Below are 106532 nucleotides of genomic sequence, written 5' to 3' on the forward strand. Positions count from 1 at the left end.
TGTAATCAATTCTTAAGAACTTATTGCTGTGAGGGAGTCTATACAGTAGACAAATAGCGACTGAACAATGCTTGATTTGTTAAAAGATAAATAAGAAAGTGATGAGAAAACACACTAGAGTGAGGGAAGAGCCCTAGCCCTTAGACCCTTTCAAAATATGCAAATAAATTACACTGAGTTCCCCAAAATACAGAAATGGAAGTATCTTCTTGTAATAGTTGATTACCTCGCCCATTGGGTAGAAGCCTTTCTTGCCCCAGCTGCAACTACCTCCAAAGTAGGATACTATTAGAAGAAATCATTTCCAGATATGGGATAATTGAAAGAATGGACTCAGATAAGGGAACATACTTTACTTCAAAAATTTTACATTCTATATGTGTTGCATTAGACATGAATTGGAAATTTCATACCTCTCAATGCTCTGGATGTGTGGAGAGAATGAATGCTATCCTTAAGAACCATATTACCAAATTAATGACTGGGCAGGGCCATGACTGTGGCACTGGTACTGCCAGGGTATGGCCTTTGAAGGCCCCTCAACAAATATCCACTTTATTCCTTGTCTTGGGGTGACTTTATGATGCTTGTATATCCCCAATGGTCTGTTCTGTGGGTGTTGAATATTGAGTTCTGCAGCTTTTTAAGCATGGTTCCAGGAGTGAAGGGGGAGAGGAGAGGTGCAAAGTTTGTTATCACAGACTGCACTGGCTCCCCTGCATCCTTCACCCTGACTGTGTTGTGTGCAGTGGACAGCAGCAGAGAGCTCTTCTTTGCTTTTGGTTGGTTTTTTTCTGGCTAGCTGAGGCAGAGAAGCTCCCTGGACTGTGGTTTTGTTTCCTTTATCTTGGAATTGTGTGACCCTGCTCTGGACTGAAAACCCAGAAGAGCACAGGGAGCTCACACCTGTGTCCCACCAGGCCTGGCCTGGGCTGTCACATTTCCCAGGGATGGAGGGACTGAGAACAGCCTGAGTGAGCTGGGCTGCGACCCACGAAAGGGACAATTCTGAATCTGTCATCTCTTCAGAGTGGCAAGAGATTTTGCTTTTCAGAATTGTTCATTTTTATGCTGGGAAGTGCTTTGCCTGTTAAATAAACACGGGTTTTTTCCACTTGTCTCCGAGGAAATATTTCCTGGAACCAGCTGGTGGAGGGACTGCTTTAATCTGTTTCCTAGAGGGACCCCATTCAGAAGTTTCCCCCCAAATTTGCCCAAAACCAGGACATTCCTCTTAACACTGTCTAGCCTCTGTTCCGGCTCCTCCCGCCCTGCCGGGGATCCGTGTTCTGTAAACCACGAAATTCCCCCAGCAGCAACGAAACAAATTGTTTTCCAGCAGTTCTCCACAAAACTTAACTGCAGGGAATGAAAAGAACGTTTTGGTTTCTCCTCACCCAAGCGTGCTTCAAACTTGTATAAATACTGTCTTAAAAGTGATTTTCATATCACTAGTAACTGTAAACTAGCAACTTGCTTATGAAATATATGTGATAAATGCTCATGTAAGTATTAAATAGCAAAGGTCTGATTATTTGAGCACTCAAAAATACAGAAATGCTAAATGCTGAATCCCTGCACATTAACTAAAAGCATGACTAAAACCTCACATTCAACTTCATTTAGTTTTGTATCCTACCAGTAACTTCCTTGTTTTGATATAAGCCTTTGCATGCATTTAAGTCATAAAAGCATATTTTATCTCACAGATATAGAAGATAATCTGTAATTTATTTTACTTACCTTTTCTCAATTGATCAATGGCCCTGGGGATTTATTTGTATGAAGAATGGCAAAGTGTAAATACACACACGTACAAAACACTTCTTCAGATTTAAAGCTAGATCAACATACTATACCTACAAATGCCTTTGCAAACAAGAATACAAAGTACAGGAGTCCTTTAAAATCACTACATTCAAAATAAAAGTGCATAGAAATAGATTTCAGTAGTATTCAGGTATAACACAGGACTAGCACCAGAGAGCCCTTTTAACTTTACTTTGGTTAGGAGGGGTGCAAGGTTGGAGGATTCATTTTCTACTTCCTGCCCCAAAAACTGTGGAAGAATTTTATCCAAAGATTGCCCAAGGAAAGAACTGCCCATTAGTAAATGTGTGACTTGCAGAATTGCAGTTTTACTAACAAGCACTTAAATTATTTTTGTGCTCAAAGTAGTGTTTTGGGCACTCAGATGTCAGATAGATATCTAAATAAAGACTGAGTGTTCTGAGTTAAAAAACATACTTCCTAAATATCCAAATTAATGTCAATAAAACTGTGTAGAATGCATGGTGAGAAGCATGAAGCCCCAGTGGTTTTACTGCAAATCACTCTGTGGTTGGATCTCTGTTAACTTTTGTTTTTCAACTGGTCCAAATGGTTGATTTAATTCAAAAATGAACGCCATTTACATTTGCTAAAAGGAGCAACAGCTGAACTGCTGCTGTTGTGCTGCAGTTCCACAGAATAATATTTAAAGTAGATAATGAAAACCAAACAACGGTTTGAATCTGTGCAATATGTACCATTTCTGTGCAGATCAGGTTGAGAAATGAAAAAGCTGGGAGCAGAGGAGGACTGTAAGTTAATAATTATGTCTCTTGGTACCTGTTTTGTTTACCAATTAAGGGTCTAATTGCTTTGCTCAATTTTAATTAAAAGTGTTATTTTAATTACTTTTCCTGCATACATTAGCAGTGAGAGAAAGCATTGAGTTTGCACCTAATATGATGAAGAGATTAAAATCAAGTTTTTAAAAATTTGTTTTAATAATTTCACAAGTGCTTAATACTGAAACCTCCCCCTTCTTCATATATGTGGCTTCTACTTCTCCAAGGATTTCATCCTTGGAGCCAAAAAAATAAAGTGGTTTTATTTCTTTTAACTTAAAAAGTCAACTGATATCAAGCATAATGAATGGAGGATATTAACAACATAACATTAGCCGAAGGAACTAATAGAGGAATATGAAAGGTTTGATAGCAGTTACTGCACGTGCACAGCACTGCCATCAGCTTTTACTTACCACACTTGCATCTGTTAGTGACTGAGCAGGGGCAGCACAAGTGCAAACACCCACAGGAACAGCTGAGGGTTTTCTTTGTCTTACTGGAGCCTTGCATTTGGGCACAAGATTCCAGGAGACACCAATTGCTTCCAGCTCACCTTGGGATTCAGATCAGGCCTGATGACACCTGGAGCTGCACAGCACACCTCGAATCCAGACTAAATCACTCGAGCTTTTAAAAACACCACCACATGCAGTAAAGTCCTGACCACTGTGAATGAGCTACTAGTTCAGCAGCAATGAGGGAACAAGGATTTCCAGCACAAGGCACACCACGTGTCTGACACTGCCAGGGTGCCTGGTCAACTACACATAAGCATTTCTGTCCTCATGAATCTTCACCTTTGCTCTTCTTTCCTGGAGAAGACTCCTGCCAGCAGCTGCGTGAAGTTTGGTAACAAGATGGTGAGACACAAACTTCAGTCCTGTTGCCTGTATCCTACGTTTTCCATAGCCTACAGAACTGCCTTGTGAGAAATGTTAAATTGACCGAGATTTATTGCACCTATTAACCCGCCCTCTTCCCTCCACAAGCCCAAGCAAAACAAAACAAGATTGTGACAGCACCTGAAACCTTTTGTATTTTTATTGTGCATTTTGTAAGTGCTTAAAGATATCACACGAGACTGTATGAATTGCGTTGTCCACGTATGGCACATGTAAGAGACAGACAGATCCCCCGAAGTTTTCATATGTTAACTCAAATAGACACAAATTACATCAAATAGTCATCATATCTCATTACAGACAAGGCAAACCACAGAAACTATCTCGGATCACACAGAACAAAGGCACAGAAACTAAGAAGGAACTGAAACAGACCTTTCAAAAGTCTGTTTCACAAAAAATATTGGGAGCTTCTCACAACTCTTAAAAGAGATTAAAGATTATATTAATCTAATTAGGCACTGTCAACTTGAAGTTCCCAATTCAGAAGAAATTCAAGTGTAGCTTTCAAAAAATTAGGTACAAAGGAAATAAACAAACTTCATTTCTCCTCTTAAAAAATAAATTAATTGCCAGACTAAGTTGTCAGAGATTACTCTTCTTTCTTTCATATATAGATGCATACAAATTAATGAAGTAATTCTCAGAGGATGACATTAAGTTGTCAAGATCATAATCTACCTCAAAGGTAGGTCTCTCTCCAAAAATTACAAGAGCAAGAAATACTGCAAAGTGTGCAGTCAGTCCCCATATCTTGAATGACTTTTTATGTTCCTGGTCATCATATATAAAGCAGTGCATCCGAGTTAAATAACCTGAGGAGGTTTCATAAGAGAAGGCCTTGTAATTTAAGGGCTTGACAAAGTACTCCAGAGGCACAACAAAAACCTCGCTCACTTCATCTGGATTAGGAGTGACCTGGAATGTATCCTCTATGAATCCTACAACTGGTGTCACCAAGTTATTCATCTAAAAAGAGAGGAAAAAACACCAATAAATAAATAAAATTTTAAAAATCAACAAAACCCTCAAACACATTTGTACCAAGTAAAAGTGCACATTATCTAAAAAATATTTCCTTGTTACAAAATGAGTACAAGAAGCCTATGAACTAGTTTTAACTGCAATGCAATTTAGTCCCCCTAATGGCAAACTATTTAACTTGACTTGAAGAATTTGAAATCATATTTTTGTATTTGTCAAAAATGATTTTACAAATACTCTGTTCATCCTGTGATGTGCCTGTAATCATAGAGTAGTTAAAAAGGCTTGCCAGTTTGCTATAGAAGTAAAAAAGTATGCATGCTTTCTCATGGGTCTTCCTTATTTACTTTTTTTAATTGCAATTTCAATCCAGATTTTCAATATCCTTCATCATATTTCTGTATTGTTTTCTGGGTTAGAGGAATTTTCCAGAGTATGGAATTATTTTTCTATAGATATAAAAATATTATTGAAATATATTTGAGCAAAAAATATAACACTTTTTGAAACAGCTTAATTATGGACATTTTAATTCTAAATGTAATCCCTTCTTCCATAGGAAGGCAAAATCCACTGAAATCACAGTTTGCATCAATGAAACACCAAAATTCTTTAGGATACCTTGCTAGTTCTATTTATTCACACTAACAAAGACCTCTGTAGAAAGGAGGAAGAGCAAAACAGTGTTTGTGGTATTCAAGTCTGGAAAGACTTTGTCCAAGTCAGAAGCACCTGGAATGTATATATTGAGGAGAAAATGTATCATCTGACATGTACAATATTCATGGTCCAAAACCCACATCCTCTCTCCTACTGACTGAGATAATTGGCTGAAAATCAGGGAAAATTTGATCTTTTTACACACTGCCTCTGAACTATGTGGCTTTAAGGTTACCTGTTCAGAAATTATAATTTAAGAAGTTAAAGAAAGCTTTTTGCAATGCAATTTCAAAAGGAATTCTTTCCTTTTTAAAGGGAGAGAGGATATTACTCACAGACAGAAAAACAGGAGGCATAGTAAGAAACTTACCTGGTGAACAAAAATAATTTTCAGAAACAGCAATTCCTCTGCTCTATGGGAAAGCTGATCCTATGTAATACTGAACACTGCTATTGAAATTGAGAATCTGTTATTTTACAAATGGTGACCTACACTCCAAAGACACCTCTGGGAGTCTCCCTGCTAGAGGTCTCTACACTATCCCAGTGCACATCCCCTCTGGTGGTCCCTCTCCATCTGCACAGCCCTCGAGTCAGCAGACACTGAAGGAGACCTCAGTGAGGCCAGAGCAGCCTGCTGGGACCCTGCCTGGGTGAGTGAGCACTGCACAGCTCCAGGGATGGAGATTATACAGCCTGTCAGGAACATCTGCTCCAGTTTTGGGCTGACGTCATGGTGAAGAGTATATTTTTCTTCTATCTCATCAAAATGTCCCATGTTGCTGCTGTGTCTATTGCCTCAAGAAGAGTTCTGGTATCGTCCTCTCTACGACCACCCAGGAGAAGTAAGCAGCCAAACCCCCTGGTAGCCCACCCCTCTCAGCCTCTCTGCTCATCAGCCACTCTCTGGAGCCCTGTGACTGTGCTCATGGCTCTACTAAACTCTCGCCAGTGCAGCACTGTCGTGTGGTACTCCAGAGCATCACTAACTGGTGGCCCAAAGGTGGTCCCACAATACCAAACACAGAGCAAGAGCCCTTTCCCTGGGCTCTGCTGGACACACGGGCTGCACACCTGAAGAAGCGGCGCCTCTTGGCAGTTAAAGGTTTGGAAAGGTCACTGCCAACCTCACAAAAGAAAACCACCCAAACTTATTTTGTAATGGTATGCTTACTCACTTTATCAATTCCAGGCATCAGCCTACAGATGACTTCCACCTTCTCTGGCTGAAGACCCACTTCTTCTTTAGCTTCTCGGAGAGCAGTGTCAATATCATCTTTATCAGTGGCTTCTCTTTTACCTCCTGGAAAACACACTTCCCCTGGTGATCTTCTCAGCTAGAATGTAAAGGACTAGAATGTACTACTGTTAAATATTACAAGGTTTATGTTCCTTATTGGATCCACACAGATGCATGTTGGTATTGCAGCATCCCTTTATGTTTATCTTTCCAGTCAAAGAAGCTAGAAACCGTAGTTAAGAAAGAAACATGCAAGGTAGCAAGAGTAGCTACTTAAGAAAATGCTGAGCCAACTCCCTGTTAATCCATAAACCCTCGTTATCAGAAATACACTGCACCTGTACAGTGTTGTGTAATTTATACTGGAACTGCTGCTTTAGTATGTCAAAGTTTACATTTCGCATCATATTGTTTGCATAAATGACTGACAGATTACACCAGACAAACAACTTGTAGAGCAAGATTAAAATACTCTAAGAGCAAAAACTTCCGAAAGACACAATTAAATAATGTACCTGTGAAAGAGGAAATAACATTTTGCTTTAACCCGAAAACACTACGGAATGACAAAGAATGACAATGCTTGGTTCTGTTTCCTATTTGTTGTTATCCGTAGTTGGGATGTGTTTTATTTAATCTGCTGGGTGTTGCTGAGAACTGGGAGAGGGGCAGGGTTGAAGACGTGACCAAAACAGGAAAAAGGATGAGAAGGGAAGGGACAGAAGAGTTTTTGCGGTCGGGAGAGAGCCTCAGGTCCTGAGTACCCATTCAGTGGGAAAGGGGACAGGGATCACCCCCGGCCACGAAAGGGTATAAAAGTTTGCATTTGGTCAAAGTGTGTGTGCGCGTTTTCGCCTCTCGGGAGGGAGACACGCGGACTCGTTACAAATGAATAGTAATTTAGTTATTATTTCCAAGACTCTGTCCCCTCTAACTGTATATCAGAGTTATTCCTAAGACACCTTTAAGTACATTCCAGCAGTAGGCTTGTGCATTAAGGACCGGTCAAAAACACATTTACAGTTAGTGTATCAGGTCTGTAACTGTGATTGTTTTTTTAAGCAAGACCCAGCAACAAAAATTAGTAATTTCTGTATACAGGCAGCTGATGTGAGGCAGGCACGGAAAACGGGAATTGCAAAAGAAAACAAAATGCTGGCGAAAGACTTCTGGGAGCCTTGGGCTGCTGCCTTTTATGTATTAAAGGGAGAAAAGAGTAATATTAACTACAGACCTAGGAATCTCATTTAATAAAGCCGCACTGCGTTGTCAATTTCCTTATTTAAGTTATCGATCGTTGCCGACTCTGGAAATTATCATTTCCCGTCACGGGTTTCCGGGGGCCCGGCGCGTTCCGGGCAGGCAAACACCAGAATGGCAGGAGCGTGGAAACACCTGGCCGTGCCCTTGGGAAGAAGGGGCGGGATTGGGGGTGCGCAGGTGCCGGGAGGGCGCACACCGATGGCTTCCCGGGAAGGATCGCGCCCCTCGGAGCCCCCCCGGTACCTGCATGGACCGGACGGTGAGCAGCAGGTGCAGCCGCCCCCGCCGCACCATCAGCGGCAGCAGCACGGCGGCTCTGGGCAGCGGCAGGCGGCAGAACTTGTCCCCGATATCGAACTCCCTCAGGCGGCGCCGGGCCTCCTCCATGAGCCCCTGCCTAGGAGCGGGCAGAGCGGAGCACGGGCACCCTCCGGCCGCGGCCCCGGGGCAGGGATCGGCACCGGCACCGGGGCCCGGCTCCCGCTCCCGCTCCGCCGCCATCTCCGGCACCGCCGCGGCTGCGGCCTGCCCGGCCCCGCCCCGGCCCCGGCGGCCTCTGCCACTCAGCGCTCGAGCGTTCCCTTCGCCTTTGCCTTTTCCTTCCCCTTGCCCAGTCCCGGCTGTGCCCGGAGCTGGTGCTCGCTCCCTGCCCAGCGCGGGGCCCCATTGCCCCAGACGGGCGGCGCTGGCGCTGCTCGGCTCCGTCGGTTCCGTGCGGTCCCGGCAGCTGCCAGTGGGAGCAGGACCGTCAAAGTGCTGCATTCGTGCCCAGGCACAGAATCAGAGAACGTGGAGGAGACCTTAAAGATCACCTTAGTCCACCTCCATGGTGTTAAAAATGCACTTTTAGATACAAATCGTCGAGGCAAAAAACCCCTCTTCATTAGTAACGATTCAGCTGAGCCAGCCGTGCCTGCCTTCCCCGGGGGGTGAGCACACACTCTCCGAGCATGTATGACTACACCTGATACTGTGAGATACTGAGGGTTCAGCCCTGAATTTCATGGAGGAGAGCAGCCATTCAGGATAAATCTGACTGTAGTATTGCCATACTTCTGGAGGAAGTTAGAGGAAGAATTTGAAATTGCTACTGGAAACACAGACCCGGTGGAAGGTCGACCAGAAACTGAAATAGATGAGTTAAATGCAAGGTTTGATGCTGTGTAGGGATCAAATCAAACCAAACAACCCTTGGACCATTGTGCAAAAGAAATATCCCCTACTAGATACTCATTACTTACTTGACACTTGACTTCTTTTTGGGAGAACAATGAGGTTTGTGTCCAAGAAAGATTTGATATCTTTGTATTAGTTTCCCTCCTTAACAGGAACAAGAAGGCCTGAAAAAGGCCTAATCACTTTGCTCAAAGGAAGTAACACATAAATGGCCAAAGCAAATCCTCAGTTCGAATGCAATTTTTATCTCAGTAATTTTCTCTACGGCATAAATCAAGTTTTGTCTTTAGAATAAAGTATTATAAACATTTCTGTTGCATTAAATAATTTCTTTTTCTAGTAGTCGTAGACTAGGAAATCATATTGATGGATGTTCTGGCTGCTTTACAGCATAATCAAGGCAGTCTTCAATACACTGAGTTCCAAAACATGGATTTTTTTTAGAGTCTATTGTCACTGAGTTCTGTCTAGTGCTAAAAAGAAATCTGAAAGAAACGATGTTTTGGAAACATGTTCAGAACACCTATTTCAGCTGTTGTTATCCCCTATAGTCCACAACATCTCTTATCAGTAGGAAAATTGGTTTAGTGTCTTTTCCCACCTGTATCCCTGTGTGGAATGTATTAGCAAAGATACTTCCAAAGGAATCTCCAGTAGTACAGGATGCTACATTTATTTGATTGGGCTTTTTGAAAACAAAAGAGACCTCAATTTCCTAAGGTTTTATTTATATTAAGATAATTTTATTATTTAATTTGATCTTAGGGACGTTTTCTTGCTGGTGAAGCTGTGTATGAATCATAGCAGCAATGAAGCAATTCTCTGGTCATAGGCACTAAAAAGAACAGCACAGTTCCTTTCAGCAGATGCAGTTTAGAGCTCCCTGGCATCATTAGAAGTAATGAAAATTGGCACGGCCCACCAGAGCCTGGGTTAGCTCTTTAGAGGCAAACTGGCACCGTGCCAGGTGTGGGAAGCTGCCCCAGGGTAAGATTTCCTGGAGGCAGAACCTTTAGAGCTAGTTGCTCTGCACTGTGGCCTGTGTCTGGGCTTGGACAAAAGAGCCGAGGGAGGTTCTCATCTTCTGAGGTTCTACAGCACTCATGAGGGTTGGAAGGTTCAGAGACAAAGAGCCCCAGGCAGTGCTGTGTGATTCGTCTGGGCTCAGACTTCAGTACCGAGCTCACCATTCCTGTTGCAGGTGAGTGCTTGCCAGGCGAGATGCAAACAACAAATATCAGACCATGCTCTCTAGAAATGGCATTTCTATGGAGCTCGATAATGGTCAAGATGATAAACTACACGACTACAAACTAGATAACTACAAAATGAACACTGAAAACTATCATCATCTCCCTCTTTAAACCCATGGCCACATCAGCCTTTCTGCTTTAGAAAGGGCTCTGCTCCGAGGGATGCAGAGAGTGCCCTGTGCAGTGCCCAGCACTCACCTGTGTCATAGTGCACGACAAGGGACGTGGAACAGTACCAGTCCTCAGTGGCAGAACTCCCACTGTCACCTGCACGCTGTCACCAATGCCCAGAGTTCCCGTGGCCGGAATGACAAAGAAAGGGCTGCAAGACAAAGATGTCTTGGGCGAGATCTGGGGATGTTATCCCTTTTGCAGTCCAGTTCACTTCTGCTTGCTTGTGCAAGCAAGGAGCAAAACAACCACCGTCAGCAGAAGACAGAACAGACAGGATCAGAAACAGCTACTGACTCTAGTGGGAGGAGATCCAGCCTTCACAACTTCCCGTGGGATAAAATGACCTCATCTCCCCCATACTCTGCCTCCAGCTCTCTGCAATGAGGCTCAAGGATCATTTGCATCTTGCTTACTCTTCTGGCATCAGCTCCCCTTATTGACAGAGCTGGGCAAAAGTTATGGCCATGAAGATACCAAGGACCAAGTACTCCTGACATGATTTAGAAACAGAGCTGATAAGTGAGCAAAGCTGGCAATTTTGTGACAAGACTCTCAAAGCACCATTCACCTGCAGTTTTGGTAAATGCTGTGTGCAAGGAGGCTGCAATCTACTTCAAGTCCCATGGTACACTTACCCACTATAGCCAAACGTTCTTTTGTACACTGGTGCCTTCACTGCCGTGATTAAATCATTTGATTTTGGGAGAATCCATCTCATTAAAAGCTGCCTCTCACCCCAAGGAAGGCAGAAAAATTACTGCTCATTGAATTGCCTCATTCGTCCACTAACACCTATTGCAGGAAGAACCCCAAATATCCTCTAATCTTAAAGTGTATTACTTTTTAGTGATGGCGTAACAGCTGAAGTCAAACAGCTTGAACTATTCTAATAAATCCAGTCTGTTAGGTTCAAGCAGCCGTTACTCCATCCCTGTGCTGAAAAATTCTATACAGAGTCAGCAGATCACAAGCTCCATCTTTCCCTCTGTCACTGCACCCAGGCTCTATTTCATCTACTTCAATATTCAATTCCTGAAGTTCAGAAACTCTTTAAATCCCTATCAAGCAGGATCCAACATGCTCTGTAGCACTCAGTAGAACAACTGGCAAGCCATTACAAAAGAATACCAGACTTTATTGGGTATTTCTTTTGATGGCGACAAAACAAGGTCTAGAAATCCCAGAGAAAAACTGTGCATGGATTTACAAGTTCCTGCCTACACATTTGCACAGTCAAAAGCAGCAGCCTGCTTGAACAGCATCCCAGGAGCCTGCTTAAATAACTTTGGCAGGCTTTGGTGGAAGCTCCTCTCAGACCCTCATGTTTCAGAACAGCAAAGTCCATTTGCCTTTTTGACCTCTGTTTTGCCAAAGAAAAAATCAAAGCCACTCAGCTGTGCCAGGTTAGACAGCAAGTCTGTGCTGCATTCCTGACCTCAGCTCCTACACCAAGACCTCTGGCATCAAGTAACCCTCAACTCACCACCAGCCAACGGAACTGGTTTCCTTGCAGATACCGTGTCAAAAAATGCATTACCCTCTGCAGTTCAGCCAACAGGACAAACAGCTGGATTGTCTTCTGAGGCTGACAGGAACAGCACAGGCTGTCCACAACACAGCTCACATGGAGCGTCTCATGACAGGACCACTGGAAAGCCACGTGCCTGTGGCCTCCCAGAGAATGGGTCTATTTGGCTGACAGTGGGGAGTAACCATTTCAGAAGCTGCTTGTGCCCAGGAAGGTGCAAGCCAGCTACTAACATGTTCCAGCAGCCTGCAGGAAATCTGGGACAGAGAAAGCTCAAAGGCTGCATCCTGCATAAAACATGAGAAGCAAGAGCAAATTGCCCCACATGTCCTGCCCATTTCCAGCCAGGGCTGCAGGGCAGCAGCTTTGATGCTCTGGTTCTTTTGTTGCTCTTGACCAGCTCTGTTATCACCCAAAGGGGTTTTGCACAAGGACAGAAGAGCTGCCTCACCTCTGGGTGCTCAGCTGGTAATGAGTTGCCCGGCTACCGAGGTTTTCAACCAGCAGAGTCTTCCGGGTGCTGTACTTGACCGGGCACTCTGAGAAGTCCAGCTGGTCAGGGAAGTCCAGGATGTCTCGGGCACCAATGGCCCGAATTGGCACAATGAGCTCTTCTGTTTCAGTGATGCAGAGGAGCTGGTGGAAATAATCCTGCAGGAAAAGAAACTGTCTCAGCACAGGGCATTTAACCTCATCTTCAGCATGGGCAAAGAATATCTTCCAGTTCTAGATCCAGTGCAACCCCACTGAAACCAGCAGAGGTCCTCAAAACCCAGGCCAAATGCCCTGAATCCAGCCTTGCAGGCTCACTTTCCCCAGGAGACTCCAATCTCCTGGGAGCTGCAGACTCACCTTGTTCTGCCCCGGGCTGAAGAGGATGTGGACAGTCACAGAGAGGCCCGGTGGCACCTTGCGGTACACATTACTGGGCATTTCCAGCTGGAAATAAGGTGAGCTCTCCAAGATGACCTTCACCAGAAGAGGAACCTGCAGGAAAGACATGGAATGATGGTTTTTTACCCACTTGTGGAGACAGGTGGACATGGCCTGCTGCCATCCCTAACCACCCTTCTGTGCTTCCTCTTCCAGCACAGTGCTAAACCTCCACATGCACAGCACTTACCTTGTCCCTGTTCCTCAGAACCACTGGCATTTCACAGACCTCACCAGGGCTGTAGTTCTGAAACACCACCTCTGCTGGGCAAGGCAGAAGTGAGCTCTGCTTTGGGTCAGCTGCTGAGAACTGCAAGGAGAGGCAAGAGAGAGCAGGGAGAGGTTCAGCTGCTGGCAGGAAGATTCTGCTCTGATCCCTGGTGAGGTACAGACACTGGGTGAGTGCATCTGCCCAGGCTACACTGGGGAAACAGGGGCTCTTCCACCTCTGCCCTGGGCTGATCAAATGCTCCTGGACCACACTGAGCAGGCTCAAGCCAAGCTGCTCTTTTGGCACCCTCCTCAAATATCACATCAAACAGCCAGGGCATGGAAAGGCTACCTTGTGATGGGAGGTCTCACTCTCGTCTTGAGGCTGGACAATCAGAGGCAGATGCAGCTTCTTAGCTCTGGCCAGCCTCTGCTTGGTGGTGAGAGACATCTCCTTCTGGAAGGCAGAGGGGCTCAGCTGAAAGGCAAAAAAACCCCAGCAAGAGCCTCAGAAATGCCCTTGTTCATTAAGGCTTTTCTTGGTCACTTGCTACTGATGAATAATTTGTGATCTCATCGTGTATGACAGTTCTGTAAGGCCTGGAAGTTACCTGCTGAAATACTTAGCATCAGAAAATTAATAATACAGAGTGCAATGCACATACCCCAACCACATGGCTCTGTCCCATTAGCTTCTCCGTGGTTTGATGTCATATGCTTGGGGATTTCTGCTCTTCAGGCATTTGATTCCTCTTTAGTTTCATTGGATTGAGGCAGTGACCTTTCCAGAGAGTGGGGAGGAGCTCTCACAACTGCCCTAACTCCATCCCTGCACAACACTCAAAACTCACAGCGAGGAGAGAGCAGTGCTGGGTGAGTCCAAGAGATGCAAGAAAGCAAAGTTGGCCCAAGAGTGAGGTGCACAGGAATGTGTTCAAGTTTTAGTTCTCTTTTTTAATTAGCATTTGTGTTCTCCTTCTTGGCTCACAGACCCCTCCACAGAAGAAACCAAAAGGATCTCCTTGACAGAGCCTCAGCAGTGGGGCATCTTCAGTCAAGTGAGCTGCAGCCAGCCAGGGAACCTTTGTGGCCCTGACTCCACTGCTGTCTGCAGGGCTGGATCTGTGCCCCACACAGGAGATGAGAGAGAGCAGCTGGTTTGGAACCTCTTCTAGCTGGGACCAGCTTTGTCTCTCAAGGCTTTGGGCAGAGTTTGAGCTTCCCCCCCACGTCACACGCCCAAGGGCAGGTTGGTCAGAGCAGCACAGGTGAGTGTCCAGCCTGACAGGAGGAATTACTGTGACAAAGGGAAAGGGAGAGAAGCACATGCTGAGGGCTTCAGCTGTACATTGGTTTAACTTGGCTCTGGTGGCACAGCCAGGCAAGATGCTGGAGTGTCCCTGAAGCAGCACACGGTGTTCCCTAGTGCACCAGGACAGCCCCCACCCACAGGAGAACGGCACAAAGAGGTGGGGAGGGGTCTGCAGCTTCACAGTGCTGCTGGACAACAGGCAGGGCAGGGAGAGGAGGGACACGAGGGGAGTTTCCAGCCCCAGCCCTGCTCAGGCCCAGTCACAGCAGGTACTCACTGTAAGAGGTTTCTCTGCCTCTCTGAGCAGCATTCGCGTGCGAGGTTCCATCCCTCTGCCCTGGAATCCAGAGGCCATTCTGGAGAATGTCTTGGCTCACCTGGAAGGAGCAGCAATGGAGCTCTGAAAATCCAGACTCCCATTCATGGCAGCCCCAAAGGATACACTGCTGTCTGCAGGCTGTGGCATCCTTCAGAAGTGAAAAACATGAGGCCACCCCAGCCTGACTCATCATGAGACCGCATTTAAGTGGCTGAGTTTAGATTCATAGAAGTAAAACCCCAGAGCAAATAAACCCTGAAACAGCCTTTTGATTTGGTGCAGTCCCATGTGCCACTAAGACATGTCAGAGCCTCATGGCACTTCTCATCTCCCACCTTTTCCATCACTTTGGGAATCCCATTTTCTGAAATTATTAACCAAATCTCTGTTAGTATCCAAACTGCCCTTTGTTATGCTTTACAAGGTTTTGGTGTTCAGGATAAGCTTACACTGCCACTAGACAGGACTAATCCTCTCCAAATGGCTTTCTCCTGATGGAGCAATCTCTGTGCTCCCAGCTCCTGGCTCTGAGGTGTTTGAGCAGAACAATCAGAGCCTGGCAGGAACCTCCCCTTGTGCTGCAGTGCTGGATGAGGGGGTGTCACCTTCCACTGAGGGAAACTGCGAGCAGCTCTCTTAGAATTACACGGTCAGGAACGAAATTAAAGTCAACCATTTATTGGTGACGAAAAAACAAAATTGAAAGGAGTTACTCTACTAAAGAGAGCTAGGAAAGATGGGCAGGGTTGGACACAGGCGGCTCAGGGCCACAGGGAGACGGGACAGATATGAGGTTGAGCAAGATGCAGCGAGGGCCTCAGCAGGCTGGAGTCAAAGGAGAAACACAAGACACAAAAGGCCCACAGACTCAAAATGCAAGTCTCAAAGCCCCCCCAAAAGCAAAAACCACAGTCCCCAAAGCCCCCCACTCAAAAAGCAAGTTTTGAAAAACCTCACAGCTTGTGGTGCAGTCACTTTTTAAGCCCCCTGGCCCCTCCCAAAGTCTGCCTGCTGACAGGACACCACTGGCCCAGTCCAGTGTCCCACTGCAGTCCATGGGCAGAGACCTTTGCCATCTGATTGCAGAGTGTCTCTGGGCTACAGTCTCTTGGGAGCTCCCCTTCCCTGCTACACAGCCTGTCCATGTGAGACATGAACTGGCTGCCAGGCAAAGTCTCCTCAGAAACAATGCTTTGCTCCATTTTCTCCTCGGTGCCTCCTGGACATGGCAACCCCTGTGCAAGCCCTTCCCCGTGTGCCCCTGACAGCCAGGGCAGAGACAAATCAAAACTCAATTGGCTCCTCACAGGGGGTAATATGCTGTCACTGGTTTTGACACTGACGTGTCTGTGCCACAGTTTCCCAATTAAAGGTGTCACTTTTCTCTTGTTTTAATGATTTAAGATTGCCTCCTCCCTTTGAACTTCAGTTGTTCCCCCTCTGATGTTGCTCACCGGCAGCAGGGGTTGCGATCACTGTAACTGTCCATGAGAATCTTGGCTGGAATTCTTGGTCAGTTCCCTCTACACCTCAGCAAGTCTTGGCTCTGTATTTATCTGGGGAGGGCTGTGGTGCCCCGGTTCATGTTTGCCTGCTCATCCAGGGACCTGTCTGATGCTCGTGCTGTGCAGTTTGCTGTGGAGCTCCCCAGGTCTCCCGCAGGCCTGAGGCTGCATAGCCCTGAAGCTGGAGCATCACTGCAGCAGGTGTGTCCTGTGTCCCTGACGCTTCTGGCCCACAGTACCTCAGAGCACTGAACACGGACAAGATTTCTTGCCTGTCCTAAAGGAATGTTTTATTTGGATAGGGCACACGCTTTCAAAAGTGACTCACAAACCTTTTTGAACAGCTTCACATGGATTTCTCTTTTGATGTGCTTGCTTCCCATGAGCTGATACCAGATTCTTTTCTTTAGGTGTGTCGGTAGGGCACTGCCTTTTGTCTCCTTTTCTCCATGTTCCTACCCACGCTTCTCTCTCAAAATAGAGAAGGTTCAACACCCTTGCCACCACCACCTTGCTAAAAGAAGAGAAATATCCTGCAATGTTGACTTTCTGGAGCACCGTTCATCTTTTCTAGCACGTAATTGCTTCTCTTTTAATTTGATTAACCCAACAGTAAATTCATCTTTTCTAAACTGGGGTAATGAAAGCCTCAAATTAAAGATTTGAAAGCAGTGTAATCCTCTTCCATCCTCCTCCTCAGGGAGTGACTTGAAGGTGATTAGAGATCCAGCCTCTTAGTGCAGAAATTATTTTTTTGACTACGCATGCTCGACAATCCCACTGATTTCAAGGTCTCTGAGGAAACTTGGGTGATATTCAGCAGAAAGAATTCTGATGTTGCAGCTCAACCAAGATAGTGTTGGTATTTGGATCTGATTTAGTAACACGATCCCCCTTCTCCAGCTGAGATTCCAGATACTAGTCAGCATCTCCACGTTTAAAGAGAGAGGCTGGCTCGTTGCCTACCATGAAAGGACATTGCTTAGCTCGTGCTTAAAATATGAAGCCATAAGGTTTCTGTATCTTTTTCTTATACTGGGGGGGAGGGGGGAGAGGAGGGAGGGGAATCTCTTTTTATAGTGCAACATACCAATTTCCCTAGAAACCTCAGTTTCCTTTGTCCTGACTTCACTTCCCATGTTGCTTCTTCCTAGTTTTTATTTTTGACTGTAGATACAAACTGCATTTTGAATTATTATCTCCAAAGGCAAATGCCAACACTTGTACTGTGATTTTACAAAGACATTTGTGCTGAATTTCAAACTCCTGCCTAAAATGGTTTCCCATTTTAATTCAAATCATCTGATAAATTGAACAGCTAGACTTTAGATATAGAATTGCCTCAAAGTAAGGGGAAATCAAACTGCATGCTCAGGAAGTAGTTGTGGCCCTTCCATTTTACTGTGAAAGAAAAAAAAGATTCATTCAAAGTGCCCAAGTTTTCTTGCAGGTTTTCTTACACTGGATAAATATGATCAAGCAAATAATAGTTTACATGGGTACCCAAGCATATAATGGCATACAGGGAGATAGGAGGTATGATCTAAACTTCCACAGAGGAAGATGATTCATGAGGATTTTAAAGCCCTCTACTGATATCTCAAAAAGACAGAAATCCTTAAAATGTGCAGAGATCACAGTCAGGCAATGCCAGGACATTGTGGCAGTAAGCAGTTCCCATTTCACCCCCTAACTGGGACATCAAAGCCTCATGTGGCCAAGTTCTGCCATTCACCTTTAAATACCTTCCCTGATCACTTGTTCATGCTACTCACAACTTACCAACATTCTAAACCACCTGCACAATTTCTAGAGGGAGAATAAGAATGCTGCCCTTATGCTACAAGATGCATTGTCTGTCTTGCATCTGCAGCCACATCCCACCTTGCCAGCAAGGTTTTCTCTTAAAACGCAAACTTTGCCACACTGAAAGAAGTCTGAGAATGCTCTATGGGCTCTCGTCTCCTGACCTTTTCCCCTCAGAATTTCCAAACACACTGACAAACCCTGGAGTCTATTGGACCAGATCTGATTTCTCAGAAGACTGGAACACTGAAGAATCGTTTGTCTTGGTTGCAGCCTGGAAGGTTTGCTATGCAGCGGTTACATTAATTTTGTCTCCAGAAATTGCCTTTCTCTAACATTTAGCTGATTATTATTGCAAAGCACATCTGAAATGATGCCAGTACTTCTTCAAAGCCCCTAAACGATGTCCAGGTGTTAGAAACATAAATTACTTGTTGGTAGAATTGCTTTGTTAAGTCTAGGGCTTGACAGGCTTCAATGATCTCAGGCCTGGGGGAGGTTAGCAAAGCTTGGGAAGAAGGACGTGCTTCTGATAGCAGGCACAGAGCGCAGAATTTACAGACCACAAGGACACTTGGCAGAAGTCCCAAGATAAGGAAGAAACTAACCAAGTCAACTCAGCAAGCGAGCTAAAATCAACTCCAACTGGGCAGAAGGCAATTCAGGCAGGGGAATATTGCAAGCACCAACTCCCATCCACCCACCCAAGAAACCCAGTGACTGAGAAGAGAAAGACTGAGCATAGGACTAATTAGCATGGGAAGCCAAAGAATCATGTAACCAGTCAAAGGTTGAATACCAGTTAATGAGAGGACCAGGTAACTTTTGGCCAGTGAATACTGATGCCTTTGTTTGCTAAAATGCTGTGAAGTTTTGATGGTTGGAGAGCCAGCCTCTTGTGGCTCATCCCCCGGCTCCCTACTTTGCACAAACTAGAGCAGAAAACAGAAATACCTTGCCTAGGTGTGTGAATTGGCACCGTGCAGTGGGCAGTGAGCCCACACTGGGGTGAGAGAAGAAACACAGTAGCACAGTCTGTTCTCTTTTGTAGTTACACTGCTGTCAGCAAATGCTCCCATTTCAGACTACAAATGCTTTTTTTTCCATTGTCTTCCAGTACGGTGAAATACAGCTACAGATGGAATAAGTACATAGAATCCCAGAATCATTGAATGGTTTGGGTTGGAAGGGCTTTGAAGGTTACCTCATTCCAGCCCCTGCCATGGGCACAGATATCTTCCACTATGCCAGGGTGCTCCAAGCCCTGTCCAAGCTGGCCTTGGAAACCTCCAGGGGTGAGGCAGCCACAGCTTCTCTGGGCAACCTGTGCCAGGGCCTCACACTCACAGTAAAGGATTTCTTCCTAATACACATTCTAGTCTACTCTCTGTCAGTTTGAAGCCATTCCCCTTTGTCTTGTCACTCCACTCACTTGCAAACTGTCACTCTCCATCCTTGTTGGAGCTCTTGCAAGCACTGGAAAGGTCCAGCTCGGTAGCCTTGAAACTTCTCCAGACTGAACAACACTAATTCTCTCAGTCTTCCCAAAGTCATAAAACTAGAATACTTATCCTAGTGCTATTATAAATATTTATCATTTGTAGAAATGCCATTATCAATAGTATAAGCTTCCCCAAAGAACTTCACTAGTATGCTTAACTATAAAATAGGGAACTACTTCTCTAAGTGAGCATGGCATGAAGATTTTTCGGGCCCATTTCCTAATTTATGAGTTTACTTATGAAAATCAGTATAAAAAAAGACAGCTGTGGTTTTGGTTTTGCTGTAGGTTAACTCTGACAGGCAGATAAACCCCACAGACTTTCTCATCCATCCTCTGCAGTGGGTGGGGCAGAGAGTCAGAAGGGCAACACTGAGAAAACTTCTGGGTTCAGATAAAGTAAGTGAGGCAAAGCTCTATGTGCAAGCAAAGCAAAATAAGGAGCTATTCCGTTTCCTAGGCTGGCAGATATTTGATCATTTCCAGGAAAGCAGGACCTCAGCCATAAGCCTAAATGTCCCCTCTTTCCTCCTTCTTTTCCCCAGCAGTGTTTGCTCAGCAAGATGCCATGTGAAATAGGATTCCCCTTCCATCTGGTGGGGTGTCCCAGCTGTGTCCCCTCCCAGCTCCCTGTGCACCTCCTTGCTGCTTGGGCTGGTGGGAGAAGCAGAAGAGGCCTTGACACTGTGTAAACACTGCTCTGCAAGAACAAAACCACTGGTGTGTTATCAGCACCGTTGAGGTTGCAAATCCAAAACATCGCATCACACCAGCCACTATGAAGAAAAATAACTCCATTGCAGCAAAACAGAATACAGGTTCTGAACCTTGCCTGCAAACTCCAATGCATTTATTCCATTTTAGAAAATCGCTGTTTTTACCAGCCCGTGTGAAATCCAAACTAGAAGCTATGTAATGAACAGTTCCATTAGCATCTTAAGAGTGCTCAGAGGAAACCAATCTCCTAATAAGCTGGTGTTTATGTTTGGTTTTATGGGTAATTTTTTTTTCCTCCATAGGGAGTGTAGAAGAGAATACAGCAGCATGCTCAGCTGGTTTATTAAAATCAATGAGTTAGAAAGCAGTAAGTAGCTATGGAACTGAGGAAAAGGGAATATTAATAGACCATGATAAAACACTCCACAGAAAACACAGTTATGCTAAAGAGTATCCTTTTCCTTTCTGCAAAAGGCCCATCACAGAGAGCACAACCAGGGCAGTAAAAAAACTGCATCAGGAGCTTGTGGGGGAAAGAGTTCTTTGTATTGTAAAGCCTATGGAAATTCTGTGCAGTGACAGAGCTCTTGTAAGAGCTGTAAATTAGTACAATGCCTTCAGGTTTAAATTCAAGCTAGAAGCATCCCTGCTCTCAGAGCAGCAATCTTTCTGTCACTGCTCTTGGACTGCAGCTTCAGAAACAGGCAAAACAGACCTCAGCTTAGAAAACCTAAAAGCTCCCTTTGGTTTCCTTGACCAGGTTCAGGAGCTACCTGCATTATACATGTAAATACTCCACAAGAAAAAAACAAGATCCTCAAAAAGTCAAAACAGCTTGGTAATTTGTAGAAAGTAACATTGCTCGAAAATACAGTGTGTTATTAGATCAGTCTGAAGATGACATTTACAATGTTCTTGGCAATATTGTGCACTGTACTGTAACTGTGGATAACAACTGGACATAGCCAGTAGGATAACTGCATATGCTTTTCAAACATAGTATTCATTGAATTCTCATTCTTCTGTACACTTCAGCTCTGCTGTAAACTTCAGAGACATTTTTTCACAAGCTTCTAACAAGTTACTCTGGATCTATAATTACTGAGACCAAATGGAGTCAAAATGCCAAGCGGGATGACTCTTTCTCAAAGCCTGCAGTCACACAGAATGAAGCAGTACATAAATCATTGTGTGCTCCCCATACACAAAACAGTCCAGTTACTGACCATACTACTTACAAAGGGAGATTCAACATGTGCAATCATTTTTTACTTTTTCTACAAATTACTTAAAAGAATAAGCTACAAATAATATCTTGAAACTGTTTAAATTGAGTAATGCCATTGTAATACTCTGAAAAATTCTACTGCATCTAGTGCTGGTGCAGTACTACAAGGGAACTGTAAGTGTGTATTACTAGTTGTTATTCATACTAGGTAAAAATGGTTCAACTCAGCTTTACAAAGAAGGTAATAAGTCCTGGAGAGTTTAAATTATGGAGTTGGGACAGTGTAACCAGTCTCCTTTTTGTGAGAGATGCTCTTAAGCAGTGGCATTGGTAATGTACTAATTTCCTGTAACTTTGCTCCTTGTAGGTGATCTACTATCCACCTCTGGATTTTTGTCTGACCTTTTTTTTTCTTCATTTCTTCAGTTGAGTGACAAAAGGAAACAGAATTTCAATGTGACTACCAAAATACTAGTTATTTTTTTCAAAGTAAAAAATACTCAGAGCTTTTAGAAAATACAACAGAAGTGTTGGAATGTATAAACAGTAGAAGATATTGAACAATATTTTTACATGATACTACATCAGCCAAACAAATGGATAGTAGGACTTGAGGAACAAGGTTATAAATGAAGTTTTGTTAAAAGAGCTTATTTTGGTCTCTGTGTGATAACTGTCATCACCATGAGGTAAATACTTCACAATCCATTTAAATTTTCCTAAGTTGTATTATTTAGTGAGCAGCTATGATTTATTTAATTTCTGTTGTACCCATCACTGAATTATCTGAGCACAAGCTCTGAACAAGACAAATGGTAAATAGCAAAGGGCTGCAATAACTGAGCAGCAAACAGGGTAAGTTATATTGGTATATATTGGCTTTGCTAAATCCTCTGTCAGTGCTTTCGTTTCTTTTCCTCTTTGGTTTGAAATGGAACACATTTTCATTACTTCTGATGATGCCAGGGAGCTCTAAACTGCATCTGCTGAAAGGAACTGTGCCTTTCTCTTTGGTGCCTATGACCAGAGAATTGCTTCATTGCTGCTATGATTCATACACAGCTTCACCAGCAAGAGAAAGCCCTTGGCTAAGATAAAATGAAATAATACAATTATCTTAATGTAAATGAACCTTAGGAATAGAGGTCTCTTTTGTTTCCAAAAAGCCCAAACAAATAGTTCTAGCATCTTGTATTCTTGGAGATTCCTTTGGAAGTATCTTTGTTAATACATTCCTCACATGGATAAATGTGGGAAAAGACACTAAACCAATTTTCCTACTGATAAGAGATGTTGTGGACTATAGGGCACAACAACAGCTGAAATAGGTGTTCTGAACATGTTTTCAAAACATAATTTCTTTCAGATTTCTTTTCAGCACTAGACAGAATTTAGTGACAATAGACTGTAAAAAAATCCATGTTTTGGAACTCAGTGTATTAAAGACTGCCTTGATTATGCTGTAAAGCAACCAGAACATACATGGATATGATTTCCTAGTCTACGACTACTAGAAAAAGAAATTATTTAATGCAACAGAAATGTTTATAATACTTTATTCTAAAGACAAAACTTGATTTATGCCCTAGAGAAAATTACTGAGATAAAAATTGCATTCGAACTGAGGATTTGCTTTGGCCATTTATGTGTTACTTCCTTTGAGCAAAGTGATTAGGCCTTTTTCAGGCCTTCTTGTTCCTGTTAAGGAGGGAAACTAATACAAAGATATCAAATCTTTCTCGGACACAAACCTCATTGTTCTCCCAAAAAGAAGTCAAGTGTCAAGTAAGTAATGAGTATCTAGTAGGGGATATTTCTTTTGCACAATGGTCCAAGGGTTGTTTGGTTTGATTTGATCTCTACACAGCATCAAACCTTGCATTTAACTCATCTATTTCAGTTTCTGGTCGACCTTCCACCAGGTCTGTGTTTCCAGTAGCAATTTCAAATTCTTCCTCTAACTTCCTCCAGAATTATGGCAATACTACAGTCAGGTTTATCCTGAATGGCTGCTCTCCTCCATGAAATTCAGGGCTGAACCCTCAGAACAGTATCTGATGTAGTCTTATATAGGTTCCTTTGCTGAACAAATGAGCATTATGTTCTGAAAATAAAAGATCTGAATCGGGAGGAAATACTGACTGTGACTGCCAGCATTTATCCACAAGTAGACTGTTCCATTTCCCTTCCTTTCTGCACATCATTTTAAAAATCACTATCTCAAAGAAGAGATATCCCCAGCTTGACCAGCAGGTACAGATGGTGATGAAAGAACTCTTAATTCCCTTTTGCTCAGGTTCTCGCAGCATGTTCATTAATATTGTCACTGCTTGTCTATACTCATCAAATCGAGTTCTGTGTTTTCACCTTTACAGGTCCAATCCACTGGCTGTCAGTGGAAAGCCACCATTGGAACCCTTTTACTGAGGCCTTAAGTGATATGAACAGCCACAGCCTGTTTTTAGAGTGGTTAAATTCACAGTCAGAACAAATCCTGCTTTTACATTGGTGTATACTTCTGTACTACATTATCAAATATTCTTAAAGAAGTCCTCAGGAATTAAATCAAACGAATGGAATCATGATTATGCAAAAGTATCTGCTACACATTATTTCAGTTGCCACAACTGACCTGTGCAATTACTGTTTCTACCATAATCATGTTTCTACAAAATGGCCATCTTTCAACATTTTGACATGGAAACAGTACACGGTTAAGATATTTAGGATAAATTACTTTTGGTTCAGGACCAGAAGGGGAATAGAGATAGCTTTAAATCAATATGGGGAAGCTTAATCAGAAGACTCACAAACCATTGCAAAACAAGCGCAGTTTGAAGGCTGAGATTCACTCGTTTGGCTGTTGCAGACTGCTGGAGTGATGCGAGTGAGCTGTCCCCTAGTCTCTTCATCATTCTCCATGTCACTTAGTTACCATATGTTATCTGCTTTACTTCCCCCAGTCACTCTACGCTTCACCATTCATTTGAGTTAGAACTGTAACAAGATGCCAGCAGAGTGAATCATTTGGAGACAAGTGCATGTTATTCTTTATTCAGCTGCTGCCTGCCTGGTCGTGCATTCAAATGGCCAGATCTAAAGTGACAGAACCTTGTGTTCTCCATTACAGCGCTGAATTAGCCAAGTGTAGGGAACAGGGAGGGGATATTCATGGTATTACCAGGGGAACAAGGGAGGAAGAAAAGTTCCTGATCTTTAAAACAGTTAGATCTCTCCACACCCTTAGAGTTGGAATCAAGTGAATGGCATCACTTTAATAAGTCAGACATCAAATTCTTGATGTCATTAACGAGCTGGTTCTAAGTCTTTGTCAAAACATATCTTAAGGACAACTTAGGTGGTGTTTGAGGCATCTGACTTCACTTTTGATAAAATCTGTTTGAACCTCTTGAGGTAATGAACCTAGTGAAGCTTCCCTGAGGCTAGCTCTATTTCTCCTTTGCTCCTAACATGTATTTATTTACTGCTTTATTTATGGCAGGCCTAGACAACAAACTCTCATAAACGGCCTTTAAAAAATACTTTGTCTAAAAGTTTTCAAAGGCTAGAGAGGAAAAAAAAAACAAAATTGCAAAGGAATGTGAAAATTCTCTCCATTTCTCAACTATCTCACTTTGTTACTGTTAATGAAAATGTCTTTACCCCATTACTTGTTATAGCTAAGATATTTCCAATGTTTTTGGCTTCCTTCAAATACTTGAACACTGAGCACATGACCCAAGATGAAATAAATGCATTTTGTGAAATTAAGGAGTACTGATGAACTCAGACCACTACAACTCCACAGCCTAAAGAGAGAGTGGTCATAATCCCCAACAGATGACAGAGAGGTCCTGAAGCTTCTTGAGAACTCAGCTGCCCCAGGGGAGGCTGCAGGCACGGACCCTCACTGACACAGAGCTAAGTGGCTGATGCCTGAGCCTCCTTAGGGACCCAAACCAGGACAGTCCCGGGGGGCTCTGGTGGGTGGGTGCCTTGCAGCACGCCCTGTGTTCATATTAAAGGATTTAGCTCCCCACAGGAGCCAGCAAAGACCAGCACTGATCGCCAAGTAAAGATCTGTTCTACAAAGGCTTAAAAGTGCTCTAAAGCAGAGTCTCAAGCTTGTGTTTGTTGCTTCAAAGGTGTGGGTCAGTCGTGAGGCAGCCGCCCACCTGCATGGCTCTTCTGACACTGAGTGCTCGCAGAGCTGGCCCAGAGAAGAGCTTCAGGGAAGGTGTGACCCTGCACATGGGCTCCCCAGTGAGGATCAACGCTCGAGCTTCTCGAGTAGAGATTTAATCCACGATGCCATGAGCTCTGGGACACATAGGGTGGCTGGTCCAGTCAGACAGCCTGGCCTCAGCTCAGCGGACTTGGGGCTCTGCGCTGGCCTAAGGTGGCAGTGGGGCTGTTCAACCTGGAGAAGAAGAGAGTCAGGGGTCACCTTATCCCTCCCTACAACTACCTGGAAGGAGGGTGGACCCAGGTGCGGATCGGGCTCTTTTCCCAGGTGACAAGTGATAGCACATACTAAAGCTGCACCTGGGGAAGTTGAGGTTGGACATTTGGAAGAATTTCTTCCCAGAAGGATGCTTAGACATTGGAATGGACTGACCGGGGAGGTTAGTGGAGTCCGCACCCCTGGAGGTGTTTAAGGACGTGGCTCTCAGTGCCATGGTCTGGGCGACAAGGTGGGGATGGGTGACAAGGTTGGACTGCGCGATCTCGGAGGTCCTTTCGGCGGGCGTGCTTGTGCGATTCCGTGCCGGGGGAGCTGCGGGCGCTGTCCGGGCAGGCGGGCGCGGGGCGGCGCGGGGGCGGCGCGGGGCGGAGGGCGCTGCGCAGCCGGTGCAGTGCGGCGGGCGGGCCCCGGCGGCTCCGCGGCCATTCCACACGGCGGCACCGGCCTCGCACGGCGGCACCGCGGGAGCCGCCGCAGCCCCGCCATGGCCAAGGAGGGAGCGCAGCGAGCCGAGGAGACGGAGCAGATGATCGACAAGGAGGGCGGCAGGGAGGCGGCCGAGGGCGGCGCGGGCGGCAGCCTGCGCGCCGGGGACGCCAAGGAGATGCGAGCCGTGGTGCTGTCCGCCTTCGGGGGGCTCAACAAGCTCCGCGTGTCCAAGAAAGCCATGCCGGAGCCGCAGGAGGGCGAGCTGAAGATCCGCGTCAAAGCCTGGTCCAGTATCGCCCCTCGCCCTCTCCTTTCCCCGGGCCGGGCGGGGTGCGGGGTCCCGCGGCTGTCCGCGCTGGTGGCCGTGCCCTGCGGCCGGCCATCCCCGGCCATCCCCTGCCATCCCCGGCCATCCCCTGCCATCACTGCGCTCGGAGCGTGCCCTACGAGCCCCGCAGCCCCCGGCTCTGGCGCCGACTTCCCGCACCTGTGGCTTCCCCGCGGGGGAGCCCCGCTCCCGGCAGCCGCCGCCGGGACCCCGGGCCAGCTCCGAGCTCCGGGCTCCCCGCTCCAGCGCGGGCAGCGGGGCTTGTGTGCGCTCGGCAGCGGATGCGAAGGGAAGAAAATTGTCAGCGGTATTTCACGCTGCCAGCTAGGAGTAAATGGGGGGGAAGGCCTGGCTAAGTGCGTTCAGGGTTTGGGTTTCTGTGAGAAATGTGGATGCCAGATTGAGCGTGTTGCTCAGCACCTGTCTCTTTCCCTTCTGACACTGGCTGCTGTTTTTCTTCTCGGAATCACTTACTTAAGCCAGCATCCTCTTTCATCGGAGCTGCTGTGGCAGTGTGGCCAGAGCTCGGGATAACGTCCCGGTGTTAGTCCCTGTGTCCAGGTGACAAGTGGCTACAGTCTGGCAGCATCCTGAAATGAGCTTTCCTAGATGGCTTTTTTTTTTTTTTTTTTAATTCCCAGGCAATCTGAGCAGACTGTTCTCCCTAGATTGCTGGCTCTTAGTGGACATGTTCCTTCGTGAAAATAGGACTAATTTTTTTGAGTGGCGCAAACCGCATTAGGATCTTAGTACACAACTTGATGTTTACCAAAGACTGAATTAATTTTGCCTAGGCAAGGATTTATCTTCTGTTGTCTTTTCCTGCTATGTGAAAACATGGTGTTTCTGGAAGATGAATTCCAAGTTGAAGGCCAAGTTGTTTACTTTAGAAGTGACTTGTGTTTAAAATGTTGCTGTTATGGGGGAGTGAGCTTGTTTTGAATCATGTATCAGTGGATCTGCTTCAGATTTGGAGTATCCTGGTAGGTTAATGTAGCTGAGTGTCTTGACCTATTCAGATGCTGTTCTTTCCATCCTGTTCTTAAAGGGGCTCATAAAGTTTGAGCCCATGTTAGTATTCCCCCTACCAAGGTGTTGCCTATGAAAAATAGTGATATCCATTAATATGCATGAGTACTAGCAAATAATGGGCTGGGATTTTTTGCATTGAGGTTTGGTATTGGGGTTTTTTCCTCTCTACTAATCACAATGGGAAATGCAAGAAATTCTGTGCTAAGTGAATAGAATTAATGGTAGCATCATAGCTATTGGGCAGCTCATTTTGCTATCAAGAAGGGCCATATTTTCATTTGAGAACCATTTGTCTTGTTTCCTGAGTGATTTTTTTCCAAGCCATTGGGTTAACAAAAGTTAGCATGCAAAACTAAAAATGTTATTAGCACGTGGACATATTCCTCTAAATGTGTCAAGGGTTGACAGCATTTTTCAGTACTTGTATGTACTCCACTTTCATGAAACCCAGTAGCTGGGTGTGCATCACAAATAGCAAGCTCCCTGTGCAAGAACACTTGGCTGTAAAATAGAATTGTGCAGCCACAGCTGCTGCTGCTCTCCAGGGCTGCAGTGTCAGTAGAGCTGTGTGAGTTGCATGTGTGCTGTTTGACATCAGCAGACCTGCTCAGCTGCTCCACAGGTAACTGCCAGGTTGCACAATGCCCAGTGTGTGTTTTGGGAGCTTCCCTTTGTGCCAGAGGAGCCTGCAGGCTGGAGAGCATCTGCTTGTCATTCCTGACTGGAAATGGCCATAGGGCTGAAATGTCACCAGGTCACCAAAGTGTGCTTCCAGGCAAGGCAAAATCAATTTGCTGATCCTCTTGACCCAAGCCTGTAAATGTAGAGGATTCATTGGGATAATGATGGATTTAGGAGACTGATTGAGAAAGGGGTTGGCTTTGCCCAGGGCAGTGTGCACATGTTGATGCAGGCAGTGCTGAGCACACCCAAGATAGGTTGCTCCAGTCGTCAGTACAATGATGTAAGAATCAGTATTCTTACAAATCACATTTTCTGTTGAATCAGTTTTGTAGCTGACCACCATAAGAGACTAGTAGTAGTAGTAGCAGTAGACTCGACAGATTGATGAAATAAAAGAAGCTTTATTTTAAGAAGGATATGCACATGCTTGATAAATAGTATACAGCAGTAGAAGAGCAAATTCTATGTGGTCTCTGAATTCCCTGTGGATAAAACCAATTGAATCATATGTCTAGACCCGTTAAGTTGTATGTATACACTTCATAGTATAGTACTAGAAATGGAGGAGGTGAAGGATAAGTTGCTATTAGCACTAAGCCGGATGAATAATTCTTTTGAAGGTCTGGAATATCAGTGATCCAATGGAAAATGTGTCAGCTGAGATGAGTCATGTGTTAGGCTCATCCAGTGACTAAGAAATGGAACAGCCATCGATGTCCAAGCTGAGTCACAGCTTCTGCATATTTCCTGAAATAATTTTTGATTGATAATGATTAAGCAGTTGAAAGTCCTGTATTTGTTTGTATTGTCATTTGCAGGCAGCAGAATGTTGGGACACAGACTGTTTAAAAGATGAGACAAGTAGCTGGAATGAACGGAAACCGTATTTCAGATGGGTTGTGTGAATAAGCAATGGTGTCCTATAATTACCTCCCTCTATTGTTCTTTTTTCTCTTATAATTATTTCTTCCTTGTTCTGCTGTACATGTGCATCATGAGGAATGAGGCAGAAGTGACCCTTCTGACTCTGTGACTGTGAGATAACAGCACTTTAAAAAACTGGAGCAGATAAAAGAAGTCTTAAGTGTAACAGAGTAGCGGACAGAGAATTGATGTTGCTCCTAAAGGCAGTCCTGTTCGTATGGTGTTGGTTTCTGCATAAAAAGCATGAGGCCCGATAATTTTAAACCTTTCCTTTATATAGAGATATGGTTGGTTTTGTTGTTTTTGGGTTTTTTTTTACTTTGGAGATTGGGCAGTTTGCTGGCTGGGGTTAAGAGGAAGGACGTTAAGAATCTAAAACTCGGGAGTCCTCTTGCTTGATCTGTGGCATTTCATTAATTTCAGTAATTAATTTCAGTGGAGTTTTACAGTGAAATAAGAAAGACAGATCAAAAGCAGCACCTTCTCAAACCAAAGTGTCATGGAGTGGTCTGCATGATTTGAGTTTTTTTAGTGGAAGGTATTGGGCATCCTCGAGTGTGTGGGATGGAACAAGGCAAAACAAGTTGACTGTTGCTTTCCACACTTAAGAAAAGGGAAATAAAAATGCAGGAGAACTAAACCTCAAGTATAGAGAATAATATTCAAGGCCCTCAAAAGGACCTGGTGTTAAGGTAGAGCATTGCAGACTGAGAAAATCAGATTCAAGGATAATGCTATATTTGATAAACTCTGCCTCCAGTAATGCACGGTTAATCCAGCCTGTGCAGGTCACAGACACATCCCTGCTCTGTCACAGGGAGGTTCTTGCAGAACCCCTGTGTCAATGTATTGATCCTGGTATTCTGATCCTTCTCTATCTTCATTTGCATCCAGCTCTTGATTAAGGATTAAAAACATGCTATGTACTGTTTGTCACTGGATTGCTTTGCATTACACTTCTCCCTTGACGTATGCCCTTACTTAAAGTTCAGGAGTCACTTTCTCTGGCTGCACACCAGAACAGGTTATGCTGGTTTGCACTGGTACAAGAAATAAATTGGGCTTAATCTCTGAACCCACCATTCTTCATGAGACATATTTTCTTGTGATGTTCCGTGCAGCCAAACTTTTCCTGAGTCTGCTGTTGATTGAATTCCAGTGAAAGAGCTGGATGTCTTGGGTGTAGTTACAAAACTTGCCATCCATCTTTAGGCCCTCCTGGTTATTCTAGGGGAAAAGAAAAGAAAAAAAACCAAAAAAGCTGAGTTGACCAATACACCATAATCATGCTTTCAGATCTTCTGGCATTCAAATTTCTCAGGTAAAATGAAACTTCTGTTCTTCCTCAAAAGTGGAGAAGAATAGGAGTAAATGCATGTATGAGAGTAGCAGGAATACCAACTTGTAAGAATATAGGAGATGAAGGTGAATGAAGAAGAAACTCTCTATAAAGTGATTAGAAATTATTATAAAGCCTGGCCAACACTCCGTGTTTCAACTAGTAGTTAAAATGATAAGTACATGTGACTTGATTATTGTTTACCTTGTGTAGTGTTTTTTCTTTTATCACACCTGTTCTAGTGTGTGATCTTACAAGTTCATTGTAATAGACATGAACTCTCAGTATAATTTTGCTGCCCTTTATCCCCTTTTGGTGAAAAAACGGATGAAAAAGAAACAGAACTAAGACAGAACTGAAATGCCAGTATTATGTCATTAGATGCAGAACTGAACGTGTGCCTTTTCGAAAACTGTGACAGTTTACTTCATGAGAAGGAATCTGTTGTGATCATTGTAATTAGTGAAGAGCAATGGCCTTTGCATATCCCCCTGTCTCCTTTTTGCCTACTTGTTATGACACCACGGGGTGTGTTCCTGCCCAGATTCCCACATCACAGTCCTGCCTCCAGCTGCCTTTTCTTGCAGGGATGTAGGGAAAAGTTAATTTCTTGGAAAATGCTTGCAGTGTGGAAAGATGCATGTAAAAGACCACTGCTGAAATTAGTGTACACAGACAGTGGTTACCACCATCAGTGCTGTGGGGTTTATGGGTTTGTGGTTTGCTTTTTGTTTTGGAGTTTTTGTCTGTTTGTTTGTTCCTCTTCCCCACACAACGGCTGCCTTGCAGGCATTTTGTTATTTGGGATTTCTCTTTCATTATCAACATCACAGTGGCAATGTAGGAGGTGGTCTTACCCACTGGATAAGAAGTGACTTTTCCAAAATAATTTCAAATTTTCCAACTTAACTGTGTGAAAACCCCTCCTAACCTCCTATATAGTTGATATTACAAGCTTTGTGTATGAGCATGGTAAAAGTTGTGGATTCAGGTTGCTCTTAAACCCTCCACCACAATTATGAATGCATACATTTCGTGGGATTTCCTTCCCCCTCCCCAGTGACCTACATCCCATGAATGCCATGCTGTCATCGTGCTAAGGCTGGGTGTCTACTCTGTCTGTTAATTTGTTGGGTCTGTTCAATCTGTCTGTGTCTTGATTGGTATCTGACTAAGGCTGCATCTAATAGATCCTTGTGCCCATCAGCAGTGTGGTGGATCCAGGCAGTTGCTGGACACTGACATGTGTGAGTAGGACTGGCTGTGTGCTTGGCTAACCATAAAAACAGGGCTGTGTTTTGGAACAAGGGATGAATGCTGGAGTGTATTTCAGCTAGTTAGGAGTTTTAAAGTTTTAACTAGGGCATTAAGGCCAGTAATCAGTATATGCGCATGGTAGGTATGTGGTGGTTTGTTTGGGGTTTTTGTTTGTTAGGTTAGTTTGTATTTTTGTGGCCGCCTAGAAAACCACAACATTTTCCTTAATAAAATTGGATAGCATACAAAAGACAATGCAAAAGTGCTTTAGGATTTTTGCAAAGCTGAGACTGTGGGGAAAGACCTGCATTTTTTTCTGAGCAGCAAACCAGAGGACTTCAAAGACCTAATAACTTTTGAAAAAATGTACAAGCATCATCCAGGAAGGAACACTTTTAAAATAAAAGCTTATCTAGTACTTTGTAAGTTCATGCCAGAGTTTGGAGTCCTGCCTGAGACAAACACAAGATGCATTCCTGGGGTCACATCTAAGGTTAGGACAGTTAGATCCTGTAGCTCCTAGCCCAAAATAACTATAATGTGTGAGGCTTGGGGTTTTCTTCTTAAATTAACCTGGCTTTACTTACCAGCTGGTAATGCCCTCACAGAAATGAGAGTGTTTCACTGTGTTGAATTTGGAAATGCCCTGTGTGACTGCTGAGCAGTCTGGTGAGCTGTGGTGTCCTGGTGCACCCTCTGCCCAAGGCTCAGTATCCCAGGAGTGGGAATGTCTGCTGGGTCCCTCTTACCCTGCAAAGCCCAGCTTTTTAATGCTGCCCTGCAGTTTTCTGGCTATCCCATCACTCGGGTCAAGTTTTCCTCCTCTACTTTGATCTGTGGTAATAGTCTTGATTTTATTTTTTTCCTGTGTTTTACAGTGGTTTGAACTTTATTGATTTGATGGTGCGACAAGGGAATATTGACAACCCTCCTAAGACACCACTTGTTCCTGGGTTTGAATGTTCTGGAATTGTAGAAGCTCTTGGAGACAGCGTGAAAGGATTTGAGGTAATATTTTTTTATTTTCAAAGTCCCTCATAAATAATCACCAGTTCCTGATCCCTTCTGCTCTGCCAGTGACAGCAGCCTTCACCACCCTGTTGAGATTTAAAAGGTTAATTTTTCCTTGCTGCTTCCCAAGCGTGAGAATGACCTCTTGAATTACTTTCTGAATCCACCACTGTCATCTCCTTCGAATCCTTCCTGAATAGTCACTTGTGCCACGTGCACATCCTGATGGCTAAATAGGAGCTGGAAAGCATGAGTGATGTCCTTTCATAAAAATGAAAGAAATTAAGTTAACTTGTTAAGTTTCTTTTCTTGGCTGTTTCCTGTCATCACTGCTCTTTTTCTCAAAGCCCAGGTGCTGCTGATTCTGGTTCCAGGTTTTGATCTCGAGTTAACAGAACCTTGTTTACAGTAAACATTGCTTCTTAAAACTGTGTGCATTAATGAGCTGCAGATTGAATTAGGATCTTGATTCTGGATATAGGACAGTCTGATTGCTCAGGAAAAGCATCTATATTCACCTGACAGGTTGTAATAAATGACGAATACTTGATGTATATAATAAAGCTTTCATACGTGGTTATGGACTCTGGTATCTCTTCATGCATAAAAGCAGCATTTTGTCCTGCCTCCTATTCCATTACTGATATTAAACATCTATGTTCACTGCAAACTTATATTTTATTGCCTAAGTAGGCTGAAAATTTTGGAAATAAACCCTGAGTTAATACATGTCAATCCTATCTTCGTTTTTTGCAGAGTCAGTCATATCAAAAGGTAATCAAATTTTCTGATTCCTTATTATATCTGGATCTTAAGAAGATATAAATATTTTATCTAAAGACAAATTTTTTCTCGAACGGCTAAAATTTGTCGGTTGAATGGAGATAATGGCCAGTTTAGTTTCAACTAGGGTTTCAGTGATGAGACCTTCATGGGGAATTTGTCTCAGTTCCCTTCCTGCCCCATCTCTGCCTTGAAACACATTGTAATCTTTCAATGTATTTTGTTACAAATAACAACTGAATGATACTTTTGCTGTTTGGAAACCTTTGCTGCTTCAGTTGCTCGGCTCTAGCATCTGTACTTCATAGCTGTGCTCCATAATGAAGAATGTTCTCTGAAAGAAGCCTAGAAAGCCTCTGCTCCAGATCAGCCCTCTCATTTTTAAAGTTCTTGCTATTTTTAAAGGGCATCATGAGGCTACAGCATATGGTGCCAGTTTGAATAACACTGCACCTGACTGAATATACTGTGTCTCTTTTTAAAGTGACATCTTTGTCCTGGCTGTGGAGCACGTTTGTGACTGGTGTACTCCCTGTAATTGAAACAAGCCATAGTATTTTATTTTTTGCATATAACCTTCATAGGTTGTGTTTGAGTGATCTGGAAAAGGGTTCACACTCAGAGTGACAGCTGTGCATGGATATGAATCCATCAGCAGGAGAATATGCTGTGAGAATGATGGAAGAATGTCCTATTGGTTTCTTTATGGAATTCTTGCACAGAGTAGGGACACACCAGGTGCTTGGTGTCTCCTTGGTGTATGCTGTTACCTCTGTCCACAGTAACAGCAAAGATCGCACCCTGTATCTTCTGACCTCCTTTCCCTGGGTAGATCTCTTCCAGTTCAAGCCCTCCTAAAATAGGTATAATGCCTATTCCTTCCCCCTTTAAAAGAAAAAGCTGCTTTCTGATGATGACAGCTGTATCAGGCCTGATCTCTCTCCAGTTTTGGGGATGATTCTCAGGAAGTGAGGTCTGATCTGCCCAGGCTTTGAACAGTATCTGTGGTAAAATGTGGAATTTTATGTTACCAAGAAATCCTTTGGGAATCACCAAGAGGGACTTCTCTGCATTCTTTTTGGTAATCATCTATGATTTATGGCAAAGATATAGGGCATATTAACATCTGCACTAATTAATCCTAGCAGACTTTCTATTTTAGATGCTTCTCTAAGAGCAAAAGGAAACTATAGAGTGATTACCAGTGAGGCATTCTTAATTTGAATGTTTTTCAAAAGGAGGAGGCATTTCAGTGAGATTGGAATGACAGCTCTGTTTCAGCACTCTCATTCTAAAGGAGACAAACCTTTCAGAACTGTCAGCAGCACCTTAGCTTTGAGCAAACCTGAAATATCCCAGAGCAAAAGTGATGGCTCTGGAGAACAAAATGTGTGTGTGCTGTGAACATTTGCCTGTCTTATCCTGTGGCTCCACTGCAGAGTTCCTTTCATGGCTAAGGATGTTTTGGTTGCTGTATTCTAGAAAGGCAAAGGGTCTAAGGCAAGTTAAAAGATGCCATGAGGTTGCTGGTTGCAAAAAATTATTGAGAGTTTGTAAGAGTTGTGCCTGTGAAGATTTTAATACATGCTGGCCAAGCATTTGCCCAGTGTGGCTGTCCCTTGTAGAGCCAGCAGCCCAATTTCTGCTTTAAGGTGAGTGTTGCTTTCCAAATCTGTTGTGCATTGTTGTTACTCTTGTCCATCTGAGAAGAGTCAGTATCTCTGATTTAAAAACGTGAAGCTGCAATGAAGGCCGTGTACAAACAGATGAGCTTGATGCACCTGCAACTCTGAAAGGTTCCTAGGAGCAGCCAACTGTATCTAATATTTGCAGAAAGCCTTTTTTCCTCCATAGTGAATTACTCTTTCACTACCATATATTTTCAGAAGAAACTGAGCAGAGAAATGTTGCATTGAGAGGTAATAGTTCGTTGCTCCTTTAAATCCTGTCAAATTCACTTTGTAGATTTAACAGTGCCTTAAAATCCAAAGGTATATTTTTGATGTTTAAGATGGCTTATTTGAAGTTGCAGAACCAAATTCTGCTCTGACACATGGCTGTGGAAATTACAATCACGGATATATCTTGGTAGAATCAGTTAATAAGATGATAAAAATACAGAGTGGGTATAGATGATGTTATAGATGATGTTATCTTCTGAACAAGAGCTTTTCCAACCCTTTTATATTGTCCATCTATCAGAGCACAAAGCCTTTCCTTCTTAATCCACAGAGAGGAAAAGTAGCTCTAAATTAGTGTGAGGACTGAGAAAACAAAGTGAACATTATCCCACTTAAAATTTTCTTTACTCCATGCTTCTCATCAATATAATTATAACCTTTTCGCCTCATTTTATTCGCTTTAAGCAAAATTGATTGTTATCTCCCAGGTTGCTCTCTACAGTCTCAATTGCAGTCAGATCTTCAACATTGTTTTCTTCCTTGTTTGTAGATTGGAGACAGAGTCATGGCTTTTGTAAACTACAATGCCTGGGCTGAAGTCGTGTGTACCCCAGTGGAATTTGTCTACAAGATCCCAGATGACATGAGTTTTTCTGAAGCTGCTGCATTTCCCATGAACTTTGTAACTGCCTACATGATGCTCTTTGAGGTTGCTAACCTGAGAGAAGGCATGTCTGTGCTGGTTCACTCAGCAGGAGGTGGGGTGGTAAGCTGCAACTTTTCTTCCTTTCCTGTCACTGAGTAACTGAAATTCTGATGCATCTGGATCCCTGAAATGAGCCAGAACCTTCAGTTTGGTGTGATATTCCTGTGTGTGAGGGATTGCACTGGGAGGAACTGCATCTGGTTTCCCATCAAAATGGTGATGTGAATAGTTGGTAGGAGCTCTTGGTGAAATAAAAATGTTATGGCTCTAAACACTGTGAAAAAATCTCATTAAAATAACCCCTAACTGGTTGTCAGCAGATCAAGGATCAAGTGTTGTCCCAGATATTGCTTTCCTGAACTTACACATATTGTACTTGTATGTTAAAGGAGGGTGTCATGAAAGGAATAAATAAGCTCCATGCAAAAGGTATTTGTAGGTAACCATAATCCTCTTTATAGTAAATGGCCCTCTCAGAATACTCCTGCACATATAATGTGTGAGTGTGTGTGATGCTTTCACTATGAAAGATTTTCTTTTCCCCTTTGTTGTAGAGGGATTGGAAGCAGTGAAAAGTCCTCATGTGAACCCTGAGGAAAAGGTACAAATTCAAAATTGTAGCCAGTGGTGGCTGCTGCATGTTGTAGTTTGGAGGCATTGTGTGGCATGAGCAAAGGATGAATTTTTGGGAATACCAGGCCACACAGTGAAAAACAGAGTGGGCATTTTGTGCTACTAGTTCCTTGAAGTATCTTTTAGGAAAATCTCTATCCTTTGGAGTGTATTAAATTTTTGTTCAAAATATTGACTGGAGAGTTTGTTTGCATTTGAAATTATGCTGTCCTTTTTCACAAGATGGATTTTATGAGCTGAGACTATTAGCAGATAGCATCCTTTGAAACTAGAGTACCTTTTCTGTGTTCTTGTTATGCCTTATTTATGCTAAATTAATGTTCTGTTTTCTACTGAGGTCTGGTGGGCAGCCTCAAACACGCCGTCCTTAATTCTGTGCCCTTAGCCTTTCTTTCAGGTTCTCATATAAATGAAGGCTGTAATCAAAGGAATAAATTCATGAGTTCCCTGTACCAGGTATTTTTAGCTAACCATAATCCCACTGGCAGAGCAGGGTCGGTCCTGTTGGAATACTCGTGTAAATGAACGGAATTTATAATCGTATTATGCTCTGGCACAGGACAGCCCAGAGTGTTATGGCTGACTATTGTTCTGCAGTGTTAAATCTCTTTGTGTGGAATTCAGGGCTGTTAAACCAACTTGAGGCCACACATTTAGGGGAATATTCTATAGGAATCAAAGTCTCAGCAGTAGCTCTAAGGCCATTTGGCCACCTGGCCCTGTACAGACCCTGTGTAGGCTGAGTGTACAGAATTACCCCCAAGCAATCCCTGCACGTACCTGTGTATCTAGAGAAATTGAACTCCTCCTCCTTTTTCGGATTTCTGTGTTTCTTTCTGTTTCTGACCTCCCTCTCCTCTGTTATTTCCTCCTTTTTTTCCCGAAGGACTGGTAATGCTCTGTTCATGTCAGTTCTCAGATATCTTCTGCTCTAGTGCCCAGCCTCTGTGCTGGGCTGTTCCTGGAAGGAGCTGCTGGCTTCCTCTCTCACCCCAGCTGTTCAGTGGGCAGCTTTTGGCTGGTCCTCTGCTGTGGCTGCTCAAAACCTTCTCTGAGAGAAGCTAAAGGAAGGATGGATCCTGCTTGGCTGCCAGGAGAACAAGGAGAAATCAGCTCCATCCCTTGCTTAGTACTTAAATAAACCAGAGTTTCCAAGGGAAAGACCAGAGAAGCAGGCAGAGCAGCCAGGCTGGCCAGTAAGGGATGAAGGGCTGTGTGGGATCTGGGGGGACTGTAAGTAAGAGGGAGACAGGGCTGGCCTGCAAGCCAGGATGCTGATCACTGTCCCAGGGGAGAGGGCCTCTCACAGCCCCTTGCTTCTTGTAAGGGAAGAGCATGGAGAGCAAGAATTGGAAGTTTTCCCATTGCTTGATAGGTTTTCCAGGTAAAATATCGCTCTGAAGATGCATGGATTTTTTTTCTTTCTGCTAAGCAGACATAAAGATTTCAGAGGGGTCTGTGCTACTTTAATAATCTTTAATAATCTCTCTGTTAGTCCTTTGAAAAATCTGACAGTTTCCATCGAACACATCATTCTCACAAAGATCTTTGTTAATGAACAGAAAGCTGGCACTGAAGCTGCTATAGAGTTATTTTTGTACTGTTGCTTTAATAGATAGAATGCCCTTCCCTACTTTCAGCAAGTGGGAAATCTGTCCAGTTTGTTTCTAAATGTCAGAGAAATTCCAGAACACTTTAATGAGACAATAGGCTCCCCATGGGACTAGAAGTTTCTAATTGTTCATTTCTCATTATGCAAGATCATTATTTTAGCTGCTTCAGGCAGTTTATGAAAAAGAACTTGTTGCTTCAGAAATGTTTGTGAGGTTCTTTGTTCTGGCTACTCAGTCCTCTTTAGGAGGATCCTGCAGCTTTTTCAATAAATGGAGTCAGGGAAAGTTCTCTAGGACCTTTATTCTTGTATATTATCTCAGTTTATTTATGTGGCCTTCTTTAGTTGATAGATATTTTTGGTAGTGAGGTAACTATAGCAATTGTCTTCTCATCTGTGCCTGGAGTGTGATTAGTAGGGAACAGTATCCTTTAATGTCTGACAGGATGCTTTAGATAAGTCAGTTTATTTATTCCAGGGGACGTCAGAAGCTTAGGGAGAGAAAAAGGAAGCATACCAAGATAACTTGTCTTGACAAAGGTCTCACACACCTGTCTCTGTGTTACAGACTTGAATCATGCTCCATGTACCAAGTGCCTTCCCTGCCAGCCTCCCCCTGCAGAGCTCAGGGCATCGTGGCATCTTCCCTGCTCGTGGAAGGAGATGTGGCCACTTGTAGGGAAGCACCTGGTGTCCCTGAACCAGGGGACAGGAGAACACCCACAAGCTCTGCTTCTGACCCTTGGTATATTGTACCCTTGCCCCAGGGGACGAGGAGCTGCTGCAATGCTTACAGGGGGGATTGAAAGAAGAGATGACATTTGGTTTTCCTAGGGCCAGCTTGTTGGTTTTGATTGCTTGGAAAGGAGGCTGCTTTGGCTTTCCTGTCTCTTTTTTCCTTCTTGGGATAGGGGCAGGTAAGAGAGAGCAACTCTCAGCTCTCACCCTGGGCAGTGAAGGAGGCTGAAGATATTTCAGGAGCCTTCTCAGAGAGCACAGAACAGGCTCACAGTTGCATTCCATTATTCCCTCAGGCTTTGACAAGAGATGAATACTTTTCAAATCCTGCTGCTGACTAAGATCTAACAAAGTTGCCATTTGCTCCCTTTTCAGGCCTCTGCTTGGCAGGACGCTTAGAACTTCTGATTAAATTGTTAAACTGAGTAGCAGGGCAGTTCAATAATTAACAAAAAATAGAATTGTCTAATACAAATAGAGTTGAAATGCTTAAAGCTACAGAAATGTCCAAGTGTCCTTCTGAATCAATTGCTAAATCAAGGAGAAAGCCAGCTAACACTGAACATCATAAACAAACATTAATGCTCAAAATAATGACTTTGCAAGAACATATGACTTACTGTAGGACATATAACTGTAAAACACTGTAATTAATGTTTGAAATTACTGTATGACAGGGGAAGAGTAGCTCCCTTCACAAATGCACTCCCACATCTCTTCAAAGTGAAGCAAAGTGACAACTAAAGAAAATACCCCAAGAAAACTGAGCAGTGGTGTGCACCCTGCTGGGACTGCTCTGCTCTAAGAGGCAATTAGTTCTTTAAAACAAAGACTCTCTAAGTCAGTGCATTCGGTGCAAGTCACAGCACAGGCTTGTATGGGATTATAAAGTTTTGCTTAAAATTATTAATGTAAATTGTTGAATAAGTATAAATACAGGACTGTTGTAGAAAAAAAAATACAACAAAACGGAACAAAACATTATGCTTTTCTCCCTGAGCTTCAATAAGTCTAGTTCCTATTTCTGTGATATTACCTGGAAAATTAATTCCTCCAAGGCTTTCAATTTGTGAGAGAGAGCCATTATGCCCATTTGCTTGTTTGTTTGTTCTTCATGTACTCCCTATTCTGAATATTTAGAGCACAAATCTTTGGTTATTTACCAAGATTTTGTAAACACCAGTCTCATCAATTAACCCCTCAGACTCAAGGCAGAATTATAAGCCAATTCTTTAGCATTTTGATCTTGCAGATGCTAAAAATAAACCACCTTTCATGAAGGAGCATTGATTGCTTCTCCTGAAGCTGTTGTCTGACCTTCCCTTTCAGGCTCAGCAGCAAAGCAAGTGCAAGCAAGAATAAGTTACAGATGCAGTTCTCATGTTTGAATTTGAAGGGTAAATCTGACTTGGCAACAGATTTAGGCCATCCTGGCAGGATTTGTTACTACTTGGCAGGAGCCCTCTTTTTTATTGTGTCTCCCCTGCATACATTGCAAATATTTGAGGATGTGTTCCCAGCTGAATCACTGAAGTGGTGATATTTTATCTGACAAAGAACTGACATTTCTTAGTGAATCTAGTCACCTGCTAACACAGACACAGCATATAGGAAGCCTTTCAAGAGAATTATTTAATTTCTTCCTGAAAAGATACTTAAGTGTTTATCCATTGAGATTCTCTCCTCTCTGTCATACTCAGTGAGAAAACTTTCCAGACTTTATTCATGGCCAGTAAATGTACCTTTGTTCTTCTACAGTTAATGTATCCTTTATTTAATGGTGTTATCCATTAATTAAAATGAGCTCCTCTTTCTTCTGGGAGCACTTCTTTTAGATTGCTTTGGTAGGATGTATATGTTTACAGCTACAATAAGATCAGCATGAAATCTCTCCTTGCCTGTATTTTTCAGGCTGAAGGCAGGTTTGTCAGCTCATACCCCATTTTTGTAAGGTTAGATGTCTGTTTCCTGGGTCATCCTCCCAGCAGGTCCTGCTCCAGGCAGATGTGGATGTGTCTCCTGGGCTCTAAGATGGTTGGGAGCACAGCAGCAGTAGGATGGTGGGAAAGCCAGATCCTGTTAAAATAGATCTCACAGCATTCCTGATCCTTTTAAGTATTGTATGGGTAGGCTGCTCTGTCTGCACTTAGCAGGGAGGAGCACATTAAATAGCACTCCTGTCTTTGAGTCAGACCTCCTTGAATGTGAGTAATTAGAATTGACTCTTCTCTCGTGCTGGTCCTGGCCAGCACACTGTGCCAGGGCATTAATCCAGCCCACTTTGCTGGCACCTTCACTTGGTACCAGGGCTGCACTTGCTATTTTCATGTTAGCACTTCATAGCTGCTCTGCATTTGGTGAAGTGCTTTCCTCTTGTTTCATCTGCAGCAGCCAAGGAAGGGGATAAACCAGCTCACACGCTGTGATATCAAGTCTAGGCTGCTGTAAGTTCCTGGCTATTGAAGCCAGGCATGGCAGTGGGGGCTGAGCTGCTGGTAAATGTTTCTGAAGCAATGGATGTGCTCCCTCAGCAGCACCAGCGAGTCCTGGTGCCACAGCCGAGCCCATTTCCAGACACTGCCTCAGAGCATAATCTGTTCATCAAACACAAAAGCCCAGTGAGCCATGCACAGAAAGCAATTCCAATTTCCCTGACCAAAGCAAGCTGCAGCCTTTGAAGGCCTCTCTTTCTGCCTGTCACAGCCCTGCACTGCCCAGAGGACACGTCCTGTCCCCAGGTCACAGGCAGTGCTCAGCCCACCCCTGGCTGTTCTGCTTCTCCACGTGGAGTTTGTTTCCCCTGGATGAGTTTTGCTCCGTTGTTGCAGCTCCACTGAACTGCAGGGGATTTGTGCCAGATGGAGATTCAGCCCTGAGTTTTTGATGCAGCTCAGCTGCACAATTTTGCAAAGGGATAAGAAAAGCACACCCTGCTAATTGTTGGAGAAAATGTTTGAGGATGAGAGAGATCATTTTATCAGGGTCACTTTCCTCCTCCCTCCACTCCAAAACTCATTTGTGATGCACTGAGTGTAGCAGATGCTGCCTTATGCTTGTCCAATAATCACATTTTAGTTTGTCCACTCTGCAATGTTCACCCAGTGTTTGGTTTCCAATTTCCTTTGCTGTAATTGGGAAAATGACACCTTCAGGAGATGAAATGTTGTGTATCAGACTTCACCTAACACCAGAGAAGAGTTTTCCTGATGCCACGAGCTCAGTAGATAATTCCCCTTGCAGTTTTCTTACTGTGAGTATTTCACACCACTTTCAGGTACGGCTATGTGCAATCAAAGCATTTTGGAATTTGGATTCTTCTCACATTCGGTTCCAGACAAGTTTCTTGTGCAAGATTAAGTCTGAGTTCTATTTTTAAAAACGCTGTAGCACCTTTGGGCTGCAGAAGTATATCATAGAAATGATATGTTCTTTACTGATGCAGTTTTGCAGAGTGGTATCTTTTACATGGTTTATTCTCTCCTGCTATCAGGCTGCCCTTAGTTTACATAATAGCAAAAAAGATGCTTTCTTGAAAGGATTCTGCCTCATACCTGCTGTAATTCAGTGTGCAGCTGGCACATCAGGCTGCTGGCATTAGGTCAGACCCTTTTGGAAAGCCACTCACTTGTACACCTTATTTATATTTCATCCAGCATTAAGTTTGTGTTAACAAGCTAATTAGATCAGTAAGTTTTGTTCTGTTCATGCTTTCTGTATTGACTTTTAAATATCAATTAATTTCTTCCATTGGAAACTGATGAAATGCACCAAACAGTCTATTTCCTTGTTACTTTCTAGAAAACTACTTTTCCATTCTTTTAGGTGATTATCTCGGTATGAGAAGTTTCCAATCCTGCAGGCTTAGACTTGGGTTTTAAAGCAATGGAATGTGAAAAAATCTCTTTTTTCTGGGTCTAAAACTACTATAAGGATATAAACTGATATTAATTTCTGTAATAATATTACGTGTAGATTAGGTTCGACACACTGGCTTTATGAATCGACAGGATACCTTGATAAGGAATCCATCAAACAGACTGTGAAGCTGGAGACACACATCCAGCATTAGCAGACATCCTTCATTCCACAAGCTATTAACTTCTTTAATCTGAGATACTCAATCCAAGCTATTAATTTCTCTAAGGTTTCACCACATGATGTTCTGCCTCACTGGAAGTGTTCAAAAAATGTGTGGATGTGGCACTTGAGGACATGACTTAGTGATAAAACATGGTGATGATGCTGAGCTGGTGGCTGGACTTGATGATCTTAGAGGTCTTTTCCATCCAGAATGACTCTATGATTCTGTGATAGGTAGTATATAAAATATATGAATATATTAAAGGAGATTAATTCCACTTTAGGGGAATATTCTGTAACCATGTCTATCCCTTCAGTGAATGGCCTGATTTATTTTCTATTCCCAAAGACTGCTAAATTCCATTAAAGGTGACATTAATTGTCCAAGTGATAATTATTGTTACCATTAAAACCTGCTAGTTTTTCTAGGTTCAGAAAGCAAGAATCTGATCAGTACTTGGGTGTAGGAACTGGCATTGTACGTGAAAAAATTAGATGTGTGAGGAATATTTTTCAACCCATGCTTGTTCAATTTAGCACCCTCTTGGGAGGTTTTGGAGTTCATGCACTATTTCTGCTAACATGATTCTTGCTTCCAGAGCCAGTGAGGCTGGTAGCAGAGCTGATGTGGTTTTGCTTGGGCAGGGAGGAGACAGAAAACCCTCTTGTCCCTGTTGAGCACAGAGCAGTTTTCAGGATCCAAGCACCGTGGGGCACAGGAGCCAGCACAGACACCTTGGCTGCCCTGGGGAGAGGATGCTCCTCCCTCAGCAGCAAAACCCTTTGTGGATGCTTCATTTGTGAGCCATGGATGTTCTGAGCACCGGTCTCAGTATTGGCAATTAAAATGTGTCACCTGCTAAACAGTGGCAGCTAATCCAGAGGCAGCTACATGATTTGAGGGATTAGAAAGGAGACTTAAGAGTGACTTGCATAGCCATGGTGCTGTTTTGGAGCTTAGCTGAATTCCACAGAAATTACAGAAATGGTTGAGTTCATAGGTTGAGTTCAGTTCTCCTGTTTTGATGGGGAAAGCATAAAAAGTCCAATATCAGCCTTTTGTTCCTAGATTTCTGATAGAGCTACAAAAAATTCTTAGCACAGAAATAAGTAAGAGTCAAATTCAAATTAAGATTTCAGAAAACTGTAGAAGAGTGTTTTGCGGAATTGCTTCAAAATTCTTCATCCAATTATAAAAGTACTGGTCATATGAGTCAGTTTTAGGTTTCAAATATCTCCAGAAAGCTGGAAAGCATTCCCAGCTGACCTGGGATTTTAGATAAGCTTATCTCTGGGGGGAGGGAGAGGTGTACTAACAAGTTTGAGTCAGGAGGAAAATGGGCTATTCACATCCAAATGTTTTTGTGCTTTTCTCCTATTCATCTGACTGTCAGTTTGTTAAATGTTAATCGTCTTCTGCAGGATAAAAGTCAACATGCTTTCTTCTTGAATATTTGACCTTTTAAACATGCTGTGGTTTTGATTCAGGATATATTCATTAGCTCTCATCTTCCCAAGTTAGATTGAAAATGCAGAAAACTAATTAGAGAATAGATCAATAATGTCAGAATTTCATTCAACTACCATGCATTATAAAATACTGATTTATCTAAATCACTGTGGGTGTTGGGTTTCTGCGAGACACAGAAAGTGAGAAAAGAGGATTGCTTGTGAAAACTACTAAGAAAAGAACAGATACAAAATCCCCCTTTTTTTTCTTGTAATTTTATATTACATTATTTGTGGAGACTAAAATCTGGGAAGGATTTAGAAAGAGATGGTAAGTAATAGGAAAATGAAATATGAGAACAGTGAAACATTTTCTGCTCCCTGAAAACATTACATCTTTTAAGATGACGCCTCTCAGGAATGGATTTTCCTATGATTTTTGAGCGATTAGGGACTCCAACCCAGGAAAATGATGGATAATTTTAAAAAGAAGAGGTCATTTTTAATTTGGAGTTTGATTTACATGCTAGGAGTAAGCATCAGTACCTGTGAGTTTCTCTGAGCTTCCGGACAAGCTGTTCAATTTGCTGTGGTGTTCCATCCCTCATCTGCAAAGTAGCAATGAGAATGATCCCTTCTCTTGCTCTCTTTTCTGTGCCTGTTTGCCTGTCTAAAGGACCTCCAAAGCTGTGCCTTGCTGTGCACTGCATTTACTGACTAACCCAGTAGGAACCCAGTCTGAAATTCCTGGGTGCCACCATATATAAATAATAACCTTGCCCTCTATGGTGATGTTCAGCTTGGAGTTACATTCAGTGGAGTACATGAGGATGCCAAGACCTCCAGGGTATGCAGGGTTAGCTAATTATCCTGCTCTAAATTAAACCCAAGTGCTAATTACTGGGATGTACAACTAATAATCAGGGTTTCTGGTTGAAGTGAAAGAAATGTGTTTATCCCTGGGTGATTTTACTAGTCATGCATGCAGTTTACAAATGGCAATCTCTAGGCTGTAGATGTAAGTAAGAGTCTGCTGAATTCCATCTGACAGGTTTTTTTAGAATGACAGTGCCACATCTGGCTATATCTGTGTATTTGTGCTGGCTCCAGTGGAATAATGTGGTTGCAAGAAGAGGTAGGGTGTGGCTACCAAAAGTCTCTTTTCCTTTTTAAGAGTAAAATAAAAGCTAGGGTGGTAGAAAGATGACCTGTTGGGATGGTTTTTGAAATCTAGATGGCTCAGCTGTTAAGCAGTGCTTCCCTTCTCTCAGCTTCATGAAATTAGAGGTGAAAATTCAATTAAGGCCTTCTGAGGCTCAAAACTGGAAAATCAAAGTGCAGACACCTGATAGCACAAATTCTTCAATGCCCCAAGTCCTACCTAAAGGCTGACATACATCTGGTGGACCCCACTGGGTTCCTGCCCAGACCTGGAGGAAGAATGATTTTCCTGGGCATACTCTAGGCTGTTTTGTCTCCTTTTGATATTGATCAGTTTTGAGCCTGAGGCCCAGCCTAAGCAGACCTCTCTTAGTGTGACTAGGGGCTATTCCTGCATTTTGAATAGTCACTCATAACTATTGTTATCAATAAGAGGTAAAACAGATTTTCTTTGTTATGCAGCATATTTCTATTTCTTTATTACAGCAATTTGCTGTCTCCCACTGAAACCATAAGGAGGCATGATCCCTTAGGAATGGCAGACTAGACCTACTGTATTAGGATTGTTTTGTCTTCAGAATATCCTTGTGATTTAGGTGTCTTTTTTTTCCTGTGGCTGAACTGCATTTCAGTGGAAACAAACTAGTTTGGGAAGTGCTTGCACATCTTTGGTCTTGGGTTTTGCTGTGTCATGAGTGAATTGGCAGCTGCAAACTCTGTCAACCGATTTCCATGTCAGTGAACTAACATAATAATGTGTTTGCAGGGTCAAGCTGTTGCTCAGCTCTGTTCAACCATTCCCAATGTTACTGTTTTTGGAACAGCTTCATCTTTCAAACATGAAGCAATCAAAAATTCGGTAACTCACCTGTTTGACAGGAATGCAGACTATGTTCAAGAAGTGAAAAGGTAATCTTGTATTTTCCTGAGTCAGATCTCAATAGTATCTGGCAAAATACTATGAAAGGCACCAGGCTGATCATATTTATGGCAAGATACTACATTTGTGAGTTTGGGAGCTGTAGTTTATTCCAGTTATTCCATCTGTCCACTAGGGACAGGATAGCAAGCATCTCCCTATGTCTTGATAAGTAACATAAGATTTTTCAATGCATTTCCCTATTTGGACATCTGTTGTGAGCAAAGTAAATTAAGTGAAAGAAATTAAAGGTCTTAACAGAAGGATATACTTTGCCTTCATTTGAATATGTACTTGCTCACTGTAATGGACTAAATAAGATATTTTCAGTGGATTTGTAAGGTATTCAGGTTTTGGGAGTTCTCTGGTGTGCTTTTATCTGCCTGGGTTTTTATCCTCTGCCAGGGATTGATATCAGAGTACTTGATGTCTGCTTTAATTTCAGATCCTTAGATTTTGTTTGTTTGCATTCAGATTAAAATCATCCTGTTGCCTTTTGAAGTCATCATGTGTGTTTTTGTTTATGTGCTTTCAAACACTTTGTTTTTCAGTTTGTCTAACTGTTGATACTGGTGTTGGTGCAGGTGGCAGAACCACTCTCTGGGCTGTTAGCTTGTATTGCAGGAGAAATCAGGGCGGGTACAAGGGATAAAATATGGGTGTAACAAGCTAGTTTGTGCTTCTTTCCTGGCACAGAGGTGTTTAATATCAGCTCAATGAATAGTCCTGATTGCAAGACAGAAGTGGCACCCAGCAGAATATGCCAGAACTCTGATTTGTTACTCAGATCCTTCCGTTTTCATTTTGCATTGAAAAGATTTTTAATAAAGCTACAGCAGTAATTCTGAGACTGCTGTTTTGACAAATTGCCTTTTGGCAGTGACAGCAAGGGGAATGGTGTAGTTGTTTGGTTTGATGGATATTAGCTGTGTACTATGTTGTGCTTAAAGTGTTCATTTCTTAAAAGTCTGTGAGCAGCAAAGGATGGAGCTGTGATGGAGAAAGGGTAGTGGCAGGAACCTGCTTTATTGCAGGTCACTGGGACATTCATCAGGGAGAAAACTCAAAAACAGGACGAAGTCAAAGCAACCACCAATAACTCTAAGCAAACGAAAAAAGCAAAACTAAAATCCATAAGAGATGTTGTAAATGTAGAACTGTTCATAGGGGATGAGGAATCAGTTCAACCAGGGAAGCCACCAAAAGCTGTTTCATTGTAAACTTTTCATTCCTTTACAGTGAAGGCTCATCCAGTGGCCTGAATAGAAACAATTTATTGCCCCAAATGTGGCAGCAGTACCAAGGAGTGAAGTTGCCTGGTTTTGCTGCTGTTTGTAACCAATGGATGTCTGGGTCTCACCTTTGTTTTGTGAGGATGCAGAAAGATGCATTAGAAGCCATAAATCTTTGCTTCTCCCCTAAATCAGGATATTCAGTGTATTTTTTTTGCTTCTTCAGTATCATACTGACATTGCATTGACATAGCTGTTGGAAAGTTATAAATATGCAAACTGTTTATTTAAACAGTATAAAATGGCCTGATTGTAACCCTTGTGCTGGATTTCCTGCTCTTGGTGACTTCTCTTTATGCTTGATTTAAGTCTTTGCTGATATCTAGTTGATAAAATAGCTGAAGAGGAAGACTCTGTAAATAACTTTACAAGTAATTTTGTCCGAAAAGAAATTAGGATAAGAAGATTTGTTTCCTTGCAAATTCAGAAAAATAATATTAGATGTGAATTAATTTTTTTTTTCTCTATAATATTCACAAAAGAAGCATTCTCTGACATTTGTATTCAGTGAAAAAAGAACTTTTTATCTGTTGCCCGTCTCTTGATAATATCATTTTACTAAAAGCCCTGAAAAATGGGGAACAAGATGGTTTCCCCCTCTTTAAAGCCTAAGAGGTGTGGGTTGACTGAAAAACTTGCACTGTGCCACTGAATGAGTCTGAAATGATTTTGATGAGGGTGAAGTTTTCATATAGTCAAAGTCTCAGCCTTAGAGTCCTTGCTAAAGTTTCTGGAAAATGTTAGTATTTTGTTAATAACCAGCCTGACCAGCCCTGTCTATCTTACTGCAAAGTAAGAGTTTTTTCCTTGCTTTTTAGAATCTCAGTGGATGGAGTAGATATTGTTTTGGACTGTCTTTGTGGAGAAAATACTGGAAAAGGCCTCAGTCTTCTCAAACCACTTGGGACTTATATTTTATATGGTAAGTGGGAAAAACCAGGTACATACTTCAAAACTAAAGCTTTGCAGAGCTGAAAATCATCCATGCCCCTTCTTCCAGAACAGATAATTGACATGTTATGCTTTCTCAGTTTGATCATTTCCAATCAAGGGTTTTAGTGAAGCTGACCATGGACTAAATTATTGATAAATAAACATTAGTACAAAAAAAATATATTGAAAAAAAGATTTAGAAAAGTAAATCCAAAATTGAAACTGAACATACATTACAGATGGTTAAACATCATTGAGTGATACAGGAGAAAGTGTGGATCTCTCATTCTGGAAATCATTGTGTGGCCAAGGAAACTGCAATATAGTTTTTGTGAGAGGGAAGCTTGAAAGACAATTTCAGGAAGAATGCTGCTGGTTTTATATGCCATGACTTTGAGGAATCCAACCCAGGCTTCTGTTCACAAATTTCCACTCCTGTTTGTGGATTGCTCCTCACAGGGAGCAGGCACATCTCCCCTGCAGTTCTGCCAGGCTGCCCTGCTGTGTGGGGCAGCTCCTGTTGCAGGGGGCAGCTGAAGGACTGCTGTATTTATGGGAAGATGCCCAACAGAACCTAACCTGTCCCTGCCTTTGGGAGATTTGATAGATTATCAGCATCATCTCAGACCTCCTGTAAGCCTCGAGGGCTTGGTCACCTTGGTCTCTTTGTTATTTATTCTCAAAGTAGAAGTATTTCTACTAATCTCTTTTAAACCTGGGCGTGTTTTTTTTCTTAAATATGAATCATCGAGATGATTTTCCATGTACTAAACAGTCTGCTGTAGCTTGTAATAATAGGTTGTGTGTGAATGTGCTCATCTTTTACAGGTTCATCTAACATGGTTACTGGGGAGACAAAAAGCTTCTTCAGTTTTGCAAAATCAGTAAGTGTCTCTGTGATTATGCTCTTTCCTCTAACTTTGGTCTTTTCTGTAGCATTTTCATCTTCATAATTTCAATTTATCTCTACTGAGTTGTTGCTTCTGATGTTGTGGTTTTTGTGCCATGTTTTCTTCTGGCAGCACAGCTGGACCAGAATTGGATCTGTGTACATTTCATATTGTCATTGAAATTGTCTGTGAGACATAGATCTCTTACACAGCTACGTTTAGACTTTAGTGTTTATTTATTTGTAGCAGAAGATCACAACGTTTAGACTTCAGTATTTATTTCTTTGTGGCAGAATATGACACCCATGGATATGATTAACTGTACCCTGTGGGTTCCTCGTATCTGAAAACACTGTCAGGACCATGCAGTGAATTAAAGGAGATTTATCTCTTAAATGGGGGTTGTGTCCAGTCATTTCCAGCTTTTCAGAAGTTTGTTTCATACAGAAAAGCATTTCTCAGTTCTCCATGTTCAAGTGACATCAAAGAGATGATGATGTGGCGTTTGTTTCCTAATTGATGATGTCAGCAACTTCAAAGTTCAAATGTTAATTTTTTTGTCTTCAGCTTGCTACAACAACAGAAATCTTTGCAGAAATCCTAGAGATGAAAAATAGGACAAATATATCATATAAACTGCCAGCAAGAAATAAGTTAACCAGGAGTGAAATCAATTCCTTCATACAGGAAAAAACATAGGAAAAGTCTTTTCTGAACATCTATCCTATGATCTTATTGCCAAAAGCTCATTTACAGCTTCCAGCAGCAGCCCCTTCCCAGGAGGAACTGGCTTCAAAAGTCTCTGTGTAGCTGAAAACAAGATAAGTCAGAGACTGTAGCAAGGAGCTGTTCTTTGCTTCCTACATTTTCTTAATGGTTGTAGTGGGAGGATTCTTGTTATTGTCACACACTTGTGAACTAAACCAAGATAATCTTTGCTATGCAGCATTTTTACTGTTAATGTGAGAATATCCAGATGCATATAATGTGTAGGGTAGGTTGGTCCGATGAAATAAATTTCAACTGAAGCCTTTTTCAAATAGTATTGATATTTATTGATGGAATAAATATTAATAAATTGAAAGAAAAATAAACAAATTTTGTATACAAGTATAACTAGTTTCATTATGCAATTATGCTGCAAAATTAACTTATCAAAATTGTATGAAAATTACAATTAAAAATTTACCATTCAAATGAAATCTGCAGGGAAGTGGCATCTCTCAGTCTCGATGATGCTCTTGGGCTAAATGAAATAAAATCCTTTCAAGAGATCCTACGAGGTGTGCTCGAGTGTCATAAACATAATAATGCATGGAAAGTAAGTGGCAGCTGATAGGCAGTGCCTGGTTCCTTTGGTTTTGAGAAGAGTCGTGGCCAAGAGTTGCCAGTGAACATCTGGGCACTTCAGTGGCTGTCTGGAGATAGCAGGAGAGCAGAAAGGGGAAGGAAATCCAAACTCCTTACTGCCAGACCCTCATCTAAACCCAGATGTGTTCACACCCAGACCTCCTCCAACACGAGTTTGTGTTTTATTTCTGCTTGTCAGTCAGCTGCACATTTTCTTTCCTCATGCTTAAATCAAATCCTTGCTGCTTCTCTAGGTTGTTGCTTCAGACCTGACAGATGAGTCACTTATCACATCTGTTTGCTTGTGAACTTTCCTGTACATTTCTTGAAAAATGTTTTTCTAACCATGCTGTTGTTTATCGGTTTCCAGTGGTGGCAGGTTGAGAAAGTAAATCCTATCAAGCTGTACGAGGAGAACAAAGTCATTGCTGGATTTTCGCTGTTGAATCTACTTTTCAAACAGAATCGAGGTGGCCTGGTCAAGGGTGTGATGGACAAACTCCTAAATCTATATAACAGTAAGAAGATCAAGCCTGTGGTTGATTCATTATGGGCTTTGGAAGAGGTAGGAACAAAATCTCTTTCCTCATTTTGAAATTTCTGAAAAATATGCACTTTTAGAGGTAAAATCATATTTAAACATATTTTCAATGTATTCTGCTTTTTAGTTTGTGCCTAAGGAGCCCCTGCTATTTGGAAAATCCAGGATCCAGAGTTGTTCACATTTTTCTCTACTAAATATCTATTTCTTGAAAATGCTAATAATAAATGTGTTTTTTTCAGTCTTAGAAAACTGTTTCTGTTTCCTAAGTGCATGAAACACGTGACTAACAAGAACAGAGTGAAATGCAAACAATGGAATTGAAAACAAGTTATATTTTTTCCTCAGAATGCATTTTAATACACAAGGTTTAGCTTCAGTGCCATAGTTGTGCTAGCAGACCTTGGAAGCTTGCAGGTTTTCTGGCAGTTATTGAAAACGTGTCAAAGACAAAGAAATCAGAACTCACTTTAAATGTAAATTTTGCAATTGTGGACTATGGATTTCTTATGGTTCTTTTTAAAATTCCTCTGATTGCTCAGCTCTCCTTAAAGACATGTAAAGAAATGAACCTGCTCACAGCCTGGGCAGTTATAAACCCCTTGTTCACAGCACAGTTTGAGACATTTATATTTAAGGTGCTGATGAAGAAAGAGAGGTATTTTTGGAGGTGTGAACAGACATTACCATATGAAGAAACAACTCGATTATAGAGCACCACCAGATTAATAGTCATGGTTTTTGTGTTTGTGAAGGGCACTGAGCCTGATACATCACTTAGATGTGTGTTCTGTGCTGAGTGGGGCTGTGGCTGTAATGTTGGATTTCACTGTTCAGAGGGTGCTGCAACACAATCCTGTCTGTGTTTGAGCACAGTAGGTGGTGTTCCCGTGAGGAATAGTAACCATCACGCTCAACCCATGAGTAGTGCTGTATTTTATTAATACTCTGGCTGGCCTGTGAGCTGTTTCTTGAGCCCAACATGTCCTGTACTGTCCCTACAAATGTCCCAGTGCATCCCAAGGTGCCACTTCGTGTGGTAGAGGTGTGAAGGGTCCAGCCCTTGTGGGCTTCTCTGTAGTGACAACTTCCTCAGGAACTCCTTTCTTTTCCTCTGAAAGTTCTGCCTGAGGCCACACTGTCACCAGCAGCACCTGAGGGACACCTGGGGCTGTCCCAGCTGGGGGCACTGAGTGGCTCCTCTTGGCATCCATCTGCTCCAGGAATGCCAGATGTTGTGATAAAGAGCAGCTGCTCCAGCAAGACAAAATCCTCTACTGGTGCCTGAAAGGGAGAGCCCTTTGCAGAGAAGTATAAAATAGAAGTGGGATCAGATTTATGTTTTTGATGTATGCTTTTTAAATTTAATTATTAAATAAGCTTGTGAAGGAGTTTAAAATTTTAAGTGGCACAGGTCTCTAGACAGGCATTCTACAATTTCTTTGTTCATGTAAAATATGTACTTTTCATGTACTGGTGAGTAAGAGAAGGATAATTAAAACCGTAACAGTAGCTTAAAAAATACTTGATCGAGGACATGCCACACTGTGAAAAATTACACATGGCAGGCTGATCTCAATAGTCAATATGATGGGAATTTGTTGGGAGACTTCTGTTTGATAACATTTCATCTAACATTTGGCAGTAGCATGCACCATCCCCACCAATAGCTTGTGATATGTGTAAATACATCTGTTGTAAAGCACAGTCTAGAAAACTCCAGCTCATTTGTCACACCTGCTGGCTTTCCATGAGCTGTCTGGGAATTGGCAGAGGAAGTGTCTGGCTGTACCTTAAGGGATATGGTGGTGCAAGAGTTGTTTATTTAATTGTAAAGTATTTCTGAATTATTACTCATCCAGGGCATTATCATTTTAGGGGTATATTTTTGTGGGCATAAAAATAACTCAGGGCTGACTCTCGAGTTAATATGGTCCACAGAGAATGTGTCATAGCTGAGGACTAAATGGAACTTGACTGAAGAAAAGTTGGTGCATTTCTGTACTGTTTTGGTAGGTTTTTATTTTTAATCCCAGAGCTTGAACACCTCCCTCTTTCAGAGGTGGACATTTGATTGTTTTTCACTTCCTGTTGGGTAAGCCTGATGACGCCCAATGTCCACTGTCATTTGACCTCTCCCAGAAGGCTTTATTAGAGACTAAACCAATATATGACCAGCTTTTACCAGGTTTCCTAAGGAACTTCCTGACCCATAAGAGCATTGAGAATGTGCATTAACTAGAGAGTGGCAGAAAGGAGCCTTCACCATGGGACTCCTTTCCAAATGTGTTATGTTAAATATCTGAATGTATCATCACATACATAGGAAGTTTGATCTCTGTATCAAAGGCATATCCCCAGCACATCCCTTCAGCTTGCTTTATTCACTCTGCATCTGCGTTTGTTTTCATGTATTTGTGCAAATATCAATTCACAAAGTAATGCAGACTCTCTAAAGCCAACGTGGAAGATATCTAGCTTTGTTTCAAAGCTGTATTACAGTACAAATGCTGCTCTTTTTGGTTCTGTATCAGTGTCTGGCCATGTATCAGAGCAGAGGACAATGAGTTATATCCACAGTGGTGTTCCCCTTTGTTGATCAAGGCTGGTGTCCTTGCATGATAACCCAAAACTGAGGGCTTTATGTTCCAGTGCATGTAAGAACCGCCAGAGACAGGCTCTGTGTCATTTTTAATAGGTCTTCATGAACTGTAAAGAAATACTTCATTGTTCTAAAAGCCTGGTATGGTTCCTTGAACAGCATTTATTTCATAATACTTTCTGCAGGAGCACACAGTTTGAATTTAAAAGAATATACTGATGAGAGAATATTGTAATTGCAGTGAGATTTTCCATTTTAAACGTTTCAAGTGGCAGTAATACAGAACTTAGAGAAAGTTATTAGATTCCCATTTGCCTATTATACAGTCTGTGTTAATGATGTCTAGTTGATTGTCAAATTATTTTAAAGATAGAACTGCTCAGAACTTATTAGATGGAGTTAGTTTGATACATGAAGGTTTCCCGAGTGTCCATGAGATCATTGGAATTAGGATATAAACCCTTCAAGTGTCCTCCTTTCTCTGCTTTGGGGCTGCATGCTAAGGCCACGCAGTCTGTGGAAGGATTCCTGGTTCCACTGGCCTTTGTTTCAGGATGAGGATTGCCCTGCCTCCTCAGTGCAGGCTGCTTGAACAAATTTGCCAGCTGGCTGAAAAGAGGAACTTAGAAGTGACTCAGTTTTCTTCAGTGCATCAGATTGCTGCTGGCACAAGTGGGCTCTGGATCCACACTCTGGACTGTTGCTGTGGAGCAAAACTATTTGTATTGCTGTGTTAGCTGCTGGTGTTTGTTTGGGAAGGGTAATTTTAATCTCAAACTTACATCCATAAATCCTAGTAAAGCCAAGTCTCGTCTCAAGTAGGCAATTAGAACCACTTTATTGTGGAAAAGTAAGAAGGATTTAACTAAAAGAGACTGTAACAAAATCCACAGATCTTTAAAATGGAAATACAACTTGGGAATTACTCATCATGAGATGAATGAAGTCATAAATTAGCTGCTGGTGAGATATCTTGCTGCTTTGCAACTATTTGTTTATGCATTCAAGTGTTTAAAAGATGAGATGATTTGTAGATGGCACATGCTTAAAATGCTGCTCTGTAGTAAAAAGCTGATTGTCTGGTAGGATTCCATTTCATTACAAATAGCAGAGTTTAAAACAATTTGTATTCAGTGAACATTTGTTGAGCTTTTTAGTTGTTTCTTGGTTAGTGATTATTTACCACTCATCTTCATTCTGATTAATTTGTACTGCATTTATGCATTAGCATTCTCCTGAGGGTCTGTGAGTATTTGGCTTTATACAGTAGTCAATTAGTAAGCAGGATGAAAACTGACAGTTCTCAAAAAAATCCAGTGTGTCGAATAAAAACATCCACCTTGCACTTTTCTATTAAAACTCTGTGGTTTTCGTCTCTTTGTGGTTGCAAAAAAAAAGTGTATGTCCAAGGTAGAACAGTTTATTGACACAGAATTTATATGTGCCTTCTCTGGTGGTTTACAGCAGTCAAAGTTAGCACTGAACATGTGTAAAACAAACCTCACAAATTCTCACACAGGAACTGCCACTCATGGTCAAAATCATCAAAATATCTGGGGCACCTTTCCCTTCACCTGGTACTGCTCATTTCAAAAGGGACTCTCAGAAGTCAGAAAGTTTTCAGACTTGGACGTTTTGATCCATGTGGGTGACGAGTGAGATTATGGAAAAACATCCTGACTGCAGGTCTGTGTCATGTACCAAAGGATTCATTGCATTCCTCTCTCTCAAATGATTTAAAGCAGTGCCCTGCTATGTAGCAGTGATGGTATCAAAGGCTCCTACTGCCTTAGGGTCAGTAAGAGTGATCAGGTACTGAAACCTCTGCAATGCACCCAGGAATACAGCATGGCACTCAGCTGTGACCAAAACCAGTGGAATCAAGGCACTAAATATTTCAGATCATGAATATGACCATCAGAGAGCTCTAGTGACTGTGCCCTGTGGTCAGTACATAGAATATTTTTAACTGGAAAGAGCCCTGCACCTTAATTTAGTTTGTAATGAACACCACACTGAGTCACTGGGGTTTTTTTGGCTGAATAATTACAAGAAATCTTAATGTAAGGTTTGCATTATTTTTCTTTTGCATGCTAATAACACTGATAGATAATGCACAGAACAGATATATGTGAGAACAGCAATATATGAGAAAATGTGCCCTTTAAAGGAAATTACTGTAGGTCTAGCTGTAAATATAGTTATTATCTGAGTGAGATTTCCTGCTCTTGAAGACTGCTCTTTTCTCTGGTAATTTGCTAAGGACACCCAAGCTGTGTTTAGGAACCTGAAGCTAAAGAAATGCAGTGCAACTGATCACATTACAGTGACATTATAGAGTACCTGCTGATACAAAAATTTCCTATAAAGGACACATTTTGTCATATGTTGCTGTTCTCACACTCTTTGTTCTCTGCATTAGTTATCAGTGTTGTTAGCATGCAAAGGAAAGAGCAGGAACTCTACTCTAAGATTACAGCTTTACTGAGTTCCAATCCAGTGACAAGAACTGGATGAAGGAATGCTTTCCATACATATGGTATGTTTTGGGCAGGGCAAAGCAATCACAATATGTCTGGTTTTAGCACTGCTCACTGGCTTCAAAGGATTCAAATACTGTAAACCTGTGTTTTTCCACTGAACTCATCCTCTCCTATAAATTTCCATCTCAGTGCAAGCTTTTAAATATCAGCAATATCATTATTCTAGAGGCAGGGGGATGGGAAATCTCAAACCCATGATAGCAGAATAATAACAGTGGACCCCCTAAAGGAGAGACTTTAATTTCATCAAAAGCTATTTATGCATTTCTGTGATCTTGGCTTCAGGGCAAAAAGCCTGTCATGTATCACTGCAGTGAGACCTGGAGAAAATTGACCCATTAGTTACTTTTAACGTAGAAAGAGGGCAATCTAATAATGCCAGATCAAGCTGGCATCTTGTTAGGAATACTAAATACCATCCCAGGTTTACTTTTGTCTTAATAGTTATAATGTCATAATAGAGTGTGCAGGGTTTTTTTGTCTTTACTGCTTGATGAAAACATTTTCCAGCAGAACAAATTATACCTTTCTTGAAGTCAGAGACTTGTACGGTGTTTATTTTTCAGGGTATGCAAAACAACAGAGTACCAGGATAAAAGTGGAAGTACATTTATAACCAAACTAATAACCCACTCTGAAATACAGAAAAGATTAATTTTTTTATAAACGTGAAACAATTTGCAGTCATATGGTGTCGAAAGTGGGAACTGCAACTCATTCTGTGAAACCTCCCACGAGCTTGTCAGTGTCTGTGCTGTGATTGCTCCTCCAGCATTACAGAGCACACTCTGCTTGTTTTGAGTATTTATTTAACAGAACAACTTCTTTGCAGTTGTTCATGAACAGCTTTCCTGATGGACAGGTGTTAAACTCTGCAGATACCCTGTCCTCTGATACTGCCTTGGAACTGTCTTTATCTTCCTGTCTGGGGATTCTGTTCCTCTGACTGTATGAAATAAATACTTGTATTTCGAAGTAAATTTAAATGCTTTATCTGTTCATCACTATTGTTTCCTTGTATGCACACAGGTCTAACACAAGCTTAATACAAGCTTCCTGCAGATATCAAAGCATCCAAAAGTGCAAGGAGCTGTGTCTTACTGATGTAAGACAGGTCTGAAAACAGAGATGTGGGGAAGGCAGACTGAGAAGCAAAACTTGAATAATTCAGGGCAGCTTAATTCTGTGTTCACAAAAAAATTATGCACAGAGGCCAAAGTATCTTTCAAATGTGGGGAATCACAGGCTCATGGAAAGGTTTGGGTTGAACAAGACCTTAAAACTCATCTCGTTTCACCCCTGCCATGGGCAGGGACACCTTCCACTGTCCCAGGGAGCTCCAAACCCCATCCAGCCTGGCCTTGGGCACTGCCAGGGATCCAGGGGCAGCCACAGCTGCTCTGGGCACCCTGTGCCAGCCCTGCCCACCCTGCCAGGGAACAATTCCTGCCCAAGATCCCATCCAGCCCTGCCCTCTGCCACTGGCAGCCATTCCCTGGGTGCTGTCCCTCCCTGCCTTGTCCCCAGTCCCGCTCCAGCTCTCCTGGAGCCCCTTTAGCCCCTGGAAGGGCTCTGGGCTCTCCCTGGAGCCTTCTCTTCTCCAGGCTATGGGGAAGGCGATTCCACCTGAATTTTACCTCACTAACATTAAATATAATGAACACAACTTCTAAAGCAATGAAAACTGGGCCATGAGTAAGTTTATCTTTAATTAAGACTTGGCAAAGATTTTTTTTCCTGAGATGCATATCTAAAATAAATATTAATTAAAACTCCAAATAATTTTGGTGCTGTATGCTTAGATGAATGAAACATACCTTGAAAGTACTGGAGATTAATTAGGTATTACATATTTTTTCCCTCTAAAATATTTTGTATACCTGACCATGGGATCTTTGCTGCTCTTGGGTGAATTATTAAATTCTTGCAAAGTGCCTATAAAATTTCATTTGCTTTTCATATGCATTTAATGCTGTTTAACAGAACTTCATGTCACTTCATAATTCATTCTACCCTTCCTACCACTATCAGGGAGTGATGGCATAACCCAGTAGTCTTTTTAGATTCGCACACTGGTGATGGCAATGATTATGATTTTATTAAGAGCCTGGGATAGAAACAAAACAAGACTTTGATATGGGCATGGTGGCTCCATAATAAGGCCTCAGGTACATGACATTAACTGTGATTACCACAAAACCTGATTGGGTAAATGAGCTGTTTTAGGAAACTCAGACTTCGCTTGTTAAGTATGTAAGCAGAAGTCAATTCTTTTCAATTGCTATATATTATTCATAAGTGCTGTATGCAATTCAAGCTACATGAAAGGAATTTAATTAGACAAGTAATTTATTTCAGCTCTGTGCTTTCTGGTATTTTTTACAGCCTCTGAAATTTAGCTTGTTTTATCTAGCCTGCCAGTTAAATACCTGTATTTAAACAACTATCTAGAGTCTTCAGAATGTTCTTTTATTCACAGTGAGAATATCTGTGCTATAATACCCATGTAATAGATGAATAACCAAGAGGTGGTAGATGTCATTCCGTGCCTGATGCCATGCAACACAGTAGTGGAAAGACCATGGATCAGCCTGAAAAGCTCTAATAGCCAGTTCTGGCCTCTCACAGCCATAGCCCTGGGCTGTGTCTCAGCATCTCCAAGAGCCTTTTGTGACTGAGTGCCTTAATGGGGGCTCTGGGCCCACAGGGGAGTGAGTTCTACCAAAGGTCAGTGAGCTCTTTCCTTCCAGGGGAATGGTATTTTCTTGTTTGGGAATGAAGTGGCCAACACAGGAATGTATTTTGGCAGTGTTTCTGATGAGCATTGATTCTGTGTTCAGATGTTGCTGTTGCAAAGGTTAGAAGCTGGCCAGTGTGAGACTAAACCTCTTCATTAACATAAATACAGCCTGCAGCTACAGAGCTTTCCTGATCTACTTAGTGAGCACTCTGCTGAGAATTAATTAGTTATGGAGATACACAGGCAGAAAATACTTGGTGGAAAGTTTGAGACACTGGAGGTTGAAAGTGCAGTGGTCTGTCATGGTTGTGTTTCTGGGGCAGACCAGGCTGGCACTTGTATTTGCCCTTGTGTGCCACAGCCATAGAAGCTTCTGGAACTGCAGGGAAAGGGAAATAAAATATAGATTTGGTTCCTGATGGATAGTGCAAGGGCAGGGAGAAATAGCCAGGAAAATAATATAGGAAGCATTGATGGATTCCTCCGAAGAAAAAGTGTGCACTATTAAAGATAAACTAGTCACATGCTTCCAGTTAATTAAATAAGCAACAGGAGGCTATATGGGGAGAGCTGCTTTGCCATTTATTAGGAGAAAAAAAAAAAAAGGACAAAGCTGTTATATTGAGCAAGCTGCTGATTAATTACTGTGAAGAAGCAGTATTTTACAGGAGTAGTCTGCCTTCTGAAATAGATTAGCTGGCTTCTAAGTAATGAATTGGCACACATTCCTTATTTATTGAGCTGATCTGGTGATGCTGCTCCCCTGCAAGGAAATAAACAGAGACCTGGCTAGGGAAAGTTTTACTGAGGACATCAGTGACACCAACACGTGTGCATAGCCCCAGAAAAGAGAGTGTATGTCTTCTGTCTTTATTTTGTATATTTGAATCTAGCAGTTGTTTTACACTTCATTTTTGCTGTCTATATCATGAGATGTAGGCACCTCTCAAGAGATAGGAAAACATGGTGTCATGGGATCATTTCTCTATTCAAAAGACAGTTTCTACACTCTTCCTGAAGTATCAGAGAGCAAAAGCTACTTGCTTTTATACCCTTGATCCAAATATGCTTCAAACTATTCCTTTTTATTCCTACCTGATAATGCAAGGAAATATCTGCCTATCTTCTTCTAGTCTTGCATGTGGATGAAATATATGCCAATACATTATTGCATCCACCAGTGGAAATAGTTTTAAATTAATTCTAAGAGAAAGTTTACTGTGTGTTCTGTTCCACAGAGTTGGTATCACCACTAATTGGCAAGGAATTCTTAAAGTTTGGAGCAGTGAGTGTTTTCTGTCACTCAGAAATAATGACTGGATGCTGTGAGTGACACTCACTAACAAATAGCAGGTACTAGAGGGGAAATATTAGAAACAAAGTTTTCAAAGCCACATTTAGATGCTATTTCACTCTTGTGCTGGGCTCTGTTAGTGTGTGCAGTTTCAGCTACAGAGAAACAGAACCTTGGATTTCCCTCTGTCAAAAAATTCCACTCATGCTTCTTTGTTAATTAGTTGGGTGGTTTGGGAAGAAAGCTCTCGGTTGGTCAAGTTAGGCTGGCAGGGACTGCTAATGTGAGAAATTCAGCTTTTCTCTAGGGACAGCATGAACCAGGAATCTGAGGTTTGTGTTAATAATTCCTCCTTATTGTTTACATTCTCTGAGAAACTTCTTTTAGTCTGCATTCAAATTAAAGAAAGACCTATTTTCACAGATGCTAAGGATTTAAAAAAAAAAAAGAGAGAGATAGAAATAATGAAGTCTACTTGGTGATGTTGAGAGGTGTCATCCTTCTATGTCTGGCACAACAGAGAATACAAATAATTTGGATTCCTCCTGCTGTGGTCACTGTGCTAAAAAGAAAGGACAGCAACACACATGGACCTCTTTAGGGAAAAAAGGCCAATTGTATGGACAGCCTGTATTTAAAGAATTTTACGTGGAGCTAGGACAGGACAGTAATTCATGGGACAATTGGGAAAAACATCCATGGGACAGCACCTCAGGATGTGTCCCACGGGAAAGACACCAGGGGTTAATGTTGATGATGAATTCCACTCTGTTGTCACCATGTTGTCACCCTGGGAGACTCCTCCCTAACTGAAGCTGCAGTCAGCTTGTCAGCCTGGGAATGGAGCTGAGAGTCAGGAGAAATCCAGGCCTGGAAAGAATTTCCAAGCTGTAATTCCCTGGCTCTCTAAATGTGTGTGTCCACATCCTACCTTTGAAATATTTCCATTTTCACACTGATGCTTTTAGATGAGGTTTTGGCCTCTTGACTTGGAAAAAAAAAGAACCAGACTAATTATTTTGTTTGGTTTTCTGTCTGTCATCTGAGTCTATTACTTCATTAATTAATGATTGCCCGGAAATCCACTTAAGAAGTCACTGAAAAGAATCAAAAGGGGAGTGGGAGATAAGAATAATGAAAATACCTCTCTATATATTTAAATTTGATGGGTTCATTTTGTCTAAATGATTCTGCATTGGCAGCACCATCTCTGAGGCCATTTCTGCTGAGTGACAGGGAGCAGAAAGGTTAATAGAGCAGAAGGAAAAGGGCTGCTGTCATCCACTGCTGCATTGCTGTCCTGAGAAACACCAGTGGATGCTGTGCCTTCAGCATTTCTGCTGTAAATTCTAGACCACATTTTTCAGCTTTGGGGAATTTTGGGTGCTTGGCCTATCAAGAGAGAATATGGACATAAGCTTTTAGCTACAGTAGAAGGATGTTTAGATGTTAATAGATCTTGAACTCTGGTACAGTAAATTAAATTAAATGGGCCTTTTTGGTTTTAGAAATGCCTTTCTAAGGTGAGCATTCTACCTTGTCTCTGAGATCTGCTTATGGGGGTATCTGTGTAACAATGGCCAAAGAAAAGGTAAATTATTAGTTCCACCAGCAAAGCAAGTTTTATCTCTCAGCAGCTGATCATATTGGTTACTAGTTTTGGCAGATTGGTAGAAATTTTGGAAATCACTTGAGCAGTAGCACAAAATTATTCTTCAGGGTTGTTTTAATTTATTTTTTCTTTGGTACTAGTGGTTTGATTAGGTTACTAAATTGCCTTTATTGCAAAGAAAACATAGGTTTTGTGTTCTATTTAATATAATTTTGCTAAGATCCAAAAAAAGGCATAAAAAATCAAAATTATCAAAATAACACTTCATTTTAGTGCATAACAATTGTTAATCAAGATAATTGTTCTCACCTAATGAAAATGGCTCATATATTCTTTTCAGTCATTTTAAACATGGATGAGTTTTAAAAGCAAAATTACTCTTGGGCATAAAGATATCTCTTAGAATAATAGAATCTAAATTTAAAGTGATAACTGAGAGTTCTATGTGGTATTGTAGTTTAGTATTAGTATTATTGCTCATTACAGATAATGATTTAAATTTACACCAAGGCAGTGAAGCAGATACATCGTCGACACTAAAAGATTCTTAAATATATATATTAACCTGTTGGGAATGATTGAACACAAAGGTATTTTGTAGGGAAAAACTGTGGTATGAGCACTGACTTTGAGAAAACAATACTGAAAGGAAGTGATGCAATTTAAGAGTTTCAAACGAGCTCTGATTTTCCACTGTTTTCAGTGTACAGAAAATGATAGTCTGAGTATCAAAGCTCAGGCTTTGAAGGTGATGTTACAGTGCACACATCTGAAAATGTTAGGCCATACCTGTAAGAAATGCAGCCTCACACATCACAGGCAGCTCCAAATCTTTGTTTAAATGAATTCAGTTTAGTAGACTAAAGGTTGAGTAAAAGTGAATTCCTGACCACCACCAAATATCCACAACCTTGAGAAGAGCCTGAGGGGTTTTTCTATCATATGCTGTGATTATGTCCTGGGTAAAATATCTTAAAAATCCTAAACTTTCCTGAGCAAGAAGTGCAAAACCCTTGAGTTCTTTAGCAGAAATAACACGATTCTGTATCTTTCCCTTAAATCTAAAGGGAAACCCCCAGCACAATTGTCAGAGTTCCTGCAGTTAAAGCTGCCCCAGGCTCCAGCTAGCCAAAGGTGTGTTAGTGAGGTTCTTGCCCATCTCCCTGCACTGCTGAGGCTCAGGCACACGGAGGGCTGGGGCACATCCACACGTTCACATTGAATAGAATGGCATTAGAAGCTGCAGGGATGTTCTGTCACACAGACACTTGTGCTTCAGCTCCCTGCTACCAATTATTGCAGTCTGAGCAGGCTCAATAGAATGGAATGCTGAGCTGAGTCAGTGCTCACACACCAGCATTAAACTTGTACACTAAATCAATTTTATAGCAATCACACTGGTACAATGCTAAGGGGAAGTTAAGGTCTTTAATAAAGGCTTAGAGTGAGACATTTTTCAACAGGAGAAATATAAAGTAATAAAGCAAATTGAACTGCAATATATACTGTAAAACTGTAACCAGCAAACAAGATCAATTTAAATACCTTTCATCTTGCCTGGATGAATTATTTCAATCTTGCTGTAAAGTGGTGTAGCTCAAACTGAGGATAAGCATGAATCATACTCTCTATCATAACAACTGTATTACAGTTTAATATAAGAGAGGGGTTTTGGTTTTGTTTAGTTTTAATGAAGTCACAGAGTGGCACCCAATGGTAAGGTCTGACTTGGAGAGCTTTTTGAATGATTGCAAAATAATGTGATAACTGACAAAGAATTAGGTTTGAAATCCTCATGGCACTACTTTCTGAGACAAAAAAAATGTTGCACAGGGAAATCAAAAGAGAAGTATTTTCTTACTTGTATCATTAGATACAAATTTGCTATTTACCTTGATGAGTTTCAAGAATTTACATAATTAGTTTACTGGTTGGGGATGGATTTTACTGAAGATAATCTATTGGTATAAAATAGCATGGAGATATTTTTCAAAGTCACAACATTAATTCATTCTGCTAATCTGATCTCAGTAGGTGGATTTTTGCATGAAAGCTTCTCAGACTTTAGAAATTAGAGTGTCAAGACTTTTTACTGATTACCATCTGGAAGACTGAATGTTTACTGTATTTTGTAATCACGAAGTTCAGTTCCCATGGGTTTGGAGTAGTGATTCTGGAATAAAGCACAATCTCTGCTCCTTGTAGTAGTAATAAAGGAAGACTTAGAGTTCTTTAGAATAAGTAGATAAGTCATAAAGGATTTTCTCATTCTTTTATTAATGATTTTAATACATCATATTGTGAAATAAGTAGCTCAAAATAGAGCTTAAGGACGAGTCTGAGGAATATGTAATAGAAGGTCTTTGGGAGAAAAAGACTTGACTCATTTGAATCATTTAGAAAGTAAGATGCAAGGTTACAGGGGCAGAAGCCATGTTGGTCACAAGTTTTTGTGCCTGACTTCCAAAAAAATTCATCTGCCGTTTAAAGGTTCAGGACAAGGACATGTTTTCATGGGGCACATTGAAGAAAGCAAGGGAAGTTTAAGAGAGGAAAAAGGGAAACTACTCTCATGCAGGTTGTGGTGCTTGAAGTGTGGCTTCAAAAGTGTTGGTGAGAAATGCAAAAAAAATGTTGGCGCTGGTAAGAGAAGGAAAAACCTCTGATAAACTGTAAAAATTAGTTTTTTGTGAAGATCCAGTTATTGGATAGTTGTTCTAGTGAATCAGAGAACTGGAACAAGCCTGACAGACAAATCAGGTGGAACGAACACAAACCATCAGCATGGAGTACTGGTAATATAATAGGAAATATAAAAGGACATTCCTTGTTTTCTGTAGTTTTGCAGCTTCCTAAAAGAAAGCAAATCCTCTCTAGTGAGCTACACACAATAAAATACCTCCTCTATATAAATGAAACTTTTTTGTTGTGAATAGATAGAAATTTGAGTTAACAGATGCTGATGAAAGCTTGGGAAGCAGCAAGAAAGTAATCACCTGTGGAGTTTTGGTTTTGTTATATCCAGAAGGAGCTTGGAAGAGCTATTGGTCTAAGCATAAAACTAAAAATAAATACCTTTCTTACACCACAGTAGCAAGGAATTGATAGTGCAAATGATCTTATGCTTACAGACACAAGCCCAAAGGGCGTGTGTAGATCTGCATCACAGGAGTTCAGGGTGAGCCTCAGGGTTTCATCCACACCATTGAGCAGCTTCTGAGAGGCCAAGGGCTGCTGCTTTGAGAGAGACAATAAAGGAAGCAGCACATGGAATAGGCACTCTGAGTTCTTGGGCATTTCTTACATTATTTGACCCCAAACACTGGAAGTTGTAATAGCCTGAACACTAAAGCAGGGGTGTGTTTGGAAGGGCCCCTGCCCTGTGCTGGCACACAGCAATATTCCTGTGGAGCTCCAGACAGGCTGGATATTGGATTCCTACAGGGAAGGAACCAGGCAGGATTGCTGCTGCAAGGCTGTTCAGAGGAGAGCAGCAACATTGCCCTTCCACAGGGCAGGCACTGGAATTGAAAAGCCAGCAATCCAGCAGCACAAAAAGCAGAGTGCTTGGATTAGGTCTGCATGTTCAGGAGAGTTTAATGATACTCATAACTACTGAGGGGAAGAGAACAAATAGGTTCAGCTTGTTGGTTGGTGCAGTTTTTCTCCAGATGATTTTCAAAGAGATCACAGGGCAACATTGCTGAGGGAAGAGTTTAAAAACTGATGGAGCTTGATAGTCAGCAACAGCATAAGATGTCTTCTTGGGTTTTTTTAATTGCTTAGTGATAAATGTAATAAAGTTTATTTCCTGCCATAATTTGTTATAACAGATTGTGATGGAGTACAGGAATACAGCAAACTGAGCATCATGTATTAATTCAATTCATATATTAATTCAATTTAAGCAGCAGACTGCTGCACCCTGGCAGAGTACAGAGGGTCTCTTTTCCCTGTGGCTGCCAAAATTCATTTGCAGCTAAAGGAATTTTCCTCACCATAAGAGCTGCTGCTGCAGCCCAGCATCTCTGAATACCTCAGACTTCAGGGGTGTCTGGGGCATCCCAGTGTGCAAAAGCACACTCAGCTGCAATTTACTACAAGATGCATTAATGCTCAGAAAGGTACCATGAAGGGGACCAGTTCTGAGCTCCTCTACTTATGGCTTTGATGTGCTCAAAACCATTATCCTAGCATTGGGACTATGCTTTTGTAATTTCTACCATCAATTCTAAAGGTTCAGCCAGTCCTGGGGAGCCAGTGGCTCACAGGAATAGAGTAGGAGTTCTGGCTTTGTTGCTGCTCTGAAAGAAAATACCAGTGGAGGACCTTAAAGCTTTATCCTAATTCATAGGATGTGTCTTCTTTGCTCAAATGTGTTCCAGGGATTTCATCACCGAATTTCTACCCTACAGAAACAACTCTTGATTCTGAAAGGAACAAGGTAATAATTTCCTAATGTAATGCAGGGAAAAAATCACTTTCTTCAAGCTTATCTTAATAAGTGATACTGAGAAAAGGTGTGCCAGTTTAAATCAAAATGAGTGTCCATTCTGGCTCTGTGCAGGTTCTGAGATAATGCACAGTCTCACAGAAATGTCCATTCTATAGCATTTTGCTGAAGAAGTTTGTCTTTAGCTGTCAGTGCTGAATGCCCCTGAGCTGTCCTAACCTGCTGGAATTCCCTGTGTTGATGGATCAAATTTCAGGCTCTTCTCCTCTTTTATCGTGTACCAAAGCTCCCACCAAACTGATAATCTAGGCACTGCTCTTTAGTACTTCTAAACATTTAATTTGTTGTTGATTCTGCCTTTCTTTTCTGCTTTATCCCTGTTGACTCTGTAAGTAAAGGCTGGCAAGATTTGGCTCAGTATTCTGTAATTACAGGGCTTTAAATCTCTTTTCCTTTGAATTTTACTGAGACAAAACAAATACTCATTGACGTCAGCAGGAGCTTGTAGGAATAAGGAAGGAGTGAAAACAGCACAGTTGTGCAGCTGTAGCTCTCCATCCAGAAGATGTATCACTTAATAGGTGTCTTCAGCAGCCAAGGGAGGACTCTCAGTTTGCCTGTAGCATCAGTTTTTATTCCTTTGACATTTTTCTCATCTTGGGTCTGGTTTTATTCTTGCTGCCATGGCAACATACAGAGAGGCTAAAAGGTACTCCAGAGAAAAGGTCTCTCCTTGCTGACAGGCAGTAGAAGGGAATAGAGGCCATTGCTGCTGTTTGCAGCTGCAAATAGCAGTGGAGGGATGAAAGGAATATAAAAAGTATTTTCTGTTTCCATGTGTGCAGGCAAAACCACTGGTGCAAAAGTTCAGTGTGACAGGGCATAAACAGTGGTGTTGGATAAAATAATTTTTGTTTTCGGATGCCTTCTAGGAGGACAGGACACAACATGATGTGACATGACACGGAAACAGACTTCATGATCCAAGTTTTTCCTGTAGGAAAAATACTCTAATCAGCTCAAAATCATTGCTAGTGATACTCATTTTTTACATTTTGATTGTATCCATGTTTTCTCCATGCCCACGTAGGCGTTTATGAAAATTGGACCCCACATACCCTGAGTTTGATATTACTTCTTACACATGCTCTGTGCTCAGTTTCTGCATCTTAAGAGCTGGCTGCATTCACCACAGGCAGGAATAGAGCCTATTCAAATTCCTGTAAATATTATGCTGCTTTTCCATCTGTCATGCAAGCTGCTGCATACCCTCAGCCTCCAGGAGAACAGAGAGTCTGGGAGGTCTCTTCAGAATTAATGGTGTAGGTGAGACAGGAGAATCCAAGCTGGTTGCAGATGTGGGTTTGCCAGCCTTCCATATACCCAGCTCCCACATGAACAGGTAATTGAAGGATTTTGTCACAGCAGATAAAGCAATTTAACACTAGAAGCACTTTTCTAGTGGCTATTCTGCTACACAGTGCAAGGAAAATATTCCTATCACAAATGCAGATCATTCCCAGAGAAGTGCTGTGCTGAATACAGGTTATTCCATTGCTCTCAAGGGAAATAATCCCTTACAGCAAAGAATGGTTTTGTCCAAATAACTGTGTCTGATAGGATAATTGTCCCTAATCTCACAGGAAAACAGTTTTTCTACAAAAGCTTTTACAGAAGGCATCCTGAGAAAGGAAAGTATTGAAAACTCACTTAAAAAATAAAAGCAAAAAGCCTTGAAAAAAACCCAGCAGGTTTCCCACTGAAATATCATTCCAAAACATCATATTGTATAAACACGAGAGAGACATTTCAAGATTATCAAGGAGAAAATACACCAGCAAAACTACAGGAGTAAATTTTGATCGATGTCTCTTCTGGGGGCAGAAGGGCAGTTGTTAGCAAAGGAGCTGGTGAGTGCTGGCCAGGGAAGTGTCCGGGCTGCCCAGGGAGCCGTGTCCTGTCCCTTCCCTGAGCCCAAGCCACCCCAACAGGCTGTGTGGCTGCACAGGGAGATTTACCCCTGCCCTGACACCTGGCAGGGTCTGCAGGGAGTAGAACACCACGGATTCCCTCAGAGCTGCCAGCACGTTCAGGAACTGCTCCCCTTGGTTCCTTGAGAACCTTCCACAGACCAGATCTAGACAGACATAATCCAGGAGACAGACAATGTGATTTTTCTTTGTAGAGAGTGCAGTGTTAGTTTTGAAAGCTGTATATACCAAAAACATGAAATAAAACTCTTCTGGTCTGAGAAGAGCATCTGCATTTAGAATGCAGCTCACAATCCATATTAAAGACAGCATAGCTTTGTAATAGAACACAGCAGTGAGCCTGATGAAAATTATTTTGCTCTATAGCTCTAATGAAAGCTGTAGTATTAAAGCTTTGCTTATGTGGCATCTCAGCTAGAATCTACTTCAGTATGCATCTTTTTTCTTCATTACTGTATAGAAATAATGCTTAAATAATTACTCTTGATATTATTATTTGTCATTTTAATGGAGGTAGCTCTGGGCTCATTGAAATAGTGCCAGTTATGAACAGCAACAGAACAGAGCCAGCCCTAGAATGAAAAATGGGCATGTTTTTAATTCAGATTATTTTTTCATAAATGTGAAGGAGATTTGGATCATTACCTGTGACACTTGGGTTGCCAAAGTAACCTTGACTAGCCAGCTGATGTTTGCACAGCGCATGGCACTGTCACCATGGAGACCCTGCCATGTGATTTTGCAGGCATGATGCAGTTGCAGGCGTCTCAGAGAGGAATTAATTGTTGGTGAGCAATGCTCGTGCAGACAGCTCTGCCCTGGCAGACAGTCTGCAGTCAAACACGAGCTAAATTTTTCCTTTTTGTTTTAGTTTCAGAGAGGACCAGGGCGGGGATAACAGGAGGGAGCTCCCTGGACTGTCATAAGGAAAACACTGACTTGTCCTGATGGAAAGTTTATGCTCAGATTGGGAGGAGGGGTCAAAGAGGGCTGATCTGTGTAAAACCCATGCTTGAATGATAATATTCATTTACAGAATATATGTTTGAGTGATTGAAGGCTATGGAACACTACTGATATTTCTTTATCAACTGAGGCTTTTTTTCTCCTCCCAATACCTGCTCTCACTCATTCATGTGCAACCTAGTGATGCCAGGGAAATTACACCAATAGAGCAGGGACTGAAATCTGTCTGTATATACAGAATATTCAAAATTCTCCTCCAAAAGTAGCTGTCATGCTGTACTTGCCATTCTTTCCATTCTGACCTCGAACCTCACAGTGGGACTGTGAAGTGGATTTTGGATCTGGTTTGCACGAGACCAAACCAAAGACCAAACAAACCTTTCAATAAGAGATATAGTTCTGTTTCTGATGGTTAAGCAGGCTAAAGGGTGCTCCCTCCTTTCTCTCCATATTGTTTGGAAGAACAGAAGTCAGCCAGCCTCAAGATAAAGTTATTTTGCTGTGGTGAAATGCTTTGTCCCACCTCTTTTACTTAATTACGAACGGTCTGGATGACAACAGTTGGTTAAAAGGTGCTGTTACTATTTCTGGGTGCTACAGCTGTGATGAGCAGGCTGCAGTAGGATCAGGTGGGGCTTCTGTAGATGTGACATACACCCCTCAAGGAGACACAGCCCAGGCTTCAGAAACTGCCCAAGAGCCAGGATGGGAATGGATGAGCCAGTAAGTGCAGAATGGTGTAACTGTGACATTGACATTTGGGCAACTGCTGTAAAGAATCACTAGAGCACCAGCTTGCAGATGTCTGTGTTGGACACTCTCTTACATGAAAAAACCCACCAAAAAATCACATGGATATTTAAAAATAATACTGGGCAAGAAGGACTGGGTGGCCAGATGCAGGGAGTAAATGTTGTTCCTTTTGTCTTTGCTTTTGGTCTGAAGAATCAGCTGAATGATTAAAGAGGGGAGGTGTAGCTGGAAAAGTAGGGCTTTGGGGTGATATATGCAATACAGCTTAAAATTTATGAGGGGATTATTTCATGGCTGGAGGGGAACAGTCATGACATGCTGGAAGGCTTGGGAATTTCCAGTGTGTAAGCAGAGGATGAAAGGTGATTCTTTGAGATGATGTATAAAAATAAACAGTAATCTTGAACCTAAAGGTGTGGAACTAATGACAGGGAAAATTGCAGTTGTAGATCATAACCTGATCTCTGCTTCACTGTGCCCATCTGGTACTGAAGGATGTTTCCTTCATTTGGGTACTGATAACCTTTTTGACAGCTCATGATGATACACTGGGGAGTTTTACAGATTACACTGAGATAACTGAATTAATATCACTCTTGGTTTGGATTAAATTTGTAATCTTGGCATAAGATTCTTTAGCCTTTCATATCATGGTCTGATTTACCAAAAAGGGGAGTGAAGGATTCCTTTATTGTAAGTGGAAATCCTTTCAAATAGCTCAGGGAAAAACACTATCATCAGAGGGCCCCAAGAAAAGAAAGGACAAAGTCCTCTGCCACCATCCAATAAACCTGCCCTAGCTGACAGTGAGGGGATAAAGTTGTCTGCAAAAATGGAACTGTAATCTGTAGATGGGAGTTTGTGCAACAGACTGCATCCACCCTCATGCAGCTGAAGAATATCCACTCTTCTCTTGCACCAGTGTCTTTCAATGCTTTTTTTTTTCTGGAGTAAATGTAGAAGTTCACTAAAAAAACAAATCAATAAAATTAATCACATTACCGAGCTAAACAGCTTCATGTAGGATGATGAAAACATTGTGTTGAGACATTTCCACTAGGAAGCTTTTCCATGGCATGTGGCTTTCATTGTTTCTCCCTCCTAAACTTCACATTACTAATGTGGGCCTGAAGCCCCCCGTGTGTTCTGCTGGCACAGTGAGTGGTTTCATGATCCAGCTTCCCAGTCTCTTTTATTTTACTCCTGAGACTGGTTCCTTGTAAGAGCCAAATACAGAAATGGATCATTATGTTTAAAATAATACCTGAAGGCTTGAAAATAGCATCCATTTCTTAGGTAGCTGCATTTCTCTTTCATACTGTGAAATGGTGCAACAGATAAGTAGTAATACATTTTCCATTTAAATTTCCCTGTATTTATAAAGCAGTAGACTGTTCTTGCTATGTTCTAACAGCAAAATGAAGTTCCAGAGCCAACTGAATATCAGCAACAATTTAAGAATACATCAGTAGACATTACTGTTGGCTCTTCATTTTGAATGCAAGCAGCCAAAGAATTAGTTTGGTAGTAAAATGGGTAAGTGGAGGCTTGACTATAGCAAATCAAAGTTGGAGCATAATTGTTTGTTTCAGGCATGTATTTATACAGGATCAGATTTGCACCAGGTAAGTGTCTCTATTCAGGAACTTTCCAAAGGAAAAGGAAGCTGGACAGCAGAGGTGAGATATGAAATGAGAGACTTCAGATAAAAAGCCAGACAAGAAATCTGTCCCAGTTACTGATTCCACCTGGAGAAAGCATAGTGCTAAAAAACAAACAAGAAAAATCCAAGGAGAACATAGGGAAAAATGGAGAATGAAGGCAGGTATACAATATCTATTTCAGGAGAAAAAGTGTCTTTTAGTTGATTTTAAATGGACTGTTTTTACACCCTGACATCAAAACTTGTGGAAAAACAGTGTAATCAGAAGCTGGCTGCAAATATCCAAATACAATGCCAGCATGCTATATTAGTTGTTCTGTTTGGAATACACCTTGGTTTTCATTGTTTTAGAATTGCAGATACTGTTTGAGTAAAAATTGTGTAGTGCCTGCTATTTTTAATTTCAGTATGAAAATCCTTTTTGTCTGGTCTGAGTGGTTACAGGTAATGACATGCTTAATTTGGAGCTTTTTAAACCTATATTTCTCAAAGAGAAGTGTATGGCAAATTAGTCAGAAGTGCTGGCAGAGACTTCATTAAACTTCTCTAAGTCGTTTGTGGATATATTGTGATTCCTGAAAGCTGGTTTCTTACTTGTAGTAGTAGTGCTTCACTATCTGCTATTATTAGTACTTTACTCTGTAGAAGGAAGAAATGGAGAAAATTATTATTCTCTTTTTTCTATGCACGCTTGTATTTTACTTTAAAGGAAAATTGCTATCAGCTCACTAAAGACAGAATAACTGCAATAAAATCATACCATGTTCCCAGTGCATACACAGGTGCTGTGTTCAGTAGTGGAAAATAGTTTATGACTATTAGTGTAGATGATTTACATTTGTTTTTAATGAAATAAAAAATTGCAAATCATTAACTAAAGAGAAATTGAAATACAGGCTTTCTTGAGAGATACTATATCAATATATCAATTCAGTGCATCATTGCTGCCAGGACCAGTGGCCCACTAATGTGTAATAGTTCTGATTCCACTGCAGAGCTTGGATAAAAATTGTGTCAGTCTGGGGGCTCTCAAGGCTAAAATCTGTAGTTTGGCATTATTTCAGACACAGACCCTCTCAGGGCTGAGCCATACTGAAAGCAAACACAGGACAACTGAGTTTTGTCCTTTATTCCAGTGGAAACTGCATATCAGTAAACACCCCTTTGCACTGTTTCCAATCCAAGAACCCTCTGATGATGATACTGCAAAGAATAATTTCAATTAACTCATCCTTATAAACAAAAAGTAAAATCCATTTACTTGGCTTTGAGCTGACAAATGCAAATAGCAACCAATATGGAATAATTGGTGAAAAGGGATTTAGGGATAGAATGCTGTAAGAAGAGGAAATCCCTTGTGATTCTTTCTGCTGGAAAGGATGTTTATTTTGACTCAAACTTTAACCGCTTCAGGGAACCTTCAGTAAATTCCAGAATTTCTATATGCCTCTCTGTACAGCCAGTTAAGCCTGGGTCTGGTTTTAACCAAGTACAGAGGGATGCACTGTCTTCATTAGGAATATGCAAACACTGAGCCACAAACTCACAGAAGCTCCTCCCTCTGTGAAAGGCACAGAAAGAACTAAAATTTCCATATAGTCAGTGCAGAACAACTTAACCATACTTGCACAGCAAAGAAGGTTTTTAATCCTCTCTCTCTGCTGTAGGAGAACAGGGAATGGTTTTCATTGGCACCTTGGGAAACAAGTAGTTGCAGTGTTGGTTGAACAAGTGGACTGTTAGCAGCCATAAAAATAAAATTACTCATTTCTAAAATAGCTCGTGGTGTCTTAGCTCAGACATCGTGTGCTGGATGGCATTGCACTAGGACAGAATTGGACTGACTGGGTTGGTAAGTTGCAAATAACACTAAAAGGCACAGATGTTGTATCAGCTCCTCAGATTCTTTTCAATGTTTTTATATATTTTAAAAGCTCCATCTGGATTCCATAGCCACAATTATTGTTATAAGTTTTCTTCCCTCTGCCTGCTGTTTGCATTTGCAAGTTACTCACAAGTGTCTTGGAAACAACTCCTGAACCTTTCTCCAGGGGCTTAAATTTGATATTGTGCATGTGAAAAAAGCAGGGAAAGCACATTTTCTCAAATTTGCCTTGCTAAATATAATATGGTACAAATTAAAATAAATGTTGCATGCCCTGCTTTCCACATAATGTTCTGGTCATAAATTTCAGTGGACGGGCAAATGTGTTTGCTGATTTCTCCAGTTCTGTTATGTATGCTGTGCTGTAACCTCCTAAAAGCTTGATTTGGGTAATAACAGACATAAAAAATTATACAGCTGCTGCTTCTCCAGCAACATGGTTGGATATTCCTAAAAGAATATTATCCATAGTGCAGAGCTGGTCTCACATGGTAGTTGAGTGTTGTTTATGCTCTAAGGTAGCTTCATAAAAGCTATTGTGATTTTGTGGACTACACTTAGAGGTCAGCCTTCTATCCAGTGGGATTCATAAGATTGTGTTTTCTGAGGTGAATTTACAATAATGTCCTCAATTAGAAAGCCATTGTGTTTGCAGTGCAATTTTTCTTTTGTTCTAATAGAATTTTTCTTAAGTCTGGTATTTAATAATTGAGGGAACACCTCTGTAAAATTCAAGGAGCAGTACTGAGTTCACTGCAGTCAGCTTCCCAAGGAAGGCTGACAGATGGGAAAGACATTTTGTGCTGTGCCCAGCATCCATTAAATTTAATTGAAAGTTGAATGCTGTATAATCCTTAAAAATCACATACCTCCTTCTGTATTAGACATTCAGGGAGTACTTTGGGGGCCTGGACCCCAATTCAGGTCTTTAAAAGTACTGTGGGACCCATCAGGTCCGAAATCAGCATTTTCTTTCAAACATGTATGCCATTATTTTTAAAATATTCAACGGAACTATGTCACAGGTGCTAAATCCTATTAACATAAAACTCTTTTTGTCTTGACCGACCCTGTTATGCTGGCAAAGAGCAGTGTGATGAGGATATGGAACAGCCTTTATGGGCACATTTTCAGTTCCTGAAGTTTCCCACTGTGAAAGTGAGGAAACTCCCGACATTTTCCAATTTTCAGTGATTTATAGAACCATAGATTGGGAGAGATCTTAAAGCTCATCTCATTCCACCCCCCTGCCATGGCAGGGACACCTTCCAGTATCCCAGGGTGCTCCAAGCCCTGTCCAAGCTGGCCTTGGGCACTTCCAGGGATCCAGAGACTGCCACAGCTTCTCACCGTGCCAGTGACTCAACAGTGCTCTGTGTGCTGCACATTAAATATTCAGTGCAACACACTCACACACAAATTCAATTTATCAACGAGCTCTCCTGAGTTGTGAAACTTCATACACCAAAACAAGCTGCTCTCCAGTGCACTTGTAAGAAGAGGTTCTTGTGCCTTTCTCACATGCACTGATTGCAGCCAGCTGTTAAACAGATGGTCTTGGTGGTATCAGTAGGACACCAGTTATTTCAAACTTTTTTTTTTAAGTGGGAAAAAAGTGAAAAAAAGAAGGAAATAAATGTTTGCTTAGGCAGCAAGACCCACAGTACTGCATTAATCCCAGCCATAGCCTGGACACAGCATTTCATCTGTGGTGACCCATAAGAAATTGAAAAATATCATAGGTCAATTAGAAAAATGTTTCATACTTTCAGTGAAAGTAGAATGTCTTGAAAATATTCTGCAAAGACAAAATGCAAGGAACAGCCTTTTAGGATTCCCTCCCTGAGCTTGTATTTCTCCCTGCCCCTCAGCTATCCATCACTTTGGTTCTGCATTAACCTTATGGATGTGTTATGCTATTCAGAGACTGTCCTCAGGACTCACATCCCATTCTGGCAAACACAATGCAAAAGCCAGGCCTTACAAATTCACTAACAAATGTTAAACTCTCAGTCTTTTCTCAAGCAGCTCTTTGGGTGCCCTGGCACATAGCATGCCTTTAAGGTTTTGCTGGTTTTGAAAGGGAGGGACTCAGGGCTCTCCCAGGCTGTGACTGAAAATTACCAATAGTGATCTTTCTTTCAGGTGAAGGAGGCCATGCAGAGAATCCATGACCGAGGAAATATAGGAAAACTCATTCTGGATGTGGAGAAAGCACCCACTCCCCTGGTGAGTGCAGGGCACTGCAGACATGATGTACAGCCAGGCATGATACAGCCTGGCACTGACTTCTGGACACATGTCCTTTCTAATGCTTTTTTGACACTGATTTCTTCTAAATCCATAGCTCCCAAATACCACCAGTAACCATAATTTCTGTATTTAACCCAAGTGAAATGTACTTCCTGAAGTGCCAGCAGTTACTTCTCTGTACTGAAATCTGCTTCTCCAAAAATGTGCCAGGGAGTGTTGGATTGGGGTCAAACTGACACGTCTTTCTGCCCTTGTGATGGAAAACAGATTTCTCTCAAACTAAAAAATTCCCATATTAATAAGTGGATTGAACAGGAAAGAAACCAGTCAATATTTCTTCAGTGTGCAAACATAAAAGTGCTTTCTGATTCCCATACTAAGTTAGAGTATATTTTTGGTAGGAATTTAGTTTACTGGGTTTTGTAATATATGAAGTATAACGTGTAAATATTTCTTGACATATACTGAAGGAAGATAGTAGTGATGGAGCTCTGGTCCACTAAATTTGGAGCACTTAGCATGGTACAGAAACCTTTCAGAGAGCAGTGGTAAATGAGAGCCAGGCTCACTCCTGAGCACTCACTGATGGTGTAGGAAAGAGCAGTAAGGAAGGTAATGCAAACCTGACTTGAAATCAATACTGATGTATGAAGTTTGCTTTCACACCTGAGAAACCTCCTGTTTCAAAAGAAAAGAACCTGGACTTACAGTTAAGCTCTTACTCTAAAACTGCCTCCAAATCTCATACAAACTCTCTGCAAGGAAAAGGAAGGCTTTGAGGACCTCACATGTGGAATAATACCTTTTCATGAAAGGTTGTGATCTCAAAAATATGGGTAACTTCAGAGCAATGCTTATTCTGCATTAAAATCGGGTTGTGTTTGAGACTTTTATTCCCAGCAGAGGCTAATAATCAAACAGGGAAGGAACATCATTACCTTTCTCTTTAAAAAGTAAAGGGGTCCCTTGCTTATTTAGTTTTGAAGTAGTTATAAGCTAATACAAGAATCTTCTCGTGTCCTAAGAGAGGTAACATGGGTGTATCAGAGAATCCAGTCACACTAATCTGTGCTGTCAAACACTACCCCCACCCAGTGAACCAGGCTCTTGTGCCTCCACAGACCTGTCACACGGACAGGGTGAAGTGCTGGAGGGTCCTGACCTTTACACAGCTTGTAGTAAATATTTCCAAAATATTTATTATTATTTATTATATATTATGGTGAAAAAAACCCACAGTGTACTCCTTAAATGCTGTTGTGAACTACAGATTCTTGAAATTGCCTAATGCCCTGTGCAGGCATCTTCAGTAAAATATGAAAATGCAATTTCTTCCCACTTCTGCATGATCTGGGATCTGCACTCTGTCGTGGGTGTATCCTCCCAGCATCTATATATGCACTGCTCTATGAAATTTCATTGGGTTTTTAATATCAAAAGAAAGGAAATTGCCCCCTGAGTTTTCACACCGTGCCTCAGATGGGGCCATCCATCCTCTGAAAGAGCAGATACAGGAGCTGTAACCCAGAGGTCCCACGTTCTCTAAACTCCCTGCACAGCTGTGTTTCCTATCCAAGACCTTTACTATCAGTTTACTACAAGTGCAGGGAGCAGCTGTCCTACAAACAGCTCTCTGTTAGGAAATAGAGAACAGCTTGCAGCTTTAGCTGGGAGTGCTGTAGAGCCAGCAAAGGCTTTGCACAGACAGAACGTTTATTTTCGCGTGGCAGCCCAAAGCTGCCTCATCCAATGAATCAAGCTGAAGCAAAGGGTGAGGAGGGTGCCCTGATGTCCATCTTTCCTCTCTCCTGGTGCAGATGGCCAACGACAGCACGGAGACGAGCGAGGCTGGCGAGGAGGAGGAGGACCACGAAGGGGACAACGAGAACAAGGAGCGCATGCCCTTCATCCAGTAGCAGCCAGAGGAGGGGCAGGCAGGAGGAGCTGGGAAGGAGAAGGGAGCAAGGCTGGGAAATCTCTTCTGTGCATCAGTGAACAAATGCTGTAGTACAGTGTGTGTTGTATTTGTTTGCAGTCAGCTGAGCTATGAGCTGTTGATCATTGTTGTTTTGAACTCAAGTGCCATTCTCATCCAGTGCAGTATTACGACATTTCTGTGTAATACCCGGTTTCCCTGTAGGAGTCCCATGGATTTTTCTGTTCTTGTTTGAAAACCTTATTAACTTACTGTGTAATTTTAGATGGGCATCTTTCTCATGCAAATTCCAGCATCTTGCACAAAGTTATTTGGGAGGTTTGGGCTTTTTTTGCAAGTCGGAAACAGTAAAAGAAAAAATAAAAAATCCCCACTTGCTGCCTGAAAGATTCTAGTAATTGGAGGGATAATTTTGTATTTCTGGATTTTCAGTGTTAAAATAGTTTTCCTTTACTGAACCACAAATAAAAGTTGCAACAAAGATTACTTTTTATTTTCCTCAGTCATACTTCATCATTTCACAAGCAATCCTATCTTCATTTTCAAAAGTACCTCATCCAGAATCACGGAATCGGAAATTGTGCAAGAAATCATTAATTGAGAGGCTTTGATCAACTTCTTCTGGTAAGGACACATTGACTCATATGTCAAATTCAAACCAATTTTAAATTTCATTTTTAAATTGCATTGGTAAGGATCACTTATCAGGATGTGGAAAGAAATTTGGTGATGGGGTTTATTGCTCTGAAATCGCTAATGTGTGGTCAACTGTCAGGCTGGAGCTGAACTCCTGCAGAAGTTAACCCTGTAAAAAATGAGGTTTAGGCCTTAATCCCACCAAAAATCCTGTACAGGGATAACTTCTATCTAGGTGAATTTTTCTATCAAAAGCTCTGCTCCATATGTACAGTTACATTTATAATTATTTACAGGATCAAGTATTCAAAGACCAGCTAGTCTTATCTACCTCCCAGTAATGGAAACTATATCGAAACATGAAAAAAGTAATTATGTTTTCCACGTCCTTCACCTATCCAAACAGCAGCTACTCAGGTCCTCAACTGTCTTGTTAAAACAGTTATTTCAAACTTACTGTGATCATGTACAGTAGAAATGCTGAAGGACTGGCAAGAGACCTTGCATGATGCCTACAGCTTCGAATTAATATCCTTTTTTTCAAAGAAAGTATTTACCCAGACATGATTAAATCTACAAGTAACATGTTATGATAGAAGTTAAAAATTAATACAGAAAAATGAAAAGTAGGGGCTTCTCAGGCTTTTCTTGGTGTGAGAGGACTTCTGGGTGACTTTTATGTGTGGTTTTAGAAGATTCTCGTTAGTTTTTTTCTGTTTGTTTGGTTTTGCTGCCTGAGTATTAATGTCCATCTCTTTACACTGTACTCATGAAGTTGCTGTCAGATAATTGTGCAGCTGGTTCATTCTGAAGGAGTTCCCCTTGGGTTGAACAAATTAAAAAAAAAAACAAGAAATAACTTGTGGAGAAAAATGCCAAAAACTATTTCGAACTATTAATCCAACCAGAATTTCATTTTTCTCTTCACTTCATTATAGTTGAGTTTCTTTTCAAACTGGACTTGCTTATACTTCCAGTGCCATTTTGGACCCAAACAGGGACTTTATCCACAGAAGAAAATATGTATTCAGTGAGAGTTTTCCATTTATTTGGCTTGCCAGTTGGACTTTTAAGAAGGGCCATTAGGTTTTCATGACTCATCAGCTGACAGCAGTAGGAAACATGCCCAATTTTGTTTTGCAGCTAGTGTAATGATGTTGTCCTGCAACAGACCTTAACATAACTAGGAATTTTGATTTGATGCCAAAGTGAGCAATATTGCTGGTGACCTTCGAGCTGGCAGTAAGTGGCATTCTCAAGGCCTTAAATTAGTAGGGCAAGCAGAATAGCAAACCCATTCTTCTGTTCTAAACCACAGTCTGGTGGGCTCTGCTTCTAAATTACCCTGCAAGACAAATATGGGTGATCTTGGTCATGGCCACAGACACCACAGGGACAACAGTCACATAATTTTGGCTAGTCCTTTCTGGTTTTGTTAGCAAGGCAAAAAATACACTTCATGTGACTTCATACCAATTTTAGGGCCATTTTCTGATCAGCAGAGTGTCAGATAATTGCAGTGAGTACAAAGGAGCACTTCTGGAAGTACCTGAGTGCCACACAGCTGAGTGTGACCATCAGCGAGCCAAGCTCTGCTCTGTGTTTACTGGTGTCAGTCCAGCACGGAGGGAGGCTGCTGCTGAAATAAGGGAAGTTTTCCAGGCATCCATTCTGGAAGCAGGATGTGTGCTGGCAGAATTTGGCCCACAAGCCCTAAGTAGCTTTCAGGAGACCACAAGCAGTAGTATCACGCTGGCAGGGGTGGAGGCTGTGCTGTTCAAACTGGTGAAGCCAAGGCTTGTCACTGACCAAGTCTTACTGTAGCAGAAATGAAGGGTTGTGCTTACTACTGACAGTGTTGTTTAAACAACTCTGAGACAATTGGATAGTCTCTTCAAGTGAAACAAATTATTTCTCAATTTGCCTTAAAGGAACTGTGAAAGCTTCTTTAACTTAAGCCTGATTGAAGTGAACTGAAACACTGTTTAATTGTATTTGTTGCTTTAGAGCTTTTGTTATATTGTGCCTACAAAGCAAATTATGTTTACACAAAAATATAAATAAAATGTTGAGCATAGCATTATCTTTGGCTTCTATGTTTTTTTCTAGTATTATGGTCACATTATGGAACTGGCTTGAAGCTGCTGAAGAGGAAAATGTGAGGTCTTATTTTCCATTTTGGTCACCGTGGGATATACGAATAATTTATTTTGACTATTACAGAGTAAATTGAGGTTATTAAAATTGCTGCATGTTGCTTTACAGAACATTAACAATGTAGATATAAAATTTTGAATGTCACAGTCTAAGAAATTCAAAACATTATATAAACACTTTTTACTAAGTGTTTAGGGAAGTGTATTTTGATACAAAGAGAAACTGGGACTCAGACTGCCACACAAGTCATCCTCAGAGAGACAGCTCCTTTCAGAAATTAGATTTCTCTAATGGAAGCATCTTAAAATAGAATCCAAAAGCAGTCATCACCAGATTAGCTTATAGAAAGCATATAGAAAGGAGGACATGACTGAGTGTTGAATCCCTCTCTCCTGGGCCTTGGTTTCAACCCAGGGCTCCTTGTCTTTGGAAGATCTGGTGATGGTTACCAAGCCCTACAGCCATCTCCAGCCTGCACTTGAGTACATGGCTTTAAAGGTCTCCCTACATGAGGGAAAGAAGTGAATGAACTTCAGTTTAATATCTAAACAAAAAGGCTTTGCCTCATTTTAGTAATGCAGGACACATGCAAGCCTGGGATGTCCCTGGAAAATCTCACTTCAGTAGTTACCAAATCTGCTCTGTAATCTCAAAGCTCACAGGAACAGTGCTGAGTGTGAAGAGTAAATTTCTGAGCTCTGTTTTTAAGCTTTAATAAGCAAGTAATGATCAGTGCATCCATAATCATGGGGTCAGATGAGGCTGAAAGCAAACAGCCATAGCCTTTTGCAAATTCTCTGTGATTACCATTAAAGCTCTGCCTTTACCACCTTCCCCACCGGGCCATCTGCAGTGCCCTGTCACACACTCTGCCACAGAGCAGGATGTGGCAGGTCGCCTTCGTGCAGCATCTGCATGAAATGCAGCTCCCAGATCCTGAAAAGGGGATGGGGTCTGTGACTGAGGGGGGCTGCAGGGGTGGGGACTTGCTGATTTTCCTTCAGAGATTAGGAGGGCTTTGATCTGTCTGGAAGAGTTTTTTTTCCCTTGCACGGAGACCAGGCTGAGATGTTACAATTAGCCAAAAGAAGTGGGAAAATACTGAAGGAAAACCTATTTTACTGTGAGTGCTGAGGTGTTGGGGAGTAGAAGGTGAGCATTTCTCTGGGGCAGGTTTGCTCTTAGAACCACAGGGTGAAGCACCTGGGTCTGCCATGCCCACAGCTCCTGCACTCTGCCCCTCCTGCCCAGCCCAGGAGCTCTGCCAGTCCTGCTCCATCAGCCTCCAGCTCCCTGCTGCCTTTGCCTCTGCCAGAGCTGGCAATGTGTGTGTTCTGCCAGACACTGCCTGTGTCCCTGCCAAACATCATCTCCCTGACAAGCTGCAGGCTGCAGTACAAATCCTGCTGTGCTGTCTCTGGGCAATGTGTGTAAATGTGTTTCCTCCACGAGAGCTGGGGCTCACCGTGTGAGCAGCACATGGTGCAGCATCTTCCTGCCCTGGAAGGACACAGTGAGATGCAGATTTACTGGATGCATCACCTGTGATAAGGATTTCTCTCCCTGGACCAGCCAGCTGATAAGCTAATAACCAAACACTTGTAAAGGCTGGTGGGCCAAGTTTGCTGAGCAGTGACTGGTGTGTCTTCTGTTTCACAGGCATTCTGTGGCCTGGAGCCCTGTTAGATCAGTGATGTTTTCCAGAGGCTTCTAGGAGAAAACATTTCTTTTGTTGCTAACACAGAAGAGAGATGATGATGATTATAATTGTTTTTCTAAGACATTTTGATTTGGTAGATTATTTTTCTGTTTCTCAGCTGCTATTTTTTTTCCTTCTAGTGCCCACATTTCATATTAGAAATATTTTCCCACTGTAAAAAAAAAAAATCAAGTCTCCTGTAACTAGCCATATATCTCTTTGCTTGTACAAAAGCATCCCTTTGAGTTTCTGAACCATTTCTGCTGTAGAAAGGAAAAATTAAATTATTTTTCCAATGCTATAATACTGCCATTTGGTTTAGGGGTTTATGGTTCTTTGGCATTTAATTCTCCAGTTACCAAAGGAATCTTAATTAACATTAATTCCAGCTGAGCTGGAAGCTTTTCCTGCATGGCTCACAGCTGTGTCTCAAATCATACCTGCTCGAAAGCAATGGAGATGCACAGAATCATGTTCTGAATGCCCTCTGCTAGGGCCCAGTCAGGAAATCTCCATAAAACTGTAGGGGTTTGAGAGACAATAATCTAAATTTTCCTTGCTTTCCCATCAGAGCATGAACTCAGAGCATGAACTGACACTGAATGTGGCCATTAAAAGAATATTCTGCTATTTTCTTGATCATTCCCTCCATGCTTACCTGAATAATCACCTCTGGTGAGGGCATCCCGGGGAAAGGGTGACCCCCAAATCCAGCAAGTGCTTGGATTCAGAGGGGGCTGCAGATCCAGCCCTTCTGGCTCTGGTGAGCAGAGCTGAGTTTGCTCCATCAGGATCAGCTGGGAAAAGGTATTGCAGAGAGGGCTGTAAGAACAAGTGCCATCAATGCAGTCTGATTGCCAGGGATGCTGAACCCACAGAGCAGGGGTGTGTTTGTGCACCAGAGAGGGCAGTGCCAGGCTCAGCACAGGCACGGGGCAGGGGATGTACAGAGGGAATTGCCTTCAAGGGCTCACTTGAACGATCGAGCTGGAGCTCCTCACCCAGATGTGCTGGATGCCACTGCCTGTCCTTGCCAGTTCTCACCATCCACATTTCAAAGGTCCCCAATGCCTTCAATACTGTATTTCTGCAGCACATTCCCTGAGGTTGTAGTTTCACTTCACAGAGCATACATAATATGATTCATATGAGAGCTTTGATCTGTGTTTCGTTCAACATGTCAGTGGTGGATAAAGTCATTATTACAGTGTTCTGTTCGCTAATCAACCAGCAAAACAGGAAAATAAAAAGGTAATTGTTGCAAGCTCCCTTCCTTGTTTACATTAGGATGGCAAGCTCAACTCAGACTGGAATCTCACAGGTCTCATCCCACTGGCTTTGATGGGGACAGCATCATGCTGATTAGTCCTCTAAATGAATCCAGTCATAGATTCAGCATTAAAAATTTAGCAAGTAATATTTATGTTCCTGTTATAGCTTATTTGGTTGGGAAAAACCCCACAGGATTCTTTTTTAAATCCTTGCTCAACTGTCCATGTTAAAATACACATTGGTAAACCCAATTATCTTTCTTGAGGATGCAGTATTGGTCTATACTGGGGGGTTTTTTTGAGCCACTGGTGCAAGTAAATTATCTAAAATGGAAAAAATTATCTAATGGAAAATCCTTGCCATCAGAGAACCTGAGCTGTGGGATGGACCAGCTGGGGATGTAACTTGTCACTTTGTTATATGTTACATTTATTCCATGCAGAGCCCATAGTATTATTTTAGGAAACACTATTGACAAAAGCAGGACAAACTATCCCCAGTTCCTTAGTACATTTTTACAACATTGAAACCACACCTGTACAGACATGATTGACCTGATGGGTGTCTTCAGCTGCTCTTCCAAGAAAATGTATAATCAGCCAGAGCCTGATGCTTTACTGGGTAACACTGGTGTGAGGCTGTAAAACAAAGGGGATCGACCCTGAGCATTAAACAGGCAGAGGAGACCCTGCTCTTTTCTCTTTTAGCTTGTTGGATAAGCAATATAAAATCTGAGCTGTCCTGATCATTCCTAGGGCACTGAAGACATCTGCTGGAAATGGGAATAAACTGCAGTAAGAATGTGCATGACAGAATGAATAAGGAACATTTCTGAGAAGTTTTTATTTATACGGTGCCTAAATTGCCCAGAAAATGCTACAATGTTTTCCATTTGAATGTATGATTTGAACATATTTGAATAAATAGCCTGTTCATTCCTGCTGCTCTTGTTACCACTGAGGAACAACGGTTCAGTTTCTAAAACCTGCAAGTCTGGATGCAGTCTCTGAATTCCCCTCATCCCTGATGTGTGAGGTCATGCCACAGACACACATGGAGAAAATGTGGCATCATGTGCTGGCACTGAGGTCCAGGTCAGGTTTCCAGCTTTAAAGGGATGTAAGTTGTTTGTAGCTGGATACAGAAGACCACACAGATCTCTTTCCATCTTTACATACAGATCTCGATTACAAACCAATTTCATACAAATCCTACTGTGACTCAAGGTCCTCTTGAAAGAGCTTCCCAGAAAATTGTACAATCTATCAGGGAGTGTGGTCCTGCCTCTTGCACATCCCCAGCTGGTCCATCCCACAGCATAAACCCAGCTCAGGGCCCCTGACTGCACCTGTGGCACAGGGAGGGGATGCTGCACTGGGCTGGGAACACCTGGGAGGTGGGCAGGGATCCAGGAGTGTGACATGAGGGTCACACATAGCCCAAGCACACACAGAGTGTATGTGTCTTTGGCACCTCCCAACTCTACCAGAGGAATCTCATTTTTCAGGAAGAAAAGAAGGCAAGGAGAAGTGGGGATTTGTGTCCTGCTTTTCACGACCAACAGGCACTTTCAGGTAATGTTACAGCACAAATTCCTTCAGTTCTGAAGGATGCTATGTCCAGACTCATAATCCCTGCTTATGAAACCTCCTTAAATGCAGATGTGTGCACCCTCTCAGGTAAAACCGCAGCCATCGTGCTGATTCCTTCAGCTTTTCATTTAAACACTCCAGAATTCTCCCAGCCATGTAGGGCAGGGTTTGGAACGTCCTGCAGTTTCTGGAATGGATTAATCCTACTCATTAAATACTGACAGTACCCCGGCCAGGGTCTGGCTGCACCTTAGACTGTGCAATGACTGCATTTGATACAGACATTAACAAGCTGGCTTTGTGCTGGATAGCTTGAGTGCTACAGAACACAGCACAAAAGACACAAATATCTGTTTTGCTCCTCTGCACTAGTGGCCTCGCTTTTCTGGCTTCAGCACCCACCCCTGCTGGGTTCCTGGTCCCTAAGGACAGCAGCTCACAGGGCAGGAGGGTGCTGTGCTGATTTCTCATGTTTCTTTCTGCCCACACTAGAATTCTGCAGGAAAAGGCAACTGAGACTTTTAAAAGTGCTCACAGTTTTCTGTATTGTGTTCAGTAAAATGTTAGGAGCAGCTTTTGAAAAAACATCCAACAGTAACAACATATCTGTGTGTGCTCAAACAGAGCCTGGGGGTAGGAGAGCTGGATGGGAGGGGAAGCTACACCCAGGACCTTCCCCAGTGGGCATCCCTCCCTGGGACAATGCTATTTCTGACTGGACATACTGGCCAGTAGTGAAAATTATACTTGTACAGGTCAGGGTTTCTTTTCCACTCTCAACATCCTTGTGTGAGCATCATCCAGCTGCTGGTGTGTGGTTTTCACTTCCATCCCATGGGCAGGGACATGCCCAGAGCAGGAAGGAAGGGCTTGGTGCAGGATTTGTCCTCCCTCTTCCCCAGCCTCCAGCAAGCCAGGACTAATTCCCACTGCTTGAGTTTGCCTGCAGAGACAAGCAGACATCTCCCAGGCAGTTACATTTAGGTATTATTTTTCCTTCCTGACTAGGCAGTTAAAAACTCTGTTTACATATTAAAGAATGGTGGTTTATTTGGGCTACATCCCAAGTTTTCCAAGCCTGGGGCCTGGCACAGGAGCTGATTATGCCTGTGCATGGGGACAGTGCTGCTCCTAAAACACAGTGAAGCAGGGTCAGCTGCTTGCAGATCCTGTGACTCAAATTTTGGTTTGGCAAGGCAGAAAGCCTCAGCCCTCGAGAAGAACCTCCAAGACCTTGGTGAAGTGCAGCCACCAAAGGCAGACATGATCACACTCCTGATAAGTCTGAATTTCCATCCTGATGATGAAAATCCAACAAACGTCTATACAGCCCAAAATATAACTCCTGCCATGCCTGGCCCTTCTGGCAGTGCAGAGCTGCACTGCTGGAAACCTGCTGTGAACCTGTGGATGTGCAGCTCAGGCTGTCTGGAGAGTTTCAAGTTCCTAAACCAAGGCTTTGTCCAAATCAGTTTGTCTGGCACACATAAGGATGAGCAGAACCTGCTGAGATCATGTTAATGTGAGGCTGGAAAACCTCATATTAGGGCAGCTATGATGATCAAAACCCAAATATTTAAATGGAGAAATTAAATTCTCAGGATGTCTTCAGGTCATTTCCAGGAAGGTAAAAAGGAAGCACACATTACAGGAGAAAAAAAGCACAACAGCCAATTTATGTTTACAAAAGAGAAAGAGATATATTCCCACACACGTTCCCAGGGCTAAGAGAAATGAGCTGCTGCCAGGAATTTCCAACTTGGAAACTTTGCCAAGTCCACAGGTCTTTTAAAAGACCTTATTCAACTCTTCTATTTGCACCTGGACTACAAAGAAACAGATTTAATTTTTCTCCTAGACTGCCTTATCTTTAGAGATGCCAGAGTCAGCTGATCTGTAAAATGTCCCTTTTTTGAGAGGAATTATGGTTTGCTCTCTGTGCACATTTCACATATCCAGCAAAACATTTATCTCTAAATAAGCACCTATTTCTTTGAGGTCCTTCCTGACAAAAAGAAACAGGCAATGACAGGTAGAAAAGCAGTGTGCACCTTCTTATCTTTGCAGCTAAAGGCCTGAATAAAAAACGAATTGGCAACTCTGTCATTCCTTTGAGATACCTGAACACAGAAAGGACCTGTGTCACTGCAGAGTGCATTGGACAGGAAACCAAAAGAAGAGCTCAGTGGTTTTCCTCACCTTGCTTTGTGTAGATTTAGTGAATCTCTTCAGTTTTCTAAGTCTCTCTGGCTTGGATCAGCTGTGTTTTCTCTGCTTTACAACCTATGGTCCATACCCAGTGCCATTGCAGGAGAATGACAGGAATACAGGTGAGATGATTTGGTCACATAGACAAGATGATGCTATTGGTTTCACATATGTGTGATAGATGTCAGACAAGCCTTCCTGTTGCATTTTACAAATCATTTCCCTTCCTCTCTGCTTGCTGAGACCCAGCTGTGAGATGCTTTGTGACAAAGATCCTATAATAAGAGATACAAAAAACACTTATTCCAGAAGCTCAAAATACTGCCCTGATTCATCTTTTCAGTTCACATGCACTATTATACCTCATTTTTTTTTATTTTTTTGAAGCTTGTATTTACAGCATGGGAATTGAAAAGCACTGGACCTGTAGGTAATAACAGCTCAGTTTGGACCTGGAAAATACCACATTGAGAAGCAGATTTATGGATCAATCAGTAACAGTCCACGGTGCCAAGGTAAGGCATGTGCCTGGGAGAGCAGAATCACATATGTAAAAAAGACATGAATGTCCTCATTTGAAAACTGCACACTCAGTGCAGGTCACTGGTGGGCAGACTGGTTCTGCAATAAACCTGCAATAAACCACCTTTAATTCTGTTAGACAGAGCAGATCACCCGGCAGATTACCCAGCAAATTTCCTCTCAAAACACCAAATTAGCATGACAGGAAAAAACTCAAACCAATGGCAAAACCCCAAAATGTCATTAATAAATTTCACAAAACCTCACATACCATAAGGCTAGCCCTTCTTTTTTCTAAACACAGTTTGTTTGTATGAAGTTCCCCAAAATAACTTTGGTGTTGGGATGTCAGCCATGGTGCTGCCTCATACCTCTTAGTATTGAGATCAAATCCTTAAGAAAGCCTTTGCAAGACTTTTCAAGGCCAAAGAAATCAAGCACAGTAATTTTCCAAGCACAACTTAATCCTTGACTAGGAGAGTTTGCAAAATTTACTACATTAAATTGAAACAAATAAAAATGAACCACTGTGTCCCATTTACCCAAGACAGTCATAAAACTGATTGGAGGTGATAAGGCTTTCACCAACATTTGTGTTAAATCTTTTACTAATCTTTCTGCTATCTACTTTCATTGACCATCCTGGCTCTTCAGATTGCCTCACTTGCAATTCCTTAGCCTGGCAACAGCTCTGATCAGTTTTCATTTTCTCTTTATACTCTCAGTAGAAGGGGCAAATAATTCCTCACCAACTCACCAAATAAAATGTCTTTATTTCCCTAAAGCTGAGCTGGATTTTCTGGAACTGAAATGCTGCAAGGAGAATGGAGATTGCTCTGGTTCCAGGAGCAGGTACAGCCCATCCATCTCCCATTTGGTCAATCATCCCACAGCACAGTTAGCTCCTGAGCACAAGGGGACTGTAGGTCTCAGGAAAACACAGACAATGTGTAAGCAGCTCACTTCCCAACAGACTGAAGCACTAAATCTTTTTAAAGCTATTTTTTAGAAGTGCTGTTGTACATCTGCAGCCAGACCTATTTCAGGAGCTCAGCATCCAGTCCTCATCTCACACTGGCTTCTCATACTCTGTGCCCCATTGCATGTTCTTTCCATAAACCCAGGCATGGCTGAGAATGGAGAGGAAAAAACAGCTGTAGGAAGATTTTCCTGAGCCAGTTTACAGGAGCATATAAAGGTAGAACTGTCTCTGAAGGAAACAGAGTTTTTACCTTGAAGAGTCTCTGTGGAGAAACTGAAAAAAGCCTTTTACCAAAGGATGTTTATGCTCTGAATGGTCTGGTTGTCTGAAAGCAAATGGAATGAGGTGGGGAGATTGGAGCCAAAACCCCAGGTGCCATTGCAGCACAGCAACTCTGGATTTTGCAAGATGTTTCTTATCAGAAAGGGCACTTCAAGAGTGCCTGGAAGTGAGCTAAGCACTTCAAGAGAAACCACAATTCTACCTGCATGCACAAGTCCTACTGCAGTGATGTAAATAAAAAAAACCAATCTCATCCTAGTCTGGATGCAGCTCTAAAGCAGTGAGAATATTTATTATATTTATATTTATATTTATATTTATATTTATATTTATATTTATATTTATATTTATATTTATATTTATATTTATATTCTAATAAGGAAAGTTGAATCATTTGTTTCAGGAAAAAATACTTGTATTGGTGCACAATTGTGTTCACTCCTTGGGCTATATTATATTACTGTAACTATGCCAGTAAAAGAAAAATTCCACTTCTAAATGACATTATAATGCTGATTTCAAGCCCGTACACAGCCCAGGTACTCACTTCAGGGAGCCTCCTGTGTGTCTCCATTTCCTCACAGTAGCACTGTCAGGTTACATCTCCCCAGCACCATACTTTGACTGCTCTTTGACTCTCCTGCCCCTTCACCATACCCAAGAAGTTAAACCTGCTTCCCCAGGTGCTATAGGTTAGTCATAAATGTGGAAAGTGTTTCTTGAGTACTCCAGAGGAATTCTAGCCCCTATATCCTTGTGGTCCATCCCAGCAGCTGCAAGGGCATCTTTGTGATTCACTTTTCAGGAGTGAAGTCCAGCTGAGCTACTTGCAGACTGGAAAAATGGTCAGAGAAACCACTTAATGAGGGGGATTAAGCTTTCAAAACAGAATTTCAACTCTGTTCTTGAAAGGACATTACATGGCATACTCCAAAAAGCAGTTTTTCACTCAGGCTCTTGGCCAAGAACTGTCAAAACACCAAATCCATGTTTTTTTATTCCTCTGTTTCTAGTGACTGGTGTGCTGCTCCAGTAGAGTACAAATCTTTCTCTGTCAGACTCATTTCACAGGAAGAAAAGGAGCCTGTGTTAGCAAGCTCAAGTTCCTTGGGGCAGGAACAAATCCATTCTGCTACTGAGACCTTGAACACTCACACTGAAGGGCCCATTGACCCAGCTCCTGATCCAGCCTCTCCCAAAGCCTGTGGGACAGTTAAGCTCCACATGAAACAGCTCCAGGGGTTTGCAGCTCCCTTATCAGGGCAGCCTGAAATTAGCACAGTTTACTTTGTCAGGCTGAAAGCTGCAGTGGCTCAGGATCAGCTTCATGTGCAATTCCACGAGATCTGAGAAGGCACCAAGTGAAAAACTAACTGGAGGCAGTTATTGATTCAGCCATCTGCCCTAAATTAACTTATATTGATGTCCCAATACCATTGGAATAAAGTCTGGATCAAGCCTGAACTTAGGGCTTGTTCTATAAACAGATTAAATCTTGAACTAGACCCTTGCAAAGCTCCTTATTTTCCACTCTGCCAGCTCACATTTCAATTCAGGTGTGCTAGCTGGAATGCCAGCCCTTTCCACATTTACCATGGGCTGAAATCTGCAGCTCTGTGAGATGTTTTGGGCACTTCTGGCTGGGTGAGACCCACAAGAGCCATCTCTGGTGTGCTGTGCTCCAAAACAGCTCTGAGAACTGAGCAAAGTTGATCCAGAAGTTTCCCTACACAATGTATGTTGATACTTCAATATTTTGGAGCAGAACCACTGGAACTAAGTTTGATCATATCAAGATGCATTTATGGAAAGTTTCTGAGGTAATGGTTAAGTGATGTTCACTAGTTACAGACTATGAGAACACAGGGATCTGTTTAAAGGTGTCCAGGACAGATAGGGCAGGTGTGGTTTGCACTGGAAGTATGAAGTGTCTTGGTGGGGGTTGGAAAAAGCCAGTAAGTATTCATGCAGTACACCAGCAGGTTCCTAAATCCCAGCTTTCTTTTAATAAAGTAGTAAGGCCCTTGATCTTCAAGTCCTGATAAAAAAAAATTCAGCAATGTGAGCAGAATGTAATCAAGACAGAGATGGCAAAGGGATGTCAGGAAGAACAGCTCTGAAGGACATGAACTGCACCAGCCAGCACTCAGCAATGGCTTTGGTGTCCACATTTCAATCAAACCCTCTTTCAATGGGGAAAAAAGGAAAAAGTAAAAAGTGGGCATATTTTTGTAACAATTTCATTTGTTCACCAAAATCAGGGAGAGGCTCATATAGCAATCTCAATTAAAGGCAGCCCCACAGAAATCCACAGAGCCCAAGGGCAAATAAAAGAGATTCAAACTCGGAGAGCTCTCCAGACTGTCCTGCTTCAAGCACCTTGTGTTTTACTCTTCCTCTGACTCTACAATCAGAGCTTGGGAACCTTTGGGAGAGCAGAGCTACCTTTTGTTCCCCTGACTAGACCCTGCTGGTTGCTGTTCTCAACCAGAAATGCATCATATCTATCAGGCATTTATTAACTCTTCATAAACCGATAAATGCACTCCTCACATAATGTGATTTTAATGTATTTATCCTCTCTGTGGGTCTCTGGTTGCATTTATTGAGGGAGAAGCATCCTGGTTTTGCTTCAGTGGAAGGTGATGGCCACTGTCATGACTTAAGCAGCCTGGGGCAGAGCTGTGCTGGGCGAGCCTCTGACACTTGGAGAAATCTTGTGGCTGCCCCTCCTCAAGGCTGGCAGAGCACAAGTATCCGTCTGTTTTTCCATAGGTTTTGGCTCCGGAGGTAAAGCAGGAGATGCAGCACTTAGGGGTGAGGCAACCAGTGCAGTGTGCAGGGCTGGTACAGCTGAGCTCAGAATGGAAAGTTTCAGATGGGCTGTGAGAACAAGGGGGTGTCTTATGCTACAGCCATCGAAAGCATCAAACACATTTCGTAAGCAAGGAGTCCAGACAAGCCTGCCAGCACGCCTTATAAAGCCGAGCTCAGGCAGTCCCTGCCGAGATGGGTCTGGGTCACCTCTCTCAGAGCTGCTAAAGGGAATCTCTGCAAGCTCCTTTTCAGGGTCTTTCAAAGAGACATGGCACAAACTGGACTTAGGATTTTTCTACTCATAAGCTTACTACTGCTGGATGAGACTGTCAGCCAGGCTTCCAAACTGAAAGGCAGGAAGCACAGCAAACGCAGAGTGAAAGGTACTGGGTCTGAGCTGGGAGGAGGGATAGAAGCTTATAGACTGTGCAAATGTACTGTGTGCTTTAAATACCATTGCATGAACCAGAAACTAACATTACACACGTTTATTTATTGAGTCTATATTATATCTGTCTTTTAAATATTTTTATGTGAGTTAGCAAAGCCACAGGTAAGGTGCCAGAATGAATTATGGAAATAGAGCTGTATAACAGCTCTGCAAATATATTGCTGTGTTCTGGCTGTTCACCTCTGTCAACATTATTTAGGACTCACAGGTACAGCTGAGAGAGGAATCTGGCTGATCATTCTTAGTTATGTAGCTATATTGACTAAGATCAGAAAAATGGAAATCTGTGAATATGGGGGAAACAAGCAGAGGCATTCAGGCTCCAAGGATTATTGTTCAGATTTTTGTACCATTTCATAATTTTAACAGAATGCCTAATTACTCTTTGTGGAATATTATTCCACTTGTATGAAAATACTGTGAAATGGCAAGTCAAACTAATTAGCAGGTCAACATCAAAGAATTAGCAGGAGAAGATAAGGCATCAGTTCCCACAGCAAAGCTTACAGAGTAAATACAAAATCACAGAATGTTGTTTAGAAATGTCTGTATATTTAAAGACTTATTTCTAATAAAAGCAGGTATGATGGAGGCTCACTAATGGCAAATATTTGAACTCCTAGTTAATTAAAAACCTGTGGCTTTGATAAAGCCATTGTACAAGAAGATGGAGCTGCTCTAGAGCCACACAGTTGTAGACACTTCCTTCTCCTTTGGGATTTCTAGGGTTTTAAGCTTAGGGGTCCTAAGAACAGGCTGCTTATACATTTTTTGTGCTAGCACAGAGTAGCACTGATTGGACAACAGAGAATTCTGCCTTGGGGAAGCAGCAAGCCCTGAAATACATTACAATGATTAAAAAAAAAAAACAAACTGGAAAAGAGGACACAAAAATGGAGTTGTGTGCAAATTAGCTTCTTTTCTTGTCCCATCATATTCTTGGTGCTTTTTCAAGTGCTACAAAATGCCAATTCAATGATTTCATGTGACTCAAGTCCCCAGGCCCTCTGTTCTTAGAGACAGGGGAAGGCTAATCCTGGGAAGTCGAGCTTGCAGCTCAGCAAGCACATCTGCAACATTCAGTCAGTCAGGTTGGGTCTGATTTGTTGTTCCTCCCTGTGCTAAAACAAGAGTTGTGTGAAACTTTCATGCTCTCAGAAATAACATTTCTTTGAAGAAACACAACTTGTGTCCTGTTATTTTTTGTGTATCATGTCCATACACCAGAGTGTACAGGTTCAAAAGAAAAAGGGACGTTTTCTGTAAATTAGATACCAGCTCACTAAATAATGATTAGCTGCAACAATCCATGATTTTCAAACAGTTTTTAGGGCAACACCCATGATAAAATATGAGAAAGAAAGCTAAAGGTGCGTTCCTTGTGTTTTTAATAGGAATCCTAGAGGAATGTTTTCATTAAGAACAAGCCTTTAAAAATAATCAAAATGCATCTCAGCAATGCAGCAACCCATGATATTTTGAAATCGCTATGAATATGTAATTTAATTTGTTTTTTTTTTTTTTACTGTGTACATATCTGTTAATTTCTGATATTCTTTTTGTGTAAGAAAAAGATGACATGAAGACCCAGATTGACAAACTGTGGCGAGAAGTAAATGCTCTGAAGGAAATACAAGCACTCCAGACAGGTAAAGCAGCTTATGCTGGTCAGTGGCTTCCAAAAGTTCTCACTGCCTCTCTTCTTCACTCCATCCCTCTCTTTAATGGGGTTTTATGACTGAGGAGTACAGCTCCATAAAACCACAGTGTGCCACAACTTTACCAGACAGACAAGTGCTGAAGGAAGCATTCAAGTAAAATCAAGTCTCACCTAAAGGGGAATGAGTGGTGATTCTTCACTGAGAGCAAGAACTTTGCTATGCACAGCTTCAAGCTCTGAATTTTGTATCATCAGGGGCAGCACAGTGAGGGTTCCTGGCTCTGAGAGTTTAGATGATCAGCAAGTTAAGTGCCCAGCCTTGATATGAACATATACTTAAATGTGAATGTTGCCATAAAACTTCAAAGTTATATCCACTGTGAGTTCAGAAATATTCTGGACCAAGGTGCAGAGTCCTTTAAGCATTTAAATAACCAGATGGAAACTTCCAAACAAAATAAGAAGGGTAAATACACATGCAGCTACTAGACAGTTGTGCTTTTTCACAGCTGTTGACACAAAACCTGGCATTTAAACATGTACGAGAAGACATTACAGAGGAAATTACATCATTCTCATGAAACAGAACCTATTTTCCTTAGGGATGGTAATATCTGGGTTGCTCAGTTTTATGTCTTGGGTTACATGGAGCTTTTTGGGCTTTACAAAATATTTTTATTTCAAATGTCTTATAAGAAGGCTTTAGAAGTTTCTTAAAAGAGGGAGCCTGTGCTAGACAAGTAACTCTTGTTTAAAAGTAATTCTTGTGTTGCTTCCAGAAGGAGCTTGAGAGGAAGCACACAGTGGCTTAGAAAGGAAACCAGAACTGGGAGACTTTCTCTCCTCAAAACTTACTTTGAGCTTTATTCTAAATTTATAACCCACACTGTGCAACTGGAATCCAAATCTGGCAAAAAGAAACCTATCATGCCCCTAGCTCTGACTGTCTTTGTTAATGTCCTTGTAACAGCTGAAAAAAGGAGCTCTATTTTTAGCTTATGGACATTTCCAAGACACATCTTAAAAACATTTCCAAGACACACCTTAAAAATCTGATTTCTTCTTCTTCTTTTCTGGGCCTCCTCTCTACATAGAGTGAAATGTGAAATGCTGCCACACACCCTTTTGCAGCACGTACTTTATCCCTAAAGACATCCAGTCCTTATCATTGCTGCAGCATTGCTGAAGTCAATTCTCTTTGATCTCTCCTATGAATATAAATTTGTTAAAGCATTGCATATTTAATAAATAGGTTCATTACTTCCTCTTTGGCCATTGGAAGGGTTAAAATTGGAAGGTTAAATCCTAATAGAAAATTATGACTCTGAAAATGCAACTAAGGAATGCAGTGAATGCTACAACTGGAAGTAATAAAAACTTGAGACATAGGATGTGATCCAAAGTGACTTCCATATCCTATTGATCAGAGACATCATTAACTTTTTACAAGAACAGATGATAGGAATTAAAAACAGATTATAGAAAACATCAGGACAGGAGATGTACATAAGTAGAAGATGAGTTTAAGCAATAAATGAAATAATTTGCAAGTACTAACATGAAGGATTCTAAACACTCACAGGAGTCTATTCCAGGCCTTGGTACCTTCCTCAGATCAGAAGAAACTCTCCACCAAGGAGGGTTCAACTTGCCATCATTATTTTTCTTGGGAGAATCGTTTTTTCACAAATCTGCATTGGGAGAGCTGGAAGGCAAAGTTTAAGGATTCCCTCCTGTGTTCCTGCCCCCACAGACCTGGGGCTGGAACCCCAGCAGCAGCTCTGCAGGGCAATTCCAGTGACAGAGCAGCTGCCAAATTAACCCTCTGCTCCATTTGGACTTTACATCAAGACTTCCCCACCAGAAGTAAAAGCAATGAGATTTATAAATTCAAATGTTTAGAACACTGGGACCAGATTGTCTTGTAAGATCAATAAGAAGTGTGCACTTTTTAAAAGCACTTATAGATTAAGTCACTTTACCTCATTTGGATTTAGAGTTTGAAGGGGGAGACTTGGATGAAAAGAAAATAAATTAATGCTAAGGAAGGTGAATATGCAGTCTTCTACAGGTAAAATTACACTTTTATTAATCACTCAGACATTTGTATTATGAATTTCAAATAAATATTTTCCTGGTCAGCAGGACACATTTAATACAGCACACTTATGTCCTGCCTTTGATTGCTGGAAATAGAGCTTAGATAAGATGTAAAAATTTACTTTATTTAAATATCACCAATATTAAAAGACATAGATCTGTCTCCACTATAAAGCCAAATACAGATTTCCCAATAATCAACTTATATCTGGCAATAAAACAAACATCCACACCTCATCCATTCCATCAGTTTCAAGACTGCTGAAATAAGGAAGAAAATGTGTGAAAGCAGGACTATTTGGTAAAAGGGGCACTGAGAACAGGCCTGGGTTATGTTTTAGCAGTCTGTTCCCAAAGGCTGGCTGCACACAAAGTCCTACATGAACTGGAGCACCAGCACGTGAGTCTGACCTTACTCTGAATTTCAGGTCCACTCTGTGGAGTCAAAAGCCTTTCACTTGCTGAAGGATTTGTCTGCTCAAGTTTCACGGTGCTTTTGGAAAATTATCCTTTGGAGAACCATAACTGAAAGCCAAGGCTCACACTTGTACTGAACGTGCAAACTCCTGTCTGTTCACAGTGTGTCTTCGAGGGACCAAGGCCCACAAGAAGTGCTACCTCATGTCAGAAGGCAGCAAACATTTCCATGAAGCCAACGAAGACTGCATAACCCAAGGGGGGACGCTGGCTATCCCGAGGAGTAACGAGGAAACAAACATCCTCCGAGATTACGGCAAGAGAAGCGCGCCCGGCGCGTCCGAGCTCTGGCTGGGTGTCACTGACATGGCCAGTGAAGGCAGGTTTGTTGATGTCAATGGCATGGCCCTGCAGTATTCCAACTGGGACCGTGCCCAGCCCAACGGGGGCAAGCGTGAGAACTGTGTCTTTTTGTCCCAGTCATCCCAAGGCAAGTGGGTGGATGAAGTCTGCCGCACTGCCAAGAGATACATTTGTGAATTCCTGATCCCATAATTACATCCACAAAGGACCACGGCCATGCTTCGGGTTATCAGCACACATTTCTGCTTAGTAACTATTAAAACTATCCCTCTCCTGCCTTGAACTTTCTCTTTCCTGAAACACAAGTTTTCTCTGTTAATTTATTTTCTATTTGTATGCTAAAAATATTTAGTGTGTACTCTCATTATGTACAGGGATATATATTATGTTTTGGCTACATTGTATCATATTTTGGCATATTACTTCTGCTTGATGTTTGGGTTACTGGATTTCACTTCTATACTTTAATTAGAAAATACTGCTGTATGGTAACCCTTTCCAATATGAGCAGTAAGGATCATCTCTGTTCTAAAGTTTAAGAGGGACTTTAGGATTATGTGAGCTCCTGTGAAAAACCGCCATCGTCCTTTACAGAGCCTAATTGGATTAATCTGTGGCCAAGAGTTTTACCTATAGGTTAAGAATGCTGAATGAAACAGAAAAATCAGGTGTTAATTATTTAACTACATGCTGTCCACAGTGATACACTGCTAGAGAAAGGGGGAGTAGCAGCTCTAAAACAGCAGTAAGTGTAGCCATGCTTGCCTCTAAATGTCTCAATTATGGTTAAATATTAGATGTCATTTGGAACATTCTCATAGAAGAAACCAGCCTGGGACTGGATCACACCCTGCTGTGTGGAGCCTTGCTAAGCCTGGTCTCCTGCAGGCTCACACAGTCCCTGCCATTCACAGGGAGCTCCCGAAAGCTCGGCAGGGAGACAGGAGCTCCTTTCTGGCACAGCATTCCCACCTCCCCCACGGGAAAGGCAGCACTGCCCAGGGAACAGGAGAGTGGGCACACCGCATGAAAATGTTCCAATGTAACACCTGACATTTGAAAATGAAGTAAAACACACTGGCTGCTTTTGGCTGTTCTGAACTTCACAACAGAGGTTTGCCTTCCTGTCATAAATAGCAGTTTCTCTCATTTTGTTTAAATATTTAAATATATTACTGCTTGGAGGATAAATAATATTTCTTATCTATTAAATGTGCGAGATTTTCTTAAATTATGCAATAAATCCGCAACTACCAGTATTTAATTGTTGTAGTATTTTTGACAGCTTATGCACCCATGTGAAGGCCATTCTTTCCTAGGACTTTTCTTGAGGATGCAAAAAAGGATACATATTTCCTACTATTGTACTTACTGGCCACAGGACCAAATTTGGATCCCTGCTGTATAATACAGCCCAAAAGCTGTATAAAATCTAACTACTAAGGCATCTGCAATGTGTTGTATTTAAATTCATTTTCTAACACTTAACATATTTCTAAAACAGCCTGATTCTGAATTCTCTCATTTACTCCTGAGTTGAAATATAGCAGAAAAAAGGGTCCAAATATATCCAATTTTCTTTCAAAATCTACCAACATTTGCTAAGGTTGGGATAAAAAATTCACCACAAATTCCACACCTTGTTTAAGTGGCACAGGACTACATTTTCATAGGCTGTTTTGCTGGTATACCCATTATAAAGGGCATAAACCCCTTCATGGAGTTTCCCTACAAGGTGTAAAATTATCACATAAAAATCCTATCGTTAAAAAATACTTTCTGGGTGATCCTGTAAGAAAACATTTATCATCTTGAGACTGACAATAAAAAGAACCCTGTGACAGTAGATGGTTCTCGTGGAGAATCCAGCTGAGTTCTTGGGATCAGCCCAGATTACATTGCAGAATCCTGGAATTTCTCCTCTCAAGAATGGAGCTCTTGAGATCAGAGACAGGTAACAAAGAAAACATCTTCAGCTTTCCTTTCTATTCTTTTCTCTAGAAACACTGTGATAAACAGAAGACAATGTGCTCATAGAAATTTTATAAGCATATAAACCTTCTCAGAATTTTGGCTGCAGAGCACTATAATTTTATAGATATAAAAATATTCAATATATTTGCCAATATATGGCAATTAAGTAGCATCCATTGGATCTTGCTAACACACCAGGGGTGTTAGGAGACTTGATGTAGTCCCTGCCCAGCAGAGAAAAGCTTTGCTGCCTTTTTTCAAAATTTTAGATCCAGATTTTCCAGTCTTCATTAGATGCCCTACGAAACTCAGTTCTACTAGTGTTAAAATAAAATCAGATGGTTTCTTCAGAAATAGAAACTGTACCTGCTCACATGTGTGTATATGCAGCTGTTCAGCAATGTTAATGACTACAGCCTAAATCCAGGAGGGCACTTCTAGGAAGAGTTAATGAAGAAGTTGCTAATAGCACCCTACCTGAGCAGGGCATGCCATAAATCACTGTACCTCAACCTGAACTCTGATAGTTTGCCAGACACCACCAAGTAAGCTGCAAAATGGTCTCTTCCCTTTCAAAAAATCAATCCTGTGCACATGACCAAATAATCAAGGCAAAATAAAAAGAGACGTGTTAGTATGAATAATAAAAATATAATAAACTCATATGAAATGCATTATGGCAATGAGGAACAAAATGAGGTACAAAGTGTTCCATTTTCCACAAGACTAGGCAGTCAGCACTTTGCTCAGGATAGTAGGTGGCCCACGCTTTTCAGAAAGGTTGAGAAGTACTCTAAGCCCAACAGAAAAGCTTTTTCTAGCTGTAAACAATTTATTGGTTGGCTGGTCCATGTAATAACTGTTTACTAAGGAATACATTAAGCACACTGTAGCCTTTAACAAATTATTTATAAGTGCTAATTAATGAAAACCATCCTTTTGTTAGCATGCTGTCAGCATGATTAATCTGTTCTGAGTGTCAGGAAAGACAGATGCCCCCAATAGTCTCACTGGGCTTTCTTGGCTAGTGGGAATAAGTAGGAGTAAATAAACAAAGTTACATAGGAAACACTGATTAGAAGGAAATTATTACCATATGAATTGGGAAATTCTACTGAAATATGGAGGGAAGGTGATCAGAATAGAATGTTCTGGAGACTGCCAGTTTTCTTTCCCAGGCATTGAGTTTGTAGTGTTGCATTGAAAGAAGAGAAAAAGGCCTTCGGTGAATAAGCAGGGGGATGTCAAGCTTTACTCGAGGTACAGATGTTCTTCATTATGCAGGGTACAAAACCTTGGAGAAAGAAGCTCATTAGTAGAGCTGGGTGAAGAATGAGTTGTCTGGTTTTGTGGTGAAGCAAAAAAAAAAAAAAAAAAAAAAGAAAAGAAAATTAATCACAAGTGTCCCTGAGCTTCCATGTCAACCAGGTAGTATTAAAAGTTGATTTTAATACCTTCCTTTTGTCATGATACAGTAAACTTTGCTGCAGTTAAGAACCCCTGCTTCTCTTACCTGTGCTTCTTGCCACTCCCGTGTTTGGCAGACTATTTACACCCCAAAGGCATCTCTGCTTCCCTCTTGTGTCAGGAAACTGGGCTGGGTCCTCATTCCTTTGTAAGATCAAGAAACAGCTGACTTTTATTGAGGAAAAATTAAATACTGCCTTACCAAGCTCTTTCCCAAAGGGATGAGACTTGATGTTAGGAGCTAATGAATCATGTGAAAGACATTCAGGAATATGATCCTTAGCTGAGAGGGCTGAGATCTGCTTTTTAACACTCTTACGTGCTACATTTGAATATCCCAATTGCTCACTGAGTATTTGTAGCAGAGGATCCCCATTAGAGGACTGTGTTGCTTAAGGCTACAAAAGTGTGTGTTTGAAGAAATTTATTAACATACTTTGGGAGTTTCTTGTTACCATTAAAGATAAAATAATTGTGAAGAGTATTATGAGCTTGATCAAAGAGCTAAAATGCTGGATTGTCTCCAACTATGGAATAGGGGGTCCAGCATAGAAATGTTTGTGCCAAGAAAAGCAATTTAAAAATGAGTAATGAGAGCACATTGTTAACCATTACTCTTAAAAGATCTCTTTTCACTTTTAAAAGCTACACAAGCACAGACTATTTTTGGAAGTAACTCTCCCTACGGTCCCTCTTCAAACCCACAGAATATATATTTATATTCTCATTCAGTAAGGAAAGGTCAACACCTAAAATCAAACATTGTGTGCAGTCAAAGCAAGACTTTCAAGGGAACCCAGGACCAGATTTTAAGGAGTACATTCAGACCTGAGACTCAAGGTCCAACAGTGTTCAACACTCAATAATTGAGCCCTTTTGAAAGTCCAGCTATTTTGGTCCCAACATGATATTCTAGCCATTGGAATTTTTTTTCTCTGATAGAGACATACCAACACACTGTGTTTTCCAGGACATTATGGACCAGTTGAAATGAAATCCAATGCAGCCATTAATTTGCACTTCTATAAAAGCCTTGTTTTTTCTCATTAGATCATCTTAAAATTAAATTAGTAGATTAGGCAACTGTGACTGGTTTTTTGTTACTGAATTATAGGAGCAGTAGATATCAGGAATGCAAATGGATGTAATGGTAGCCTCTTACTGAATTCAAACTGATTTTCAGGCAGAACAAGGGTTAACTGGAGGTCCACAAAATAGTCCAGTGAATTGTATGTAACATATATAGGGGGAAAATTCCCAGAGCCTTACCAAGGAAACAAAGCTATGAGTGCAGACCGGGTGTGATATGTGCTTCACTGGCATGGCAGAGATTCAGAGAGAGACAGAAAGAAAAGCCACAACAGGGCACAGTGATCCAAAGGGAAACAAGAGGGGGTGTAGAATGACCTATGGTACTTCTTTATGCAAATGCATTACTTAAATTATTTGAAAGTACAAGGTGGATTCAAATCCCTCACAAGTGAAATGTCACTATGTCAATTGTTAATAGCAAAATCAGAATCAGGTCAAGATTTTTCAGAGTATTTAAAAATATGTTTACTGCAGTCCACACTGCGCTAACTTCTGACTTTAACTAACTTTCCTTGACATAATCCAGCAGCCAGCCTGTGGAAAACTAAAAACTCCACTAAAGTATTGTTGTAGAATTTATCAGAAATACTGTTTTTCATTGTAGTAGTAAAGAAAATTCACCAGGATGCTACTAATTCACCAGGATATGGAGCTGACAAGCACATCCCATGCTGTGTTACCTGATTTTGTCTCAGACTGCTCCAGCCAGAGACTTGACAGGGTTTTGTGTTGTCAGTGGGCAGTAAAGGCAAACTCTGAACACACAGCTGAGGCTGCTGTGACACCACTGCCCAAGCTGCAGTCTTGAAAGCAGATGGCAAGTAGAAAATGGTCTCAGATAAACCCTGACAGCTCTTCTAAATGGTTACATGAAAACTTGTAGTAGTCTGAAGTCTGGCTGTGTTATTGGTAACCCTAAGTGCATTAGGGTGTTTGACAGGAGAGGATAAATTCTGATAATATGAAACATATATTATGACATTTTTCTATTGTAATTTCTTTATTATTTGATGGGTTTGTAAATTAAGTTGTATGGTTTCTTTCCAGAGTATTTTCATATGTACTGTAAACTACTATCTTCAAAGAGAAATGTGTCATAAGGCAAAGCATTCTGGACTGCAGGCTGGGCACATGCTGAAGGGATTTTGAAAATCAAAATGGATGAAAATGGTTTCTCAAAGAATTGAAATACAAAGGGCAGAGACAGGGTGTTGTCAGACTGCTTCTAGTCCTCAGGATTCACATTCTCAAACCAATTTTGCCATGCATGAGATACTTCCTCCAGGAGGGTTTCCAAAGTGTCTGAAGTGTTTAAAAAAAATTACAAGCAAGCTACAAGAGGATCCAAGAGCCCAGGCTGTGCCAATTCAGTGCTTGCTGACAGTGGGAGGTGAACTGAGGTGAACCCCAGAAATGTCTGACACCTTGCCTGGTGCTACAGGAACTCTACTGCAGAAAACCTCCTGAGCTGCAGCTGCACTTGGAAAAGCAAAACAGCAGCAGGATGGAAAGTCAGGACAGTGGCTCTGAGAGATCAAGAGAGACCCCAAAGAGGGTCTGAGGGCATTGAACTCTGGTCAGAAATGTCCCATTATCTGCCGAGGCAGAGCAGACAGTGAGGTGGGCACTACCCCAAGGTACTCCAGAAGTGAAAGACGCTATTCCACCTCAGAGCAGGTGAGTCCAGAACTCCCGGGGGCAGCAGGGGAGCTGAGCTGCGGGAAGACCATCCAGAGATCACAGCATGCCCAGCACCTCACGGGATGCACTGGCTGGTGCTCCTGTAGGAACAGGCTTTGCTTCTACTGGGGCAGAGCCTGCTTTTAACAGCTTCCAACCCAGCAGCATCCCCAAACCAGAAATAGCCTTGTCTGAATCACCCAAATCCAAGAACCAACCCCACAACCAGATGCACCCTGCACCTGGCAGCAATACCCAAACCCAGCAGCAGCCCCCAAACCCAGCAGCACGCATCTGGCACACACAGAATCACCCCCAAGACCTGGACTTTCCCCCCTAATTGGCAGCAACCACCACACCCAGGCACATCCCCAAAACCTTTGGCAATCTCCCATAAACACCCCTGAGCCCAGGGACACAATCCCAACAGTCCTGCACGTCCAGGAAGACCCACCAGAGACATCACTGAAGCAGGCACCTTCCCCCAGGCCAGGAAGCACCCAAAGGCAGCAGCACTGCCATCAGGCTCAGCTGTGCCATGTCCTCCAGCCAGGCTCCCCAGCCCAAACTGGACAGGGAAGGCACTGTCAGTCCCAGGGATGACGAGAACCCGCTGGTCCCCTGCCCTAACGCTGCCCTTGAGAAAGGCAGAGGAGGATGACTGACAAATGAGAGTGGGATCCCCCAGGGCAGAGGAGAAGACTTTATTGTGCTGGGTGAGAGAGGCCCAGCCTCGGGGCTGGCGCATGGCTGGTCCTGGGGTGAATGTCTGGGCAGCTGTAGGGCTTCCTCTCCCGCCGCTCCTGCCGCAGGAGGTGCCGGGTCCGGATGGGCCCAAAGTGGGAGTGCCTCTCCCCCTGCATGGCCATGATGCAAGGAGAGCCTCCCCTGGCAGGGTCCTGCTGCACCATGGGCAAACGGGCCAGGGCAGTGGCGAGTGCTTGGAGAGCCTCTGCCAAGCCAGAGGGAGCAGCAGGACACGTGCAGAGCCCCTGCAATGCCCTCCTTCCTCGGCAGCCCTGGGCGAGCTCCTTCCTCGGCAGCCCTCCCGTCACCTCCACAGGGCACACTGGGACCCAGCGTCCTTTTAACACTGGCTTGGGTAATGATGTCACAGTGCTGCAGTGACATCACCACTGCCCATCTGTGTGCACACAACGGCCCAGTTTGGGATAGTGGCGGTGATGTCTGGCACGGCTTAGTGGGGAGCACAGGGACAGCTGTGGGGAATGTGGGGAGCACTTAAAGAGGAGACTGGGATGCACCAAGCAGGGAACTGCGGACCTTGAAAAGGTTGGGGCTTGGTGCTGTCAGGAAAATCCACAAATACCAGAAGTTTACATCCCAAAAGGACACAGAGGAGTCCTCCAACTCTTTTCGCATAAAGGAAGAGAGTCTATCAGGCCACATGCCTATAGGGTTTTCTCTCTCGGGATTTCGGAGGGTGCAGCCTCCTTTTATCCCAAACTCCCAGCACACATTGCCCTCTTCCTTTCCCCATTGCTAAGGCACTAGGAAGGTACAGCCTTCCTGAACCACCTACCACACATCCCCCCTTGAACCTACCGTTTTACCCCAAAGTTCAGAAGTCCAGGCCACTGCAGACTCCCTTGTTTATTTCAGGAGCCAAACTGCCAGGGCTTGGTAACAAACCTGCCCGCCCAAAGTCAGCAGAGACATTAAAACCCATTTCAAAGACGTTAACACCCATACTTCACTCATCAAATTACTTGTAAAGACATCAGGAAAGATGTGTGCTATCAGTGACATGCAAGTACGGCATAGGACCATGCAGGCATGCACATTCCCCGTGCTTGGTAAGCTCAGGGCTCGGTAGCTCTGTGTGTATGGGGTGCTGCCGGCTGCTCTCTGCAGAGGCGCCGGGTGCTCTGGAGGGTGCCGAGTCGAACGCGGGGGGGACAGGGCAGGCACTGGCAGCGCTGTGCTGGGATGATCCCGCCAGCCCGAGGCGGGGCCGTGCGGGCACTCCCGGGCACAAGGGACACGGCTTCCTCCTGCCGGGGAGCGCCCGGGCCCCAGCCCGGCTGCGGGACACGCGGCACCGGGCAGCGTGGGCGGCGGCACCGCTGTCGCGGCATGGCTGGGGCGGCTACGGACACGGGGCTGGAGCAGGGGAGGATCGGGGAGCGGCGGCCCCGCGGAGTGACTGAGGTCCCTGCACAAGGCCTGCGCGGTGCCCGGCGCAGCGAAGGCCGTGCCCCAGAACCGGCAGCCCGAACCGTGCCGTGCCCCGGGGCCGGAGCCGCGCCCGGCCCGGCAGCAGCATCGCGACGGGCGCCGCCGCAGTACCGGACAGCACCACAGGGCGGCAGCACTGCCTTTGCTACAGGGGAAAGCGCCACTTGAATTACAGCAGAGGGATTGTTACTGGTTAATGGATATGTTCTAAAGTTTTATTTGTGAAAGCCAATGGAGCTAAGAAGCGTTGACTACTGTAAACCTACATCTATAATAATGTAGGGGAGGTTATTTTCAAATCAATTTTTCTATAGTTTTTATATATAAAAATGAGAAAGCTCAGTTGTTTTTTTCCAGCTCTCCCTCCTGCAACTGGCAGACAGACAATCTCCTCTTTTTTGACAGACTCTGCATGACTCCCCTTCCTCGCACCTGCTCCTCCACCCTCTCATTCCCTCCCACTGACACTGGGGTGCACTCAATGCCCT

At 42.2% G+C, this 106532-nt stretch overlaps 4 protein-coding genes and 1 long non-coding RNA gene across 6 annotated transcripts; 3 read left to right on the plus strand and 2 right to left on the minus strand.

Annotated features, from left to right (window-relative positions):
* Positions 1-3638: 3638 nt before the first annotated feature.
* On the minus strand, positions 3639-8180 carry NUDT7 (nudix hydrolase 7). The gene is made up of 3 exons (XM_014882103.2): positions 7908-8180; positions 6340-6498; positions 3639-4486 (listed from the first exon to the last, which is right to left on the minus strand). Exons 1-3 carry the CDS (start codon positions 8163-8165, stop codon positions 4103-4105), a joined length of 801 nt encoding a protein of 266 aa, XP_014737589.2. The 5' UTR covers positions 8166-8180; the 3' UTR covers positions 3639-4102.
* A 1306-nt stretch (positions 8181-9486) lies between these two features.
* Positions 9487-15104, minus strand: LOC148222344 (axonemal central pair apparatus protein HYDIN-like). 2 transcript variants are annotated; one of them, XM_088171837.1, is made up of 8 exons: positions 15019-15104; positions 14528-14627; positions 13291-13416; positions 12919-13038; positions 12648-12782; positions 12247-12446; positions 10292-10415; positions 9487-10048 (listed from the first exon to the last, which is right to left on the minus strand). In XM_088171837.1, the coding sequence occupies exons 2-8, from the start codon at positions 14603-14605 to the stop codon at positions 9782-9784; spliced, it is 1050 nt and encodes a 349-aa protein (XP_088027963.1). In that variant the 5' UTR covers positions 14606-14627; positions 15019-15104; the 3' UTR covers positions 9487-9781. The 2 variants fall into 2 exon arrangements, with proteins under 2 accessions (XP_088027963.1, XP_088027964.1); XM_088171838.1 differs by having other exon boundaries at positions 9495-9675.
* Positions 15105-26182: 11078 nt separating this feature from the next.
* On the plus strand, positions 26183-81193 carry VAT1L (vesicle amine transport 1 like). The gene is made up of 9 exons (XM_014882091.2): positions 26183-26505; positions 32663-32792; positions 36030-36245; positions 46625-46767; positions 48888-48991; positions 49831-49886; positions 51613-51807; positions 76431-76514; positions 78356-81193. The coding sequence occupies exons 1-9, from the start codon at positions 26276-26278 to the stop codon at positions 78452-78454; spliced, it is 1257 nt and encodes a 418-aa protein (XP_014737577.1). The 5' UTR covers positions 26183-26275; the 3' UTR covers positions 78455-81193.
* A 3904-nt stretch (positions 81194-85097) lies between these two features.
* LOC148222345 (uncharacterized) lies at positions 85098-89646 on the plus strand. Its single transcript, XR_015806196.1, has 3 exons — positions 85098-85812; positions 88426-88553; positions 89346-89646. It is a non-coding gene; the product is annotated as an uncharacterized LOC148222345 (long non-coding RNA).
* Positions 89647-92418: 2772 nt separating this feature from the next.
* CLEC3A (C-type lectin domain family 3 member A) lies at positions 92419-99002 on the plus strand. Its single transcript, XM_014881754.2, has 3 exons — positions 92419-93024; positions 94661-94741; positions 97433-99002. The coding sequence occupies exons 1-3, from the start codon at positions 92910-92912 to the stop codon at positions 97822-97824; spliced, it is 588 nt and encodes a 195-aa protein (XP_014737240.2). The 5' UTR covers positions 92419-92909; the 3' UTR covers positions 97825-99002.
* Positions 99003-106532: the final 7530 nt, after the last annotated feature.

The sequence above is a fragment of the Sturnus vulgaris genome, chromosome 12 (assembly GCF_052056855.1).
Source record: "Sturnus vulgaris isolate bStuVul1 chromosome 12, bStuVul1.hap1, whole genome shotgun sequence".
In the NCBI taxonomy this organism is placed as follows: domain Eukaryota; kingdom Metazoa; phylum Chordata; class Aves; order Passeriformes; family Sturnidae; genus Sturnus; species Sturnus vulgaris.

What these genes read in the sequence shown, in the direction of transcription:
- VAT1L (XM_014882091.2), top strand. Translation starts at nt 26,276, where the DNA reads ATGGCCAAGGAGGGAGCGCAGCGAGCCGAGGAGACGGAGCAGATGATC. An exon ending in AAGATCCGCGTCAAAGCCTG is followed by an intron (nt 26,506 to 32,662) that starts GTCCAGTATCGC and finishes TGTGTTTTACAG; the next exon opens with TGGTTTGAACTTTATTGATT. An exon ending in AGAAAGCACCCACTCCCCTG is followed by an intron (nt 76,515 to 78,355) that starts GTGAGTGCAGGG and finishes CTCCTGGTGCAG; the next exon opens with ATGGCCAACGACAGCACGGA.
- NUDT7 (XM_014882103.2), bottom strand. Translation starts at nt 8,165, where the DNA reads ATGGCGGCGGAGCGGGAGCGGGAGCCGGGCCCCGGTGCCGGTGCCGAT. An exon ending in TCACCGTCCGGTCCATGCAG is followed by an intron (nt 6,499 to 7,907) that starts GTACCGGGGGGG and finishes TTTACATTCTAG; the next exon opens with CTGAGAAGATCACCAGGGGA. An exon ending in TGATGCCTGGAATTGATAAA is followed by an intron (nt 4,487 to 6,339) that starts GTGAGTAAGCAT and finishes CTCTCTTTTTAG; the next exon opens with ATGAATAACTTGGTGACACC.
- LOC148222344 (XM_088171837.1), bottom strand. Translation starts at nt 14,605, where the DNA reads ATGGCCTCTGGATTCCAGGGCAGAGGGATGGAACCTCGCACGCGAATG. An exon ending in GTGAGACCTCCCATCACAAG is followed by an intron (nt 13,039 to 13,290) that starts GTAGCCTTTCCA and finishes CTCTCCTTGCAG; the next exon opens with TTCTCAGCAGCTGACCCAAA. An exon ending in TACCAGCTGAGCACCCAGAG is followed by an intron (nt 10,416 to 12,246) that starts GTGAGGCAGCTC and finishes TTTGTCTTGCAG; the next exon opens with CCCTTTCTTTGTCATTCCGG.
- CLEC3A (XM_014881754.2), top strand. Translation starts at nt 92,910, where the DNA reads ATGGCACAAACTGGACTTAGGATTTTTCTACTCATAAGCTTACTACTG. An exon ending in CAGCAAACGCAGAGTGAAAG is followed by an intron (nt 93,025 to 94,660) that starts GTACTGGGTCTG and finishes TTTTTGTGTAAG; the next exon opens with AAAAAGATGACATGAAGACC. An exon ending in AATACAAGCACTCCAGACAG is followed by an intron (nt 94,742 to 97,432) that starts GTAAAGCAGCTT and finishes GTCTGTTCACAG; the next exon opens with TGTGTCTTCGAGGGACCAAG.